The following is a 140,665-nucleotide window of genomic DNA, read 5'->3' on the forward strand; positions in this document are numbered from 1 at the left end:
ATCTAAATATAGAAAGATTTTACAGTTTTGCAATCCGAAATCTTTGTTTTGAAGAATGGGGACTCTCTTTTTTCTTTAAATGTGCTAAAACTGTTCTTATAAATTTTGGGTCTTTGTGGTGTATGAGCTTTGGGCATACTTCCCTAAATTTAGTCCGAAGTATTTAAACACATGCACACACACGTGTTTGTATATATTTCCTGTGTGTATGTATATATATATACACACACACATGTATGTATTTATATACATATATATGTGTATATATATGGAAACCTTTGGGCTACCACATCCTTTAAAGAAGACTGAAGCTTTTTTTTTTCCCCAGGAACTATCTATGGCTACTAGCTCCTCAGAGATTCTCTACCCCACCTGTGTCAGAGTTTTGCCTGGCTTAATTCCACCATGTGCGGATAACACCAACTGCTGTGAGTTTGAGTGCAGCAGCCATGCTCTGGCCAGAGAATAGAATTCCACAGCCTTCCTACCCATTCTTCTCTTCTGACATTTTTCTGTGCCTCCTCTTCCGTGATGTTACTTGAACTTCAGTTGGGTATTTGATACAGATGTCTTGTTTAGGCCTGATTACCCAGTCTAGAGTTCTCAGAACTTTGACTAACTGTCTCTTTGTTGACTGGTTTTTTTTTTTTTTTTTTTTTGGTTTTTCGAGACAGGGTTTCTCTGTGGTTTTGGAGCCTGTCCTGGAACTAGTTCTTGTAGACCAGGCTGGTCTCGAACTCACAGAGATCCGCCTGCCTCTGCCTCCCGAGTGCTGGGATTAAAGGCGTGCGCCACCACTGCCCGACTTTTGTTGACTGTTGCTCACAGCAAAAACCTGCTTCTCTGACCAAGGCCTATGGGTATTCACAAAAATGTTTTGATGGGATTTTGACAGCATAACCGTCTAGCAAAATAGCAGCAGCAGGTTCTGCCTTAGGGTCTCTGACCTCTACAGCCGTGGGCTTTGACTAGGTTGACAATAGCAGGCATGAGATTCCCTATTGTGAATCAGGCCTCAAACCCGGCCAGAAAACAGCCATCCCAAAATAGTTCTACTGCTATTGCGCCTGTGGTTTAACTCGACTGATAAGCTGATATGGTATACGTATGATCCTGGAATATGGAACACCATTGATGTATTTTCTCCTCACACAACACCTTCAGGTACGATGAAAGTTAGCCAGTGGGGAGGACGTTTCCTGGTTGTTTTGAGGCTGGTTTCTTTCTCTAAGCCCTGTAGCCAGAGTATGTGATATCTTTATCATTGGTGTTTTACTCTGTAACCATGGTGAATGATTAACCAAGGGCAATGGCATTAGCTTTTGTTGTTTTAGAGACCTCTGGGGCCTCCCTGACCGATAACCAATAGAGTGGTTTCTTGTGTCTTGAATGACACTGCCTAAGTAGAAAATGCTGCACTCTGAACTTTTCCTGCTCTCTGCCTACCGTGAAACGTGGTGACAGTTGCCTCACATTCCTGGTGGCACAGGCTGAATTGCTCTGCCATGCCTTCCCTGCCATAATGGACTAAAATTCCGCAAACTGTGGGCCAGAGAAAGTCTCCTCAGTTAAGATGCTTTTGTCCGGTACTTTGCCATGCTGATGAGAAAGGTCACTACTACAGGTTACTTAGTCCATGGGGTTAGGTTCTCTGTGTCCTCCTGATAGACTTCCATGTACACCCCCAGTCCAAGAAAAAGGCAGTTTACTCCCTTTGGTGCTTTTTCAGTTCTTATAAGACTCTGTTGGCTAGAATTACTAGTACAAAATCATATGAAACTAGTAAAAAGTGAAGTTTTTGCCTCCTAACAAGGGCAATGTTTAGTCATAGCGAAAGTGGGTGCTTTCTGTCTAAAATTGAGGCAAAAACTTCACACACACACGTTGGGTATTAAGGCCTGATTTTTTTCTGTGGCCTTTGTGTTGCCCCTAACAACATCTTATTCGTCTATGGTTGCTTTGACAATCTGGAACCTCGTGTTGACAGATTTTAGCAAGAAGGGCAGGCTAGAGGGGCATGAACTGGAGATACTTAAATTCAGCAGGTACTGATATGGCTTAAATATATGAAATATAGACTAAATCTAATCTTTCCTCCTCTTTGTCTCCTCCTCCTCCTCCTCCTCCTTCTTCTTCTACTAAATCTTTCTTAAGTAGTTAAGTATTTTAAATAGTTAATTTTGTCACAGGCCAAAGTCTGATGCATACAATCTGCTTACTTGGTCTCCTAACCAAATGAACAATGCTAGCAAAAAGAAGAGGCAGGATTTGGGAAGGAACTAAGCATGCTTGCTAGAATGTATTTCTCTAGATGTGTTCCTGGGATTGCCCTTAAGCTGTGACAGACAGATAGCTTGACGAATTGTTCTTTGCATTCTAAGGAGATGGGAGAACTAGAGAGTGATGGCCAAGAATCCAAACACCCTGCCAAGTAGACAGTAGGAGATGTGTTACCCAATTTTTCATCTGCTTCCTCCACATTTTCAAAGATCCAGCTAGTGACCCACCTCTTTGTATTTGTCACCGAGGAGTCAGTGGCCTCATTTTCAAAACAACCATGAGCCATGTTAGAGTTTTCTTGATTTCAAATCACCTTGCATTAATTGCTTATTAGTCTTGTCACAGGCATGCAGGGGGTCATTAATTTCACCTGGAGACATTGAACATGGGCAGAGAAACCCGTGATAGTAACTGCTGATAGAAGCTTCAGAGAACAAAAGCATTTGGAGTTATTCTCCTAGCAATTGGGGAGCAGGGTAGGGGCAAACATTCAGTCATGGAGTAATTGCAGAACCTCCTGCTGGGGGATCTGTGTCTTCTCTTGCTCTCCTGTGGTGTCTGCACCACAGCTTAGGGACCTTGTGAAATCAGTGGGGGTTTTTCATTCTCAGTGGCACTTGGATCATTTGGAGTAAACTGTAGTTACCTGTGGTGGACACAGGCTGCCGCGAGCCGACTTGAACACCCAACCCTCTAGCTGGGAGTTCCCACCACTGAGCTCTATTGCTCTGCCACAACTCCAGCCAGCTCAGATGGTGCCCTTTCTGCTGTGGCTTTGCGTGGAGGCTCTTTAGCTTCACAGGTCAATTTTCTTCAGTATTGTTTAGGTCATCGCTCAGATTTATATCTCTGAAGTTTTTCTTCCCAAATCAGCATTTTCTTTTCATGTCACTAATCACATCATTCCCCTCCTAATTTTAATTTGTTAATTAAGAGCAAATACACACGCTTTCTGTATATCAACATTTTTAACATTTTCTTTGTGATTTTATCCAGTCAAACACTGAAGGGCTCCCCATGGGTAGTCATGTGAGTGCAATGACTAGAAATCTGGCACCAGTCTACCTAGGATATGTAGATTTGAGGGTGGGCATCTCAGGTGCATTAAGTGTTTTACTTAGGCTTTCTTGAAAATATTGGTTGATTTAAAATACAGCTTATTGCCTTTTAATAGGTTTCTACTTATGGAAAAAACATACTCTTCACTCTTGTACATTTTCAAAATATCATGGTAAATAATGGCATTAACATTTCTCAGCTTTGACCCTATTTACATTCTGGGACAACTTATTTGTGTGTGTGTGTGTGTGTGTTGTTCATATGTTAACACATGCTTACATATGTGTAAACCCATATACATGCTGGTATGCATGAATATGGGCATGTTTGCCTGTGGAGGCTTCATTCGATCCCCACTTTCTTTCCTAAGACAGGGTGTCTTTCTGAACCCAGAGCTTATGATGTGGTTAGTCTAACTAATAGCTTTGTTCCATGATCCTTGTTTCTGCCTCCCAAGTGCTAGGATGATAGGCTACAAGTTGGGCACCAGGGATCCAGACTCCAGTCTGACATTTGCACAGAAAGCACTTGAGTCACTAGGCCATAGAGACAGGCCTGTAAGATGTATGTGTAACATTCTTGACCTCTGCTCCTTAGAGAGCTCACTAGATAGAATATGTCATAACTTTCTCCAAACTGTGATAACTAAAAATGCCTCCAGACTTTACTAAGTGTCTCCTAGAGGTTCTCCCCTTTGAGAACCACACATATAACTAAGTTTCACATTTGCCTCTTTAGCAACATGTTATATTTTGAAGTGATAAATGAAACAGAGTTGGCATCATGAGAATCCAAAAAGTGCCATAATTAATCCAACATGGTTTACTGAACTGACAGCAGCCTATGCTAAACATAAAGATAAAATTAAGGGGTAATAAGGAGAAGGACAAGCTTTCTGGAACAGTAGGAAATGTTGAGGCGTGTCTTACAGTAAAGGGACTGGCAAAAACAAATCTTGGGAGTCGTTCATAACGCATCCAGGTAAAGCCCGGTGGAAATGGGTTGACTGCTCCCTGGTGAAATGAAGACTAGAAAAGGAAACCGAGTCACTGGGAGTCTGACTTGAGGAAGACAAGGGGGTTTGCGCACAAGGAAAGGCAGCTGGAGAAGAGTCTGATAGCGAGATAGGCTTGGGTGTGCAAACAAAATTCTGTTGTTTCCTCCTTTGAAAAAACAAAACAAAACCAATGCATTAAAAGCTCTCTCCTGCAGGGTCACCTCTTTTGTCCCCAGAGGACTCTTGGGCCTAGGTGCAGTAAGCAGTAAACAGAAGAGCCCCCACCGCACCCCCGCCCATCCTTAAAACAACTTGCCATAAACTGATGGCGCTCATTGTAGGATGGTCCTAAGATATGAGGGTTCAAAGGTCATGGGATCCCATAAGACTTACTAATTAAGTTGAGTCGGAGGGGTGTAATGTCAGAATTGGGAGAAATTGGAGTCCATTTTACAATTTGAACATATTTGGGTAAATTTCAGTTTTACTCCTTCATCGTTTTGCAGTAAGTTTCTATGTGATACGTCACTTTATCCTCTTGGTTCAAAGGTCGCAGGAAGCTGGGAAGTTCACCCTCTGAGCGTTACAAACCCCCGAGTTTGAGCCACACTGATTATCCCATGTTCTTTGCCAAAAGCGTGTCAAAAAAATCGGTCTCTAGAGACATCAAAAGAGCCAAAAATCCCCTAAAGGAAAGTGACATTTAATTGGCAATTTTCAGAGATCTGTCAATCCCAGCGACAATCCAGGAAAGGTTCTTCGTAGGTGAGTGACTGCAGGTGGGCTGCAGCTGGCGGCCGAAGTTAGCTGGACTCCCTGCAGGGAAGGACTTTTGGGCGTCGAGAGAGAGAGAGCAAGGGGCAGCTGCGTTCGCACTTAACTCCCCCTACCCTCCGTATATCATGGTTAGAAAGAAAGAAAGAAAGAAAGAAAGAAAGAAAGAAAGAAAGAAAGAAAGAAAGAAAGAAAGAAAGAAAGAAAGAAAGCAAGCGTGGGACCAAAACTGTAGTCTAAAATACCATCGGTTTTCCAATTAAGATACCCGACTTGATAAGTCGAGGTATGGAGCCATGAGAGGAAAAAATGATGCTGCTTGGGAATTCGTTAAAGAAATACCGTGCGGGGTGAATGTTAAGAACAAACAGTTTTATACTCCCTCGTCTTTCTGTGCAAATTCGTTTGGGGAAAGCCTGCCCCCAGAGTAGCCTGCTTTTCATAAGCTTCCCAATCAGATTTCGGGGGCAAAGCACTCCCCCTCCCTCGCACAGCCTGCTTCTTCTCCCCGCCGGCTTCTCTCAACCCTCCCATTCTCCATTTCCCTCCTTGGCAGGGTGTAATTGAGTCAAGGCAGGATCAGGTTCCCCGCCTTCCCGTCCAAAAATCCCGCCAAGGAAGCCCCAGAGCGTAAGAAAATCCAAAGTGGAGCGAGGGGGAAGAAAGAAAGCACTGAGTCATCCATCCAGAAGGGGGGAGAGCGCAGTCGCCCAGGCAGGAGCAGCAGCCAGCAGTACCTGGAGTCCGCTGCAGAAACCTCACCCTGCACCGTGCAACAAAGGCAGCCTGCAAGTCAGCGAGGACATCTGCAAGCCAAAGTAAGTGCAAGGCACCCTGTGGATTTCTCCGAAGGGTCCCCGGTAAAGTGTGCCTACCCCCAGGCCACTTTCCTGGCAATCTGCAGTCCGTGGGGGTTGGATGTTGAGAGGAGCTGCCTGGAGTCGGCTAATGGGACTGATTTTCAAAGCCGGCTTGCTCCAGAAAGCAAACTAACAGAGGGAAATGGGGGGGGGGGGGCAGTTGGGGAGGGGGTAACGAGTTCGGCCAGTGAGGGTGTGCTCGGATGAGAGGAAGGAAAGCAGCTTTTGTGTTGTGGAGAGTACGTGGGATGGCGTTCCTGCTACCTGCTGGAGCAGGCAGAGCGCGGGAGAGGATACATTTGTGCTCTTTGTAAAACCTGGAGCTTTGGTGGGTGTGTCTGGCCCAGTAAAGAGAGAGAAGAGAGAGAGAGAGAGAGAGAGAGAGAGAGAGAGAGAGAGAGAGAGAGAGAGAGAGAGAGAGAGAGAGAGAGAGAGATCCACCAGGCAGCTCTCATTTTCGTACCTCCGCTTCTCAGGTTGCCCCAAGCTTGCCAACTGCTGCCGCTTAGGTGTGGTACACGCGCGGCGGCGCGGCCTGCCCCTCCTGTGTCTGCTGACAGAAGACCATCTCTCCCTATCCTACCTGCCAGCTCAGGAACGGGTTCTAGAAACAGTTCAGTTCAAAGTTTCAAAGACATGCTTTGGATTCTGCCTTTTCTTGGGAGTGCCAATTATACTAACGAACGGGCACATAAGCAGTTACGTTTTCAATTTCATCCAAAGAACCCAGGGATGAGATCAAGACTAGTTTGGTAAATACCCAGAATCTCTGAGGTGATGTTTCAATTAAGTTATCATAATGTATTTTGAGAAGAGTGTATTCACTTTCTTTGTGCACAAAACACAGCCTCTCCTCTCCTCTTATACATGCGTGTGTGCGCACACACACTTCTATGGAATATGTGAATACAAGAGCACACTTTTGATTATATACAGAGAGCTAACTCATTCCTGTCTTCCCTTTAACAGGGACTTTAGTGGTGTAGGGGCGGGGTGAGGCCCTGGAAATCAAGTGATTGGCCCCTGAAAGGAGGCGATGAACACTTTGGGGGATAACAAAGTGAAAAAGTTCTTCTTGTTCAGCATCTTTTCTCCTGGGACTACCAAAGATTTTTTTTTTGTCCAGTACTTTTAAGAAAGTATTTGCCTCTCTCTCTAGCTCTCTCTCTCTCTCTCTCTCTCTCTCTCTCTCTCTCTCTCTCTTTCTCTCTCTCTCTCTCTGTGTGTGTGTGTGTGTGTGTGTGTGTGTGTGTGTTGGAGGGAAGTGCCTGGGAGGCACTTCAGGAACTACCAAAGCAAAGCTTTTGAACTAGCAGCATAATGGAGCACTTTCATGATCCCAGGCAAATGTGGAGCTGATGAAACGGCGGAGCCCACTTTAGCCCTTTGATCGTCTGGGAATGAATTGTTTCGTGGGAATATTAAAAGGTAATGAGAATGAAACAGAAGAGTAGTCGGCCAACACAGAACAGAAGGCTGGTGCTTTCCGGGGTTCATTATGTCCGCTTTAAAGTAAATGATGTGCCTTCAAGGCCAAGTCATTAGAAACACTTATAGTCCACTTAAATTCAAGGGAAATTAGGGTGAATGTGGTCCCTCACTCCTCCCTGGGACCTGAGTGATTTCAGACTGCCAACAGTGGTTGTTTGTCATTGAAATGAGAGGATGTGGTTTTTAAACCATTTTATTTTAAAACCCCAATCCTTTTCTTTCTAACTATAAGAAACTTTGAAATTTAAATTCTCTGATTAAAATGTAAGTCTTTAGAAGAAGGCAATCTTTCTGCTGCTACTCACAGACCCAGGTCAAGACAGCTTTCTCCCTGGGTGAACTGCCCACCTATGTAGGCATGGCCTCCTCACCCTCACCCCGCCTTTATGCGAACTCTAGCTCTCTGGATTCTGGATTCAAGGGGTTTGTTTTATGTCCTCAAAGGCAGAGCTGTGAGAGAGACAGACCTATGGTCTACATGATGCCTTAGCCATCTGACTCCTAAATGATATCCCATAGGGGATGAGAAGAGAATATATTTGACCGCATATTGTATTGTGTGTTGTGTGTGCCATATAGCTATATAATATGCAATCGTCTGTCTTCCTGGACACCCCCCCCCCCGTTTTCTTATAACACTGGAAGCTCATTTCATTTTTTTTTATTTTCTTCTTGAGATATGGTTTCTCTGTGTCGCCCTGGTTGTCCTGGAACTCGCTCTGTAGACCAGGTTGGCCTTGAACTTACGGAGATCTACCTGCCTCTGCCTCTTGAATGCAGGGATTAAAGGCGTGTGCCACCACCACCTGGCAGTTTTCACACTTCTTATTTGGTCTTTACAAACAGCAACATGTAATAATATCTGATTTTTCCCTTATTTATTTAATTTTGCAATCCAATAATCTAGTTTGCATTTTAACAAGACCTGGTCACTAAAAGTAACACAAGACCCCTGAATAGTTTGCTTATATCAACAAAGTTAACCTTAGAAATCAAATATTTTAGGTTTCAAGTTTTTCCTTTCTCTTGGAGAGACTCTGAATTTCTCATGATAGTGGCATTCCCGCTTGGCCTTTGTAGTGTGCTGAGTCTGTTGCTCCTCAGTGTGTTCCCTGGAACACGGCTTTTGCCCGATCTAGATGGCATGGTGTGAAGTCAGCAGTAGGTTGAAGTCAGAATTAAGGTTATAAATGGCAGCTTCCCAAACACTTATGTTCTTACTATGGCAACATGGTGGTGGCAAGGGGCTTGTCCTTGACCATGTACTGATGGTAAGGCCTCACTGAGACTACCCAGGACCGTGGGACAGAAAGCCTGCTCCACACGCCAGCTCCCCTGACTTACCTTCAGTCTGGTTTACACTGGATCATCCAAGGCTGAGCCCTGAGCCGCTTCTGATTGTGCTTTGCAGGTAAAGCTGAGGTGGAGGAGGAATGTTTTCTCTCTGGAGGTCCGTCGGATGCACAAATGGAAATGCTTTGTGTCCTCTGGCACAGGCCACCCTTTCTCCCTGGGAGCGAGGGTGAAAGAACGCGCACGTGTATACCACCTCTTCTATGGGAGCAGGGCCTGCTTTTTCCATCCAGGGTCAATTAGCTTGAGGAGAATTTGTGCCCTGGCTTTTCATGGGGAAGTCCTTCCATTCTTGGCGTTCAGGGCCTATCTGAGTTACCATTTGTTGGGCCATTTTTTTTCTAGGTGTTACAAGCCAGACTTGTAGATAGCAGTTTGCATGCTGTTGTTACAAACTTTCTACATCAGTAACTGTGACCCGCCTTTTATGACACTGGGAGGTGCTTTTGGTTAAAGGGTAGCTGTGAGCAAGCACTATTGGAGAAGATTGTAACTATGGTAGTGTTTATGTGTTATGAGGCTCACACTCATCGTGATTCCCCATGGGGTAAGGATGGGTAGGAACAACGTAGCATAGTCAATAGTTCATGCCTGAGACATTTTGAGTAATAAAATTTAATTTTTCTCAGTGCCTTTTGCGTTTAGAGTCTTGTTATTGTAGTGACTTTTAGGTAAGTTCCCATTTCAAATTGAAAAAGAAAAGGCAGGTTTTCTAATAGTTGAAGTCTTAGATTCCTAAACTCCACAAATAGAACAATAACAACAAAAATTGTCTACTTTGTATTAAGTTTGAACAAAACAAGTCCTGGTACTGACCATCCGGCCCTAGTTTTATCAAATCACACACCCACATGCTCTAGCCTTTGGTTCACAGGCCCGTCTCCTAGGCAGGGTTAACTTGTGAGACGCTTTATTAGAAATTCACCTAAAACAGATTCCAAGCAACCACAGACCTGACTCTGGGGAAAACAATGTTTTAAAGTCATAGGTAATTTCATCCTGTGGCAAGTTGCCTTTCTTTGTGCTTAGCACACACCAGCATTGTCTGCTAGCCTGGCCCTCTTCTGATATCCTCTCTTGTGATCCCCATGACGCATCAATAGGCAACTTTGCCCCCAACCTCTTTGGATACTTACCTTCTCGCCTTCTCTTTGATCCTCTCCACCCCCTGTCAGCTTTCAAATGTGGACATTTAAAGTTTTCTCTCTCTTCTCTCCTCTTCTTCTCCCTCATCTTTACTTCTAAATGCTGATTCAATCCCATGATGTCCTTGACCCATTCCCCAGGCCTCACAACAAACATTCTGTGTTGCTGCTGATATCCTCTGGCTTCCAAATCTATGGGTCCAGCCGGCCTCACACCCCACCTTCCTCTGTCCTTTACATTACCATGGCTTCTGACTCTCGACTGCTTCTAGCATGGAGAGAGAATCCCTGCTCTTCTAGAACCACTCAATGTACATCACAATTTGAGTCTAGCTGTGACGCCATTGCTTCTCAGAATTTCAAAAGTCTACTTGCCCCCTGTATTTCTGTAACAATTTATTCATGTAGGCTGAATAGGGTGTGCTTAGTGGAAGCAATATGACTTCTTTCAAGAATGTATCTGTGGGCTAGAAAGTTGGCTCAGAGGAGGTCAAGAGCACAGGCTGCCCTTCCAAAGGTCCTGTGTTCAATTCCCAGCAACCACATGGTGGCTCACAACCATCTACAATGAGATCTGGTACCCTCTTCTGGCATGCAGGCAGAACACTATATACATATTTTTTTAAAAAATGTATCTGCAACAGAACAAATATCTTAAACTCCCTAGTTTAGAGTTTTTCACGTATGACCATCTCTCCTTTTGTTTAATTAATTGAACTTATTTCCCATTATCCTCTCAAATCAGACTTAAAGTCCAACATATATGAGGTCAAATAACTGAGAACAGTCCTTTTTTTTTTTTTTTTTTTTTTTTTTTTTTTTTAGACAAGGTTTCTCTGTAGCTTTGGTGCCTGTCCATGAACTAGCAGGCTGGTCTCAAACTCACAGAGATCCGCCTGCCTCTGCCTCCCGAGTGCTGAGATTAAAGGCATGCACCACCACCGCCCAGCCAGTCCTGTGAGCATCCCGATTTCTGCAGTCCATCCAGAGTTTCTATGTTAAGAGATAGACTCATACAAGCAGAGTATATGATGGGGAGTCTGGTAATGGACAGTATCAAAGGCAGGCCTCCCTCTCTGCTGATTCCTTCCCTCTTCTCATCTTTCATGGTCTGTTCTCCAGCACTCCCAACATGATGCTTCCTGCTTCTCCAAAGAATACACCTTTTTCTTTTCCTAGATCGCTGTCTTTTCTCACTAAATGCAGTGCAAAAATTGATCATGCTCAAGGCCTGGGAGATTTGACAACTGAGATCTCCAAAGACAGTGACTTTTACCATCCATTTTTGGAGTGCATTTTTCATACAGGGAACTCCTAATCAAAAGCAGAGCCTCTGATTCAGAGGCCGGTAGTTGACTCCTGTCCTGTATATTGCCCAGTGTGTGCTAATGGATGTGTTACCAGGCTTTCTGAGACTTTTTTTTTGGGGGGGGAAGCTTGGAGTGGGGGGGAATGCTGATGACACACTTTGCTTCCTCAGTGAGTGAAGCTCTCACAAGCTGTAAACCATCCTGCTAAACACGAGCTCATGCTATTAACCCTGTCTTTGCCACGCCCCTTATTTGCTGCTGTCATTGTCACTTTCCCAGGACACCTAAAGATTGCTAAAGACGCCAGAAGGTAAGTTTGATCCAGTGAAGTGAGGAGGAGGAAGGATGTGTGACAGGAAACAAGAAAGGGAAATCTGAGTCATAGTCTTAAAAAAAAAAAGTGGGAAGACCATCCCAAAAGAGGCTAAAGTGAACCGGGCATGATGTCTTGTACTAAATGATGGGGTTCTAGATCCTTCGTAAGAGTCTGGAAGGGGATGCACTAGTTTTTCAATTGGCTATTTTCGCCACATTAAGGTCTTTAGAGTTTTTGGTACAGTGCACGTACCACCTAACTTTCATGTTCAGGCCGTTGTCCAAGGATTTCTCCGGAATGAAGGTTCTGATGCCCTAATTTTCCTTAGGAACTGTACATATTGAAGGACTTCTGGGCGACCGCAGTTCTTTGGCCTGGGGATCATACTTTAAGTGACAAGACATCTAGGTTCGTGTGACAAATGACTCCTTTGTCATAACTTTCTGCATATGGCATTGATAGCTTAATAAATCCCATGAGGATCCTTGGGGGAACCTTCTTGCTACATGCAAAACGTGCTTGTGTCTGTCTGTTTGTGGCCAGATGTTTTCAGTGTTTGGTTGCATCTTAAAAGCTATCGTATGATCTGATATTGCATCGGCTGAAGCTCCTGTACTGTCCTAGTGGCCTGGCCGCATGCACAGGGGTTCTCCCGATTGCTGCTTCTGGTGGAGTCCTCCGTAGAGGAAGAAGAAGATTCAAGTGTCATCTCCCACATTTTCCTTGAAAACTTACTACAAGCGTTTGGTAGACTTTGCTCTTACTATTGAAAGTAACAGACTTCCTTGGTGTCATTCTCATCCGGATTTGGACATCTAGCACACCATTCTCCTGTTCTCTACTGTATCATAATAGAAGAAGGGCCGAAATCATCTTTCTGTGTGACTTCCTAAGAGAGTTTCAGATGCCCAGAGAAAAGGCAGCTCAGATTCAAATCAATAGTGAATACAATTTGGTGATAATTCCATGAAACAGAGAAGATCTTTTAAGATAAAACAAATGGAAACTTTTCAAAGACTTAGAACAATGTTTTCAGAATATCCTACCTCACTCGGGTGCCGAGAATGTGGACAGTGATACGTCCTACTCACAGGGCTTTGCTTCTGATTGCAAAAGCATTCTTTTAACATAGAGTCTAACATATAGTGTCTGTATGTGCGCTTAGTGGACAGCTGACCAAGTGTGCCCTATAAGCCATCATTAGAATTTTTGGCCTAAAAATAAGAACACCCTAAAACTCTAGGGAAATTTTCACAGTTTTTTTTGAAAAATATAAAAGAAACCTTACCATAAAACAAACAACCCAAACTCTGTTCCTATGGGTACCGCAGTTCTTTAGAGGCACTTCAAATGAGGAAGTCTGATGGTTCTGTAGGCAGGAGGGTAGGCAACTCATTTACTCATTTGTTTCCACCCAAAATGCATGTTTAAGTCTTGGAGGAACATCATAAATTCTGTCTTCCTTTTCTCTTTTCTTTCTGAGTTTACCCTAGAGATTTAATTATTGAATTGTGTGGAGAATATGTGAACCATCAAGTAGCACTCAGTGTAGATCAAATTTGTGAGTTGATTAATTTAAACCATATGAAATAAATTTCCATTATATATCTTTTTTTTTTTTTTTTTTTTTGAGACAAGGTTTCTCTGTAGCTTTGGAGCCTGTCTTGGCACTCGCTCTGTAGTCCAGGCTGTCCTCGAACTCACAGAGATCTGCCTGCCCCTGCCTTCCTAGTGCTGGGATTAAAGGCGTGGGCCATCACCGCCCGGCTTCCACTATATCTCATTCTTTAGATGTACCTAAAGAAATATGTTTATTTCTTCTAGAAGAGCATATTCATGTAGCAGGGTGATCAAATTTTATGAGAAAAACTTATATTCTTTGAACATGTACCATGTATTATCACTCTGACAAACTTGCAGTGCTTCTGGTGTGACTTAAAAATAGTTATATGCATAATTGTGTGCCCTTCATTTCTATCAACACTGTAATTGACTCATGCAATATTTTAATATGTATATATCCATTAACATGTACATTTGTTTCCACCAAATGAGCTAATTAAGATGGAAATTCAATTTGTTTAGCTAGATAGGGGTAAATTGGAACCGCAAAATTGCTTAGTGAGTTATGGGTTCTTATTAAAATGATGGAAACAGAAAAATTCAAGTCAAAAATCTGATGTGGTAAACAAGAAGAGGCCCTGTCTTGGACCAGGATAGTTTTTTTTTTTTCTTTTAAGATGGGAATGAATGATTTTGAAGAATTAGCATGTACCAATTCACAGTCAAGCTGCATAAACACTGTGTTCCATTTTTACCGGAAGGACCCTTTGCCTGTAGCCAAGACAGAAAGTCGCCCTAGGGAAGACACAGCTGCACGAACCCTTCCAGGACTTGTCTAATTCCTGAGCTGGTCCCTGGAGCCTGGGAAACTTCTGAGCTGCTCCAGGGTTCCAGGGTTGGGTCTAGTTCACTGCAGGTGGGTAGGCTCCAAGGCCAACAGACCTCTTTGATGCCTGTCGCTCCAGGGCTTGGCAGCCTTCAGGGGAGTTATTTATTTGCTCTGTTATTATTTGGAGTGACTAATGGACAATTGGCTCTGGTTGAAAGTGAATTGAATCAAATTGGGATTTGACAACCACATTGTTGATCACAGACAAGGGGTGAAAGTCAAATGCCTTTCTAGTCTAAGCCAGTATTAGGATTCCCACCAACTACAGCCCCAGTGGTTTCCACTCTTTGTAAGTAGAGTGTTGTTCTGATGGTGAGGAAAAGGTGGTTTCCCTTCTGATATATGATGCCTGTGGATTTGAAGATGGACTTCAAGGCTGTCATGAATGAATTTGGCTTGGAGATGTAGATCAAAAACAGGTCAGCAGAATAAATGGGTAGATGTGGATTTCTATCAATTTCTTCTTAAACAGACATTTCCCAAGTGTAGCTTGGCTCTGTGGGTTTCTAATGATTCATCCTCTTGCAAGAGGCTAAATGAGAGCCATTGACTTCAAAGACTGCTACAAAGAAGACATACACACAGAAAGAAAGAAAGAAAGAAAGAAAGAAAGAAAGAAAGAAAGAAAGAAAGAAAGAGGGAGGGAGGGAGGGAGGGAGGGAGGGAGGGAGGGAGGAAGGAAGGAAGGAAGGAAGAAAGGAAGAAAGAAAGAAAGGAAAGTGAATTTGAGCAGAGGTCTGAGGGGAATACCCAAGAGTGGGAGAGAGGTCAGCTTTAAACCTGTAGAAAGGAACTTTAGAACTCAGAAAAATTCCATTTAAAGAGTGTGGAAGGTTCTTCCAGATCAGACAAGTGACCTGAGCATATGATTGTGCCCTCTGGGTCTGTCTGCTGCGGTGGTGGTGTTTGTTAGGAAATTGCTCTGGCACTGGCTTGTTTTGCTCTTTTTTCCAATCTCCTGGCTCCAGATACCTCTTGCTATGACAATCCCATGGAGCCAGGCTCACAATGGGGAACGAGTAGCCCTGTCCTTTCCTTGATCTTCCCAGAAGGAGTTTTTGAAGACAAAGTAGTGTCAGCTCTGCCTGTAAGATTCCTGCCTTAATCAGGACACGCACATCCTAGGTGCAGGACCCAGAACTGGCTCTTGAAGCTGCTCCCCTACTTGTCTTTTTCATCCTTCTGTGTACCCCCAGACCCTCACTAATGGATAATTATGTGAAAGAAGAGTGAGGATCTCCTTCCTTGAGGTAGAGCACAAAGGGGGTCCCCTTCAGCCCAGGGCTCAGGTGTACATTAATCTATTTCTTTCTGGCTTTGTTGTATGCCTTGATTTGTATATACTAAATGTAGTACATAGTGCTATTTTCTTTCTACTCATAAGTTTATGCTTGGGCAGTTTATCAAAAATTCAAATACAAATATGGAAAGCCATATGAAAAAATGTCTCAACTTTTCATTTCAAGTTGCCTCCTTCTTCATTTGATATCAAAAATCTATACCAAGACATAGCGACTTTTTTGATTATCATCCACAGACCTTAAGCACCAGCAACCGGAGAGGGGTTCACAAAAGAAAATGTGAGTTTTCTTCTTTAACAAGGAGTATCAGCCTAAGAATTAGAGGCTGTTTATCTCAAACAGGAATGGATGTTGTTGCCCTTGAAACTTGACAGGAGATGACTTACCTTGATCCTTGGTAACATTTAAAAGAAAATCACACTTTATTGAGAACATTAGAATATTCATATGTAGTCTGCAGAAGTTCTGAACCTAAAATGAGACCAGAAACCTTGGGATTGGAGACTTAGAGAAATATATATATTTCAAAAAAAAAAAAAAAAAAAAAAGAAATATATATATTTCTCAGGAAGGTATTGAAAACTACTAGTAAAGTCTTTTTCAGGGTGTACGTGGAGAAAGGATGAAACTGGTTTATCAGGTACATTTGACTTTTACTGAAATGCAGATGACAGAAACACTAAGAAGGAGGGTCACGTGCCGCTGAGAGTCAATCAAGTTTTACACTAGAAAGACAGAGCATAGAAACGTGACTTGATTTTCGCTAAAGCAAATTCACAGATCTTGAAATATATGCCGTGACACAGCCTCTAAATGAAGTTATTTCCACTTGGAGGTTTCTATATGAAGCACTTTCAATTGTTAGATATTTGTATTTAAGGAAGCCACTCTACTAAGTACAAGTCCCAGTGGCTACGCGTTCTAAAGCTACATTTTGTTGTCTACCACATGGTTGGCAACATGGGTTGGACTACTTTCAGTGTATCACTGCCTGAACCAGAATGAAATTGGCACTCAGTCCATGCTTGCTATTAGAAAGGCATAGGATCAGCCCTTTGTGTAGCTTCTGTCTCCCTTATTCACTCATCTCTGGCTGCTTAGGCTGAAAACTGGGGCAAGGGTACTTATTTTCTTGGCACCTAAGTTTTTCTCTCTCCTGTTTTATCCTCTGTGCTTGAAGGACAGTCCTAGTACCTACGCTGCCCTCACCCAGAGCCCAGCCTCCTACTACTGAGTACAGATAATGGTATCTGGCCTTCACTCTGGCCGCTGCCACCCCTGCTTTCCTTCCTGTGCTCAAAGATATGCTGTCATGAATAGAGGCGTAGGCGTAGGGCCCACCACTACCTTTGAGGCATTGCTCCTTGGCACTGCTGTGGCAGGAGTGGATTTTGTCCCTTACCACCAGATAATTCTTAACACCTTGACTTTTTTTTCTTCTTGCTTTCTATCTTTGTTCTTTTTTGAGCCCTCTTTAGCAGCAGCAGTTACAAGCAGTACTTACTGAGTGATTTCTCTATAGTGGGTGGCACATTCTTAGATCTTTGCATTAAGTTCTGGGCTAAATTCTCCCAATAACCCTGTAGGATAAAGACAGCTCTCAAATAAAGGAGCTGAATCTCAGGTTGGCTATTCCACAGAAGGCGGTAGGACACGCAACTGACATTGTAGTCTAAGTCCACTAACACAAAGACAGTCGATACCACTCTTCTGCTTCCAGCCCCCGTTTTATGACAGATATTGGAAGTGTTTTTGTTCCGTATTCCCTTCTGCTTCATAGCCAGATCCAATAAAAAGGCTCTCACACTGTTAATTTATTTCTAACTCATTAAAGTTTGTAGAACACAGTCCTGGATAATGAATGTTGCTGTTAGCCCAGACCTCCCTAATTGCATATTATGGCATCCGGTTTCATGTCTACTTGTTTTCACAAGCATCCATTTGCCTGGCATGGTGGTTTCAACATGACTGTGTTGAAGAGAGGGCTCATCTGGGACTGGTGGTAGGAGCGTGGCCGGGAGCTGCTGTTTGATCCCCTAGCCCGCTATCACCTGACTCAATTGTCGGATTGCTGTATTCCAGCCACAATGCTGTGCTTGTTTGTGTATGAGAGTCCCTGGCTTTGATTAGCAGCAAGCTACAGAGCAGCTGAACATACAATGGGGACCAAAGGATGGGAAAAAAAATCCTGCTACAGTTTCCCATTGGAAAGCATTCACTGTCAAGCTTGGACATCCAACAGTGGGGCACGGATGAACAGAGGCTGGGAAAGGTTAGGTGATGGATTCTCCACGCCCTGCAGCCTGTTGTGTGCAAAGAGGTCACTCTGTTACAGGAAGCATCGGGGCTCTATCCCTCCAAATGTCTTTTATGGTTTGGGTTGGAGACTATTATTAATGAGGTTGGAAGAAGGGCGAAGCGTGGAGAGCTGGCAACTGAGAGGAAACCCCAGGACGACAGGAAAGAGGGCAGAGGCATTGAAAATGATATACCCTCCACAAAGGGCAGGGCTACACAGCTAATGGTATCATTAATCTGACTGCATGGAAGAGCTGAAGAGCCAGAGCCTTATTTCAATCAATAGAACAAGGAAGTGGGAAGTATCTGTAAATTGAGATTTACTTCTTGGCTGAAACATAAAAACGACACACGTATATAAAGCTCCATGTGATGTTTTGGTACCCAGATGCAGTGTGCAATGTTGAAATCAGGTTAAACATATTTAGCTCTTCAAATATCCTTTCTTTATGGTGGAAACATTCAAGTTCCTTTATCCTCAATTTCTGAAACATATAGATAGCACTTTGTTGTGTTTAGTGCTCACTGCATTGGGCAGGAGCACGTCAGAATGGACAGTGGCAGGTTTTATTTCACATCACAGGTAAAGTCTGTGGTTTCTAGATACAAAGGGCAATTGCGTTTTAATTCTTGTCATGGAATTAAATCTTAAATCTACCAGAAGCACCCCTTTCTCCTAGAAGCTGTATAACCAAGTATCTGTTTGAAGAACAGAACTCGGGGGTTATCCTGAGAGGAATGGTTCAGTAAAAAGGATTCTCAACATATAGAATATTTGTCCAAGCTATTGTCCCTGTTACAAAAACATCTCACCTGTTACTGTACTCTGTGGATTCCTGGTGGAGAACTCATATGAGAAAAAGGAACATTTGTAATTAGAAAATAAAAGCCTAGAGCCATTTAAGGAAGGTTTTCAGAGGAGGAAGATCCACCTTCTCTTCAAGAGAAGGGAAGTTGAAGCAGGGGCAATATTTAAAACGAAAAGCAGAGTTGAATTGTACACAACAGAAAGTCGAGGGCAGGAGAAGGAAATGGCACCAAGTGCTATGATTTAGATGTGAAATGTCCCCTAGAGACTTGTACGTTTGAACACTTGGTCCTTGGCTGGTGGGACTGTTTGGGGAGGTTGCGGGGCCTTTGGGCACAGGGCCTAGCTGGGGGGCTTAGGCCACTTGAGGTGGGGTTTTGAGAGTAAGAGGGAAATTGGGGGAAATGTTGAAAACAATAGTACGGCCTTTTCAGTGCGGGCTAAGCTTGGGTTAGATCTCAAGGGAAGACACTTGGGCCTGTTTTGTGGTAAGACTTTGGCTCCTCTGCATGCCCTGTGGGGAACCCAAGATGTTCCCTTCCTTTCTCCCACTTTCTTCATACCATTCCAGGTTCTTCCCTCTCCGTGAGAACAGGAAGACAGGGACACAGATCGATTTTATTTTCTTCCTTAAAATTTATTTGTCCAGTTTGGTTAAATGGGAAGAAAGCTCAGGAAGTAGAAATTGTCTGGATTCCAAACCTCAAGTTAATCTTGATTCAGGAGGGGGCGGGATGTGTCCTGGGGAAGCAGATTAGACAAGGCATTTTGTAAAGAAGCCATTTAGCTTGGAATCTGTTATATTTCGTGTGATTGTGGATGAAAGCCTTTAGTCCACAATTTCTGGTCCAAGAGGGTAAAATAATAGATTTCATTGAAGGCTCCCCCTCTCCTTGGTTCCTTTGAATAAGGTAACTTCCTCCAGAGCGAACACACTAGAGTCTGATTGTGAATCTTCTATCTATAGTGACCCCCCCTTGATATTTTAAAGAGAAGTTTAAACTTTGTTTAGACTTTTCTTTGATGACAGTCATAGCTAATAACAATACACAATGCGGCCGTTGGGAAAATTGCTTTCCTACATCTTACCTATCATCCTCCTTGGCGGTTTCTGTGTGACAAGCTTGATTATATGGTTGTCTTCTCTATACATTAGAATGGTGAGATTCTGAGAAGGCAATAAGTCCATGCAGAGCAAATGTGAAAAAGGGAGTGTGGCATTTGTCTCACCTGCTTCATAGGGAGTCATTATGATAGGCTATAGAGAGGGTGTGGCTCAAAACATTGCTGATATAGTTCATTAACATTCTTACTTTAAAAAATTTATTATTTATGTGTGTGTTTGTGTGTGTGTGTGCATGTGTGTGCATGTGTAAGCGGAAGACAACTCTGTTGAGCTAGTTTCCTCTTTTTACCTGTACTTGGGTTCCAGGGACTGAACTTGGATCATCGAGTTTGCATTACCTGGTAGCAAGCACCTTAACCACTGAGCCACCTTCCTGGCCCCAAAGCACTGTTTTGTAAAGAGCAGTTTAGCTGGGTATGGTGGCATTGCCTTTGATCCCAGTACTCAGGAGACAGAGGCAAAGGCAAGACAAATCTTTGTGAGCTGGAGGCTAGCCTGGCCTATATAGTAAGGCCCAGGATAGTCAGGGCTATGTAGAGAGACCATGTCTCAAAAACAAAACAAAACAAACAAACAAAAAAATAAGCAAATAAAACAACCACAAAAGACTATAATAATCCCCAAAACAAAAAAAAAAAGAAAGGAAAAAAGAAAGAAAGGAAGGAAAAAAGAAAGAAAGGAAGGAAAAAAAGAAAGGAAGGAAGAAAAAAAAAAGAAAGAAAAAAGAAAAAGAAAGAGCAGTTTGCTTAAATTATGATCTCCTGGTATATATCAATATAAAATCAATTTTACTAAAAGTAAGGGCTTAAGAATATTCATTTTTAAACTATTTATCTTATTTTTGAGATTATAATTACACCCTTTCTCCTTTCTTCTCTCTAAACCTCATCTAACCCTTCTTTGCTCTCTTTCAAATTCATGGACTCTCTTTTCATTGTTGTTATGTGAAAATACTTGTGTTTACCGTTAAAAGATAATTCTATAGCAATATTTGAGAACCTGTTGTAGGAATGCCCATTATATATTCAACATACACTTGTATTAAAAATAGAGCCTATTACAATATGAACAGTGTTTCAGAATGACGTGAAGGAGACCACAGGTCTAGATTAGACTTTACCTAACTTTCCAAGCCTCTTTGTCTTCTCTGATGACATTATGGAGCCAGGTGAGGCTTCCAGGTCACTTGAAGCTCTTTGATTCCCAGCCAAGCTCTTGCTTCAGGAGCGCTGATTCTCATTTTCCTGCCTCCTAGAATTCCTCTCTGTGTCTAAAACAGAGGGTCACAAGTGTGGCCCCTGGTGTGATGCTGGGCCACCTAGGAGCTCATTAGAAATTCAAATTCTCAGACAGCATCCCAATCTCTGAAGGTGGGACCAGAAAGCCTTGTTTTGGTTAGTCCTCATGGCGTTAATTTGTGAGAAGATTAAAAACTGGGGCTTTAAATCCTCAATCCTGCCTAGTTAATGCCAGTATACTATCTATCCATCACTGCCCAGTTTGCCGTCCTAATTCTAAGCTAATTCTGATTCTAAGTCCTAATTCTAAGTGAGCAAAGGCTCTTGCTGTGTATATTAGGGAATGGCATGAAGAAAGTTCATCTTTCCTTCCTAAAAGTCACTTCCAAGTCTCAGAACCAATTTTCCTTGTTTCTAAAGTAGCTTATCCCACATATAAAGGGATAAAGGGCACTTGGAAACTTTGACAGAGAAGTGAAATTTTTCATTATCGGAAGTCTTCACTTTGCTTGGATCCATTACATGGCTGAATTAGTTGACACTAGTTATCTAACAACATAGCTCATACTTGAGTGTATGAACTAAAGGTATCATGCACATTTCCCTAAATATGCATCATTTATTAACATTAGGCCCGAAGCCCACGGCATGTGGCGTGCTTGTCTTCCTATCTCCCAGGCATCTTTTCAGAAACGGGTAATCCGAAGACACTGGCCAACAGAAAGAGAAGTGCAGACAGGACAGGGGACCTCAAATCATAAATGGAGTAAGATTAAGTGTGAGAACATGGGCACAGTGTCTGTCTGAGAGACCCTCTGTGTGCAGCAAGCACACTTCACAAAGAGGACAAACTAATCCTTGCAAATGTGGAACGCAGGCCTGACAAAAGGATACGCTTTTCCCAATGGGACTGAAACTAGCAGCAAAATTACTTTAATGGGATTTTAGGTCCTAAACAGTGAAATGTTAGAAGCTGATCCAAACCTAGATAGGTGTCTGACAGTTTTCTAAGGAAAGAAAAAGCAACTGTCACATGCTACAAATTTTCCCACAAGAGCAAGAAAGTAATCTACTCTGATCAATCTTGTTAAATTTTCCCAAACCTTCAAATCTTACTGTTTTTGTTTTATGACAGCAGGGTAAATAAATACTAGTTTTTCCTATATCTTAGTTTCTCTATCCTTTTTTGGGTAGTAGTAAGAGGGTTTTTAGTGATCAAATATAATTTTTAATAGGTCACAGATCAGTTGTAATTTCCCCAGTTGATTTCCATGGTGTCTGGTTGAATCTCACCTCTACTGTCCCATGTAACCTTGTATATTAACAGCTTCCTGTGGTGGATCTGTTCCTATGCCACCCCTGAAAAGAAGCAGATAGAGTTAGGTTTTATACTTTTAAAACAGAGTTCAGGGGCCACCAGCAGAACATGTCCATCCATTTATCTACCCACAAGCTATTTATGGAATATGCTCTTCCAAGCCTCAAGAACGCACGGGTAGAAATATGGAAGGTGCCCGCCTTTATTCTTTGTACATGAAAGGCAAGCGTGCACAAAACTGGCCAGTATGAAGGACCGTGGAGAAGAGAAGAGAACAAAGAAACAGAGGGCCGGTGTATGTGAGGGAGAGAAGAGGGTGAGGAATGAGGGTGTGGAGAGGTTCCTCAGTCCCAGTCCAACGTGTTTCCATTTCTGGGATGAAGAAAGCAAAGCAAAGCAAAACAAAACAAACAAACTACAAGTGTTAATTTCCTATTATTTCAACATGGAAACTTAAACTTCTTAATTTGGATTTTTATGAAAATGTTTTTATGACAAAGAAATATCTGTTAATGTTCAATATATCGTTCTATTTATTCTACTCACCTATGACTTATTTTGAGTAAAACTTTAAAAGCAATTAATTTATAACTAGAACATTAAAATTGTGATAACTAATGAATAATTTAAGCATTAAAGCAGTGTTTTATTATTATCATTTTCATATATTTAAATCTAGATTCCTATGTTTTTGTACCAAAAAAATATGGTTATAGTTCCACTAAGATGTCAATATCAGACATAATTGAGAAGAGAAGAGAACCATTTTGATTTTGATAAAATAGACAAAGGTCACTCATACAGTAGTCAGTGTGCAAGAATACAGCATTGGTACTGATAAATGTTAAATTCACATGCAGGATATCCGTTATCCCTAACCATCTGAGAAGTCGGCATTCATAATGAACACCATGGTGAACACTAGTAATGTCTGCAGAAATTTCACCTCTGCTGGTTATTTATTTTATAATTAGCAGCTGGAGATGAGCGGAGACAATGATTTACCATTCTGGGTGATTATATATGGAATAGGACCTCCGAGGAAGTAAAATATATGCCTTTTGCAGAACAAAAACAAAAACAATTTGAAAACCACAGAGGAACCCAATCCGCATTTGATTGAGAAGATGTTATTCTTATAAAGCAAACATCTCTCTGACTCCTAGCCAAGAGCAGGTAGAAAGCTTGCCCTTAAGAGAGTTTGATAAATGGTATTAACCTCCAAGTTTGGGGCTAACAGCAGGAGGTGACCTCGAAGTTGCTTTGCTTGTTTAGCTGTGCTTAGCTGTGCACGGGTTATATAATTCACTACCACGGAGAGCAGAGTAGCGTAACGGACACTATAGCAAGCGAGTCCTAACAGATGTTCATTAGCCTGGGTGGGACACCTGTGGACACAAAATACACTGTGGGACGAAGACTCATTAGAAGATCAACACATGCGGTTCACCTCATAGCAGGGAATGTTCCCCAAGCCCGGCTTGCTCTGCGAGAAGAATGACCACCTTGGGGTGTGTGGGGAGGATGACAAGGTGCCCTGTGGCCTGGCTCCATGGTGAGTTGTGTGGTCAGACAAAGCAGAGAGCAGGTTCGTGAAAGGCAATGGCTGTTGGGATTGCAATTCAGTTGACAAGCAAACGTCAGAAAACCAGCAGAAAGTGTAGAACGCAAAGTTGAAAATGAAGGCAAGCCTACGGAGAAGTTTGTTTATTTTTCTCTATGCTGTGTCCAGAGTCATATTTCCCAACAATGTTGGCCCTCTTCTATCTAAATACCTTTGAAGATGCCTCCTGCATTTTAGAACTTCTCTCAGCCATTGATTTAAGTTTGAGACCGAGCATGCATTCCTAATCTCTGTAAAAATACAATGCAGTATGTGTTAGCCATGCAAAAATATCAGCAGTGCTCAGTTTCATAGGAGTGCGGGAAGGTGCGGTTACAGCTGCTATACAGCAGATCGAGTAGTTAGACAATGGACTGCTCATTCAGGACGCGATGCTGAGCTGCGCTGCTTCATCGTGAGATGTCAGAGCCACCCTCTTCTCGCTGTGCCTTTTATTATTTCTAGATGTGTTAGGGGAAGGAGTTCATTGTAGTGTGCGGGCAAGTTTCAGTGAAAAACGAGGAGAAAGAGAAAAGGTAAGATTGTTTCGTATTGTTTTTATCTTCCTACAGTATAAATCGTAGCGATACAATCAAGGATGCTGAGTGTTTGGTTAAATATTGATGTATTACATTTATGTTTTCCAAAGCAACAGGAACATCACAGGCATATACAGACTATGGTAAGGGCTCATATGGCTAATAAAGCTGTAGGCCATTGTTTTTTGTTTTTGAAATGTCATGGGACCCAGGCATGAGGACTCTTAGGTAGTGAAGTGTGTTTAGATGGGGTAGACCAGGGAGGTCAGCAGTTCAGAGGGTGGACTGAATGGTGCCTAGATCACTTACCAATCCACTATTTAAATGCTGCTGTGAGTGTTGGCAAAACAGGTGTCCTCACAGCAGGGAACAGGCCACATGCCTGGCCTATTTGGGCAAATGGCAACAGGTCTTGTCTGCAGCCTTCCCCTCCCCTCAGTTCCGCTCACCAGCTCTTGGCAACGTCCTTATTCTCATCCATGCAGATTTGAATATCCTTTGTGGACACCAAGAAACAGTGTGAGCATCAGTCAGGTTCTGATGAAATGACAACGCAACCCCTTCCCCCAGGGGAGAAATTCTGGGTTTTCTAATTCACTTGCTACAACCAGAAGATAGAAAAGTCAAATATATATACATATATACATATACATGCATGCACATATATGTGGATATATAGATGATAAAGATATTGAACAGAGAAGGGCAAGCATGAAGGGAAAATGATTGAGACATTTGCTTCCAGTTCTTCATTCATCTTGATTCAATGTCATATTCACCCCCAAAGATCTAAGTAATGCTATCTCTGGAGTCTTGACAACCAATGGCAGGGAATCAGGGTCTCTCTCTGTAATACTGAACATCTGGGGACAGAAGTTCTGATAAATATTTCATATATATGATTCGGTTGTTCCCACAGAAACTTAGGAAAACGTGGAGATTAATGACCCCCGTGTCAGAGATGCGCACACTGACACTTAAGGGTATTAAGGAAACTGCAGGTCTTAAAATACAACCTCCACTAAGAAAATATCCATGCTGCTCTAGAAGTCATGTGGTAGCCCATTACACGAAGTCAGAAGAAAAAGAGCTCAGTTATGATTGGGGTGAACTGGTGAGTGAAAAAGCAGTGGCCAGGGAGTGTAAAAGCAATTCTATAGGAATATCAAAAGGGGAGACCTCACACCTGCAGTTAAAATGCCAGGCAGCAAGCAGACAAGAAAACTTGGGTGCTCACTGGGAACGGGTCATTTCTCTTTGTTAACATTTTGACCTGCTTTTATGATGATGGACTTTATTTTACTTGAAACATGATTGCTCTGTTTTACAAGGAATTCAAGGGTTTTGTTTTGTTTAAGTTAAACTCATTTCTCAAAATCTTCAGTTAGTTACTAGCAAAGGCCAAAGTTGAATCCAGGCTGTCTGTCCCTAAGATCCATGATACTAATAACTTCATGACAAATGTCCCTGGGAAGGGACAAGTTCCCACCACCCAGAAAAGCCTGTGGTCATTTGTCCAGTCGCTCATTAACTCACTACACACACACACACACACACACACACACACACACACACAAATGGTTTGTCTCTGAAAAGCCTAGGGATGTGAAGTTAAAGGGAGATGAAAAACCTACCATTTGTTGACTTAAAATTAAAACCAAAAAAAAAAGAAAGAAAAGAAAGAAAGAAGAAAAAAAGGATGAGCTTGAAGTATTTACAAATGTCAACATCTAGAGCCACAGAGATAAAATAGCACATGGGAGACCCTGGAGTGTTCTATCTGACTTTCTTATTTTTGGAAATGTCTGGAATTGCTGCCTTAGCATCAGGAGTAAAAGAAGAGTATGTTACTCGAACATTTTGCCCCTCTCTCACTTCCTCCGCCATGAGCCTTCAACCACTCACTGACTTCCTTAAGGAAGGGTTCAGTTCATCAGGAATTTCTTTACACACTGCAGGTCCCTTCACCTGTAACTGCTTGCGTTCCCAGGGCACTGACTCATGCCAATCTTATACACATGTTCTGTGGTTACCAGGGTCTCACTTCATTCATTTTCTTTCGGCAAAGGTTGTAATTTATTTGATGCAAGGACTTTATTTCTTAAAAATATACTTTAGAAATTTTACTTTAAAAACCTTGCAAATAAAATAAACATCGCACACCAAAATTAACCAGATCCAAGTTGCATATACTTCTCGGTGGCCTTCGGTACTGTTAGGCTAGCCGCTCTGCAACTGGAGTGTCACGATGGACTTTATACTCTCAGGACTTTATTTCCTTTCCCCAATAACACCCTTCACCACTGTCTGGTTGATATATTGAATGTCCTGTGTGTGGTTGTCTTTACTGTATTTAATTAAGATTTTCTTTCAAGAAGACTGTGAAATCCACAGACAAAGAAGAAACAAAATGAAGGCACTAGCTACCTGTTCGTGCCTGTATCGATGTGGGACTGCAATATTTTGTGGTTTCTAAAATAAAGAGCAAGTGAGTAAAGTTTCTAAGTTTCCGGGATTTCTCCAGTTGGGGCCCCTAGGTATGTGAGCAGGTGGACTGGGGTATGGGGATTACGACCCGGGGGCCTCTGAGATTCCCATGCTACCCACACGCTCACACCCAGTGCCCAGCTAGGATAGTTTGAAAAAGAAATTTGGATTTAGAAGTAGCCAGGCATTTAAAAGATTCTTGTTCAGATTTAAATCACGAAGTCCATGAGGGAGAAACAAACAAACAAAATCATATTCTGATTCCTGCGTCGAGGAGACCAAGGGACAGGCAAAGCCAAGCTGGAGAATGCACACCTAGCTTCTGTGTTCCCTGCTTCTCCAGGTCTCTCCTCATCCCGCCTCTCAGTCCTCGAGGATTCACTGACACCCTGAAAACAACTGTAGAGTATGAATGTGCTTCTGATTAAGATTGCCATGCATGTATAGAAATGGGGGAGGAGAGAGAGAGAGAGAGAGAGAGAGAGAGAGAGAGAGAGCATCAACCTGAGAGCAGTCCCACATCCAACAGAGAGGCTGGGCTTGGGGACAGACAAAGCAGCTAATTGTGAGCAGTTGCACTAAGGGGCCTGGGAAACTCAAGCACAGAGGGGTGGCTGTGACCCATTTGGCACTGGCGGGACTGGCCCTGCATATTTCAGCACCCTAGATGGTCAAACACCTGGGGTTTCTCATGAGTGCAGCCCTGTTCTTGGAGATTTATGACATTTACCAGATTTGGCAGCCTGCTAATCTGCAGGAAAGGTAATTCTTTAAGTGGTCCAGTGTGCAAGGCAGGGCTCCCCAGGAGGGCTCCAGTCCCCCTCCTCAGTTCCATTCAAAGCTTGGACAGTTTGGCCACAATAAAAGTGCTGTCTGAGGCTGGGGAGTTGGCTCTGGGGGTTAAGTGCTTGCTGTGCAAGCATGAGGACCTGAGTCTGAAATATCAGCTTGTTAAGTATAAAAGGCACTGCTGTGATCCCAGCACTATGATGTGGAGACTGGGGGATCTATGGAGCACGCTGGCCTGTCAGTCTAGCTGAAACACCAAGTGCCAGATCTAATGAAAGACCCTGTCTCCACAGAGAATAAAGGTGAAAGAAGAATCTGATGGCTACCTCCAGTCTCTACACATGTGTGGGCAAGTACATCTGCATGTACACAGATGCCACACAGGCATAACACACATACACACACACACACACACACACACACACAGAGAGAGAGAGAGAGAGAGAGAGAGAGAGAGAGAGAGAGAGAGAGAGAGAGAGAGAGAGAGAGAGAGTTGTTGCCGTTCTCTGATACCTTACCTTGGTCATTTCTGAAGCAACCTTCTCTTGTTTGAAAGACAGACACGTAACCGTTATTAATGAAAGGAGACCTTCATTTGTCTTAGTAATATTCTCTTTAGTGATGTCATGTAACACGTGTGATCATGAAAAATGCTTTGCTGAATTTCTTAGATATTATTATTTGTCCACAAATGGGTTTTCTTAGATTTATGTTCCCTTAATATTTAGGGTGGTCCCGTATTCCAAATGTCAGGGTAGAAACGGAAGCGCATGTTCTGGCCTGACACAGCAGTGATCAGAGAGCCAGTGAAGCTGAGTCCGGACTCAGAGCTTCCAGAAAGTGCAGCTTTGGGGGATGGGAGCTTGAGGTGTGGAATGAGAATGTCAGAATTAACTACCTTTAAAACAGGAAAGTTTGTAAGGGATGGGTTGACCCAGAGACTCACTGGCTCCATTCTGTAGACTCCTCTGCTCTGAAGAGGTCTCTTGGGGGGGGGCACAGCAATGAGAGGGAGGTCCTTCACGTGTTTGTTTTCTTTGTCGCCTGACTGTGGTAGGCTGGAAGTAAAGGGAAAACAAAACAAAACAAAAAACCAAAAAAACCTCAAAAGGAGCTTAGAGATTTCACACTTCTGCCTTGTCTGGATTCAGTTAGCCTGGCCTTTCCAAGTACCAAGATCCTCCATCTCATACAGATTTCTACCCTGCTCATGAGGATTTGATGAAGCTAAATTTAATGTCTATTGTTGTAATTTTGCAAAACACACACACACACACACACTCACACTCACTCACTCCTTTATTTTCGGCATTTTTAACCCGAAGTTACAAGCGATGGAGAACCCTCTCTCTGGTGACGATCTTGGTTTTCTTCTGTGACTTGAGAGATATTTCTCTTGGTCTTGTCACTTTCTTCTGTTAGGGTTCCATCATTCTCCTACCCTTCATCCCCTTCCTAATGGCCAAGAACAACTGCCATCTGTTCTCCAAGCATGTTCTTCCTTAGGCCGGTCAGCTCAGCTACCCACAGGTGTGCATCTGTCTCACAGCAATGCCATTTCCTTGCACAGTTATCAGCATCCTCTTTTCTGGTGTCAAGTGATTCTTCACTAGGTTTCCAAGTCAAAAAAACAGCAGACTGAGAGTCGGATTCCTGATCCATGCTATCAACATTTCTATCAGCACCAGCCAAGAAATAAATTGTATCATTCTAACAGAGGATGAACATATATTATAGTTAGCAATGTGCCAAGTTTTCAGTTACACACAGGACAAACACTACCACCACCACTATTGAGGAATCACAAAGTAGCATAGAGTAGGATGGGCTTGGACCTGAGAGAGCTTGCTTTGACTTTTAAGCGTATTCAACATCCCAAGACAGAGGCCATTCTGACAGCTCTTTTTACTTCACCATGTACGCCTTCAAATGTGCTACAAAAATTTTGTACATGTCTGGGTTCTGTGGAATGCAGGCATAGCACTGGAGACTTTGTTCACCTCTGCCAGGTGCCCCGGGGCCTGTGAAACGTACCACAATACACACGGAATGCAGTAATGAGCCGTGATATATTGCTGAACCTGCTTTAGTTAACAGAATGCTTATACACAGTCTGCTGCAGGAAAGCTGGTCCTGGGATTGTGTTATTTAGGGTATTATGTGGCCTCCTGAACATTTTGGTTGTGATTCACGACTTTAAGCTGAGCTTCCATAGATACTTTTTTTTTTCTTTTCTAATGAGATTTCTTCATCCTGCTCAGACTGTGGAATAACACGACACCAGATAAAAATAAAGTAACAGCTAAAATAAGCGATCATTTTCCCCCTGCTTTCCAAATGTGTTTCCTTGGCTTCGGCTCCTAACCCAGCAGCCAACTGAAAGGGGCTGGGTAATAATAAGCAGCAGCTCAGGCTCAGCCCGGGGTGACTATACAGAGGGCGGATTCTATCCCAAGAGGGTGCAGGGTCTTCCTGGATTCCCAGTGGGCCAAACAAAGCTCTCACCCCAGCAAACAGGCAATCTGTAGCACATCAGATCTTATAACTGTGTTGGCCATGGAGAAAATCTTGTCACACTAATGATCAGAATTATTAACGCAGATAGGAGCTGAAATCTATTTCACCCTTTGACAGTTATGAGAAATTTGGCTGAGAGCAGAATTTTATAAGGGAAAGAGTGAGTACAGACCATCCACTTTTAAAAACTGCTACAGAAATGTCCCCTGTAGACAGTCCCATCTTTGAGGAATTGAGTAGGAGATGGAATTGTTCCTAGAATTATTGAAAATGTTTAAAAATTGTATTCTAGACTGCCTATCTAGGGCAGCTCCAAGGGAGTGTATTGATCAGCTGGGTCACACCAGAAGGACTGCGTGTCCCATCGTCAAAAAGGCTCTCTTCAGGTGAGATGACACTTTGTCATGCACGGGAAGGAAGGCATCTCTGGGTGTGCTACAAAGCTATGAACAGAAATGCTACCTACAGACCAGGTGGCCCCGACACAGCTCGCATCAACTGCCTTTGTCCCCTCAGCACTGAGTTTGCCAAGTCTTACATCTGACTGGGTACTGTCACCACAGTCTCCACCTAGATAGTTTGGAAAATATGGTCCTATGGTCTTTACATTTTTTTCTCCTGGCTGCACTTTACTTTTCAAGTGCTGCTTTCTGGAAGAGAGCTGGGATGCCTGCACAGCCACTGCCAGGCATGAGTTCCCTACTGCTGGGGCGCAATACCTTACAGAAACAACCTGAGAAACTGGCTCACAGTTTAAGGTCCACTTCACCACGATGGGGAAGTCGTGACAGCAAGAGCTTGAGGGGACTGGTCAGATTCCTTCAGCAGTGTTCAGAAAGCAGAGAACAATGGATGCTATTGTTTAGCTCACCGTCTCCTTTTTATGGGCATCCTCTGCCCACATTTAATTTGGGACTCTCAACCACAGTTACCTAGATAATTTATCATAGTTACATCAAGTGGCTTGATTCCTAGGTGATTTTAGATGCAGCCAAATTGGCAGACAATATTAACCATCACACCTGGTTGCCTTGGGGAGGCAGAAGTCTAAAGGTTATCAGAAAAAACATGTTTCTGGAGACATGTGGGGACTGTGGCCTGCCAAGACAGTTTGGTGTCTGCAAGATGGGTGAGGAAATGGGAGCCAAATGAAACAAGAAAGAGAGGTTTTCCAAAGCATAGTAGTGAAGTTCCTCAAAGCATTTTTACAACATATTAAATATCACTGTAAAATTGTTTTCCACACTAATCACTTGTAAGAAGTTAAAAAGGTAATTAATTTGCTTTAGTGGCAATGTCTACTAATTCTGTCTCTATCCATTTCATGTATTTTATACATTTGTCTTTATATTAAGTTGTTTTAAATAAGAAAATAACTATTCCAAAGTCAAGATTGATTTTTATTAAATAAAATGAAGTTTCTAGCCTTCTGCTTGAATTATTTGGTTTTTACTTAGACTGGATGCTAAAAATCTATCCAGTGAGTCACACCTTCTTTTTTTTTTTATTAAGTATATGGGTGGGAGAAATGATAAATAAACAGCAACAAATTTCAAAAAGGTTGGTATTTAAAATAGATTTGAGATAAGGAGGTTTGGCTCAGCAGCTTAGCCACCACTAAGCCTCAGGCCAAGGAGGCAGAGGGATGTGTGAGCCACCCAAGAAAACATCAGCACCAGCAAACTCCTTTGTGTATCCCTCCATTCACGTGGTGGCAACCTTTCCAGTTGTTTATCCCTTTCTTTTAAACTTGCTCTTTGTTCTAGATAGAAAAGCAGTGGGGAACCTCCAAACAAAACTCACTCCCTAATAGAGGGGAACAGGGTTATTTGGCTACACACCTTAATTTACAGGTATTTTCATTGGAGAATGGTGCAAACTGTTGACTGTTGACCACCAAAGAGACTACATCTGACTTTATGATGTGGAGAAAATGCTTCCCATGTTTGAAGTCTGGCAGGGTTTGTAGATCTCTTAGCCCTTTATCACTGTTACTTCTTGCTATTTTCCCCCGTATGTGGGGGATAGCTACAAACTTAAATGTTTAGAAACCATTTTGACAGTACGGTCACTTAGTAAACATCAAGAGTAGATTCCCCCTGGGGCCTATGATCTCGTTTGTCATGGGCTTCTGACCAGTTTACAGTACCAGGCAGGAGTCTTTTCTGTGGAGTAGGCCTCCTTTCCAATCAGAAAACAGCTGGTCACCCGCACAACCATCTTGACTCTATTCCACCAGTGTGCACATGGTACCTGACCAGGGCCATATTGCAGCACGCAGGATCTTACACTGGATACGACCATTGATGCTTTCTGCCCTCAGCAGCCACACTATTTTAAAACAAGATCCCTTTCTCTTTGTGTGATAATGACATGAAACCTTCTCCCCAGGCATCCCAGGCCTCCAGGTTGCATGAAGCTGTATAGTATCTCCATTTTGTTCTGTGCTCCTGTCTCCATTTCGGTGGCTATTTTTGGCTCTATCCTTCTTTTCTCCCCCAGTCCTAACTTAATGTGGCTTTTTAAATGGAAACCTTTTGGCTCCAGCATTGACACGATCTTCCTTTGAACCAGTCAGGTGTCAGGATGAAGCATTGCATTTAGAGCCCTTCAGTGGGGTACACCTTCTTAGGCTTTAAGTCCTTAGAACACTGTTTATGTTTCGGGACACATACTGAGAGCCATTGTGTTGGACAGAGATAAGAGATGAACCTGAGTCGTGATAAAATGATTCTATGTTTGATCATCATCTGCCTTCCACAGAAGACCTCACAGTCGCTCCCATCTTAGTGTGGTAGACATTAATTGTGACTAGACCAACCCAATGTGGTATATCTCATGCTCTGTTTATATATATTAAACCTTATTGATCTGCAAATCCCAGCCCCTGGAAACAGCCTTGTATAAGCTTCCATGGAAAAGGAATGAAACAGATGATCAGTCCTTTGAGAAGTGTTGGTGGGTCTAGGCTAGGTGATTTGAGAAAGTTCTCACTACTGGTTGGATATGGGTGTGGATGTGTGTGTGTGTTTTGATTTATGTGTACACGATTCTATGACCCAGCTGTGTGAAACAGCAAGGTTGATTCCGTGCTGTCTTTTCTTTTTGCTCTTTGCCAATGGTTTCTTTTACTTTTCTTCTTTTGAGCAGCTAGGGGAAAAGATAATATAACCTTGGAAAGAAAGTGGTTATTGCCCAATGAGACTGAAATTCATGACTTTTAAATAGTAATAAATTTTGGAGCTTCCAGAGCTTTGAAGGACTCAGGGCATAAAATTCATGACAATAAACAACGAATTGGCTCCATTAGAGGTAGCTCTTCCTCCCGGTGGATGAGATAAAATTTTTATAACAGTAGGAACAGCAGGTCAGAGGGAGAAAAATTACAAAGGCATCGCTGGGTCCCAGAGTAAGAGCCCTACAACACTCCTTGGCATAAAAGGGAACAGACTGTATAATACCAGGGGCTTTAGATTCAGTGGTTAGGTGAAGCTGTTTCCTACCGCCAAAGACACAGCAACAGCCTCCCACCCCAACACACAGCCGTCCACATAGAGCAGCCAGGGTAGGGGAGTTATACAGGAGAGGAGGAGAGACGTTCATGAGCACACTCTGTCCCTTACTCTGCTGTTCATCAGTGGCTTTAGGCTCTTTTTATTGGGAAACATTGCTGCACATGGGGCATACTTGTATATACTTTGAAGACTAACTTCAGAGAGACAAGCCATGGCACAAAGAAAGCACCAAGTGTATTTAGTCTGGGTTCTTAATCACGCAAGAAGAAATTTTAATTTGTTGCTTCTAGTAAGAAATGAAAGGGGGAAAAACATTGGGGGAAAGAAAAAACTATCAGTATAATTAAGTAAGTTATCCATCCAGGCGTTCTTGGAAAGGTCTTCCCTATGTTTGTTCAGTGATTTTCTCAAACACAAAAGTACTCAATGCGCCAGGTACCTAGTTTGAGAATCTAAGGATGTATTTATTGCTCCATTATGAATAAAGACCTTTCCTGTTCCCCAAGGAAACTTATATCTAAGGAATTATGGGGCTCTTCGAGATTGCACCCCAGAGGTTCAGTCTGAGACAAAGCCAGATGGGGCTGAGACTTTCCATACGGAAGGTATTTAAAAACGAAACAGCATCAAAGCTCAACGTTTAAGTTTGACATTCCAAATTGCTGGCTCAGGGGCCATTGATACCTACACTGAATTTCTGGTTGTCATCTGAGGGCTGACTGCTTGTTACAAGCATGGAAAACTAGAATCAGTCATTGTGGGTTTTTATTACTAGTGTTTGTCACACCTGTGTTTTCATATGAGGAGGTGAAGGCCCCAGAAAGTTAATGCTAGTGACTGGCCAGGCAGAACTAATGGTGGATCTTCCTGCTTCTCAGTTTTGAGACTTTTCCCCCACCACGTTCCTGGGACTGATAAGTCTACTTATCACTGGGACATTCTGTTCACAAATATGGTCTTGTGAAACCGTAAGCCAGATTTCATTTCAAAGAGGTATTGAGATATCTGAACAGTCAGGGAGTTGTGGAGCCAAGAAAAGCTAAGTATCCACCAAGAAGGAGGTAAATAAATTGTGCATGCATTTCCAAATTTTCTGGAAGACAAAAAGTCAGCTACTTTTGTTATCCTTGGTCCAGATTTTCCTGCTTCTATTAAAATAAATAAATAAATAAAAAGCAAGCTAAGCTGTATTGGCTTTGGCATTGTTTTCAAAGGGCCTCTTTCATTTCCTAGAAGACCTCATTTATTCCTAGCTCTCCCTGCTCCCAGGGGATGGGAAACTCAGCCAGGGCATCTGATTTATGGAATTAGCCTTTCCTGAGTACGGATGGCCTCTCACTCCCACATGAAGTGAGGTGAAGTTGAGGGAAAACACTCTTCCTTTATTTTGCGTTATCCCCTCCCTGCGAACGGCAGCTCTTGTTCCGAAGCAGAATTGCCGTGGAAAGCAAGGATTCCGCCATCCCTGTCAGAGCTTTCAGCGAGGAAGACTTAGAACCCATCCATTTCATAAGAATGAACAATGAGGTTGCCTTTGGTAGTGTTCTCACCCAAATCCCCTTTTAAATACGGCAAGGGAGGGACAAAGGCTAGTGTTTCAGGAAGGGCAGATTTAAGCTAGATCAGCTATGGAAATCAGCACTGGTTCACGCGTCCAGGACCTAATGAGAATCTGGCAGAGGCCCAAGAGGAATTGAGTCTACTTGGCTGTGCATTTGAGCCCCCATTTTGGTGTTGTTCCTGGGAAACTCTAGAGCAGAAGGAAGGAGCTGAGGAAGCAGTATAGGCAGGGGTAATCACAAGTCTTGGCTATATGTTCACCTCAGGCTCCTTCTTAGCATGGGACAATGGGTAGAACCTCCGATGGCTCCTTCTATGGTGCATCCTTCCACAAGCATGGCTCTGTCCCATTTTGTAATGTTTGTAGTGTCCAGTTTCCCTGCCCCTGGCCGAGATAAGTATATGTGTACCCAAGAATTCAGTGAGGTCTCTATTTGAGTTCAGCTTCTGTGATTTTCCAAAGTTGACTGTCAGCCTCTTTATCCCCCCTTCTCCAATCAGAATCCATCACCTCCTTCATTTATATTCTTATGCTTGAAATCTGACAGTTCTAGAAAAATGCAGTCAGAGAAGTGTCAAGAGAGATGAAGGGGGAAGAAAGGGAATGTGCAAACAGACATTTAGGACCAGTGCCAAATTTCTTGCTAAATAATTTTAGACTTCTCTGTGAACGTGGCTGGAATATGTCAGTGAGGAAGCAGGAGGACATGTTTCCTGAGAGCATCATCCCTACCCACTCACCATGATGTAACTGCTGTCTTTTTGGTGCGGGAGAATCGACTGAGAAGTGGTAAAAATAGCTTCTCGCTGCAACGCACTTTCTTTGGAGCCGGTGGCGACTGTGTTGACTTACAAAGAAGGAAAAGCTATTTTAGAGCGTTTAAGATTTTTGGCGGTAGCACTCATATGATAAACAAAACAAATCAAATCAGGACAAAAATGGGGCTTTTAGATGCATAATGAATACATTAAGAGATATCTATATCACGTGGAGGAAGAAGAGGAATCATAGTCATACCTGGACAGTTAATTATTGGATTCTCCCTAGGTTTGAGTGCCATCTGATTTAATGCTGGAGTCTTCACCCCAATTCCAACACTCTTTAACCGAAATGAAATACTTTGTCTTTTTGTCGGGTCCTGTGCTCTCAACAAGCCGTTTATCTGGACAGCCAGATTTGGGTGACTTTCTCCTGTTACCTTTGGGTTCAAGGCAGACTGAAAGGTCCAGCCATGCTGGGTGCCAGTCAGGTTGCTCTAGCTACTGTAACTGACTTTCGGATGTGTAGAAGTGTTTCTTTGTAGCAATTTCTGACTTTCTCCACTTCCAGCCCTGATTCACTCAGCAGGTACCTCCATCCAGGGTCTGCCAGCTCATACCAGATTCCCTGATTTTTCCTTCGATGTCTCCTTGAAATGTGTTGCTTTTTTTTAAAAGGGCGGTGGGGAGGTGCACCGAATCCCAAACTTTCACGTCTGAAACTGCTGTCTCCTTATAGATACTTTTCCTAGGGAAATCTGTGATACAGCTTTTTATCTTGAGTTTTGGCTTTTGAGAATTTGCAGCTTGCACTCCTCGCCAACCTCCTTACTCCCCTGCCTCTCTCTCCCTGACATTCCTTCTCTTTTTACCATCCTTTAGCTTGCCTTTCAGCCAACAGACCATTCTTCTGCATCTCCTGCTTATTGATGAATGAGATTCATTCATCTTTCTCTCTCTCTTTGGGGGGTGGGGTGAGGTGGTCTGTGAATAGCTATAAACTCTGCCTGCTCCCATTTTTCCACTTCGCTATTCACTTCCATGGAGACAGAACTGCAGGGTGGGAGGCACCGGGGTCAAAGGTCAAGAGTGATCACCTTTTGAATTCAAGCCTCTGATTTCCACTAGGGATAACATATTGTAACCCAAAGAAGCAGGGCAAATACTTGTCCCTCCAAAGGCAAACTACAAAGGGAGGGAGGGGGAAAAGGAGGAAAAGATCAGAGAAAAGAGGAGGACTCTAAAGCCAAGGTCAGGTCCTATTCTCTGCTGTGGTTTCAGATGGTCTCTGAAGACTTTATATGGGGGCATTCTGCTTGAAAGCACTCTGTATCTTCTCAGAGGCCGGATTTGGCAAATATTGTGCACTCCATGCACACAAGTAAAGCCTTCCCTCTAGAGACAACTTTATTTAAAGCAATGTATGTGGTAAACTGTTGTTCAACGTTAGAGCCATCTTGTGAGACAGGCTTATGCTGTGTGAGATTCTTCATCACTTCCTAGTGAGTTTATAAGACTCAGTGGGATGCAGCCCCTGAGTATAATATATTTGCATTTAAGCTTGCTGGTTTTGTGTCTCCTGGTTAAAATGCAAGAAATTCTATCAAAATAATCAGAGAATGGAACGTACTTGCTTTTGACTTGCATGTGCTATTTTAATATCATTTTGGCAAGGAATGAATTAATATCAAGATCAAATATAGTTTTTCTAAAGAATTTCGAAGCACTTGGTCTCCATTTTGTTTTCTTTCTATCCATAGCACAATGGCCTACAGTGTCTCACAAGTGCATGTAGAAAGAATGAATGATGAATAAGATATATTTAAAACTTTCTTATAGGCATCTTAAGTGCTCTCTCTATTTGGGGGAGTTATTTGATGCCTTAGAAATAATCCCACTTTGTTCAAGATAACCTAAGTAACTTTTGTACACCCCAGAATCTACTGCAACATTTTTGTGGGAATTCTTATTTTATTTGGGGAAAGATGTTAATTCTAACAATAAAATAACAATCTGATTCCTTCCTTAAAATGCAAGGTCCAGTCTGAGTCTGTAATGAAATAGAAGGATGGTACCCAACCAGCTGTTTTAAAGTCAAGTAGCTCATTAGAATTGTCCTGAAAACAGAATTTTGCCTTCATGGACTGCAATAGGGAACCTCAGTATGAGTGATTTAAGAAACTGCAACCGTGGGACGGCAAAGTAAAGAGGGAATAAATCTTGCAAATAAACTCTTCAAGTCAAAAGTGTTTAGTAGAACCAGAGCCACGTCCAACAAAATACCACCATAGCAAAAACAACAACATACAGTGTGGGTGTTATGAAACAAAGTCATTTCCATGCCCCCCTGCAGCTGGCCCATAGAAACACTGCCTTATTGACATTATGACAATAAATACAATGCAATGAATAGGCACAGACATCAAGCGCTTTTTCACTGATGCCATACAAGCCCTAGTTATTGTTTCAGGAAGGATCTAAACTGCATCGTTTATTTAAAGAGTTGGAAAAGCAGAGCGGAGTGGATACAAATTGAGCTATTCTGAGCTATTTCTGCAAAGTGTGGGCCACCATTAAATAACAACTTCTCTATCCTAAGGTCCTCCAAACAACACAATGAGATCGTTATAACAGGAGTCCCTTAGAATTATAGAGGCACCAACCAGGTTAAGTACGAATTGGGGACTGATATTATATTCTGCTTTCCCAGAGTCTTGATAATAACAGCAACAACATTGTTGGACACATCTTTAAGAAATGTTAACCTAGGCTAGACAGGAGGGGGCTAATGGTTCAGGCAGGTGTCAGCAGGTGCTCCGTGTAAGTTAGTGTCAAGTTCAATTCCTTCGCCTCTGCTTCAGATTGCCTTGTTTCCCTTCATCACTTCTAACTTTCTGTATTTTTCTCCCATTGAATTGCACCTGATTGTTAAACCTCTTCATTTTGACCTGAAAAGCAACAGATGTTTTTCTCTTTTTCGTAGTTAAACACCACCTTTCTTCAAAGACACCTCCCAGCAGTCTGGCAACTAAGAACCAGAGGGCATCGTTTGTTGCCCTTGCATGATTTCTCATTATCTGTGTCAACGTCACGATGGCATTCAGCTTCTTTGAGGATGAGGTTTTGCCTCTAGAAAATGGGAATAATACCAATCAGCTTGCTTGTGTCGTAGAACTCTTGGGGTCAAATACGAAAATGTGCGTACTGTCTGGTTGCTTATGTAAACCACAAAGTATAATTTCTTATATTGAGTTCTCTTATGTCTCCCTGACATTTATATTTTCCAAATAACGTGATACCTGTTTTCAATCCAGGTGTAGTGATGCATGCCTGAAGCATGAAAGGATGAGCAGTTTATGGGCAGACTCAGCTGTGCAGTGGTTGCAAGGCCACTTATATGAGAACTTGTCTCAGAACCCAGAACAGAAAAATAAAACAGCAAAAACAATATAATTCCTTTCTTTAAAAGAGTGGTTTAAAGTTTAATTTAAAATGTAACTATAACACAGCCAGCAAACTACAAGAATACATACACACACACACAAACAAACACGCTTTATAATTATTTCCCTAAATTACTTCCAACTTATACATATAGACCTAAAGAGGTTTGTTGCTATCTCTGCCTTGTTAGATCTTAGTTCTCAACTCTCAACACATATGTGTTCATTATGACATGAAGTTTAAAAGAAAGCTGAACAAAGCGTACCTCTGTTGACTTTGAAGGACAGTAAATTCTGAGTTTTAGTGTAACTATCTATCTCTATAGCTATGTGTTTACCTAGCTTCGATCTTCTGAGAAAAGAGAGCCACATTGCTTACATGGAGCTAGCAGTTACCTTATCTCTAACTTTTGCTTTGGGGCACATTATTTAGAATTCTTGCTACAAAAAGCCACAGGCACTCCATGATGGGATCTTAAAGCTTAGATTCACTGGAGAGGGTTTTGAAATTGTGTTTATGGGGCCCTAATTTGGGGCTTTCATGGTCTGTTCAATAAGCAGTACTCGTTACTCAGGGGCCACTGTGGTTCTCCAGCCTTTTCATCGGCTCTAGGAAATGTCAGCTGACTGTTTTTGAGGGCTGATTCTCAGGCAGGGAGAGGATCACAGAAGTGTGCTCCTGTGATACCCCTTCCCTCCTGCGGAGTAACCATAGAAACCAGGAGTCAGAGCAGATTCTCCACTGAAGATAAAGGTTGCAGATGTGATGGGGTTATGTCTACACACCAGGGCATAGCTATGTTCATACTGACAAATTTCCCTTTCCACTTTGGAGATAATTGCTTACCATGTTTGGTGATCTCTTGAGAGATGTATGTGTGTGTGTGTGTGTGTGTGTGTGTGTGTTATTCTAGTAGTTTACTAGATGTGCTATGCTTTTACGGTTTACATTTTAAATTAATCTTTAAACCGCTCTTTGCATGCATATGGAGAGCACAGGTTGACTAACTGACATCCTTTGCTGAGATCACTAGCCTGTCTAGCCAGGAAGCTCTGGGGATCAGTTTGCATCTGCCCACTCCTAACTGAGCTTAGATGTAAAACTGCACCAGCCTTTATGTGAGTGCTGGGGATTTGAACTCAGGTCATTAGGCTTGCCCAGCAAGCACTGTGCTGTTTGGGTATCTCCCCTTCATCCAGCACACTGCCCTTCTGTGTCCTTTGTGTGATGAACCACAGTGTAACTGTGTACAATTTTGGTACTGTTTCTTATAACCCTTCTATAATAAGATAATCTCTTAAAAACTTGACTCCTCTGTTTGTGACTGAACTTTGACATTTACCTCCTAAAGGGTTTCTGATAAAGACTGGATGAAGTAGAGGCATACAAACAAAACATTTAGTATTATGACGGCGGCCAAGAGAAAAAGAAAACCAAAAATAACAACCAAAATTCAGCGAATGGCAGCTCATATTAAGAATGTAGTTGAAGGTTTTCTTACAGTTTAAAAGCAGGTAGAGTTGGCACTGAATACCTACACTGAATAGTGTTGGGGCTACTAAAGAATGGTGAGAGCTGAATCTACAGTTGATGAGCAGTGTTCTGGCTGGGAGCCCTTACATGAAGGCAGCGCAGCCCCACTGAAGAAGCATGCAGGAAAGTTCCAAAGAACTTTTCATTAACCCCACAGTCAGGGAGCTCCTGTCTACACTCAGAGTTTAATAAGAGCCCCTTTAGACATCCCTAATTTCTTCTTAGCAGTCTGAAGCTCAAGCCTTCCCTTGGATTTGAACCTAGGAGGCAGCATGCGAGAGAGACAGGCCACTCTGGTACTTATAACTACACTTCCAGCCTTGAAATTTCCTTGATTCCAAGGAAACAGTACTGATCCCGCCTCCTGTCTTTGTTCACGGACTGAGTTCTAGATAAGGAACATTAACAAGTCTTGTTTTGTTCTGTCCTTTCTCAAATTCTTTCCAGAGAACTCAAGCCCCTGCAGGGAGGTAAAGGAGTTGGAAGGAACTGGTGGAATTAGTTACTTCCTGCAAGGCTAGGCAGGAAAGCCAGAAATAATCTTCCTTCACAGTTGAAGGCCACCGGGCTAAAAAGGAGGCAGGGTGACCCTGGCAACAATCTGTGCTCTATACGGTGTACTGAGCAGGGTTGTGGGGTGGGGCTCAGTGTGTCTTCCAGCGCCAGCCATAGATTTTGAAACTTCAGTTACAGTAAAAAATATATTACTTCTTCATTACCAACATTTTCATATCAACATCTCTATGAGAATCAGAAAATCTGGGGGAAGAATTCTCACATTTAAGAACTTATAGTAAATGGCTGGGGCATATTCTTCTGGCTAATCAGAGATTCAGTAAACTTTTGAATAGCTCAGATTAATAAATGGCTAAGTTAGAAAAAGAAAATCTGAAGTCCCCTTTTCTCATCTATTAAATATAGAGTTGAGGATTAGTTCAATCAAAATTTAATCAAAAATTGGATTAGGCCAAATTGCAGGATTTTGGAAAGTCATGGTTACAAGCAACAATGTTTTTCTGATGATGGATTCTTAGGTTCTCTTAAAGCTGCCTGTACTGTGTCTTCCCTATCTCTGCTGCTAGTCCTCGCTTTAGGCATTTCCTGCTGTGATTCTCTACCACGGATGCTTGAGATGGTTCTCTGTTCTCTACAGCGCGAGCTTTTCATATGGAGGCAATGGGAGACTGAGTCTCAGAGCAAACTGGTGAGGGCACAGATTGTATTTACCCTACCCTGGCCCTTCTAGTCCAAAGATTGCCTTTTGGTAGGGCTTAGCTCCACTCGGTATATTCTGATGCATCCAAAACTCTAGTTGCTCCCCTTGTCTGTGCTGCTCTGAGTATCAGGAGGCGGAAAACAAGAGCAGGTTCCTTTGCCATCTGGCTTCTGTTTGGCCTTGGCCAGTGGAGGGGACAACAAAAGTTGGAAATAGATAACTCTGAGCTGTTATTTAGCGGTCAGCGTTTCTAAGCTCCAAGGTTGTGCTACCGGCAGCTCTCTCCTCATGCGGCCTCTGTCTAGCTTCTCTCAATGCCCTGCTTCCTCCTTAGACTTAAAGGCCATCAGATCTTTCGCTATTGCTCCGCTGGGTCCACTCACATATCTCTTTCCAGTGGCACTTCCTTCTTTCCACGTGGTTTTAAGCGATACGTCAACCAGAAGCTCATCAATGACTCTACTGGAACCCACCACCTGCTCTCCGTCAAGACTCTTCTCTGTAAGCTACTATTAGCCAGGAAACTTTCAATCGGTTCAGACATTCAGACCAGTGTTCATTCGCTTCTCTTAGAAATCTCTTGCACGCCGGGTGCACACCTTTAATACCAGCACTTGGGAGGCAGAGGCAGCCGGATCTCTGGGAGTTTGAGGCCAGCCTGGTCTAGAAGAGCTAGTTTCAGGACAGGAACCAAAAAGCCACGGAGAAACCCTGTCTCTAAAAAATCCAAAAAAAAAAAATCTGTTGCACTTTGGTCACTCCACCTGTGCAACACTCATGACTCTGCATCCCACAAAGCCATTGGAAAGTCCAGCCGAAATATGTTCACCGAGGGAGGTGATGGTAGATTCTTGTGGTGTGGGCACTGAACTTCACTGTTTCGTGATGAACTCATTTCAACAAATGACTTTACTCTTTATCACTTTTCTATATGACTGTATCTCTCATGGAAACTTCCTGAAGTTAAAGAACTTCTTTACATCCTTTCCTGAGGTATGTACTTCTATGTACTTCTTTTTACACTGGGAAAGATCTGTGCTGGTAGAAATGAGTGCTGCTTTGGGACACTTTTGGTATGCTTTGTACATTTTAGACAGCAAAGAAACTGCTCAACTTCCCATAGCGACCTTCCTGTAGGACGACAAGCAGAACAAAAGTAGGCTGGTCTCTGGTCTGCATTGGTTTTCAGTGTCTGATGGAGGCCAGCAATGTCTGGATCCTCAGATACTCAGGAGAATAATCACATCTCTGTGCTTCCATGGTATGTCATTGTGCGCTACATGGTGTGGTGCCTGGTATTGCTCAGCCAGAGGCTACACAGAGTCTCTCTGTTCAGCATCCACAAAGTCCCTCCCCCTCACTGTCACCAGAGAAGCACTGGAGACACCGGCTGCAGCACAGGCAAGGCGAGGTCTTTGCTTTCCATCACTGGTGTCGTAATGACTCTTATAACGGACTGTTCATTGGGAAAGCAGTCGATATCAAGATAATCCTTCGGTGTCAGACAACTGAGAGAGATGTGAAGTGATAAGCCAAAGTGTCCCCACACTTTTATATATTTCTCCGGCGTGTGAACATATCTAGAAATTCTTTTGTTGACTTCTCCTTCTTTGTCGCCTTATGATGGTTTTTCATTAGTATTAAATTTCTCTTTGAGCTGTTATTAGTGTTAGAATTTCTCCAGAATTATGGAATTTTGATAATTTTTCCATCTTTGGTGGCTTATAGAAATAGTTATCATAGTGATTACTACAAATGGCAATGGCAGCAAGAGTGACAGCAGGCTGTGGTTGCACATGTTGACCTCAACAACACAGTATTATCTAAGCAGATCAGTTTTGTATTTCTGTCTAAAGAGATAGTAATTCTGCAAGATTTTTTTCTTTTTTTTTTCCTCTTCATGTTTCAGTAAGGGGTCTGCCTTTCTGCTTAACCTCTGCCATCTCTCCATAACATCACGGTACCTATGCTTATAGCTCAAGAGACAGGTGATCCCTCTAGAACAGAAAAGAAGGGATAGGAGAGGAGCTGAGGTAGCTTAAACTCCCCAAATCCCTTCATCCATTTGTGCCACAGTGTTTTGTTTTGTTTTTGTTTTGTTTTGTCTTGTTTTGAGCAGGCAAAACCCCCTTCCGTGTGGTTAAACACCAGCTGAATGGAAAAAGATTACACAAACAACCTAATTCCCACATGTTATCTTGTTTTTTTTTTTTCTCTTGTAATCATACCCAAAAAGAACAGGCAAAGTTAATTTTAATAATGTGTTATAATGATGTATTTCACCATGAATTCAATATATAAAATAATGTACTTAGTATACCACTTTAAAGTTACAATAATAACTGCAGACAACACTCATAATCCAGTGATAGCCTATAACTATTTCATATTTGATTCTAATTCAGGCATTCAGAAGAGTACTGATTGGCTCATTTCATGATCCCTTTCAAGTTTAAACTTCTTAAAACACAAAGAAATACAAATGAGATAATAGGGAATCATTTGTAATTACAGTATCTTTGGAAGTTGGGTTGATTACCTCATGTCTCGGTTCAGACTTGGTACATTTTAAGTGTTGACAGTCACATAGGTCTAGTGGTTATTTTATTAGCGAGTGTTAAGCGATGAGCCAGGCTACTTTGAGGATATATATGATATATTTGATAGATTTATATATGTATATATAAATTCCTCAAATCTATCTATCTATCTATCTATCTATCTATCTATCTATCTATCTATCTATCTATCTATCTTCATCATAGTACTTGTGTAGAAGGCCAAGTTTCATAGAGGAATGAAAATTTGAATTTTATCTCTTTGTATTTAAGCTCCATTGAAGTATAAACTGAACGTACTCAAGTCTTCACTATGGCTGATCCTTGAATTAATGAGTCCATTATTGATTGAATAAGTAACTGGATTGGGGGTGTTTTCTGCATTCTCTTTTGTGCTCACTAAATCCACATCTGATATGTATTTCACTCCAGTTTCACTACTCACTTTTGTGGACTTACTAGCTACCAGTGACCAGTGACTACCTTGTGAGACAAGAATTATCTAGATTGTTAGGTTGCAAAGGTAACACAAACATCAACATAAATCACCAACTTATCAATATCCCATGGAAATTTCTTTTTTATTGCTTGCCAAATCCTCTAGAAGATGTTACAAATGTGTTTTTTTTTTCTTTGCCACTATTCCTATACCTAGAAGCACTAAGAAGGAAAAGCCAAGCACAATCAATAATGGACTTTTTAGTAATTACAACTCGGCCAGCTTTCTGATGGCTGGGGTAGGTGACAGGGAAATGCACAAATAGGCCAAATGCTCTTGGTGGGGCATGAGATGTCCCAGTGGGAAAGAAGTGATCCTGAGTTGGCATTTGGTGAAATACTTGACTGCCAAGCGAAGTAGCCAGCTATTAACTTTACAAAGGAAAGTCATACTCAGGACCAGGCCTGGCAGACACTGTGATTTCAATGAAACCATACCAACCCAACAAGAGAGGGCAAAGAACGGCACAGCCAGTGGAGCTGAGAATAGGCTTGGGGTCACTTGGAGCAATGGCTCTCATTCCTCCTAATGTGATCACTTAATACAGCTTCCTTAATACAGTTCCTCAGGTTCTGGTGACGCCCAACCAAAACAATATTTTCGTTGCTGCTTTACAACTGTGATTTTGCTACTGTTATGAATCATAATGTAAATATCTGTGCTTTCTGATGGTTTTAGGTGACCCCTGTGAAAGGGTCGGTTGACCCCAAAAGGGGTTGCAATACATAGGTTGATAAATGCTGGGTTGGAGGAAGAGCTACCACCTTAAATTTTGTACAGGGCATCTCCATGGACTCAACAGTTCTCTCTAGAACCTAAGTTGATTGGGCTCAATATCTCAGCTAAAGTGACCAGAAACTCCCCTCATTGTGCTATGGAAACCAACACAACAACAGTGAAGAGATAGATGTAGCACTAATCCAAGAAGCCTTTTTATGCCTCTTTTAATGTTTGCCTGCATTTGGCTTCTTCATAGGGAAGTTAAAGAAAACAAAAACAAAAAGCAACCAACCAAACGAAAATAGAAGTCAGTACCACCTGTAAGTGTGCAAGTGTATCTTCAGGAACAGGATCGTTGGTGTACATGGAATTTGGTTGATATACCTTACATGGTACACCAAAACATCTCCTTTAGTATTTTAGAGCAAATTGTAGGCATTTTTTAGATTTTTCTTGGCAATGCTGAAAGTTTTTGAACAATATAGTTGTAAGTAACATTATTAGAATTCAATAAGATTCAGTGTTTTGCCCTTTCTCACCATGGTCTCGTATCTGTAATAAACTGGTCCATTAAAAAGTCAGATGAGACAGAGCCCAAAAGATCTTTAAGGTAGTAAAACCATGCCATGTGATAACAGAATGGAGGATACATGTCACCATGAATTTGTCCATATCTTTCTACAATACGACAACAAGAATGAATCTCACTCTAAAGTGTGGACAATGGGTGACAATGCCGTGGGAATGTAGGCTCATGGTTTGCAGCAAATGAACCTTTGTAGTGAGGGATGTGGATAACGGAGGAGGCTATATATGGGGAGTTGGAGGGGACATATGTGGTATTTCTGTGTTTTCTTCTCAGTTTTGCTGTAAATTTGAACTTGTCCTAAGGAAATTGTGTAAAAGAATAAGCGAGGACAGGCAATCACTCCACCTATGCCTGATCTTGGGAGAATCATCCAAACCTTTACCTCCGGAGACAACACATTTCCACGCAAATAGACCTAGCATCTTAAATATGTCTGTTGGAAACTTTATTAGTTGCATGATATCGTCTTATAAATGTACTTAGGGATGATTACCCTCCGATTCCTCTTCAGTTGTTACACTGGTTATGCAGGGAAGATGCTCACACCAGCACAAACACACACAAGTTCCCTCTTTCCACTCCATCTATTCATGGATACTTTCCCTCTCACTTGTCCTTCAACTCCATCTTCTGCTGGCTCCATCACAGCACCTGTATGTTTTGAACTATTTGCAAGACCAGACAGAACTCTCAGACAGGAAAGCAGCCTTACAGGAGGTGGAAACAGCCTTGGAGATATTGGTAGAACCAGCAAGGCTGCTGGTATGGGGTTGCCACTGACAGGGTTGACCTAACTCTGAGGCTAAAACATTCTTACTCAAGAGTTGGTGCAGTGGGGAAGACACAAATGACCTACGGATATGGGATGTATCTACTTGGTAGGAACGTTCTAGACTGTCAGCCTGACAATTCAGCCCAGGCAGTCCCGCAATTCAAAATGTCCTCATCATTCACTGTTTGCTAGTCCACCTAATTGTAGATATTTATGCTGATGTGATTTATATGAATTTCTTCCTTGTGCCTCATTTTTGTTTCTCAAGGGCTTTACATATGTATTTTTGCTTATTATTTTGTATCAAGGATATTTACATGTGTACTTTTTGTTGAATGCTATTATAATTTTGATTCAATTACTGATGCTTGACCGTCTTAGCTTTCTTTGGCTTTTTGAAATTACACATTCACGTTAGAATCACCTTATCATATTCCAAAAAGAATTGAGAATGGCATACAATTACTAAGTAGTTTTGAGAGTCATTCATGGTATTGAGCGTGTTGACCTATGCATATGAGTAGGGGCAGGGATAACATTTTGCATTTTCCTTGTTTCTTTCCAATAATACTTCATTTATTTCTTTATAGAATGTTGGAATAATGTTCATTAATTTTATGTCAATATATTGAATTTTGTGATAAATGGTTTCAGGGATTAATTTCATTTATTTGATAATGGAATATTAAGCTACTTTATATGTTGATAAATTGTTCAGTACACCTTAGATGCTGTTACTGGTTCTGACAGGACTTTGGCAAGATTTTGATAGTTTTTATTCAGAATATCTCAAGTCTTCAAAAATAACTGCTACTTTATTTCTTCTTTTATTCTTGTTATTTTCAATGTTATTGAATTCAATATAAATTAGTGTTTCAAATTAAATCTATGGACCTGAACATTAATTTTTCCTTCCAAGTAGTTGCAGAAGGGCTATTTTATTTTATAGAACCTTGGGTAAGTAAAACTCCCAAATACCCCAGTATTTCCTCTTCCATCTTCACATAGACCTTCTCCCATGTTTTTTTATCAGACACTAATCCTGCTTAAAGCTTAGCATAGCAATAGGTACTTGCCATTAAGGGTTATTAAATTTTTCACATGATCTTTATTTTTTCCATTTTTCCATCAGTACAGTAAAAGAAATGTTTTTAAGCTTTGCACTATTAAAGAACACTCACTTGGTTATTAAAAAAAGCATAAATCAAGACACTAAACGGAAGTGTGGGAAGAGATTTCATGGTTTGTTACATTTTCAGAAGAGGAATGCAAGATGGAATTGTAAATGACATCTCTGTCAAAATGAGTAAGTGTGCATGTAAGTTCAGGACCAAAATAATTGAATTATTTTGACAGGATTAGACCATAGGACTCCTTCTTTTCTTTTCCTGACTTTAACTGGATCTTGTTATTTCACATTTTGATGAATAGTTTTGTTGTTTTGAAAGATGATTACACTGTATCAGAATCAGCACCCACAGGCTCTAAAACGAACAGTCTCCTAAATAGAACAGTCTCCGCCCATGACAGCAGACAGAAGTAAGAACGTTCATATTTACTGATCTGTTCAGGGCAGACGGAGGATTCTCTGGCTGGTTGGGAATGCCCACCTTTGGTTTCTAGACCTGAAGGATGGAAGGAAGTGAATGACATAGGGGTGGTGCTTCAGCACATGGCCTGAGTAAAAAGGCTAGACTTTTAAGTATGTCAAAGGAATCCCAACAGTTTTTATCTCACTACCTTTGGCTAGAAATTTAAAGGTGACAATGACTGGAGACTGGCATTTTCATACTCCTCCAGAGAAAATGAAGGGGGACACTCTACCTCAGCTTTCTTCAGGCAGAGTTTTGGAAAAATGGCATCTATACTTATCATAGAGAAGACAAGGGTTTCCCAGGTCTTTCTTCAGGTCAAACAATACCTGATTAAGTCTGGGGTGCTGTTAGGGACATTAGTTAGCACTTGCTATTGAAGTCAAATAGGTGGTCAGGAGTATCAAGAGAGCTGTAGCTTTGGCTGATGAACTGAAGATGCAGGATGCAGAGATGCCCAGTTGTGTTACTGACGACAAAGAGTGATTCGTAATGAGACCCTTATGGAGTAGGGGTATTTAACCTTCAACCTTCAGAGACTCTTAGACATTTAATAGTAGCCCCGTTTTCTTGCTAAGGACAATTTCAGCCAGGCTACTGTACAAAATAAAATCAAATTCAGTGTTATTTTCTTGATAATAAATGTTTTATGTTAGAGACTAAAATTAGTGTTAGAGAGAGGAATCAGTGATTAAAAGAACTTGCTGCTCTTCCAGAGGACCTGGGTTCGATTCCCAGCACCCATACAACTATTTGTAATTCAATTTCCAGGAGATCCTGGAAATTTCTGGTCTCTGTGGGCACCAGGCATGCATCGTAAGGTACACAGAAAAAAATCACCAGTAAAGTTTAAAAAAATAAAATATTTTAAAAGTATTCTTTAAAATGGAGAAAATTTATAAAAGTCTTCAAGGGAAAACAATAATTCTCCACATTTCAAGGATAACTCAAAGCAGAAAATAAATATTATACATGTGCATGAATGTGTGTGCAAGTGTAGACCTATCTAACAAAATGTGTTTTATTGCACTCATGGAATTCATAAATTCTCATTTTGATAAACATGAATTATAGTGTGATGTGAATAACTATAGATTGCATTTTAATAGCTACATGGAATTTCATCTTACAAATGTTTTAATTAATTCCTTATTGGGAGTAGGAAATTTTTCATGCTATTCCTTCGATCATTTTTGAGCTTGTTTTAAACTTTTACAACAGCAGTTTAAATTTTTTAAGGGAATCTTTAAAGTCTTCTATATTTTGTAAGTGGTAGTAATGTTTGACATGGGGATGAAATAATTATTGCAAGTATTTCAATTATATTTTCTATTATAGTGTATATATTATTTTCTAATAAATAGTTATTTTTGTATTGAAATAGAAAGAAAGAGGAACATAATTCCATGTATTGTCAAAGTATTGTTGGCTTTGAAAGTAAAATGTGATTTTTAAGGGAAATTAAAAGATCTTAATTGTCATCTCCAGCTCACCCCATCTCAATGCAAATCGCTGAGACTATTCTTAGCCACTCATGTACTCAGGGCTTATACAAGCAGTTCTCAACCTGTGGGTCGCCACCTCGTTAGGAGTCTCACATCAGATATCCTGCATATCAGATATTTACATTAAAATTCATAACAGTAGCAAAATTACAGTTTGAAATAGCAACAAAATAATTTTATGGTCGGGGGTCATGAGGAACTGTATTAAAGGGTTGCAGCAGTAGGAAGGTTGAGAACCACTGTCTTACACTGTCAGGAGAGAGGATAATATTTGGTTTTCTACTGTATTGAGTTATAACAAGGCTCAGGTGGTGAACACATGTAGAAGCACATTGAACACACTGAAGAAGTATATTCTTATTAACCCTAGAGGGTCACATGATCTGATGACCACAGCAATTCAATAGAGCTGCCATTGATTTCTACCTCATTAGCATCACCTAGCAATCTGCTTGCAGAAACTTCATTAAATCTTAATCTTGGCTTTATACTGTTGTTGTGTGAATATATTTTGAAACCCTCCCTTTCTGCTATTACTGTGTAATCAATTACTACAAAAGCTGGTTGCTTAAGGCAAATGCCCCTTTATTAGGTTACATTTCTGTAGATTAGACATTTGGTCAAGAGTTGGTTGGGTTCTTGGCTTGGGTTTTGGTTGCTGTGGTTTCTGGAGATTATAAAGAATAATCTTTTCCTAGATAAACCAGTTCTTGTCACCAAAGCAAAACACCAGAGAAAAACAGTTTAAGGGGAAAATGGTTGATTTTGATGCAGTCTTTCAGAGTTTTTCCATAGTGAGCTAGGTCTTAGCCATGGGTGTATGATGGGGTTGAATGTCATGGCAGTAGGAGCACGTGACAGAGGAGGCTGCCCACTTCAGGGACAAAGGAAAAGTAAAGGTAGAGATGAAGAAAGCAGGGCAAGATGCACCTTTCAAATGTTGACCTCATGACTTACTTCCTTAAAGTAGGGCTCACCTCCCAATAGTCCATTCTGTTATGAATGAAATGGGCTAGTCTTTTCATAAAGTTAACACCATCAGCCCCCAGTCCCTGGTCTCTATTGCCAGCTTCTGGGTTCCAGGCATGAAGCATAAGCCTATGGAGATGTGTCACATTCAAACAATAACACTAATACCTCAGACTGGCTGGTATTGAGTTTCTTGAAGACGTTGATTGAGGACCTTTTTTTCCCCACTGACTCTCACCTGGAGGACATCAATAGAAATAGGTAAATAGGTAGGTAGGTAGGTAGGTAGGTGGGTAGATAGGTGATAGATAGATAGATAGATAGATAGATAGATAGATAGATAGATAGATAGACAGAGAACATTTCTTAACCCCCCTTTTACATCACAGCCTGTGGTCAAATGCCTCTCATGTTTTGAATTTTGGCCACAAGATTCAGATGGAACAACTTCTTGAGTTTGAGTCAGATCCACTCAGATCTTCTTACCTCGTTTAAAACTGAAAGATTTGGGACCCTGTCTCCGACTGTGAATAACCTAGAGCAGCTCTTATGTTAGTGGTTTACTAAATGATGGGGGGAAGATTAAGCATTTGGAGAGACAGAATTCTATGTACTCCCTACCTGGAAGTCAGGGTGCCTCACTTCCCATGACTTACAACCCTGCTTGTTCCATCTGAAGAAAAGAGATCACCTTGTATAAAAGTCACCCAGATGCTCAAGCTCCAAATTCTAATTCTATTATAATCACTCTGTCCCCTCCCTTATTAGTCTTCAGAGCACAGGCTTAAGAAACAGCTAAGCCAGCTTCAGAACTCCATTTTACCACCCCCTGTGTGTATGAGCTGAGCAATGAGTATAACTGGTTGACTCTTTTCTTTCTATAAAAAGGTGATACATTACCTGTCTTGTAAGCTTTTCGTAGTTGTTAAAAAAGCATTATATACTCAGTCCTAGAGCAACACCTGCCTATACTGCAAAAGCACATAGTAATGTTTGTGTTGTCATGGACACGCTCATTTTATTGTCAGATTTACCTTATTTTCTGCTGTTGGCCTTTTAAATAACTCACAGCCCAGGTGACAGGCTAACTTTTCTTTAAGTACTTCGTTGAAAATTACATTAAAGAATATATTACATGTTGTTTTAGTTTTCTTGGGCATTGAGAGGTCTAAGTTTCCAAATTCTACGGGAAGGCTTTGCTTCCTCCAAATAAGCAGCACCTTCCATATTAGTGCAGATACATATTTTTGCTGATTATGTTTCAGCACTAAATTTTGAACCACTTCTTGCTTCAGATAAAATTAAAAGTATATTTGACAAGGAAGGTGCATGCTTTTTAAATTGCATGTTGCTAGAACATGGTCAGATGTCTTTTAAGGAAGTAGCAGTAATTACAAATCATGTTTAACAATACAAAAAAAGCTGGTAGGACCACCATGTTCCATGTCACCTGCAATACCTAGAAAAAAAATGAGTTTGATTCCCAGCAGGGATTCTCAGTTTCTTCTGAGGAATAGTCAGCTGGGAAGATAGGGCATTAAGGCTTGTTTTTTCACAAAATTCCTGAGAGCCAACACATCTAACAGACAAATTGCTTTCTCATCACAACAATCAATTTCTTAGTTATTAAATGACAATTCGGTTATCAAGACACATTTCAAAGACTTCTTGTAGATCAATCATTATGTTCTAAATTTTACCAAACTCTAATCTCTGTCCTTCTTTAAAGGATCCAATTTACACTATGGAGGTGACAGTTTCCAACTATGTAAACATCCGCTAATGTCATCCTGACATAACAGGCAGGGAGGCCAGGTTTTGACTTCAATTATGTTTAAAAGAAATGGCTTCACATAGTCAACCCAACCTTCTAGAAAGGATAAACAGTTGACATTAATTGTCATATGTACCTTTAATAATATGGAAAATACTAAAAAGGAGAAGCAATTTGATGGACCCTGTCTTTAAAATTTGACTACATTGTGAACATTTTGTGAACATGGATCATGTAAAGCTTTTAATTCAATGTAGTATCTTTCTCTCACCACAGCTGCTTTTACAAGTTAGTATGAAATATTGGTGCGTTACATAAAAAATTAATATGTCTGTAAAGCCATTTGAATGATAACATTAAACAACTTCTAATTGATGGCTTAGAAACTTAAGGATCAATTTAGGGTCACTTTTCTCTCTAAAGTCTTTGGGGAAAAACTATACATTCTGTTTTTATCTTAGATCTAGTCTCAGATGACCTAGAAAAAAAGGGTCATATCCATGTCACCCCAACAATAGTTATAAGGTTTGTAATAGTAATTAAATGTGGGCGATGGGATATATGGCCTACAGGGTTATTTGTAAGTCACTTGTACAAGTCCTCTGGAAAAAGCCAGCCCAAAGAAGCACTGTACGTGGAGGGAATTCTGTATGTGGAAGTTCAAGAAGGCAGGCAGACAAGTTGTACTAGCCAAGCAACAAATTTTGCTTACCCTTCAGGGGACAAAGCGTAACTTACTCAATATATTGCTTTGTAAACACCTTAGCAGATTGGGATAAAAATTAATTATTAATTAGGATTCTAGTAAACTCAACACCCTGTCTGTCTTCACTATTAACTAGCTGTGTTTGGTTTAAGTCTTTCAATCTACTATACCTTCAGTCTCATAGCTAGCTGACTGAATATTAGCAATGCCCATCATGTTTATCTCAGAATTGGGGATTGAGCAAGGTAAAATAACATCATTTTAGTGAATAGAAATAGCTATTGATCATTTGTTTCTATGAAATATAGAACCACAATTTTAAAAAGAAAATTAAGTCATATAGTATTTAAGACACATCGGATCCTCCAATTCTTTTTTTTTTTCATTTTTTTTTATTCTTTTTTAATTAAAATTTCCAACTGCTCCCCATTTCCCATTTCCCTCCCCTCCTCCCACACATTGCCCCCTCCCCCACTCCCCTCCCCCATCCCCACTCCTCTTCTCCTCCCCCCAGTCCATTCCCCCTCCCTCTCGATACTGAAGAGCAGTCCAAATTCCCTGCCCTACAGGAAGACCAAGGTCCTCCCACTTCCATCCAGGCCCAGGAAGGTGAGCATCCAAACAGGCTAAGCTCCCACAAAGCCAGTTCATGTATTAGGATCGAAACCTAGTGCCATTGTCCTTGGCTTCTCATCAGCCTTCATTGTCCGCCATGTTCAGAGAGTCCAGTTTCAACCCATGCTTATTCAGTCCCAGTCCAGCTGGCCTTGAAGAGCTCCCAATAGATCAGTTCCACTGTCACAGTGGGTGGGTGCACGCCTCGTGGTCCTGATTTCCTTGCTCATGTTCTCCCTCCTTCTGCTCCTCATTTGGACCTTAAGAGCTCAGACCGTTGCTCCAATTTGGGTCTCTGTCTCTCTCTCGATCTATCGCCAGATGAAAGTTCCTGTGCCATTCTCCTTGGCCTCTCGTCAGCTCTCATTGTCCGCCACATTCCGAGAGTCCGGTTTTATCCCATGTTTTTTCAGTAGCAGTCCCGCTGACCTTGGTGAGCGGATCCTCCAATTCTTAACACATTAAGAAACTCCTCCTTCAAATGATTGTATTGTACTTTCTCAAAAGAGTCACAATTGATCTATATTTTCATTCCTCAATGCATTAATTTACATTTATACTAGTGATTTGATGATTATAAATGGCTTTGTGAAAAAACAAGACTTTGGTTTTGAAGGGGAGATGGTTCCGTTTTGCTTCTTTTGTGTTAACTTCATTTACTTTCCTACAAATTGAGCATCATATTTTGATACCACTCTGAGTTGTCATGATCATTGAGGTGAAACTGAAAATCCTCTTCAAGACAATCTCCAAGGAGGCTGCTGTCAGAGACCCCAGAACTGCAATGGAGCCAAAACTTCAGGAGTCCTACATACTGGGGTTGGTGTAGAGAACAGAGAGCTTATGTCATTGAGTACTAAGGTTTCCAGCAATTTTATTGTAAGTTTGTTCTATCAATGTAGAGTGTGGAACTTTCTTGTCTTGTCAATTATACAATGACTCATTAAGTGTGTTCCTTGATGATCTCAGCTGACATGGGGATGACAGTGTTGTGAAGGTAGTAGATGATCCCTTCAGGACAAAGGGGGGTTTTCTGGGAGTTATTGGGAGTATCTATCATTTTTAACAATAATTTCCTTTTAATTTTATTCAGATATCCACATCCTTGGGTATGTTATTCATTTTTTTTAATTTATTACATATTTGAAAATTCACAGGCAAAGTACAGAATTTACACATGTATTCCAATGGTTTGGAATAACTTAAGAGTTATCAGCCATGTGCTATTGTTGCATTGGGTTTTGGCCAGTCCGTCTTTCAAATTTCATCCATTCATTTATTCAGCGATTGCCAATTGCTTAGGTGCTTTCCTGGCAATAGGACTAGGAAGATTATACAGAACGTTGCTTCTTACCTACATGTAGTTGCAAGGTTTATTAGATCCCATTTAAAAAACATCCTATGGTTATAAGATCCAGGTTAGCGACTATTACACCTTTGAACTGAGCTAGAATTAGTACCCGCAGGGTGTATAATCTCTAATCCATTAGTAGGTTCCCTGCTGTCCCAGTCACACCAGACATGTTATAACTGGGACCAATTCTGCATCCCACCATCTTTTGTGACTTGGCAGGAAGTCGGCCTCATTCCTCTCTGAAAAGCAGCAAACAAAAATTTCAAATTCTAGTTCAAGGTAAGGAAGAACATTTCAGCACTTCGCACTCCCCAGCCATGCCCGCGACTGGGTCATTTATTTGTTTTGTTCTCCACTCACATTTTCCTTTGTGCACATTAAGTGTGTGCTCAAGAAAGCCCTTCCCTGCTCCTTGAGCTCTGCTGTAAACAAGTTGATTAGATTTATCAATTGAAATGTGTTTAGTTGCAGCATCTTATAGTTACCTTGTTAACCTCTGATTGATTTATTTCAGGTCAAAGCTGTACACCATTCAGAACACTATTACTCTTGATTCTATTGTCAATGTGATTTCAGATTTATCCCAATATCTATTACCTGCACACTGAACTCTTCTCATGCTGTCATTCTGATTATTAATAGCATTCTTTACAGAACAGATTAATCTCCATTAACCTCGTTTATTTCTCTAGAATGAAGTAATCTAAGCTTAATTATAGTTACAGTTTTATATATATATATGTACTTATACATATATACACACACAGACTTAACTGTTACTCCTAGATATATATGTTGAAAACACTTTTCCAGTTATTTCTCCAAACCAAGATACCCAGAAGCAATGCAGCCTTTGTAATTTAGACATATTCCCACAAAACTAAGGTTTGTTTTGGTATGCATGAACTATTTTGATCATTCTTCACTAATTTTCTTTTTTTTTGTAAAAGACTTAACTATAATGACTAAAATTCAAAATTAGTTACAAAGACTTTCTCAGAGGATAAAGAACAGATGATTTTATCTTTTTTTTTTTTAAAAATGTATCACATCAAAGATTCGATTCTAATTGAAAGATCAGGACTGTATCTGATCTGGACAGTATCCAGTAACTCCCTCCTACGTGATGAAAGTTGAGGCAGTGAACTTTCTCACTTCCTCACATTATCTGATCACGTGTGCATGGACTTTGAAAAAGCTGGATGATATTCATCTTCAATGCCACGGATGACAAGTAACCCCAACGTTTGTGCTTCTTAAATATTTTTTTCTAATTAGATTTAATTTGTTCATGGTATATTTTAAAGTGATAAAATAATAGTAATTTCTATTTTAATGAAGTTATAAATGAAGATATTATGTTCTTTTGTTTGAACATGTACTCTTGGGTTTTTGTCTTTTTTTTTTATTGTTTGGAATGTATATTTACTTTTTTTTTTGAAAAAAAAATTTCTGCCTCCTCCCCGCCTCCCATTTCTCTCCCCCTACCCTCACTCCTGCCCCCTTCCCCCACTCTTCTCCCCCTCTCCCCATCCTTTCCCCCTCCCTCTCCAGTCCAAAGAGCAGTCAGGGTTCCCTGCCCTGTGGGAAGTCCAGGGTCCTCCGTCCTCCATCCAGGTCTAGGAAGGTGAGCATCCAAACCAGCTAGGTTCCCACAAAACCAGTTCATGTAGTAGGATCAAAACCCAGTGCCATTGTCTTTGGCTTCTTATCAGACCTCATTGTCCGCCATGTTTAGAGAGTCCAGTTTTATCCCATGCTTTTTCAGTCCCAGTCCAGCTGGCCTTGGTGAGCTCCCAATAGATCAGCCCCACTGTCTCAGTGGGTGGGTGCACCCCTCATGGTCCTGACTTCCTTGCTCATGTTCTCCCTCCTTCTGCTCCTCATTTGGACCTTGGGAGCTCAGTCCAGTGCTCCAGTGTGGGTCTCTGTCTCTATCTCCATCCATCGCCAGAATGGATGAGAACACTTTTCCAGTTATTTCTCCAAACCAAGATACCCAGAAGCAATGCAGCCTTTGTAATTTAGACATATTCCTACAAATCTAAGGTTTGTTTTGGTATGCATGAACTATTTTGATAATTCTTCGCTAATTTTCAATGGTCATTTTATCCCTAAGCTTGATTATTTCTAGGGAGGCCAGTAGATGGGAACTTTTGATACTTCCAAAGAAAGAATGAAAAGGACTCAAGCCCTTTCATTAATGTGGAAGCTGCCCTTCTTCAGAGTCTCTGCAAGGGTCAGGAAGTAGCTGACTCTCCCATACTATATAAGAGCAGATGGTAATACTCAAATTGGTCCACCAACTTTGCACAGAGAAGATCCTCTGGGGAAAGGAGACTGAGTGTGGCTGTGTATGGGAGAAAGGAGGGTGGGGAAGTGAGGTCCATGTGACCATGTATGCAGAAGGCAGAAATCTGCTTTCTAGGGAATGGGGTCAGTAATTCGACTCACCATCCTCATTTGTCACATGTCTAGTTTCTAATGCACCTCATTTCTCTTCAGTATAACTTTTTAAATTGCCACTTTTCTATGCCATTGCTTAAAGCATGAGGAGGAATTCAGAGAATGTGGTTGAGAAAGCGGCTGGGGATCCAGCACCCCCACCAAGCTACTGGGACAATCCAAGTTTTAAACTGCCTTGCACACTCTGACTACAGATGTCAGTAGGTCCCTAATGAAGTAAGTTTGCCAGGTTTCTAACAAGATCTTCCCCTTTCCCAAAGCAGCACTGCATAATCAATGAAGCCTTTCCTTGCATTCTGTCCTTCCTCTCTATTTTTTATTTGTAGTCAATGAACTCAGCCTTAAATGAAAGCGAGAGTTGTATGAACTGAATCAACTTGAAAGAGTAGCTGAAAGGCATGCAAATCAAGAATGGCAAGGTTCAGCTCTTCCGTTCTCGAAGCAGAGGCCAGCTTCAGTCCAAACGGCTCCCTGGGCAACAGTTCATTTATTCTAAGGTTTTGTTCCTGGTATGGAACCAGGCATTCATAACCCAATATTTGCTGGCTAAACCAAGGAAATACGCATTTGAGCCTTACCTCGTGGTGCCTCAGTACCCATCTGAAACCTTCTGAGTAATATAGGAACTGCCTAGGAAGGAGTTTGCAGCACTTGTGTGTGACGGGGGCAGGGCAGAGAAGGGTAGAGGCTCTACTATTTCCAGCTTTTTTTAACTAAGCATAGGCCAACTTCTAGACGTGATATTAGGCAGTATGGACAGCAATATAGTATCAGTTTAGACAGTGCTTTTTGGATTCTGGGTGCAGTGTGTGACACGGCTGAGTCACGGTGGTAGAAGAACCTAAAACATAGTCAATGTGGCATCTGGGAGGTCTCTGAGAACTGAAAAGGTATAAGAAAAAAGGTTGCCCAGAGTCAAGGCGAGAAAGTGCCACTAAGGGAGCTCCTGTCACTAAAACTAAAAGAAAACTTCAAGCCCATCTTCTAGGAAGCATTTAGGAAAGACATAATGCTTTTACCATAATAAAGGAGAAGAAAGTGCCTTCCTGTTTCTGCCAGTGATTCAAAGAGGTCCAGAAATTGGATAGATATGTATAGAGCTCTACAGAATGCTTTACAGTTTCACCAAGATGGCTCAGTAGATAGAGGTGCTTGCATGAAATCCTAATAACCTCAGTTCAATCCCTGGATCAGAGAGAATCAATTTCCAAGAATTATTCTCGGACTTCTACATGCTCACCTTGGCTCTCATGTGCTTCATTCATGTGACTTTACATGCACACAGACACAAATGCCATCAATAAATACTTGAAGGAAAAATTTCTCAAAGTTTTCAGTTAAATAAAGCAAGTTACTAAAATAATTTCTGTCCAAGTGTAGACCTGTTTATATTTTTATAGAGAAATACCAAGTTATTAGGGTGAGTTATTGATTATAGTGTAGATGTGTTTTCACATGCTAAGGAAAAATTTCTTTGCTAGCTTGAATAATAACTGCAAATCAAGTTTACCATGCCTCTGTATGCATTCTAGAAGAATCTAAATATACCACCTGTATACTTCAGTATCAGCCAGCATGCTTCAGGTAGAACATCCTCATAAGTTACAAAGAGCAACTTTCTTTTTTTTTTTTTTTTTTTTGAATTTTTATTTTTTTTTTATTTATTTTTTTTTCTTGCTGATTTTTTTATTAATTAATTAATTTAATTATTAAAGATTTCTGCCTCTTCCCCGCCACCTCCCATTCCCTCCCCCTCCCCCAATCAAGTCTTCCTTCCTCCTCAGCCCAAAGAGCAAGCAGGTTTCTCTGCCCTGTGGGAGGTCCAAGGACCACCCACCTCCATCCAGGTCTATTAAGGTGAGCAACTTTCTTACTCACAGATGGGCACCAAAGGATAGCAGAGGCTTAGAATTCATGGTTAGCTAGTCCCACAAAGTTTGTAACACTTTCTAGGAGAGACACAGTCTTGTCTACGTGCAATCCACACTTCGCTGCACCCGAGGGTTCCCTAAAGTCCACTCTACCTGGGGTCTCATTGACAACTGGACTGTCCAGGCTAATGTATTATAGGGCCTTCTGTTCTAGGAGGAATGGGATCAGAGTCTGTCTCCTTTTGATCAATTTTTCCTTGTCTCAGGATAGAGTATTGCTAGCACATCCGACATCTATCCTAGAACTATGAATAAGAGAAAATAAGTGATTTCCAAAGCCATCCTGTGTCTTACCCTTTTATACCCTTTAACTTTCTGAATTAATGGAATATTTCCTATCAACTGATCAGATTCCTTTGTAAAATTCTTTTCGCATGGATCGTTTTTAGTAGTTACTGATCATATTTAGTAGTAGCAGATGCACAGGCGCTTTCCCTCTGCACTGGAGACTGATGCTGCCCGGAGAACTCCTTGCCTCACACACATCAAGGAGATCAGATCCACAATATGTATTCTTAATCTTTCCCCAAAGTGTGTGGCGCTATTTCTTTGCTTAGTGGCATGCCAGTGAACTTGAAAATCTGCATGCTGTTTCGTTAATTATGTTTTTAATTGAGTCACTCCGCCTGAATGAGCAAAGTCACCGGATATTAGACATGTTGTCTGAACACAGTAGTTTGTAAAGCCACACTGAATTGTTTTAGAACAACACGAAAGAACAGTAACACTCCTGGCACTAATCCTTTCCATTTGTAGCCAAGGTTACATGGTTTGGGATATGCTCTTTTACTGAGCTGGGCTGCACAATACAGAGTCAGGTTTGCAGCCAACCGAGGACATTTATTCATGACTTGTTACTAATAGCGATTCTTCCATCCAGATTATGATTCAGTTGGTCAATACGTTCCTTTGCTTTTTAATGTCCCCAAATGAGAAAGGTCATTTCAATCTCCCATAATGAGACAAGGCCAATAACAAACTAGATTTTTAAAGTCATAAACACTTGATTTTCTAAAAGCACTTTTATAACAGTTTTAGTCATTGGCTCAGTCTCTTTAGGTGGCTTAGTCTCTGCTGTGTGCTGCTCTCTACCCTATATGGCTAAACATCTTGGAAATACCATATCTATGCATTGATTTCGTGGCCCTCCTACCTCAAGTTCCCCTCATTTTCTTTTTTCTTCATGGAGAAGGTTAAAACTTCTACATTTTTCCAAAACAAGTATGTAAGTAAATATGTAAATCAACAAATAAAACATGTCCTAACTCTCTCCCACCCTCCATTCTCCTGAGCAATGTGACTACTTGGGTCAGGGTACTTAGAGAGGATGGTTCATAATTTACTGCAGGGAAACATCCTACTCATTCAATTCTCCTTTCTTCCCACCTTACAGGATATTTAAGAGAACTCTGTCTCATAGTCACTACTCATTTCTCACATAGCACACGCCCATATATATATAGGTTATGAGAACTGGGGAACAATTACTAATGGAAATGTCCAAAATACCACATGCTCTAGAAGCTGCAACTATGCCATTGAAATGGTTATGTCTGAGAGTTTCATATTATTAGGACATGGGTCATATAAAATTAAATGAATGCCCTCTTTTATCCATCTAATTGGTCTGCTCATCATTACAGTGGGCATTGACTGTTGGACTCATCTCTTATGTTGTGTGTTCTGTGCTCATACTTCGGACACTTTCTTTCAAGACTTAGTGTTTGCATAAGTAAGTCCAAGAAGGTTGGCGTAAGTGATGCCTTAGTGATATTATAAGCCGGATATGTGGCTTTATGAGATGGTGCGACTCCAAGGAAATGGCCAGATATTTTTACATTAGGCCAGTGTGAAGTTATTTAAAATAAAAATGAAGTTTTTTTTATTAAAAATATAGGAAGAAAGTAATCAAAGAATAAGAAAAAACATAACCCAAACTATAGAAATTTCCTTTAGGAACCAGTTCTCATATATAAAATTGGAAGCCACAAAATCACTATTGTTCAGTAAATTCAGAAAGCATAAAGGTAAAAAAGGATGTTATATTTGTCACAGAGATCTTTGACTTAGAATAAACTAGTCCCAATAAGATTCTGCACTCCCAAGCACAGTGAGGAAAAAGGAATTAGTTATTCTTTCTTTCTTTCTTTCTTTCTTTCTTTCTTTCTTTCTTTCTTTCTTTCTTTCTTTTTTAAATACCAGGTTCTTTGGCCTTTAAAAAAGGCAAAAATATATCTAAAATAGCATATATATTAGCTCCACTAGTAGAAAAAAAATGCTGTTGTCTGCATACCCCCTGAGATGTGTTCTTATGTTTCTATATACTTCTACCTGCAGACTTCAGTGTGACTTCTATGGCAAACATGTGTTATGATTCTACACAGCATGGCGTCTGAATATAGACATATAATTAGCAAACAAAAATAAAGCTTTAGTAAGCCAAGAAGTTCATTTCTGTATTATAGAAAAACAAATCTAGGTGAGGAAATGTGTGTGTGTGTGTGTGTGTGTGTGTGTGTAGACACATGATCAGTTGTCACAGTGGGTAGCTGGTTGTTTGCCTACCTTATTTATTTTATTTATAAGTTGCATTCTGTTTACCTAAATGTGTTGCTTCCTAAACTGAATAGTCGTGAAAGATCCTGGCATTTTTCTCACCAGTTTTTCTTCTTCCATTTCACTGAATTTATAAAATGTGACGATGGCATTCAGGGGTTGCTTGTGATCCGAGTCTCTAAACTGGGCATGGACCAGAGAAAAAAAACAAGATGATCTTGGCAAAGTCTTCAGAGACGTGAAATTGTTGGGATTCGACCATCCAAGATGATAAAATTTAGCCAGATAGAGAGATTTGGGGAAGATTTCCTATCACATGAAGCAGTACAAGCTCTCACTGGCAGATCAAAACATTTCAGGGTTAAAGAAGTGTAAAATATTTCTTTGTGGCTAAAGAAGCATAGATTGGTAAGGTGAGAGAGGACAACGTGAGAGGCGCTCTCAAGAGAGAAGCTTTAGAGCTGGCCTGGAAAACTTTGTTTCAGATGAAGCTAGAGTAAAAGAAAACCAGAGAGATAGGATGGTGATTCAGGAGACAGGATAAAGCAGTGTGCATTGCCATCCCAGTCAGGCAACATTCAGTATCCATTACAGGAAAAGCCCGATGACAGAGTCAGCTAAAGACAAACTGTAAGAAGGCTGCAGTGTAACACAGAAGAATACAGAGGAGAGAGATACTGTGTGTCTGCTGTATTACAATCAGGAGACAAGAACAAATGTCTGCTACTCCAGACAGGGAGCCAACAACAGATTCACGTAAGAATGCCGGTAAAGTCAGCTTGGGGAACCAATTAAACTTAATTGGGATAACTTACAGGAATATGGGTGAGCTGTTACTGACAGCAGCAAAAATGTGCTCAAAGACAAACCAAAAGTTGTCCTCGTGAAGACAGAAAACCTGTACTGTTTTATAAGCGTGAGAATGTCGTTTCAAGTTACTTAGATTGACCTGAGCCTCTTCTAAGCAACTGGACTGATTTACCTCATCCAGGCTTCTCAGCTTGTTTTGGAGGCTTCTAAGTCAGCACTGCTGGTCTCTGTTTCCTTCAGGTGGCTTGGCTGGTCTCACTCAGAGGGTATTTCCAGCAATCCTTACTTATAGCGCACCACGCCCATCTGCGCTCTATGCGCTATCATACAGGTCGTGAACGGGGCAAGGGGCTGGAGACTGAAACGCACAAAGACTCACAGATAGAGACATGGGTCATCCTTGAAACAGGAATGCCCCCTTGATTGTGTACCAGAGCCGCTTATATAGGGATCCGTAACTGGTAGTCATGCCCCAGCCAAACCACTCTCCTGCGGTCAGGAACTCCTGAGGGTCTCATGCGCAGCAGCAGGCTGCCTCAGAGTAGAGGAAAACAATTTGTTTTTCCAGAAATTCAAGATCTGGGGGTTCACTGCTCCCAACACTTAGTGCTTTATAACGACTTGGCAAGGGTAGAGTCTAGTGTGCCTTGTCAGTTTCAGGGACTTCCTGAAGCCTTTTAAGTGTTTACTTTTTGAGCTTGAGTATAATCTCTGCAGAATGGACTGTTCGGCCTCCCTTTAGAACAGCAGTTCTCAACCTTTGGGGTCATGGCTCCTTTGAGAATCACATATCAGATATCTTGTGCATTGGATATTTGCATTACTATTCACAATAGTAAATCACAGTTATGATGTAACATTGAAATGATGTTTTGGTAGGGGTCACCACAATATGAGGAACCATATTAAAGGATCGTAGCATTAAGAAGGTTGAGATCCACTGCTCTGTGCTATCAATTGCTCTTTTACTTAATTGCAGTAGATAACCATTAAAATGCTCATGAAGAAACTAGAAAATTCTAAAATCTTGAAATTAAATTTCTAATTTGTTTTGATTATATAAATTCAAGCAGTAAGAAATAATGCAAATAATTTGACCATTTAACTAGTTTGATCTACCACTAATTAACAAGCACATTTAGATACCAGTCATGTTATAAAGGAAATAGTGAATATTATCAAATATATTCATTTCTCTTGAGTTCTTGTAGAGACTTGTTTTTCCTTCCTTATTCTTGCATGGTTCTGTGTACTTAGAGCTAAATTTGACAGAGACGGCAATTTTCAAGAAACTTACACACTTTGTAAAGATTGATAAGGGCCAGAACTGAAAGGCTACATGTTTTTCACCAAAATAGATTTATTAGTATATTACCAAGCCAGAACACATCAGAGAAATCCCTGGGGTATTTTGTCTCAATAAGTACATGGTTGTCCTTAGTTTTCTTTAGGAAGATAAACATTATTTAGATGAATATTAAGTTTTGTTTGTTTTAATTTTGAATTGTTAAGTTTTTTATGTTTGACTAGTTGTCTACTAGTGAACTAAGTAGCTAATGTTAAACTTACGAAAACCGAGTGATTCAGAGATTTCAGTAGAGTCAGAAGAACAAAGTCAAACAGGAGACATAAATGGCTAATTACTGAATTCTAAAAGTCATTCTGGGAAGGGTTCCATATCAGTTGCTAATTTTCAGCTGAACAGAGGAATAGTGAATTCTACCTAAATATATAATTACCAAAATCCAGAATGTGGGGTATATTGATTCAATGGTTTGTATTTTCTAAAAATGTAAATAGCAACAACTAGAAATCAGTGGATGGTTATTATGTACTTTAAAAGCAAGCCAAAAAGCATTCAGATGTTTTTAAGTAGGTAAGTCTAAAACATATTTAAATAAAACCCTCAAACAATGTAAGAAAAGAATTTCTCTGTAAGTTACTTGTTGAGAGATGAACTGTAGCTGGGACAAGGAATGTGCAAAGTTCCTTAACAAGCCTCTATTTTTATAAAGATTCACTCAGATATTCTGTGTCTTTGCATGATTTTTCAATGTCTTATGTTTCATTTTACAAGGTTAAAAATTACTATTTATTTTGTTTTATTCTTTATTGATTTTATTGAGCTATACATTTTTCTCTGTTCCCCTCCCTGCTTCTCCCCTCCCTTCCACCCTCTCCCATGGTCCCCATGCTCCCAATTTAATCAGGCGATCTTGTCTTTTACTACTTCCCATGTAGATTAGATCCATGTATGTAGGGTCCTCATTGTTGTCTAGGTCTCTGGGATTGTGATTTGTAGGCTGGTTTTCTTTGCTTTATGTTTAAAAACCACTTATGAGTGAGTACATATGATAATTTTCTTTCTGGGTCTGGGTTAGCTCACTCAATATGATGTTTTCTAGCTCCATCCATTTGGCTGCAAATTTTAAGATGTCATTACTTTTCTCTACTGTGTAGTACTCTACTGTATAACTGTACCACATTTTCCTTATCTATTCTTCAGTGGAGGAGCATTTAGGTTGTTTCCAGGTTCTGGCTATAACAAACAAAGCTGCTATGAACATAGTTGAGCACATGTGGATCAAAAAAAATACTATTTCATAGGCACTAAAGAAAGTAAAGCACAAAATGTCTAGTACATTCTAGTGTTGTGAATGGATACAAGTGCATTTTTAGGCATGCTGATCAGTCTTCATTATGATACACTTCTGGAGAGAGTAATGATTGTTTCCAGCCCATTGTCAATGTATTATATATCCAGTGGTTCAAACAGCTAAGATATTATTTTAGCTTAAATTTTTTTTTCCATTTTAAGCTATATTTCTGTGACTTCTTCAAGATCAAAGTTTTAGGAGCAACTTCTAAGCAGGGGGCTCTCTTAGTTACTTCAAACAAAAAGATGGAAGAGGATATTTTTCCACGTGGAAGGGCATAGATTATAATTGTAAACAGAGGTGATTTTCCTCACTTCACACAGTTGAATTGCATTGACATAGTCACTAATTTTCAATGCTGGGCTCATGGATATACTGTGAGTTGTTTCTTGAATTTGTATTGTGCTTCCAGAAGTAAAGGCAGAATGAATCTGTGTCCTGAAAAGACTAATGGAGTCTTTAGCTGATTTTTAATTCAATAATTTCTTGTGACATTTTGCTTTGATATAAAACAAAAACGCCAACTTTGATGTTTACTATATTTTTTCAATAAAAAAAATTGTGTTGTCAAACTTTTCAACACTGAAAAACAGTCCAACAGTTTAAAGAAGCAAAGGTTTGTATTGGTTCACAGTATCAACCAGTTCAGTCTGTGTTGGCTGACTCCACTGTTTTGAGGCCAGGGTGACCTAGAATATTGTAGGAACATGTCTGTTGGTTCATCTCGCAGAGGTGGGGAAGCAGACAGAAGTAATGAAAGGGGGTGAGGTGAGACATGGCCTTCAAAGACACGCCCTCAGTGACCTACTGCTCTAGCCAACCTCCATCTTCTACAGCTCTGCTGTCTCTAATACTCTGTTCAGATTTCTAATTCATCCATGGATTCAATCACTGATAAAGGCAGAACCCTTCTAACAGTCCACTCACTTCTTCAAAGCCCAACTTGCTAGATTTGGGAATCAAGCTTCTAATTCTCAAAGGACACTTACTATGAAAACCATAGAGTGGTAGAGGTAAGCCAAGCTGAAAATGTAATTCCTTTTATTCTGTATTATCTTTATCTTTTTGTCTGCATCCTGTAGATGTTATGAGAAGTGTCTCTAGCAGTTGTTTTATTACCAGCCCTACAACTCACTCCCACTCTTTTGATAGTAAAACCAGTTCAATAGGTTGAGATGTTCTGATTTTGTTCAAAGAAAAAAATCAGTGGTAGTATTAAAGTTTGAATAAAAAATTCTGCCTCCAGATACTATATTAGTCTTTATAAATAGGACAAGCAGGGTCAGTTTCCAGTATCCTTGTCTGTATTTACATCAGGTATTGCTATTTTCAAAATCTTAGCCCCTACTCCAATGCTTCAGAAAGGAGGAATTTCCTCCACATTCTAGCCAGCCCTGAAGTGTAACAAGTGAATGCTTTTCTCCAGTTGGTTCCATTATTTGTCAGTGAATTTCAGGCTTCTTTGACATAACTCAACAGTATGCACTATATCCCAGAACCCATTTGTGGTAGTTTCCAATTTGTTAAACCCAGTGAATTATGTCTGTCAGGTCAAATACAATAAAGATGGCAGAAGGTGGTAAGAAATAAAGAAATTCCTCAAAAGAACTCAGCCAATTTAGTAAGTTTTATTCTTCCATTGTGTCTTTTTCTCAGTGTGAAGAATAATTAGCCACTTCCCTAATTGCTCTGTGTGTCTGAGGGGGACTTGTTCTTACTTCTGTGTTCATCTGGTACCCAGCATGTTGGAGAACAAGCAAAATTAAACTCTATGCATGAAAAGCTTGAGCTTTTCTGTGATGCTGAGGATAAATAGGCAAATATTAAGATACCACATGCAACTGCTATCTACACACATATATATCACTCACAGATTTATTGGACCAGGGAGGTGCCAGAAAGTTAACTGAGTGTTGTTTGGAGCACTCAAATGGTGTTGAATACTGTTTGGTGCACTTGGGTAATTTTAATCAGTACATTTCTTTCTCTTCTTTTAAACCTTTACTCTTTCTATAGTCCCATAAAAACTGAGATATTAAAATATTGGTTTAATCAGAATGACTTCTGACCTGACCAGGGACATCACCACCCCATTCCTTGGTCAGAAAGTTTTCTTCAGAGTTCTGTTTTCTTAATGGGAATGCTCAGATTCTCATGATAATTTACATCATAATAAGATAGCTAAGATAATTTACAGGTGATGGCTGAGTGGTGGGGGTTCATGGCTTTAATCCCAGCACTGGGGGCAGAGACAGGTGGATCTCTGTGAGTTCAAGGCCAGCCTGGTCTACAGAGTGAGTGCCAGATCAGGCTCCAAAGCTACACAAAGAAACCCTGTCTTGAAAACCTGAAAAAAAGTTAGTCAGCCTTTGGAAAAAGCAGGGCTTGTAGTCCTTTATGCCTAATCATTTTAAATGGTATTTGTCTTAGGAAAAAGTGCATCACATAGGTGCCTAGGGGACTCATCTCTGAGAACTCCGATAAGCTTGCAAATCAGTGAGTCTAGGTTGGTTTCCGGTGTCTAATCACGAGGTGAGGACTCACCTCAGGTTTGCCGGGGACATTTCAGTGAGAGCATCGTGAGAATGCAGCCTTAGGAAGAGCAAAGCTGCCAACACTGGATTATAGATGGGAATGGGAATGGTGCTGAGTAGCTAGGCAGAGTCCATCTCTTTTTAAATATACTTTATTGTTTTTAACTGAGCTATACATTTTTCCTCACTCCTGTTCCTTTATCCCCTTTCTCCTTCCACCCTCCTCTTCTGCATCCCATGCTCCCAATTTACTCAGAAGATCTTGTTTTTTTTTTTTTTCTTCTTCCTACTTGCATTCATGTATTTCTGTCTTAGGGTCTTCTTTGTTGTCTAGGTTCTCTGGGGTTGTGGACTGTAGGCTAAAAGCCACTTAGAAGTGAGTATATATTATATTTGTCTTTCTAGGTATGCATTATCTCACTTAGTATGGTTTTTTTTTAGTTCTGTCCATTTGCTTCCAAATTTCAAGATATCGTATTTTTTTTACCACTGAGTAGTATTCCATTATGTAAATGTACCAAATTTTCTTTATCCATTTCCTTAGTCGAAGGGCAGGTAGATTGTTTTCAGGTTCTGGTTATTACGAATAAGGCTACTCTGAACACGGTTGAGCAAATATCCTTGTGGTATGATTGAGCATTCTTTGGGTATATGCCTAAGAGTGATATTAGTGGGTCTTGAGGTATATTGATTCATAGTTTTCTGAGAAACTGCCATACTGAATTCCAAAGGAGTTGTTCAAGTTTGCACTCCCACCAGCAATAGAGGAATGTTCCCCTTACTCTACGTCCTCTCCAGCATAAATTGTCATCAATGTTTTTGATCTTGGCCATTTTTACTGGTGTAAGATGGAATCTCAGAGTTGTTTTGATTTGCATTTCTCTGATGGTTAAGGATGTTAAGCATTTCCTTAAGTGTCATTTGACCATTTGGGATTCTTCTGTTGAGAGTTCTCTGTTTAGGTCTGTACCCCATTTTTTATTGAATTATTTGTTCTTTTGATGTCTAGCTTCTTGAGTTATTTGTATATTTTGGAGATCAGCCCTCTGTCTGATGTGGGGTTGGTGAAGATCTTTTCCCATTCTGTAGGCTGCTGTTCTGTTTTGTTGACTGTGTTCTTTGCTTCGCAGAAGCTTTTCAGTCTCAGGAAGTCCCATTTATTAATTGTTTCTGTCAGTGTCTGTGCTACTGGGGTTATATTTAGGAAGTAGTCTCCTGTGCCAACGCTTCCCACTTTCTCTTCCATGTGGTTCAGTGTGGTTGGTTTTATGTTGAGATCTTTGATTCATTTGGACTTGAGTGTTGTGCATGACAACAAAGTTCATGTTTTAAATGATAAAGTGATAAAATGTTAATTTTTGTTCGTAGGTAAAATATGTTTATTCATACTACCGAAACCAGTCATTGATAGCAAGGAAAATGTAACACTAATAAGTGACTATTCTAATGTCATGAAAATTGATACATAGTAACCATGGTATCAATTTTTAGATATTTATGAATTACAAAAGCAAGTTTCATGATAGAGTGATCACAAACACACAGGTGAGTACACACACACACACACGTTATACACATGAACACACATGAGTGCACACTTACAGAATTAGTCTTATTCACTGAAGAGATTGTAAAATTATTAAAAACTAATCTCTTGCTAGTTTTGAAAAAAAAGAAAATAGCACAGACTAATAATAACCAAAGATTATTTCTCCACTTTCACTTGATCTATACAACACCATTAACAGCAAATGGAGGTAAATGACTATCAAGCAAGTTTCTGTAGTCAGTGGCTTCCTCAAGGGTGTTTCAGCAATATGAACATCTTGGCAGAAGGTCACCACAAGTGTCTTTAAGTATAACAGGGGTCTTTTTAGTGTTGTCTAGGGATTTTGGCTTATGTGAAATGAGGGGTATTTCAATTTCTGAGGAAGTATAATCACTGTTCCCCAGGTCTGAGGGATTAGTGGTTCTTGAGTAAAGTCCATTTCTATTTCTGCGTTTCACTCTAAAAAATAATGGGATGATATTATGTTTGAAACGAACATGGATAGATAAGAATCAGAGATGCTGCTCACTGGCAAATGTATCTAAACATAAAAAAAAAAAACAGTCAGTACATTATGGTGCACTATCATTTGCCATGGCCACATTGAAGAACCCTGTGACTGCAGTGCCATGAATGCTTCCAGGGGCTTCCAGGCATCCTGAAGATGACTGGAGTTATTACCAAGTGATGCCAGCAGCAAGATGGACTGTAGGAATCCGCTCAAAATCAGTCTTTAAGATTCTCTTGCTTACATTACCCCAGGGGCAAAATGGCTGTGAAATCTGATATGGCGAGTGGTTGAATATTGTCAATGGCCATGTGACTTATGGCTTTCTGGAGCTGTTGGGGGAAATGATAAAATTCCTCTTGCAATAATCAATATAATTTTCCTAAATCCCAGTGCTCCAGAAGCTTCAGGTAAGGTCCTTGCTTCATCATAGAGCTGAATCTTCATCCTGACTTAGGTTGAAATCACCTTCTTTCTTTTTCTCCTCCTTCGCAGAAATGTCGTCCCAACAGTACCAACAGCAACGTCGAAAATTCGCAGCTGCCTTCTTGGCATTCATCTTCATCTTGGCAGCTGTGGACACTGCTGAGGCTGGGAAGAAAGAGAAGCCGGGTAAGTAGTGGAGTTGCAGAGAAACGCTTCCTCGGATGGTAACTGCGCAGCCCAGCCACCTGCTTCTGGTCTTTTCCACCATTTCCAAATTCCTTTTAATTATTTAGGGAACGCCTACGTGAGACTTGTTTTATGTTGCTCCATTTTACTCCTGAATGCACAAGCCCTTGCATAGTCATGAGTGGGCTGTGATATTGGGGTGTATAATGGAACTATACCATCATTTCCATTATGACTTTCTATCTACAGAACAAAACTAGATCATCAGTTTTCAATGAAATTGTTAGTCTGACTGCTAGTACCTCTAATAGACCTTTCCTCTTCATTTTCAAACTTTTTATAAACTGCTTGGGATTTTTATTTTTACAAAAGTATTTTCTTTTTTTTTTGTAATTTCATACTCTCAAAGGTTTTCATCAAAATTACACAAATCTTCAGAATGAATCTGCCGCAAGTGTGTTAGTTAACTGTTCATTGCTGCATTCAAACCCTTGGGATGTGAGGTTAAGAGGAAGATGTCTTTATTTCACTTAGGGCTTCAGAGGTGTCCGTCCATCACAGCTCACAGCATGGTGGTCAGGAAGCAGGCAGGGAGGCAATGCCTTCACTGAGAAGCATTTGTTTCTAAAAGGAAATGTTCGCAATTCACTTAGAACAGTCTCCATCTCTCACATGATTTAGTAGCATTAGTTCTGCCCCCATCCCCATGTTTTCTTTCTCTCTCCTCTTAACCATGCGTTGATTTGGTCATTGAGAAGACTTCTGTCATATTTCCACTGTCTTCCTGGACAATGCAGAGAAATACAAAACTCATAGACTTCATAATGGGGGGCTGAGGAGTTCAGGACATTTCTGCATTGGTGATTGCTTTTGTGTCCTTCCTTGCAGAGAAAAAGGTGAAAAAATCTGACTGTGGAGAATGGCAGTGGAGTGTGTGTGTCCCCACAAGTGGAGACTGTGGACTGGGCACCCGCGAGGGCACTCGCACTGGCGCCGAGTGTAAGCAGACTATGAAGACGCAGAGGTGTAAGATCCCTTGCAACTGGAAGAAGCAGTTTGGAGGTCAGTCTCACCCTGTGCTCCCATCACTTTAGTCTACTAGTATGAAAGTCTTTTGGAATATTTCTATCAAATTTATTTTTAAGGCCAGTTCATGTTTATGTTAAATTAAATATATTATTTTCTTAGACACAAGGTGACCAGAGAGCTTGCCTCTCAGATTCATCATTAGTAATACTAGGATACGGATTTTGGCTGTCTTTGTTTGTGTTTTTCCTGTACATCACAGGAGAATTAGCAACACCCTTGTCATCTACCAGTTGTTTTTTTTTTTTAACCATAATACAGAAAAACTAGCCAAATATCATTTGATAGTCAAAACTGTTTGTAGTTAAGAATCATCGCTTATACAGGCACAAAACACGTCCTGGTGCCCTCGCAAAAATGTTCCTGTTCTGTCATCTCCTCCACGTCACTTTCTACTTTCCCTTTTGGTGTTCTGATATACCTACTTGAGATAAGTTCTCACAACACTTTCAGCTTTATTTCAATATTCAATATTTCCATCCTTAACCCATTATTCAACATTTCCATCTTTAACCATACATATCCATCTACACACATGTGTGTGTGTTGTATTGTGTAGTGTTCATGTGCACTTGTGTGTTTGTGAGTGCATATTTGTCCAGGTCACATGTGTGAATATCAGAGGTTGATGCTCTGTTGCTCTTACCTGCGTTTTCTGAGGCTCGGTCTCTTGTTGAATCTGAACTCAGTGATTCCACTAATTGAGGTAGCCAGCTTGCCACAGAGATCCCTGTCTCTGACTCCAGAACAATGGGATTAGAGCTGGGTTGCCACATTTGCCCAGCTTTTTATGTGGATTCTGGGCCCGAGACTTTGATTCTCGTGTGTGTGTGTGTGTGTGTGTGTGTGTGTGTGTGGCAAGCCCTTTATCCATTGAGTTATCTTCACACTGTTCCTATGCCAATTTAAAAATCTAAATGGCTTTCTCTTCTACATCACACACTTTGTGTTTTTCCTGACTGCCATGGGTCATAATGACCATGATGTCCTTCCTGTGCCTTACAGAAACACACTGTAGCTGAAATGCGAGTAAAGACGGAAGATGAATGTGTGTGCATGTGCCCTGACTTCTGTAACTTAGGAGCACGTTTTAATGAATGGCATTAACTGCCACGATGGCATTAGAGTTCACATAAATTAGACTTTAACTAGTATGTGCCACTGCTAAGACTCACTTATAAAAAGTTTGTGGGATGTATCTTAAAGGATTCATATCGTGAACATCTATTTAAATCTCAAAAATCAATATAGAATCAAAGCAAGCAAGCAAGCAAACAAACAACCCTAACTATTCAGGAAGACAGTTAGTAAATATCAACACACATGTTTTCTGAGGAGACATACAGCAATGAATAGACACCCAGAAAGAGAGTCCATTTCTCTGTCCCATTTAAGAAAAGAGAGATTGAAACCCTGGTGATATATTACTATGTGCCCATCAGAATGGCTGGAGTAGAACATTATGATATCGGATGCCAGTGAAGATGCAGAGATGCTAGGGCCTGTCTTTTTATTGTCAGTGGAAATGAAGAATGACATAGCCATCCTAAAACAAACAAACAAACAAACAAAAACAAAATAACCCATTACTTTTCAGAGGTGTTGCTTGCTCTATGTTTGTATGAAATTAAACATGAGTTGAGCTTACCATGTAACTCAGCAGTTTCTTGGGCTTTTTATTCCGGGGGGGGGGCATTTTCACAAAACCCCTTCCATGAATATAAAACATTTGCATATGTTATATATGCATATATATATATATATATATATATATATATATATATATTGGACAAACTATAGAAGCAGTCCAGGCATCTTTCAGCTTGTGAAGGGATAAATAAACTTTGATATATCTGTGTCATAGAAGGTTACTCAGCTGTATAAAAGTAGATACTGTTGATTCACTTGAGTTGATCCAAGAAACGTATGCTAATTAAAAAAATAGCCAGTCTCAGAGCCAGAGAGATGCTCAGTTGTTAGCAGCACCTGTTGTTCTTGCAGTGACCTGGGCTCATTTCCCACCACCACCATATGTATGGTGGCTCTCAACCATTAGCTATTCCAGTTCAAGAGGCTTGTACACCACCTTCTAACTTCTGTGGCCGCCAGAGTAGCCAATCACACCAGATGACACAGCTTAAAATCTCATCTCCAGAATGAAATGAGCCGGAGAAGAGAGTTGTGATTGTAAGGGATGTAGGAGGTAAGAGCGCTGTGACTATATATGACATGACAGTCGCCCCTTGCACTGGGACTGTATGCCCGTTCATGGTGCTTATCACGTGCATTGACACAGATAGAACTAGACATGTTTGTGCATATGAAAATGATGAAATCTGCCTACACTCTTGAAAATGCATCATTCCCACTTTACAGGATAGGCCCACAGTTATTCAAAATGCCAAAACTGGGAGGGGGGGGGAGGATTGTGTGAAGAGCGTATGGAATGTCCCTGTGCTGTTTCTTATAACTGCCTAGAAATGAATGTACAATGGCTTAAATCCAAAATCTGGACATCAGAATTGTACCTTTATTATCACCTCAGTAAGCTCTCTTAATGATTTTTCTTTCATCTTATCATGCTTTGTAGCTGAGTGCAAATACCAGTTCCAGGCCTGGGGAGAATGTGACCTGAATACTGCCCTGAAGACCAGAACTGGAAGTCTGAAGCGAGCTCTTCACAATGCCGACTGCCAGAAGACAGTCACCATCTCCAAGCCCTGTGGCAAACTCACCAAGCCCAAGCCTCAAGGTAAGAGGCTGCCACTCCGACAGCTTTAATAGACTGGGTGAAGCAGATGAAACCTAAATATTCCAGGAGAGAATGTTAGGACAGTGACTGAAAAATTCCCACTTGCCAGCTCCACAGCAAACTCTCCGTAGGCCATCTCTGAGTTCAAACTGATGTTCTCTGCAGACAGGAACACCTCGGGCGTTAGGAACTGAACAGGAATACAACTGAATGCCTCAGTAAACCATGCCGGTTATGATGGCTGTTGCACGGATTACATCTGTCTCAGCTTTCAAATTGAGACAAGATAAATAAACTCACAGGGTTCGTAATGTAGCAACTTTCAATCAGGCCTCTCTCAGATTATCTATAATATAATTTTCACAGAATCAGGAAAGACACGGTACCTGTTCCTTCCCTCTGCTACGTGAGATGATAGTCTTTATATGTCTTGGACTTATTTCAGAGCCTTTATGTGCTTGAGGTGTTTCAGCTTCCACACCCATTCATCACAGGATTTTAAAACTATGCAGAGTCACTTGTTCCCAGAATGCCAGGCTCTGCATTAATGCTGGAGATGGTAAAGCAGAACCATATAGCCATGGTTTCATGCAGAAGGAAGACCAGCCGGAGGAAGCCCAGGAGGTGGTAAATCCTTTCATTTCATGGCTAGATGGATTGAATTCTGTCTACTCCAAATCTGTATTTCCAAGTCTTACCCCCCACCCCAGTATCTCAGAATGTGACTATATTTAGAAGTATGGACTTTTAAGAGGTAAGTAAGTTCAAATGAGGTCACAGGAATGGGATCAAATCCAATATGGTTGATGTTCTAATAAGAGGAGATTAGAAAGCAGACACATAGAGGGCCATGTGAGGACGTGGCGGGAGGTAGGGAGTGCCAGCCACAGAGAGAGAAGTCTCACAGAAAACCAGGTCAGTCCAACACTTTGATCTCAGGCTTCCAGTCCTCAGAATGGTGAGAGAGTACATGCCTATTATGTAAACTACCTGTGCCGTGTGTGGTGCTTCATGAGGCGACCACAGACAATTCATGCTGCAAGCTTCAATGAAATCCAAATGAAAATACCCCCTTGACCTCTCCTTGTACTTGACTCTCAAAATACACTTGAAAATCCATCCTGCCAGATTCATTGGAGAAATCCAGATAAATGCTGGTGATTAGCCAAAGCAAGAAAAAAGAAATCCCCCAGAAACCGAAGATGGCTGGTAGTATATACTGATGACCGGAGAGGGTTCTTTCCACGTGCCAAGGTTTTCATCATCTGATGCAGTTGGCAATGGCAAGGGCTACCTCCAAGTTCAGGACAGCTAGGTACTCTAGGACCTCAGATGCTAGAGCTGAGGTTTGACTGCCTTCCAGCGGAGTGTCTACCAACTCTCTACCTGTTGCTTATCTAGACAATACCAGATTTAAAAACAAACAAAAAAAATAGGAGCCATTTTCAGAAAGGAAGTTCATAGATTCAGTCTTCAGACTGACTTATTTCAAAGTGGTAATTGAACTCAAACCTACAGCATCCATAGAGAATTGCAAGGGAGAAAAACGTAAGGTGTCCCCTATGGTTCTCTGCCTGAACTGTACGCAAGAGCTTGCAGAGGGAGCCATGAAAATTTCCACTGCCCCAACTTTGTCAGACCTACCAGATTACACCTGGTAGTTCCAACAGGATGAATGATCCTTAGAAGATTTTGTTACAGTGTTGAAATTGAAAGTACCCCTGTTTAGTGTGAAATCCATTGACCAGAGAAGAGGTGCATACACACATGGTCCCTGTGGCAGAAGAGGGGGGGAGATAAAGTTTGATAAATGGGGAGAAGAGGTGAAAAGGAGCCCAGGGTGATGGTGACCTTAGTGAATAGAAAAACTATCAGAAACCTTAATAGTCCACAATTGAAAAATATCCTTAAGGGCATTCAATAAACACAATACAAGAAGTTCTCTTTTACTGTTGAATCTTTAGGTTATTTTCCTTTTGTTATTTAGTGACAGCTGATGACTAGATGTGTTTCTCACATTCAACTTTCAATCTGGTGCTAAAAATACTTCAAGTGGATAGTCTATAACATTTGTCCATATTAAATAATGAAGGCATGTAATTTATTTAAAATGGATTAGCCTGAGTGAGTCTCATACTTCAGAATACCTTTTAGGCATTTTGTAGATCATAGGTCACTCAAATATAATCTTCCCCTTGCATTGAAGAGGCCTTTGTTAAAAGTCCAATCCTGTCCACCTAAAGCAGTAAAAGATTTTATAAATATTATTTTCGTACTACACATTTTTCTGCACAAAGAATAGATGTTACTGTAGATGAGCTGGGGGGATGTGTCAGACTGGAGACTTTTTTTTAAAAAAATGGGATACACAAACACATTCTGTGATGTGTCTTTCTTTGTTTAAATGAAATGCATCCAGGGACACTCAGGACTTGCATGTATTTCCATACTGTTTCTCAAATACTCTAGCTTCCTTCTGCACATCTTCAGCCTTGAGGCAGCTCATTTGCTTCAGGTTGGTGGAAAAGCAGGTGGTACCAAGTGAGAACCTCCATGGCCAATATCATGCTCGTTTCCCCTCCCTCACGTTGCTCTTTGTACTGTACAGACATTATGTCATAAGGGCCCATGCAACCTTATTAGAAAGGAGACAAATACTGGATACTGCGCTTAGCCAGTGGTGTATCTCTCAGGAATGACATAGTCAAGATTTGGCAAGCTCTGCATTCATAACTCCCTCTTCTGCCTGCTCATACATTATGGAAACTACGCTAATATAAACTAAGCACTGCAGCTTTGTAAAGCCCCATGTCAGTGGACTGAATGGGAGATGGTATCTGCCCTTCCACACACAGACATTGTTTCTAAGAGTCTCTATAGCTTATAATCCACAGAGCAGGCCTTCCTCAGATGGACATGGGAGATATCGCTCCATGCTACCTCCCATCTTGTCAACTCATAAAACTTTTATCACTAAGGTATTTTATTCTTCTGTCTAGACGTATTAAATGGCAGAGCTTCTGGGAAGTTGCCTAGTATCTGATCTAGCCTTGGTGTAATAAATGAATACAGCAATAATTTGATGGCTCAGCCACAGCCATCCTGCCTGGGGTCTAAAAGCATAGCCTGAGGTCTAGCTTTGCTCTTGTCTTCTGGATACATTTTCTTTTCTTTGTTCATACATGAGACCAACCTGAATGAAACTTTTTAATAGTTTTCAGACTTTCCAAAATAAATAACATATGATATTGTGGTCTTGAGGAAAACCAACAATCATTAAAACACGTTTAATTATTTCAAATACTTGAGTCTCTGAGGTTATAGCTTGATTCTTCATTTTCCCAGTCTTTAGTTCTTTCACCAAACACATGGCCAGGCTTAGTTTTTAAGTTTTATGTTGTTTTTGTTTTTTTAGCAATCTCCTTTTTTTCTTCTTCCTCCATCCCTCCCTCTTTCTTCTTTCTTTCCTTTCTGTCCTCTTTCTTTCTTTCTTTCTTTCTTTCTTTCTTTCTTTCTTTCTTTCTTTCTTATCATTTCTTTCTTCCAGTTTAGTTCAGAAAACACTCAGGTTAATATGAAGACTGTGTAATTAAATTTCAGAATGGAACATGGTTGTTGGTAGAACTTTGAATATTCACTACTAATTTGAAGAAAAACTGGAAAATGTCTTTGAAAATTTACTACTGTTAATAAGGTAAAAGATTAGAGTAGCTGATTAGAAAATAAAGGAACCTATAGTGTCTAGAGTTCCTAGACAAAACTGCTAACTAGCCAACTCAGGCAAAATTGTGTTAAAATTCATTCCAGTACATTCTGTCAACACAGCCTTTCGAAATGTAGAATGGGTACTTGCTGCTGCTATGTTAATATTATGCAAATTCTACCTTTCAGGCTAAGCCCACAATCTCAATGACATAGGATATCATCTTAAATCTCTTAAATGTGGATTCCCACATTTGCCTGTGGGAAACACTCTTAATCCAAAGAGAACGTCAGCATTGTATACTCAGAAGAGAGGGGTAACAAAGGGATATATTTGGTACATCAAGTGGGCATAGTTTTCCTAGGGGTCCATCTAGGCAGTGTTGCTCTGAAGATGGGCAGATAAAATCAGAACTTACTTAATTATTGCCAGCCTAGCAGTGACAATTCAGGGAATATATATATATATATTGGAGACTACAACTTTTATTTGCTTAGGAAAGAAACGAGTTTTAATCAAGTTTAATTTAATCAGGAAAACCCTGTATTGGCTACTGATTTTAGGTGTATTAAGCTCCACACCAGTTGACTAAGCAGAAGGAAGTCTATTCAAGGGTATTATATAGTTCAAAGACTCTCCAGGAGCCCAGTGGATCTGGCCTGGACCATGCAAGGCCAGTAACAATACAGCCAAAGGCAACAGATCCAGTAAAAATATCTAACCACCCCACAAGGGATTGTTCTAGCAAAATCCTTTCCACTGAAAGTACCCCTACTCAGTGCATGCAATGCAATGACTCAAAACCTGAAAATCTGAGTAGCTTGCTTACCAAATCAGACCCTTCTACTTCTACCACTCGTGTGTGTGTGTGTGTGTGTGTGTGTGTGTGTGTAAGCATCCAATATCTCCAAATTCGGTACCTGTTGTGTGTTTCTCATGTATTGTTTATACCTCCATATCTCATTTGATCATACTTGCTTGATAAATATTAGATCTAACTCAGAATCTTGATGCAAGGGAGTCTGCGAAATATATTTGGCTCTTTAGATTCTATCTGTCAGCACAGGAAAGCCTGCTGCAAGAGTCTTGATTTAGTATTTAGTGGACTGATCTTTCAGATTGGGAATGAGTGTTGCAATGTTTTAGGGCATGTATAATTAGCTGGAACCGTTCTCTTTGTGTAGTAGAGCAGGCATTGCTACAATTCCAAGAATACAGCATTGCCTGGAGAGGTTTTATTCAAGACAATGGACATATTTACAATAGAGTTAGTTCTCTTCTTGAAACAATTATTATTTTTCTCCATGGAGCTAATTGAGCTGTTTTAACAGTGAGGAAAATTAGAGTCCCCCTATGCAGATGGTTCTATAGAAAGAACCACAGCAAGGACTTCAGGAAGTTTCCTGAATCTTATGTTTCAAGGGTCCCCTTAAATGATTGGGTCACTGGGAAGTTAGAAAATGACTCGGATGAGCAAGGGGCCTGGAAGGGCCCCCATGTGGGGAACCATGGTCCTACCACCAGCCTCATCTTTGTGAGCAGTTCAGCCCATGACACAGGCATCAACCTCTAGCTAGCACAGACATGCACGTGGGGCCTGGGCATGGGGTTTATGTGGGAACTTTAGTGAGCTATGGATTTCCTGAATTTTGTCTTAAATGACAGCTGCTTTTAAAATTAGAAGCATTCATTGTATCTTGAAGTTCATTTAGAGCTTGCTTAGTTGGCAGGGTGATCACTGACTTTTGAATTTGTCTGGCACCTGGGGCTTGTCCAAAATGTGCCTGGGTTGGTCCACGGCAGGAGCACGAAGTTAGATGTCTGTCCTGCAGGTAGTTGAGGAAATGAATGAAAGTTAGTCTGCTAGCTCTGTTCCAATCTACAATCTGCTACCAGGTGCTTGTTGAATCTCTCCACTCATGATAATACCCATTCTTTTTTCTAGCTATTTCTAAAAGTTTTCCATCTCATTGCTCTGTCTGGGACAGCTGCCTAGCTTTCTCTTAGGTTTGATGATTCATCTCTACAGATGAAAAGAATGGCCACAGTCAAAGAGCCAGGCTCTGCTGCGTGCAGTGTGCAGCTTTTGGCAGCTGACTATTGAATGGGAAAATGGGTCAGTAAAGTGATATTCCCAGCATTCTCAATTCTCTTTCCACTAAATAGATTTCTTTTCTTTGTTCTTTTGAAGATAAAAGAAGTTCTTCAACATTTTGAAGGTGGGGGTAGGCTCTGTCATCCAGCAGGAAGAGGCATAGCTGCACTGAGCATACAGACTTTCCTAGGCTCTGGATTTTAACCATGTGGAGAGATTATATAGGGCAGAATCTCTGCAGGATGGCTCAGGACCTGCCTCAACCACTGAGCCTCTGACAAGTAGGGGGGTGCTGATGACTTTTGTTCTTCCATTTGGTCTGTAGGAAAGGCAGCGTGGGGTACACGGTAGGACCTCCATGCTTCTTGGTCAGAGAGAAGCCCTCTTTCTCAGACTGCACTCAGATTTTCATCTGTTGCCATTCTGCTTGGGGAAATGTTTGATAGCACCTATATTTTTATTTCCTGCTTATAATATCGTACCCAAAGCAAGATCTGATTCTGTTCCTTTCGAGTCATAGTGATGTGTTTTGCCTTCCAAACTGCTGACAGTAAATACAACAGAGCATTGTTGTTAAGATGAAACAGAAACACATTGTACATATATATGAAATTCTCCCAAAATAAATGAAGAATATTACTAATAAAGAAAAATGATAATGAGGACCATAGGTAATATGCTTGATAAGTGTGCAAGAAATTTGAAACTATTTTCCTGTTTTCTACATCCTGTTGACATAGGCGCTTTCAGTGTTTTTGTTCTGTTTTGTTTACCTTCCTTCCTTCCTTCCTTCCTTCCTTCCTTCCTTCCTTCCTTCCTTCCTTTCTTTTTTTTTTTTTTAAAGCAACTTCCCACACTGTAGGTTAGACTGGCTTAGAAGTCACAGCATAGCTCAGGTTGGTGCTGAAAGCACAACTCTCCTGCACCACCATGGCCAGTGTTGAGGTAGGTCTTCACACCTCTGATAGAAGAAGACCTGTGGTGATAGCAGTAGGAACTAGTCATGAATTACTTGTGTACTTCACAGCTTAGCGTAGTGTATACGCGCTACCACAAAACAGGCAGAAAGCTCTGAAGTATGTCCTGCAACTTCTGGTTTCAAAGATTGGAAGCCAAAGCTTTAGAGAAGCTTGGCACTCAGGTAGGAGTCCATCCTAACAAGCAGAGTCGTGGACTTGGACACGTGGCCGCAGTCTGAGTCTGGATCTCCTGCATCACATACAGCCTTTCCCATGTGGATATAGGTGTCATGGATCCTATGTAAGGAAGTTAATGAGTTGCAGACTCATCCTGAATCTTTACCAGCCTTTAGGAGGATGATCCTGCCTGGACTTTACCTGGTCTCTGCTCTACACATAGTCCATGTGCTCTATACCAGTGAAGCCAAGCATCCAAACTTCAGGAGCTGGGTGAATGGGACCTGACTGGAGTGAACAGGCACAAGAATGGATGATCTACGTAGTTATACTCTCTTGCCTGGCTCACTGCGGCTTGCTGCTCCTACACTGACTTCCTGTGTCTGCTGGGGCCTCGTTGTTAAGGCTCACCAGGAAGAATTTCTTGGGTGTTTAGATCTTATCCTTAGGCAAGAATTTCTCATCCTACTGCCAAGGCAGACTTAAGAACGAGGAGCTATAAATATTTGTGGGGCTTACCTCACTCTATGTCTGCTTGCATCTCCCTGGGTAAATTCCACACTTTGGAGGCTCATTAGCTGCTCACACAGAACACAGCTTTATAATAATTAGTGCTAAGGAAGGCAGCACAATCAAACAACATTCGCACTGATTACTTTTTGGGCTGGAGATTCTGGGTTTTCCTTCCCAGGAAGTCTTTGTGATTCTGCCTTCTAATTTCTCAATCAAGAATTACTTCTTGTGTTCTCCGTAGTTATTATCATCTCTCGAGCACCTACTATTTATAAATAAATAGTTTATTTATCAGATACTTATTATATAGCCTTATGCTAATTTATTGGCATAGCTTGTTTCCCTCAGTCCTTACAACAACTAATAGGTGTTTGACCACATTTTGCAGTCTAGGAATTACAATTCATAAAAGTTCACCTGCCAGTAAATGGCCAAGCTGGAAATAGAGATTGATATTTCTGTACCAAAGACTTCCAGAAGAGTATATGAATTATAAAAATAAAATTAATGATTTGTTTTTGTTTTTTGTGATAATTTAAAACAGCCAATCATAAAAATATATTTGGGGTCATTTATGAGTGAGTCCTATTAGACAATTCCTGGCTTAAGTTTCTTTTTGTATAGTAATTGCATTGAAACCAAATAACAGCTTTTAGTACTGTATGTATCCAACTAAGACCCTACAATAAGGGCACAGTTTTTTAAAGTGAGAAATAGTAGATCAAATCGCCCTGCCATACCAGTGGCCTCCCAGACAGAACCAGATCATCTTGATTCTGCTTTAAGCATCGTGGAGGCTCTGGTGCCTCTCTGTGTCAGAGGCACAGCGGTCAAGGTAACAAGCTAACAAGCGCTGTCAGAAGGGACTTGTCCCTGCTCCCAGCAGTTCCGCTCAGTTCTTCACTGATGCAAAGCTGGCAGGAGCCCACAGGGAAATCAAAGCAGACTGGCTGGGGCTCAGGACGCAGAGACAATGAAAGGAAAGGAAATAAACAAAGGCTTTCTCTAGAAAAATAAGCAATATTCATAGGAAAACTCATCAGAAAACCAAAGGCTGGGAGCAGGTAAAAGTGTTCCTAGGCTCCTGCTTAGGCACACAGGCTAAGTCTGGAGAAAATTTTCACAGATTAAAGTGTTCCTAGTATTCAGTCTTAGGAGACTTTCAAAATTTATTTATTTTTCTAAAAAATAAATAGAAGCTCCTTATTTCCTAGCTTTCATTTAGACACACAAGAATAATAAATTCACCTGCTATGAAAGCTATTGGAAGACTATGAAAAATTGAGGGAGAGTGATGAAGGTCTAGTACTGACTGTGCTACAGACAGGTCCCTCAGTCTCTTCTGCTTGGAAGCCAGAGCACCAGCATGGAGATATGGGAGCAGGACTAATGCTGTGTGTGTTTGTATGACCATCATCGAACATAAAATCAGACATAAGTTTTCTAGTGTTAATATTTATAGTCAGATAATGAATGTGACTGTGACATCTTCATTCATGACATTGTACTTTGCTGACTTGACCACTCATCACTTTCCCTTGTCCCCATTTCCACCTTTCTGGTCACCTTCCTCTCTCAGACAGTCTCCTTTTTGCTTTTTTTTTTGTTGTTGTTTTTTCGAGACAGGGTTTCTCTGTAGCTTTTTGGAGCCTGTCCTGGCACTAGCTCTTATAGATCAGGCTGGCCTCGAACTCACAGAGATCCGCCTGCCTCTGCCTCCCGAGTGCTGGGATTAAAGGCGTGCGCCACCACCGCCCGGCCTCCTTTTTGATTTTATGTCATGTGTCTGTCATACACCTACATGTAAAGATCTAGATTTTACCTATGACAGAATATGTGCAATGGTCCTTATTCCCCCCTTCTTTGTATTTTAATGTGTGTATGTGTGCACATGTGTGTGTGTGCATGTGAATGTGGTGGATGGGGGTTGAAGTTGACTGTCTTCCTCATTAGCTTCTCCACCTTGCTTGTTGAGACAAGATCACTCACTGAACCAGAATCACCGATTTGGCTAGGCTGGCTGGATAATGACCCTCTATGTTTTGCCCGTCTCTCTCTCTCTCTCTCTCTCTCTCTCTCTCTCTCTCTCTCTCTCTCATTACCTAAGCTGGGGTACAGACATACACTGCAGAGCGCATCATAGAAAAGCTTGTCCTTTTACATAGGCTCTTAGGATTCAAGCTCAAGGCCTCATACTCTTGCCACAAGCACCTTGCCTACTGATCTACCTTCTCAGCCCCCGCCTCTTTGTCCTCAGTGTCAATAAGATGCATTTAAAACATATTCTCTTCTGTAGGACGAATGAAAAAGGCAAGAGCACATGTTTTGACCTTCTAGAGAGGATCTTAAGGGCATACATATATGAACTGGTCAGACACAAATTCAGTGATGTGTTCGTTTACTAGAGCTGCTGTACAAAGCACCCTAGACTCAATACCTTAAACAACACGTATGCCTAGCTGCATGATTCTGGAAGCTACAAGTAAGAGACTGAGGTCTCTGTAGGTTGGTGTCTTCTGCTATCTCTCTCTTTAGCTTGGAAATGGCTATTTTCTTCCAGTGTCCTCAGGTTTCTGAGGATACCAGTCACCAGATTAGGACTTCATTTTGGCTGAATTACTCCTGAATTACTCCAGATATATTGACCCCACAATATACACGGATTGGGGCTTTAGCATGTACTTAGGGGAACATATTTAACCTCGTTTCATCCATGTCTATCATTTTTTGAACCCCTGAGAAAAATTCATGTGGAAGCAAACAAGGAATAATTCACAGGGTTATAAAAATCTTCCCATCCTGAAGTTCACGCTTCTCATCATTTTGTCAATCATCATTTAGTATTTTACTGGTGCTGATCATATATTAGAGTATCATTGGGTATGGCAGCAAAAAACATCAATGAGCTAAGTGGAAATGTGGCATTTCTAGCAGATGCCATCAATATAATTGCTTATTATCTATAATATAGCAAATGTTTTTCATTTCAGAAATAATATATTAAATATTTAGATGTCATCCCTGTTGCCCCAGGGTGGACAAAGTCAGTAGGAAAGCCATTGTTGAGTGCAAGATCATGACAGTGGTCCACCGACTCAGGAAAGGGAAGAGATTTTTGCAGAAAAAGAGAAAGCCAAATACTGATTTCTCATCTCTGTGTGTGAAAAGGTGTTAGAATATTAGGACTGTGCAGCTATATTAGTAAACTAACAATAAAACTTGTCCATTTACTACCTTGTATATGCAAGTGTAAAGTCAATCAGTGACCCTGACACACCAAATCATGGCTGGTTTTTCTTTCATGTCAACTGTTCATAGAAAGTACATTATAACTTTGCTGAGAAAGAAAAGAAGACCTCATATGCTCTCCTCCCACCAAACACAAAAAGGAAGTAGGAAGTTGGGAGGTAAAAGAGACTGGGATGCTTGTAGAAAGAAAAATAAACTTGGTTTACATTATTTAGATGTCATTATTGCCTATTCACTTTATTTATAGCTGTTTGTTTCTTTATTTACAACAGTTTATTGATAGGTGCATAAGTTCCTTTGGAAAATACTTTTTAGGGACTTTTGTTAAATTGGCTCTATTTGGTTGAAATAAATAATCTACCTGTATTGTACCACTTTGTATAATATTTAGCATGTTATATATTACTATTTTTGTTGCTTTTTTTTAGACAGGGTTTCTCTGTAGCTTTGGAGCCTCTCCTGGAATTCTGCCTGTAGACCAGGCTACCTATGAACTCACAGAGACTGCCCGCCCCTGTCTCTTGAGTGCTGGGAGTGCCCCTCCCCTCAGTGACACACTTCCTCCAACAAGGATGTATCTCCTAGTTCCTGTCTAGTGGTGCCACTCCCTAATGACCAAGCATTCACACATACGAGCCTATGGGGGCCATTCCTATTCAAACGGCCACATGACTTTCTTCATCCCTGCCATTTTTGCTATGAAACTGAGATAAATCTGCCCCAGAATACTCAATTCTTTCACTTAGAAAGTATCTGTCCATAAAGTGTTTAAATGGCTGTTGCTTTCTCAGGACCCCCCTCTGACACCATTTCTCTCATTTCCCTAGTATAGAAAATAGTTTAGAAGTTATTCTGCCAACCTCACAGCGGTTGTTCCTAAGGTCCTGTGACGAGAGGAAGAGGTGGCTCACATCCTTTGATTTTTCAGCTTTGTGGAACAAACTGACATAAGATCCCATAGAAACTGCTGATAAGAATTTGGATTAGAATTTACAAGAAGTCTAGTGCAGTACAATACTGATCTGGAACTTTAAAACACCCTATTCTATCCAGGGGATCATCTCCTATTAATCTATACTCAGACAAACATTTTAATGCACCTTGATTGTGTGTAAAACAACAAAAAGTCATCACAGCAATCCAAATGAACTATAAAGGAAGAACTGTTTAAAAAAAATGGGATACTTTATTTTCTATCAAGGAATACTACTTGGCCATGTTTCAAGCTTTATACAAGAATCACAGAAAGTAGACTCAACAGATTTTTAAAGATTTATTTATTTTTATTTTATATGTATGAATGTTTTGTCTGCCCGTATGTCTGTGAACAAAGTCAGTGCCTGGTGCTCAGACAGTTCAGAAGAAGGCATCAGAATCCCCTGGACCTGGAGCTATGGATGGTTGTGAGCTCTGTGTGGGTGCTGGGAGCATAACCCAGGTCCATTCCAGGAGCAGCGAATACTTGAACCTCTGTGCCATCTCTCTAGTACTCAACCGTTTTCAGCGCATCCCTAATAAAAACAATAGGAAGAAATATAAATAGAAGTTACCAATAATCATTTTGTTTCCATATTGTAAAATGATGGACAGCTCCTATTAGCATGTAAAATGTTTCTCTGTTGTCTACATGAGCTCATGCTACATTTAAAAACAAAAAAGTTATTAATATTTCTATGAATGATAAAATAACCCAGAGGGGAGAAATTATCCTTTTTTCATACTGCCTAGTATTTATAAACACTTTTCTTCTTATTAACTCATTTTCCTTATGAATGTTTTCTACTTTATGTCATAGAAATATGTAATGTATTTGCAGTAAATTAGCAAGAAAAATTGGTCCCAAAGCCATTAAAACCCTGGCATGGTCTTCAACATAAGTATGGCCTTTAAATATCTTTGAAATTTGAAATATGCAAATAGAACAATCTTAAAAACATTTCTTTCTAAACTTTTTTGTAATACTAGCTTTTTGAAGGTGAAGTTTTGTTCTTTCTGCCATTACATGTGAGACTCTCAAGTTACATTTGGTATATAGTGGATATGGCATGCATATGTATTTCTCACTGAAGAAATAAATTTTGGGAGGCAGTTGTAGTGAAGTGGATCTCAGAGCCCATCCTCTCAGACAGGACTCAATCCCAGTATCCCTCCATGAGGATGCAGGTTTTATTCTTGCCACTTGGCAGGAAACAAATGCAGATTGACTGACTTCCCCGACACAGGGCTGATGTGTGTCAGGGAGCGACATGAAGCAGATGTCACTTCAAGTTGGCACTTGCTTTTTAGTAAGTGCTCCACAAAAGTCTCCAGGTTTCTGCATGAAGAAAATGGGCCTGGGATGTGCTTTGATATGAAACATCCTCCCCATTCTTCTCATTTCCTTCGTCTTTCCTATTAGCGGTTGTAGTTTGACTTTCTTTCAGACCGCTGGCTCACAAATAAGGAGACTTATTATTAATTGTGAAAGCTTAACCTTTGACTGGGCTTGTTTTTAACTAGCTCTTATGACTCACATTTTTAATTCTACAGTTCTGTCACGTGACTCGTTAGCTCGTCTCCGTACTGCACATCCTACAATCCTCTGCATCTCCCTGGTGCATTCCTCATGTCTAGATGACTCCTCCTCTTTCTCTCTCTCCCTGGAAATCCCACCTATCCTCTCCTACCTAACTGTTACCATTCCGTTCTCTATCACACCAATCACAGCAATACATCTTCATACAGTGGACAAATATCTCACAACAGGTAGTTGCTACACTTTGCAGTAGTTCCTTTGGTTCTTGGAGGCCATCATAATGATGGAGCTTATAATCATAATTTATAGCAATAGGAGGTGCTTGAAATCTTGCTATTTTGTTAGAAGGTCTCAGGACTTTAGAAAAACTTTCCAACATATTGCAAACACAATGGTATCTCTAATCTAACAGTGCAAACTTCTACAGAGCAAGGACCATCTTGTATCGATAGCCCAACTATGAATACTCCTCTATGAACTTAGTCATAGGCCAAGGAAAAGATGAGGGTTTGAAGCCCAGGGGGATAAAGCATCAGTGTGTTGCTGTGATGGATGTATGTCTCTGTGTTGTCTACATGAGCCCATGTTACCTGTAAAATGTCTGGAGCTGGGAACAGAGCAGACATTCCCCCAGCAGTAGCCCTACCCTTCACGTGTCTCACAGTTGCTCATTTCCTGGTAAGCATGTCCGCTTCACAGTCTTAGTCCAGGAGGGAGAAAGTGATGGAGAGCCGGGGGGTTTGAGTTAACGTTTGGCATGCCAAGCCACTTGGCTCTGTTCAGTGTGAACTAAAATGCTCTACTGTTATACATCAGTGTCTAGGTCCTCCTGACTCTAAATGCTTTGGAGAGCGGCCATGCAGTGACCACTATAAAGCACTTGGCTTCACCAAGTGAAGTTCTGCCATAGGTCAAACGGGAACCCTCATGCTCATACCAAACCTTTGTCTTACCTTGAAAACTACTGAAATGAAGCTGGCTTTATCCATAGAGTTAATTCAGGCTTTGCTCTTAAGAGTAAGAAAACAATGTTAACCTTTCAAATGTGACCCTCTGTGTTCTCATATCAGTCAAAGAGAGATGGAAGAAGATTGAATAGAGAAGGATGGAGCCATTTGGCGCAAATCCTAATGGGCTAATGAGTGGATCTGGTAGAAGTCAGGTCGATACCCTCTGTGTGTTTCACCCAACTCTATATGACCCTTTAGATGGACTACACACCATATGGTCCATTGTTATCCTATAAAAAAACTGCCTGAATGTATCAGCAGCTGGAGATCCAGACTAGAAGCACTTAGGAACTGTTTGCTCAAAAAGGAAGAAAAAGAATGCTAATGAACATTTTCAGTCGAAGGGACTCTGAGATGCACTGGAGCTAAACAAGGCTGCTAAAGTCTTCCATCAGGAAGAGATCCGGTTCACTCCCAAGAGAGGCCAGCCTGCTGTATATGCTTTCTAAGCAGGACCCTCAAACAATATTTGACATTCCAAATGGAAGCAAGCAACACGATAACAAGCATGTTTAGCGGTACACATAGGTAGGCTGTGTTCTTGCTTATTTTTATAGATATTCCCCTGGCTCTTGTTTGTGCACACGCACACACACTGGCAACTTAACAAGAGCCAACACCTTGTGTGCTGATCTTGCCCAATTATAAGAAACCTGGCTTCCCTCTCACTGATTAGTACCCTGATGCTGTTCTCTTTCTCTCTCTTTTAAACTGCAGCAGAATCAAAGAAGAAGAAAAAGGAAGGCAAGAAGCAGGAGAAGATGCTGGATTAAAAGATGCCACCTTCCATGGACCAGGAAAAGAACATCAGCAAACAGGATTAGTTAGCTATTACATTTATACCTACTGTAGTCTTTTTATTCAACAGTCATCTGTAGCTTAAGTACATGATAGGAAAAAAAAACCAGAGAAAAAACTTTTTTTTTGTAGTAGCGTTTTTAAAAAAATGTATGCCATAGAGCCACTAGGGGCTTATAATAAAGGACTGTAATACTGTTTAGAAAGTTGAGCTGTAGTATGTGATAAGTGGTAGGCAATTGAGGTAAGTTTTTTTGATGTTCTATGATGTTTCACCTTTAAATCTTTTTTCTTTAATTTTTTTTACATCCCTCCCCCCCTTGGGCAGCAATTTAAATGCTACAACCATGTAAACTAGTTCTCTTGCTAGATAGGTTTTCACCTAGACTTTTTTTCCCGATTGTGAAAAATATATACTAAACAAAGCAGCAATAAGATATAATCATTCTATTGGAGAGAAATACATTGCTTTCTGCCAGTGCATGTTTTCTTTAAAAATTAACAAATTGAGAGAAGGAGAAAGGCAAAACAATGATGTCGTTCATGGTGATTTCTGTTTTTTAAGAAAAACATTAAGACATGGAGTTCTTTCACTTTGGCAGAAACATTTGTTTTCTTGATGAAATTATTTTTCCATCTGAGGAAAGAGAATCTAGGAAAAATAAATCAAAGTGATACTGAATAAAAGGTGGTTTGTGTATAATAATTTCATATTGTAATTCTCTCTTTGTCAGCCATGTTGTGAAAGTCCATCACACAAGCTAGTTAAAATCCTCATGGGCACAAATGTTACTAATGTGTTTCTTCTTCTTTTTTCTTTTCTTGTGTGATTTAGTAAGGTGTACAGGCTGAACATCCCTAAACACCACATCTGATATGTGCTAAATACCCAAAAGTTTTGTGTACAGACCTGATTTCACACATGAAAAATTCTACCCATGACCCCAGGGAAGATTCAGAGTTAAAATTCAAGCACACAAAAGTATTGCATAAACTTACCTGGGATTGTGTGTACAAGGTACATAGGAAACAATTCAAGTCAGTACTTATTGCTAGATTCCATTCCTTAGACACCTCATTGTGTGTAGACAAATTATAAAGCTAAAAAAATCAAATGTGATATCCCTCATTCCAAATATTTAAGATAAAAGACTCTTGACTGTATCAGTATTGAATAATTCATGATGGAATTCAACAAATTTTAATAAAGCTTCAAATTAGTGTTTAATGCAAGAGAGGAAGGTTCATCTATTGAATGAGTTTGGGATAAGCATGATACAGACAAAACGTAAACAAACTGACAGTTTCCAGAAACAAGAGTTTGCAGTCTGTCCTATATCAAAAATACAGAAGAGACTGAGGGCTCCTTCCTCGGTTGACATTAAAGTGTAATCTTTAGTAAACAAGCCCAGGTTTCTCCCTCTCAGAGAAACAAAGACACTGGAAAGCTCTAGACTATGGTACAAAGTCTTGACAGAGTCATCACTGATCCTAAGAAATTCACATTTGATGAGCAAATATCTGTCTACCAAGATACCCCATTTTCATAGACGGTAGCCCTGCACATTGTGGACTAGCCACAAAATAGCTAATTATATATAAATAGCCAGAGGCATCCACAGCTAAGCCTTGCAGGCCATCTTGTCCAATACTCCACCTGAGCTTGGGAAGCTGAAAAGCCCATTTCAGCCCTAAGTCAAAGCCAGCTGCCAGTGGGGAATTTAACAAGGATGAACTTGTAAGCATCTTAAGTATTGGTGCTTAATAAAATCAGAGTGCCGTGTAAAGCCCAACTGACAGAAACACGGATAGGAAATGTGGTCCTTTTATGTGCTGGCCTTCATAGGAAAAGGTACTCATGGGGATGGATGGACGCAGGGATAGAAAAGCACTGTCTCAAGTGGGGTTTTGACAGTGTATTACCAAAGGGCAGAGTGATAAAAGACTCTGCAGCCACACTTGTTAGACTCCAGGCTAATACCATTGTCATCATCATGCAAGCAAAGCAGTCCGCCATGAATCAATGATGAATTAAGGTGAACTAGACCAGAATCTCCCAAGGGAAAGGCAACCCTGTAAATAACTGTGATGTGCTCCATTAACCACAGGACAAGGCAGGAATCAAAGTAGGCGGGGTTCTCTGCTGTGTCAACTACAACTCTTGGCATATACTTAACAGCTCCCCAATTCACTGCAAGAAGAAAATGGGGTCACAATCTTAATCACCCTCACACCTGGTGTGACATTCAACTCTCCTTAAGTCTTGAGAACTTTGAACATCTTAAGATGTTAAGTGCACAGAAGCACTGAACTGGTGTAAGAAACAGTTAACCAAACCAATGGTGCTCACAAGTAAGAAAACAGCAGACTGCCACTCCCCGGATACAGTGTCGAGAAAGCGCCCTCTCCTCAAGTGTCCCCATTTTTGTCAATGACATTTCAGTGTTCATTGTTCCTGAAAGATGGGAAGAGAAAGGTAAGGAAACCAACTTCATTTCCTCAAACTCTTAAAGTGATTTCTATCCTATATTTGGGAAGACACAACGCAGCTTTGTCTGAACCCTGGTAAAAATATGACTTCCCATGGCACAGAGAGGCTCCCTGCTCAGTATGTTGTACAGATCCTCTAACTTCCCATGTGATCCTGAAGATGTGACACTGTTACCCCCGGGTGTGAAGAGAGTCACTGTAAAAACAGGAACGACTTCACATCTTGTTATCTCTGTTGGAGAGGAACGGAACAGCGAATTTATCTCTGAGCATTTCTCAAGGAAAAAAAAATAAGTAAAATAGTGGATGGAAAGGCATAGGTCTCAGCTGTACCTCTAGAATTAAGCTTTTCGCACCTGTTAGGTCCCCCCCCCTTTCTCTGTGTTTATCTCAGTCCTTTTCCACTGGCCTCCTTCCCTCCCTTTCTCTTTCTTCATACACAGGAGAAACAAAGGTTGCCTTCGGTTACATTGTTACCCTTTGTGAAATGTTCTCTTTCTGCTTCTCCTCTGAGTATGACAGCTGATGTGTGGTAGGCCTGTAGCTGAAACAGAGGATTCTCTCAGATGCAAACACATAACTTTGAATCTTCTATTGGGGCTTACCTTGAATTCCCCACAGCGAGCTTCCTGGTACTTACATGTCCGTGGGTTACCGGACAAGTGTGAGGTCTGCTCATAGGAAGCAAGGTTCCACCTTCCCACGAGGACACTGTTTGAATCGTCATTAAAGATACAAGTAAACAGGGAAGATGGGACGCTCCAAGTGCTGCACAAGTCGACATTAAAACACAAAAGAGTTGTAATATAACAAGCTACCTTTCTAATGTCAGGGATATAAAATAATCTATGATTTATAATAGGACAAATGTTGTCACAAATTCCAGTTCTTGAGGGCTCATGAAAATTTACTGTGAAAAAATGAATGCAAACTTGAACATAAGATCAACAATTGTTTGTTTATTGTCATTTTCATTCCCAAGAACGGTATTACCAGAAGATATGGTGGACATTAATCTTATTTTCAGGGGCACAGAATTATTGGACTCATGTTTCAAAATTTCCAACATCACAAATTGAGTATTATATCTAAGTATGTAGTACTGGACCTCATTCTAGAGAGAAGAAACATTATGGCAATCAAGTAAAGTGCATAGATAGATGTGCTATCTATCATCTATCTATCTATCTATCTATCTATCTATCTATCTATCTATCTATCTACCTACCTACCTACCTACCTATCAATTATCTATCATGGTGCTCACCAAGTCAAGTAAGTTCGACCTAATGATAATGAGTTGGCATTATTCAAAAACACACTTTGGAAAAAATACAGTTTGTGTATGAGGAGGACATATCAGTGAAATATTGAGAGTTCATATAGTAAGAAGTAAAGGTTTGCAAAAGAATTATCTAATTTGCCCTATGGAGGAGAACTTTATAGATCTCTTAACTCTGGGCACATGTGATAGATAAGGTCTGTTGAGTGCTGTCAGGCTGCCTTCACTTCCCACAAACATCTTTCGATTTGCACATCTACCTCCCATGGTGTACCATATGCCAGGAGTATGTGTTCTGTCCAAATTGTGAACTCATATCAGCTTGATTTTAGAAATGGTTTAGACAATTATAGTATATAGGGGTTGAGGGATTGGAAGCCTCTTGAATCACACTGTGACACAAAGTGTTGGCATTCTCCATGCCCCATGAAATGAAGGGCTATTTTTAACAAGCAAAGGGAAACTTTCATTGTGTGACCTCTCCTTCAGATTAGGAGGTAAGCTATCTCAGCAAACAGCTTGCCTTCCCTTGGCCTGAGAAATGGATGTTCTTCTTTTCCTGCCCAGCTGAAGAGGCTTGTATTAATCTAAGCCTTTGTGGACTTTCCAGAATTCTAGATTTCAAGTAGTCTAGATGAAGAGAGAAAAGGCTATAATTGCATTTCTTACTAGTTTATATTAGAAGTTTACGAATCATAACCAGGATCAAAAGAGAGATAATAAATAATCTATTTTGAGCTATTAGAAGGAAACAGGGCTGGGTTCATGCTGCCACCCTAAACTATTCTCTAATGTTTGAAATGTTTGAGTCCTTCCCTCTACATTAAAAGATGTCTAACAAGCTAAATCAATTGCTTTGAGTGGGATTTGACCAGAGTTTCCAATTCTTTAATAAAGAAACTTAACCTAAGTTGGGAAGTTGAATTCACACTTTCTGATATGCACATCCCAGTCAAGAAATCTAACCAAGTTCAAAATGAGATTATTTTCTTTTAAGAAGTATGCTTCCAAAGTCTTTTTGAGCAAATAAGAATCTTGGTTAACTGTACAGATTAATTCTTGAAAATCTTCTTGGGCATGTTTCTGCTTCTAAGCATGGATCATATGTAACCACGTAATAACCAGGCTAGCTTAATATGAAACAGCAAATTTTAATGAAGGAATAGCTTACAACACCAGGGATCCAGCGATGAGAAGAAAATACAAAAAAGAGAGCAGCGGGGCTCACACTTGCCAGATTTATACGTAAACATTAGCCCGAGGCGAACACGCCCCCAAATGGGCAGGGCTAACCCTACATCTCCCCTTTTTGTCTAAATAAGACAGAACTAAACCAAATACAATTATATACAATAGTGACAAATAATAAATATATCTTAAGGAGTCTAAATAATGTAGAAAGTAACTATAATTATATAATCTTTTATCTGTAACAATGTAATAACCAGGCTAGCTTAATATGAAACAGCAAATTTTAATGAAGGAATAGCTTACAACACCAGGGATCCAGCGATGAGCAGAAAATACAAAAAAGAGAGCGGCGGGACTCACACTCGCCAGATTTATACATAAACATTAGCTCGAAGCAAACACGCCCCCAAATGGGCAGGGCTAACCCTACAATCATACATTTCTCCCCATAGGCTACCCTAACTTATATTCATTAATAATTTATGCATTCATTTGTTCTGCATCGTTAAGACATATTCAGCACTGGTACAGATGTTGGGAGTTCAACAAAGAACAAAACATCTTGGTATTCAGGAAATTGATACTCCTATGGGGGAAAGGCACACTGAATGATGCTGCACAGCATAGAACTGATGTGTCGAAGTGTGGTTGTGTCATGGCATGATTTTTCCCATTGTTCCATGAGACTTTGTGCCATATGATACTAATCTGAGTCACATTCATGTTACTTCTTACAGAAAGAGACAGACTATTGAAGTCTAATACTGGACGTGTAGGTGGTTTCAGTACTTCATATTTTTGTACATAATTTTTTCCCCAAAAAAGTATGTCCATCAGGACGACCAGTCTTTTTACATGGCCTCACAAAGCACTCTGAAGTTCAAAACTGAAAACCACCAACCTTCATAGGCCTCAACCTAGGATCTAACCACCTTTTAAGCCAAAATCTAGTGGTTAAATGAAAGAAAGTTAATCTAGAGTCATAGGCTACTGGGGGAAAATTCGGGATGAAGTGGAGAAAATAGATATATATGAGAAATATATATATGAGAAAATAGAGTACATAGAAAGCTGTCAAGAGCAATCCACAGTGTTGGAATGGAGGAGTCACACATGATGACAAAGAAAGTCTCCTAGAGATAAGACTTGCTAGTCAAGGGAACAGTCTAGAGAGGTTACCAAATTTCACCACGACTTTGAGACAGAATTGAGCAAATACAAAGAGCAGTCAGCACAAAAGTTCTTAGATGGGGGCTTCCAGAAAATTCCAGGAGAAGTGAGGATTCAGTAGATAAAACAAAAGAAGGTCCAAGAGGTTAGAAAACAAGGACAATGAGCTGTGTACCAATGACGTCCAAGACTGAAAGAGTCATTTGGTTCTTTTGTGAGGGACCCCATTTCCCCAAACAAAGGAAATAGAAGATGAACAAGGGCAATAGATTTCAAAATCGGAATTTGTTTGAGAGTTTCAAATGCTTAATTATAAACCTGGTATCTCATGCCCAATAGTTTCCTCAAAATTTATATAAGATAGGTGGAGAACACCCTCAATTGACTTAGTCTAATTTAATAAGCTGCATGATATATTTCTCAATTTGATTCATTAATCAATGTTGCATGGCAACTAGTCAAAAGAGATCCTAAGGTATGGTCACAGGAAGGCTCTAGAGGTAAAAAACATAGCATTAAATGTATAATTCTTCCCTATTCTTATAAATTCCATTCTCAGTAACCCAGGCATCCCAGAATTCTCCAATATATATTACTAGTGTAAGAGTAATGTTGATCTCATTTTTTTATGACTTTAGCACAATAATAAATTCTCCATACTCCAGTGGTCTCTGGAGGTCTGTAAGCATCAGATTCTGCAAAAGTCAGTATTCATTAGTCACAGATAATAAAAACTTCTATTTTAAAGCTGTGTGTGTGTGAAATTTTTTTTATAACTTTATTCAGCAGATTAGGGAACTGAGTTATAGAAGGCTAGAGGAATGAGAATGCTGAAAGATGCAAGACCAAACATATTAATAGCTCTTCTTTAGTTCCAATCAATTTAAGTCTTAGTGTGGGATGCTCCTTAGTAAGGGTCAAATGGTTCCTTTATTGTCAAAGCTTCTGGTCTTCTTATTGACAGTCTACCAGAATCACACGGAAATGAAGGGAAAGAATTCTCCAAGACGGATTCACTTCTCCGAAATGCAAAAGGAATGTCAGAATGCATTAAAATGATATGTATTTTAATTGATTGAAATATTAAGATTTAAAAAAGAAATTCTAGAAGTTATGCATTTGCATGGGTTCCAACTATATACAAGTTGAATGCAAAGAAAGGAGATTGGTGGGCAATGAAAAGTCATCTCTAGTTTCAGGAGAATCCCAAGTAAATGACAGCATTTACACAGACAGAATTTTAGTTTGCCACCTGGAAGTGGCTTATATCATCAGCTTGATCAATGAAATAGTTAAAGTGGCAATTAATTTAGCAAATCATGGAAAATTTCCAACTGAGAAATAATGAAGGTCATTTGGATCTGCCTCATATTTGCTTTTGGCTGTCCAGTTACTTTCTTTCTTGATTTTCCCCTCTTCTATTATTGCTGAAATACTGCTTTCTTCTGATCCCAAGAGATCCGACTTCACAATAACCTGATACCTCAGGCATCAGAGACCTGGTGTCATAGAGAGTGATGACTTCCCGAATAGCGGAATAAATACTCTCACCTAACCAGTGAGGTTCCCTGCCCATGTCCCCCTCAACAGATCAAATCCCATTGTAGATTTCACTAACCACTCTCCACTCCGTTATTTAGTACGATCTGGTAAAATAAACATTTGAATCACATTTATTTTTGTTTCTCTCATATACATCTCAATCCCAGGACCAGGAACAAGACCTGGGCTTTGATACCAGAGATAAAGCCTTGAGTTTACTTCAAAATTTCTCCCATCCTCAGCTAATTAGTTTGTAGTCATCCAGGAAGTGCAGTCTCTTTAAGACTAGGGTCTGGTTTCCTCTCCCTGACCATCTTCATCAGCACCCTGTCACACCATCACCACCCTACCTCCAGCCTTGCTTGAATACCTTGCCAGAGTGGCAGAGAGCGGTGTGGTGCAATCCCGTTCTCCAGGCCAGGACTCCACATTCTGCTTGACTTTACAACTGTGGTTTCCTTGTTCGCTTGTTTAATACGTGTTTTCATTTCTTGCCAGTTCTCCCAAGGTCAGGCCGTCTGAGCTCCATTCAAGTATTCTCCATGCTGTTATCGGTTTTTCTAACTGCACTGGTCTTACCCTCTGCAGCTGTTTTGTCTTCAAACATCTTCCTTTCTTTAGAATCTCTCGTGCACCTATAACCTTTGTTTCTAGATGCAACCTTCTAAAGCCCCTTTATTTTCAAGTAGGCACTGAGGAAGGGGAGTTCATTTTCATAGAATCAAAATGGATGAAAGAGACTGAAGAAACAGAGGGAAAAGGAGGCGTAGTGTAAAATCTTATTCACTCATACAGGGTTAGCAATTGCCTTTGGCACCAAGTTCTCGAGCCTCCTGGAGAAAACTAATAGATGGGCCAACTAATTGGCTGTAGGGATATACAGAAGAATGAAGAAGACTAAAGACAAAATATAATGCAGAAAAATATTCCTAACATTTTTTTTGTTTGTTTTATAAATCTCTTTGACTATCTGGAGTAACGTGTGTTCTTAACAGAATACTGTCTATTAAATTGAAAATAGATTTGATTATAAATGACTCCAAATATAATAAAGTACTACTATCATTATACCGAGAAAACAAAATTTTTGTTTATAAAATCTCTGTCTCATTATTAACAAATCAAGTAAGACGAGCTACCGAGAGTGGCACTGTGTCATAATGGCACTTGTCTACCGTGGGAGGAATCTGTCAATCAATGTCATGCTAATGTGGTTTATCAGTCTTCCTTACAAGGGAGAAAACCAGCGATTTTAGTCCCATTAGTACTGCATGAAAATAAATATGTTTTCTTCTAGCTAAGTCATAGATTCCTGTATCAATGATGAAACAGGAGCCTTGGAACTTTTATTATATTAAATAGCAATTATTAGTATTTCATTAGGTTAATGCAATAATTATAGCCTAGGAGAACAAAATAAACTATATCAAGAGCTACAGACATGAATTAGAGTTACAGTGAAATGCCTCTTTTCATTTCTTTTATATGAATTTAATAATATAAAAGCATGTTAAGAAATATTTAATAACTCAGGAAAAGATTCTTTGAGGTAATTCATAGTACGTTTTTTCTTCTATGTATTCTTCTTCATGAATACAGATAGAGAAATGCTGAAATACATACTCTGATTGAACCTGAATAAAAATATTCTAGAGAACATTGCCAAGCTATTATATGTAAATGGTTTCACACTTTAGATATACATTTATCTTCTATGCCACCCTTTTATGTATTGGCTCAGGGAGTGTTTTATTTATTGCTGACCTAAGAACTAGTCTATTAAATTTAGGACACATCTCACAGCAAAAGAAACAAACAAATAAACAGCAGCAACAACAATGAAAACCCACTTAGTTTTAAAAGATAAATGACCACGGGATCCACTGGACCCAACATAGGAACACTGCCTGGAGGTGTGTAGACCAGCACAAGATGGAAAAACCTTTCTAAAGAGCAAAGCTAAACTACGAGAACTTGAGGAATACATCTGTGTAGTGTTGGCATTGTATTCCAGAACATGTAAGGAACTGGAATAATAAAGAAAAAGATGCAAGATTCACAGGTAAATTTCAATTAATGAGTGAGCATTTTAGTATAAGCATGTCACAAATGATGTGTGGAATATTCCTATACAAATTACTTGTAGAGAAAGGGAAATTTTAACTGTGTGTATCTTGTGCTCTGTGTGTCATTCTTAGGGCATATTGTATGGCTAGAAACAATAGTCTTTATATGGTGCTGTGCTCCAATGGTGGTCGAAAGAATTCACTAGTAAAATTTTCAGCTGGAAAGGATATAAATTTAACACCTGATAAAGAAGAATATGTTTTGTGTTTTTAGAAGACCATGAAAAGAAGGAGTTTTAGAGCTAGGTAAAAAGTCTGGAGACTTCGAATCAGAGATTAAAGGAAAACAACATTAATCATGGGGGAGTAGTCAATTGGAAGACCAAAAACTCCTGAGATGATCTTGCTGTCCTGTGAGTCCAGGGACACACTATTGCCTAAGGCCACCGAGTCAACAGGAAACCACTGCTTGAAGGGTAAGGATAAACATCAATAAGGAATTCAGTGAGCGCTGATTTTTAAAAGCCAACACCTAGGAACTTCAATTACCTTAGCAATCATGGGAGCTGAGGGATGGACAAATAGACTGGATTGTCAGAGAATTTAGAAATGGTTAACGGATTTTAGCCATTCTGACAGGTGTAAGATGGTATCTCAAAGTTGTTTTAATTTGCATTTCCCTTATCGCTAAGGAGGTGTGTAAGCCCTGTCAAGCATCACTCTGATCTGACATTTACACACGAATGACAGAATCAGTTTGTTCATCTCAACAAAAGCTGAACCTTCATCTACCTATGGATGGAGATAGAGACAGAGACCCACACTGGAGCACCGGACTGAGCTCCCAAGGTCCTAATGAGGAGCAGAAGGAGGGAGAACATGAACAAGGAAGTCAGGACCACGAGGGGTGCACACACCCACTGAGACAGTGGGGCCGATCTATTGGGAGCTCACCAAAGCCAGCTGGACTGTGACTGAAAAAGCATGGGATAAAACCGGACTCTCTGAACATGGCGGACAATGAGAACTGACGAGAGGCCAAGGTCAATGGCACGGGGTTTTGATCCTACTTCATGTTCTGGCTTTGTGGGAGCCTAGACAGTTTGGATGTTCACCTTCCTAGACCTGGATGGAGGGGGGAGGACCTTGGACTTTCCACAGGGCAGGGAACCCTGACTGCTCCTGGGACTGGAGAGGGAGGAGAAGAGGTGTGGGGGGAGGGGGAGAGGGGTGGGAGGAGGGGGAGGGAAATGGGAGGCTGGGAGGAGGCAGAAAATTTTTTTTTCAATAAAAAAAAAAAAGAAATGGTTAACGGAGCCCTTAGATCAGTTATCCTAGTTAGAGACAAAACAGAATAGTGGACAAGGCAACTGGTAACTATGGCCCTAGATATTTACAGCTAGGAAAAAGTGGAGATGGAAGGAAAGCCTGGTGTTTGTCCCCTAAAATAGCAACAATTTGCTGCTCAGGTTTTAATTCCAAGCTATATATATTTACAATCAAATTACTGGAAAGATGTTGAATTCAATAAAGGGAAAGTCCTTGACACAGTATGGCAATGAATTATGACAGTGGTCCCTTTGGCCCTTCCCCAAGTGTGTCTCTGGACATTTATTGGCTACTGTGTACTAAAGAAAGGATACCTACTGTGTGGAGACAAAGCCAAACACCATCATGACTGTCTACAGAAGTGGAGGTCTGCAAGAGCAAGTAAGAAATGTGCCCTAGATAACATCCAGGTCACAGATGGTCAATTCCGTCTGCAGACCCTGTCATCCCCAAATAGTCTTAGTTCCAGAATGTTCAATTGGAATGGATATACTTAGTAATTTGAATATCTGCCAGGCTGGGCCATTGGTGGAAAGAAAAAGCTATCAAAAGGAACCCTTGCAGCTGCCATCCCAGTGAAATCAATATGTTTAATTAAAAAAGCAAAGGACCCCTTGGAGTTGAGTTGGTGATGGAGACCACCAACGCAAACCTAATGCACACTACAAAAGTCTCCATATAAAGAAGCTGTGCCAGTCCTGGCACCATTGGCAGGGAAGGTTAATGATGCCCCTGCTACGCTGTAGACAGCTATTGATTTGGCAAATGTATGTTTTTATTTAATTAGAAAAAAGCATTATAGTATATATTTTTTGTGCTTTGCTTTGTTATAAAAATTATGTATTTATATATCATATATACACATGTACATATATACACATCATATATGTACATCACATACTATATACTTATATATCATATACTACATATTTATATATAGCACACATTACACATATAATATAGATCCATGTATAGCACATTGTATGTATGATGCATTTATTTTGATATATAATTAATACATCATATTAAAATGTAAAATGCACTTATAGTTTAGATATATTAATAAATACATTTTAAGATGAGATTGTTTTCTAAAAGTGATCATAAAATCAGTGTCCCAGAGGATACATGTAAAGTCTATTTAAAAAAAACAGTGGCTCTTAGATTAAAAGAACAGATTAAAAGGAGTAAGACTCCTTCCACAAAGCTTTCAAACCCAGATGAGACCTTAGATACTAGGAGTTGGGAGAGGGAAAGAGGCAATGTGATAGAGAGTCTTCATTGTCATCTTCCTAGAACTAAAGACACCTGCATCAAGGTGTATGTCTTCAGATTTCTAAAAAAGTTTAGTTGGAGAGGCAAGTCCCCACCCTGAAAATGATCAACACCGCACGATGGACTGAGGTACCAAACTAAAAAAGAAAAGTCGAAGAACTGAGACCTGAGAATCCACATCCATCCCCCTCTGCTCCCCAATCACAGACTTAGAGTAACTAGCTGCTTAGCCTCCTGCTGCAGTGAGACTCCACCTCTTATTAAATTGTAAACTAAAGTAACCCCTTCCTTCCTACAGTTGCATTCGTCAGGAATTTGATCACAGCAACAAGAAAGGTAACTAACCCAAATGGCTAACATCAGAGCTGGGAGCTAAGGATAAGAAAGGATGGTTGACACAGGGGAAGAGGGACATCAGCTACCCACAGGGCAATCTAAGTGTGAGCATGTTTAGAGAGGGGTTACTCATATTGTCTGGCTCGACATTACCAACCTCAAGGCTACTATTGTCATGTTTAGGTCTCCACATTAAGAAGAAAAGCAATGCCATGTTGCTGTCAGCAACAAATGTTGTAGAATATTATTTTAAAATGTGTTAATAGTTGATTATGTTGTGGAATATTTGTTTAATGATGCAAAGATGTGTTGCATTCTTTATGTTGCATTTGTTTAACCCTGTGAAGCTGTGTTACTTTGCCTGCCTAAAACACCTGATTGGTCTAATAAAGAACTGAATGGCCAATTGCTAGGCAGGAGAAAGGATAGGCGGGGCTAGCAGACAGAATAAATAGGAGGAGAAATCTGGGAAGAGAGGATCAAGAGTGAGAAAAGAAGGGGCCAGCCATGAAAGCACACAGCCAGACACAGACTAAAAAAGAAAGAAAAGATATACAATAATAGAGAAGGGTAAAAGCCAAGAGGCAAAAAGTAGACGGGATAATTTAAGTTAGAAAAGCTGGCAAGAAACAAGTCAAGCTAAGGCTGGACGTTCATAAGAAAGAATAAGCCTTTGTGTAATTTACTTGGGAGCTGGGTGGCAGACCCCCTAAGAGATAAAGAGAAAAGAGCCAAAAGAGTTAAAAACAAAACAAAACAACAATCAACTGAGCCCAAAATCCAGTTACTTTCATCTCTACATTAATTCACAGAGACTACGATTTTAAATTTCAGCTCTACAGCATGCTTAATGTGAGTCCACTCTGTCATGGTTGGCTAAAATTATTATGCTAATTCATTCTTTGTGCCAACTGGGGATCTGTGAGCCAAAGAACACTAGCCCGTGTCATGTTGCCCAGTGAGACAATTTCTAGTGTACAGCCTGACCTTCCTAGGTGATACTTTTGTATTTTGTACCTGTTTCCAAAATTCCTCCAATTGATGCCAGGTCATTAAAACTCTGAGAGTAGACAGCGCTCTGAATTGAATTAGTTAAAGCATCATCTGCTTTATAGTCACACTTCTCATTTTCACAGTAATATGCAGTTCTTTACTCTGCTACCCATCGTGATCGTGATGGATAGAACTAAACTCAAGGGAGAAGGAGGCACAGCAAAATTAAACCACCAGGAAACCTCATTCCCAGCCAGGGGACAGTGAAGAAACTATAACAACCTCTTGAAAGAAGCCTCTCTTCACATTGTATGAGATTGGTGGGAAGAGAATGCTGTTAAGGTGGTAACTCGGGAAGGGAGAGTTTCTATTCATCAAGAAAAACCTCCAAAACTGGAACGAATGGCAAGTCTTACATTATTGTGGAGTCCACAGAGAACAGGTGCATGAAGCAAGAGTCATCTTGAAATACCTGACTATGCTCTTGCTGACTATAGGACACACTTGAGAAGATAGATTTTAGAGGCCAGAGATGGAAACCCTGTAGGAAAAAAAAAAAAGATCTATTCTTTTCGTTCACCTTGTTGTATAGCAGAAACATCTTATATGACCCTCTGATACATATTAGCTTCAGTTAGTATTACCAAGATATAAAATGTCAGGGCAGTGTATATACAAGAGACTTGATGCTTCTATCAATATTTTGATTAGTTGGATAGAACTCACATAAAAGTGAATTTTTCCTCTTGATTTTCAGGACAAACTCCTGACATTTTTTCTATGTAAGAAATAAAATTGAGTTGTATTGCTTAAGATGTATATTCTTTCTCCTTGAATAGCATTCTGACATATTGTCAAGTGATTAGGCCACCCGTCCCTCTACTTTGGACTGTCTCAAAGAATAAAAGGTGACCTCTGTTGCCGGCTTTGCTCAGGCTGCAGCAATAAATTATCATAGTCTTGGTGTCCTACACAATACACGTTTATTTCTGACAGTCGAACAGTCTAAAATCAAGGTTCAGGGAGGTCCGCTATGCTGTTAATCTTCTCCTGCAACCGCCTTTTAATTTCCATTGCTGGCTGGTTTGAATTCCGTGGCCCTGTCATTATGACATGTACCCCCTTACCTGACAAAGCTGGGCCATGTGTCACTGCGTTCCTAGTTCAGCTAACTAATCACTCCGCTTGGTAATTGAATCATTTTAGTTGTTCCTGTATTCACCAAACCCAGAGCTTTCTACCTATGCAGACTAAGCAGGCTTTCATTAGGCTATCCCTCGTTAGTGCCTTAGAAAGCAAATATTCGATACTCCAAGCCTCTGCCAGTGAGACTGTTCCTGCCACACCACTGATTTTGCTGTGGCTCTCACTGTGGTGCTCATGCTTGGGTAATTTCATGCTACTGCGTCACCCTCAGCACCATTATTCTCACAGAAACCAGGCAATCCACTTTGCTGGGAACAATTCTAGACAACCAACCTTTCTATAGAGAAAATGGATGTGGGGCCTCGGCCTCCCTCCTGACTATGTTTCAGAAATCCTGAAAGGTCTATGCACTGGACTGGTCTAAACTTGTACAGTAGCTATGAAGTTCGATTCTTAAGAGTTCAGGCTTAAAGATCAATTTAATCTAATATTACCATTCATTCATTCATCTGTATATTTATTCATGTATTTTTTGTTTGCCTACTGTATGCCAGGCACTCTTCTCAGTCTTGGGGTAGAGCATTAAACAAAGTAGATAAAATGTCCTTGAAGAACTTACATATTAAGGGGCATATAAAATTCCTAGTGTAAGCTAAGCCACATGCAGTTTCTAAACCAGTGGTGAGAATTTACGGTTATTCAGAAGTTCAATCATTTTCGTAGGCTTTCATGGTAAATAATCTTTGGGAAGCTTCCAGCAATTGATCACATATGTATCCAGACATGGTGTTGGTAGCTTCCCAAAATAGAGCAGGGAGCCTAAGCACAAAGCCAGGTAAAGGGAAATTTTGCAGGACGGGCAGGAGAAATGACTTAGCAGTCAAGAGAGCTCTTCCCAGCACTCACATGGGCAGCTCACAATCTCGTGGATCTCCAGTCCAGGGGATCCAAAGCCATCTTCTGCCCCCTACAAGCACCTACGTGTACAATGCCTTCATACATAAATCTGTTTTTAGAAGAAGTAAACCATGAAGCCAACAAATGGCCTTTTATATGGAAATTAATTTCTTATTAGCAATAGGCAAGTTGAAACCTTTGAATAAAGAACATTTTGCAGTGGGAGAGTCGGTGACTCCCTTTTCTCCATTGCTTTATTTCTAACATACAACATAGGTTGAGCACACATTAAGGAGAAAGAGCAGCCGTATGTGAATATTTAAGTGAAGTGGTAACTTAATCAATTCTCTTATTAAATTTTAATTCTTTCCTGAATGGCAGCACCAGTCTTCTCTAGGTACTCACCATTCACCAGCCCACCAAAGTCTTGTGGTTTCTTCAGATCCATGCATGCTAATATCCCGTTTTCACCCCAAAACAACTTGTTTATTTCAAACAATGATTTATCACAACAAAAATAAAAACAGTGCATTAAGTAGTGGTGGGAAGAACCTGCTGGTGCTCCAGTAGAGTGCAGCTAATATGTATTGATTTTGTAACTGCTTACACAGCAAATGCCTCCAGAAGAGTCAAATCATGCTTCGAATTTTACGTCATTTAGATAAACGGCTATCCATGCTTTAGACCTTACATTGTGTTGACTGGCATTCGTGTTCTGGCTATCACATTGAGCGTGCCGCCCTCCAGTCTATCATTACAGTTCTAGACTATGACCGAAGGTGGTGCTCCTCAGTCTACTCTTGTTGAGCCCCCATCTCTCTCACATAATGAGATTGGACAAGTAAAGAAAAAGAAAGGAAAAATAAGTATAAAATTACAATCTATAGTATGTTTTTAAAATCAGAACATTTTTAGGAAGGGAGTATGCATCATTTAGTCGCCTGTTATTCTGATGGTCAAGCGCAATTACTCAGCTCTTCTCTAGGATCCTGTAAGATCCACCTAAGCCATAGTCACATCAAAGTCTCACCTGCTTTTCTAGGATCTAGATTCCAAGGAAGGCTTGATAACTAGCCTGTTAAGTTATCAGGGAATGAGGAACTGTCATGTTGAAACACTAGAACTCTCTCTCTTAGTGCTTAATAAGCACCATCTAGTTTTCTTCAACCAAAAGTCAGTACAACAGTACTCTTTTGTGAACTGGAAAAAAATTACAAGTTCAAAATTTTTGGTAAATATTATTAAGGAATGACAAATGAAATCAGATGTAATAGCATATTTCAACTTAATACACTAAAAACATTTTTGTGTACATCAGAGCATAGGAAACTTTTTACATTATCCCTTTGGTACTGGACTTTTGAAATCTTACATGTGTTTTACACTTGACATAGATATCAATTTGGAATTGGCCTTAGGCACTCAGAATCCACATGTTGGCTTCTATGTTGGAAAACAATGCTCTTAAGGAGGCAAATAATTAAGAATAGAAGACAATAATAGAATATTATTTCTTACTTAAGTCCTTGCTGGTGAATTTTTATCTACCGTCCTCAAAATTTCAATTGGGCTAAAATAAACCAATAGAAAAGTAAAACTCAGAAACAAAGCACACTAGTATAAAGAAGAAGAAGAAGAAGAAGAAGAAGAAGAAGAAGAAGAAGAAGAAGAAGAAGAAGAAGAAGAAGAAGAACAAGAACAACAAGAACAAGAAGAAGAAGAAGAGGAGGAGGAGGAGGAGGGAAGGAAATCAGAAAGTCTTTGATTATTCTGCTGCTCACTGCAAGCGCACAGCAACTCACAGTGACTGCATCACAGCCACAGGTGGGGGAGGGAGCCCAAGCCCAGAAGCTCCCATTTCAAGGAACTTTGACAAGTTGGCAGCTGCTTTGAGAGCCAAACTTGAAACTGAGTCCAATAAAGTCCTAACATAGGACTTGAAATCTGGTTTGTGGAGACAAGGCCACCATCCTGTGGACTCTGAAGGAACTGCAGTGAAAACATGCCCCTTGTGTGGCGAAGCTACAGAGGACAGAGCCATCAGTGTGTCCTTGCTGTAAGAAGGCTTTCTGGATACCTAGTGGTCAACCTACCTGAGCCTTCGGCAGCAAATCTGAGGGAGATCCAGGGAAAGGTGAGAGAAGGTTAATTCCTAGTCAAAGACAGGCTGAAATCGCTAAAATAAGTGTGATTAAAATCAATGAAATCATAAAATATAAAATGAGGATTTGACCAAGCCTAGGTTTGCTGAAACTAAAGTTAAAGCTTCAAGAATGCTATTCAAATCCACAATTTTTAGCAGGAAACATTTTTAAACCTTTATATGTAAGAGGAGACACAGAGTTTTAAATAAGCTAAATGGTGCAAGATGCTGAGTTAGTGTTTTCGAATAGTCAAGCCAGTAAGGCCAGCAGAAAAATTGGAAAAGACAAACTGTCTTCCAAATACCAAGCTGTCTTAGCAATATTAAGAAACTCAACCCATTTCTATGCAAAGTTCACACTCAGTCTACCTTCTGGTTCCGAAACACTGCTATGTTGTTTGCGACATAATGACAGAGTTCCAAAATAATAGATATACACAATGTAAGTAGCTGGAATTATAAAACCTATGAAATGGCCAGGGTATATTTTGAGAAAAATGAACAATACTAAAAAAAAAAAGAAAGAAAGAAACATCTCCTGGGGGAACAACTTCATGGCTTTTCATTATAGAAAATGGAAAAAATGCCCCAAGTATACTGACATGGATTCCCTGGAATAAATACCCAAGGAAGACTTAACTATTTTTTGAGCCTGTAGAAAAGCTTATGTGGCTACAGGGTGTGTGTGTTGGGCTTAATGATTAATAATACATTAAAATATACCGACTTTTAAAGATAGGGATGAGGTGTTGGGTGTTATGGCTTCTACCTGTAATTCATGGTCAATGATACACTGAACAATAATCTGGGTCATTCAGCAGATTATCAAACAGCCACTACAGAGATGTTTACCATTTTCCACTTTCTGTATGCTGGGGCATTTCTAACACAATGTTGTTGATTTCTATTTTTCTTGTCGTTTTTATATTTTATCAATGGCATGACGAAATGCTTAGAAAACATGGTTACCAAACTGCCATATGACATAGAATTTGGAGAGAAGCTTAAATAACAAATTTCAGAATGAAGTTTTAAAATGATTGTGACAAACCAAACCAAAATAATGATGTTTAACTGTATGAGTCTTTCTCTGTCCCTCCAGCCAGCTCCCAAGACACAGAGACTTTTATTTTATGAAAACTCAGCCTATAGCCTAACTAGTTCCTATAACTTAAGATAACCCATTTATATTAATCTACATTTAGCCACTTGGTTTGTAGCTGTTACTGCTCCTCCTGAACATCCTGTTTGCTCTGCATCTCCTGGCATCTCCACCTGCCTTCTTCCCAGAGTCCTCTTTCTCCCTGGAAGTCCCACCTAACTTATTCTTGTCTAGCTATTGGCCATTCAACTCTTTATTAAACCACCTAGAAGGCATCTAGGCAAAGATACATCTTTATAGTGTAAACAAATATTCTGAAACATTTAAAAAGACTAAATTATCTTGCAATTTAGCTAAAATAATGACATTTACGACAGAAGTGGGAAGACCTTTCTTTGAACAGTTTCATAAAAGTACTCTGGTACTTTTGTTTACTGTGAAACAAATGCTTGCATATAGGCAAGCATTTATTTAACTTTCTTTAAACCGGAGTTTTGGGCCGCCAGTGAATTTGTTGGCAGATTCTCTCTAAGGAAAAGACAAGGGTACACAAAATAAAGCAGAAGAAAGGCCCTCAGAGAGCCAAGGTTTGCCACCTGATGAGATTTCTTCAATTTATCATTCATTTTCCTACTTGTTTTGAAATGACACTCTGTAGAAATTAAAGCAACAGAACAACAAAGATAGTTATCAACCTGCAGTAATTCCCATCTTTCACATTTTATTCTGGCTTTCCATCCATTTTTCTCTTCCACCAACACATCCTGAACTTCACTCCCACTTTGTCAGTTCATATATCTGGGGAAGAGCAGTGAAGCCCCAGCTTGTTGCCTTTTCATGACCCATCTCTCTTTTCTACAGCCATTGTTCTTAGTGGATCAAGGCTGGCCTTGAGAGGGTGAATGGTCCTACAAACCTATGACTAGAGTGGCAAATCATTTTGGAAAACAACAGTTTTTTCTTGTTCTGTGATAATAAAATAATCTGTTTCATGATGAGGTCTAAACGTCCGTGCTGACTGGACCTGAATGACCTCACTGTTCCTCCCTGCTCCATAATTGCAATGTTCCAAGATACAGAAAGAAAATATTTATATGTTAACTAAAACCGTTCAATTTTCAAGGACATTTTCATTTCACTGTGAAAGAATACACACACACACACACACACACACACACACACTGACAGCCAAATGGGCTATCATAGAATTTAGCATGCTGTTTGTCAGAGACCAGTTTTGACAAAAATACCACTTACCAGAGTAGGGTCATAGAGATGAGAAGAATTAGTAAAGAATATGAAGATGCCAGTGAAAATAATAAACAAAAAATACAGGATAGTACTGGGAGGGAGTTCCAGTGATGCCGCACTTAATTTCCAAACACTTTTATACTCCAGTACAGCAGAAGAATAAGGCAAAAGACTACTTTAACAAGATAGAAAGGACAACTAGAACTGTTACTTGCTTCAACACTTTGAGATGTCAAGTCATTAACATTCTGTTGTTTAGTCATTGAACCCTCACTAGACCAAGTATCCTAAAGGCAGCCACTCCCAAAGTCAAACCTTCTATTTAAAAAAGGAGCAATATTACACTTGAATATCCTGAACATTGGTCAGGGTGGAATGGATTCAACTGTGTGGGCCATGTTAATGTCCAAAGAAACAAGCAACCATATCCTAGGCCAGGTTGTGTAGCCCTGGTGGTTGTCAACAATTGTGAGTAACCTCAAACTCTCTGACCTTCAGACAAGGTGGAAATAGGCTCACATTTTAGGCCCCCCACGGTTGCTGTTTAAACACAGCTCCTACCTAAATCCCACCACGTCCCAAATTACAATTTTTTTCCCAAGGCCTTGGGAATTAGCCAGCTCTCCTGCAATGTGTCCACATCTCCTTCCAGGTCAGTGATTGATTATACATCTTCATTATCTAGGCAATTCATGCCCAGAATGTGGAATAGACTCAGCAGTCAAAGAAGGAAGCGGGAAAAAAATTGCAGCAAGGAGCCTGGGAGGTGGCCGGAAAGGTACTCTCTCTTGGGCATAATACAGGAACACAGTTTTTTTTTTTTTTTTCTCGTTATCCAGGCATACCATCACTTATAATTTGGATTCTGGTGATATTATTATAAGAGTTAATTGTCCAAGAACCTGAAACTAGATAGCTCAGGGACCAAGTATAAAACCAAATACTATTGTTCTACTAGAAGAATGTAGCAATAAAACGACTCCTAATGACATACTGCTAATATTCAGAGCTCAGTGCTTTGCTTAGCCATTATCGGAGAAACCTTCTCCTACAGGGGAAGGGAGCTAACTCAGAGACCCACACCAGACAGTCAGACATTGGGCAGATGGTGAGAGACCTTGGAACACTCAGCTCTAGATGGGACATCTCCATCAAATCCCTCCACTCAGGTTAAGGGAATCCTGTGGAAGAGGAGGCAGAAAGAGTGTAAGAGCCCGAGGGGATGGAGAACACCAGGAGAAAAAGACACAGAAGAGTCTGAGGCACGCAGAAACTCAGAGATGGAGGCCGCATGAACAGGTTTGTACCAGATGAAGTCTCAGAGCTGAAAGCAGAACTGGATATATGGCCCTATCCCTAACCCACCTGATAACTACTTACAAGTGAAAATTTAGTTTCCTCCAAGGGAGTCTCACTGGGGAAACAAACTAATCTTAAGGGTAGGTAAGCTGTATGTATTTCCTGCAACATAAAATGAACCCAGCATCTTTGGTGGGTCCTTGTCTCATAATGTCATGCCAGAGTTTTTCTCATTTTTAAGTTTTGTCTCATTTTTTTTAATTTAAAATTTCTTTTATTTATATATATTTTTTCTCTTTTTACTCTGCAAGTTCATCATCTATTAAGTCTTCCAGTTTAGTGTTTTAATGGAATTCCTGAGTGTGTGAATGAGTGGGTCTCTGTTTATACCTGTTTCATGCACTTTTGTGTGTGTGTGGGGGGGGGCTTTTTTCTTTCTGTTTTTTTCCCTATTCCAAGGAGTTAGTTTTGTTTTGTCTTACTATATTATTATCCTTTAGGAGTCTGTTTTCTAATGAGAAAGGGTGGATCCGGATGGGAGGGGAAGTGGAGAGGAACTGAGAATAGAGGATGGGGGAACAATAACCAAGGTATAATATGTGAAAAAAAAATCTATTTTCAATAAAAGAGAAAATGGCAAAAGTTATTTAGGGGTTATTATTCTAGAGTGTTTTGATTATATTTCAAGGCTTGATGCAATTGTTTGGTCGAAAGCATCATCCCAGCTCCCTAACACCCTTTATAAAAGTGTCTGGAATATTATATTTGGGGGTCTCATCCCAGTCCCTGGCACCCATCTTTGGAATACTGGGCAGAAACTTCATTTCAAGCCCCTTCCCCTGGAAGTTGCTAGGTCTGGACAGCACCTTCAGGAAAGCCTGCTAAGTGGTAACTCCTCCCTAGGGAGGGTCAGGAGCACTCCCACAGGCTACTTAGGCTGCCCACCAGAGAATGAACATGTGGTCTCCAGGTTTCGCGTGGTCTTCCCCTCTCTCCCTTCCCCTCGCTATGCTTTCCCAGTGCCACCTGGGACTATCACATTAAACATGGGTATCTTCTTTTGGCCTTATTGGAATTATTTGCATTGGCGGAGAGGCTCCTCTAAGAAATTTTCCTAAGAGCAATATAGAATTATTTTCCAAGTTATTAACTATCACTCATAAAAATCTTTACTTTGTTTACCACAACTTTTGTTTGTAAAGAAATATTCACAATATCTATTTTATATATATTCATATATATAATCCATTATCCATCCGTACATGCACATACACACATATATATCCATATATAACCTGCTCAGTCTCTGCAGTGTTGTTTGTAAATACGCTTTCAAGGCTGACCATTTGTTTTTGGATAACCTATTGGTATGTTCTTCCCCAAGGAAGACCATTCCTCCTGCTCTCAGAAATCCTTAGTTGCCTAATATGAAACTTTGGGATCTCTCTCTCTGTAAAGCAGAGTTAATAGTAAGAAGAGGTAAGGTAATGCCAAGTCATGGCCAAATCAAATTCCAGGACCAATTATCTTGGGTTATATAATGTATTTTCTAGTGTACATATTGGTGTGGTTGAAATAGCATCATCTTGGTGCTATGATTTTTCTCTTTTGAAACTCAGGTTGAAATTTGACAGTCATGTTGTTGGTAATGGAAGACAAACCGCCAATCATCAAATGGGCTAATGAACTGGACAGACCATTCTCAAAAGAAGAAACACAAGTGGCCAATAAATATTTTTAAAAAGTTCTCAGCATCCTTATAATCTATAAAATGCATATTGAAACCACTTTACACTCCCAACTCACCCTTGTCAGAGTGACCACTATCAGGAATACCAATGACATCACATGCTGAAGAGGATGTGGGAAAGGGAACTTTCCACACTGCTGGTGGGAGTGTAAAGTAGTACAGTCACTTTGAAAAACAGTCTGGAACTTTCTCAAAAACCCAGAAATAGAACTACACAATATCCAGCTATACCACTCCTGGGCACATACCCAAAGAATTCTGTATCCTACTACAGAGACACTTGCACATCCGTGTACATTGCTGATCTATCCACGGTAACTAGGAAATTGAATCACTATAAATGTCCATCAACAGATGAATGAGAAAACAAATATCATACTATTCACAGTGGAATTTAATTCAACTGAAAATAAAATAAAATTATGGATTATTGATGGAGGCAGAAAATTATATTGAGCAAGGTAACCCAGGCCTAGTAAATCAGATACCACATATCCTTGCTTATGTGTGGCTTCCAAGCCATAATACACACATATGTACATGGATGTAAATGTGAGTAAAGCCCAAAACTAAAAAGGAGACCAACAAAGAGTGAAAATAGGTATTGAAAAGGGGCTGGGAGGGAGCAAAAGGACATGAGGAACATGAACATGGGATTTGGGGAAGAGGTTACAAGGGGATCTAGGAGGATGAAGATAGAAGAGCTTGCTGGGGAGAATCTACTAAAACATGCCTTGTTAAAACATTGCACAATACCATCTAATACCTTGTGCACTAATTCTTAAACAAACTTTAAACTTAAATAGAGGCGATTTGGCCAGTAAACAGGATTAATATCTTTCTTTAGAGCAAAAGGGTTTGTTCTAAGGAGACTGTTATTTGTTTTTGGCAAACCTCTGCTGCCTCATTCCAGTTTGGTCTTCTGGATGCACACTAAAAGGCACCAGGAAGCCCTGGGTATCATGTTGACCAAATAGCCCACTGACCTTAGGATTTTCAGCCTCTACAGCTGTAGGCCAAAATTAAACTTCTCTCCCTTGTAAATGACTCAGTCTTGAATAGTTTTGATATATAAACAGAAATGAAAGTAGCTTGCACAGCCATACAGCAGTGCTCACCTCCTTGCTGAATTTTTAATATTCCTTTAATTATTTCCATGTTTAGTTGCATCTTTCTGCCCACAGAATTTGCTTTCTTTTTTTTTTCTCACATTTTTGCTTCAGGAAGCTAGAGTGAGTACAGTCAGATTTTCTATTTTTACCTTTTACTTTTTTGGTAAGTTAGTTATATATAAGTATTTCCTTTTGGTTTTGAGTATATATATATATATATGCATATATATAAGTATAATGGTTTTGAGTATATATTTCTCTCATAACTGTAAGACAAGTCTTATGGATCTGAGTGTTGGTTTATTTTCATAAAAGTAACATCAGCCTGTGTTAGTACAGCTTCATTTTCACGCAAGTTTTCCTACTTGACTCTTGCTAATAAATACCATTTACTAGTTCAGTGTTACTTGTGGATTATATTATTCTTTGCTTGATTAGGTCTGACTGATGCTTTTACGCTGCATCCTGCTTACTTGGTCTCATTTCCCGTTACAGTCCTATGCTCTCTTTGTCTTTGTCTTGCTCTGGTTTACCTGGAATGTTGTGGATTCTATTTTCCTTATTGCAGCCAAAGAGCATTTTTATTTTCCACTCCAGTTGTTTTGACAGTACCTCTGAGAAGGTTCCTTTCCTTCATCCTTCATCCCTTGCACCTTGATATATCGCTAAGCTAGTTTGTGCTTTCTGTGGGCTTTCCTTGCTGATCCAACAGCAGAAATTTTCTTTTGAATTTCAGATAATTAAAACCAGCTCGGTCTCTTTTTTTCCTTGATTGCACAAATTGTTGGAGGCTGTTCTACATTTCTTGGTTAAAATGCACTTTAAAAAATCAGTGTTTTTATAGAATGTAGCAGTAGCTGTTTTGTAAATCTGCCATTCTCTTATATAGAGATTAAATTATTTTCTAAAAACAAATTGTTTGCCTCATTTCTATCACATCTGAAAGAGAAAATGAAATCCCCATATCTGGTCATGGCTGGGGGCAAAGGACGAATGACTCCGTTCTGAGCACCTTGCCTAACTCACAGTAATGCTATCTGCCTCGCAAGCAGCAATTACTATATTCCAGGCATTTTTCCAAGTGCTTCCTGTATTTTTATTTAGTTAGTCTGCAAATCCTTTGAACTGTATGCTCTCATTATCTCCCTTATCAGAAAGTCTAAAAGGAAGGAGGTTGAAAAGCCTTCTGAGATCAACAGTGGAAGAACCAGACATCACCGGATGCTTAAGTCTTGGAATCTGCCTCCTCCCTTTAGTCTCTTATTGCTTTTCTTTTTAGGATCCCAATCATCTCAAGAAAATAAAACACAGAAAAGACAGTGTTTCTCACTAAATAATTTGCACACAGCCTCTCACACTTATTTCTGATGGGTCATCTCCGAACACTCCCGATCCCAGTTCATTGCTGCTGTTCACCTTCCCCTGACTTCCAGACTGTTTCTCAGGAACTGAATTTCACTAGCTGATGAAGACTTTGGTGGGATAAGGTAGGGAAGCGCATTCAGATACCTGAAGCCATGGAGCCCTCCTGAGATCAGGGCCTGTATGGCTGGCTTCCTGGGGATTACTGATTCAAGGAAATAAATACAATGGCAGCGTGCTAAGGAGTCTGCAGAGGTACTCAAAGAAACAATGACAATGGATTTTTGATCCTACTGCACATACTGACTTGGTGGGAGCCTAGGCAGTTTGGATGCTCACCTTAATAGACCTGGATGGAGGTGGGTGGTCCTTGGACTTCCCACAGGGCAGGGAACCCTGATTGCTCTTCCGGCTGACAGGGAGGGGGACTTGGTTGGGGGAGGGGGAGGGAAATGGGAGGCGGTGGCCGGGGAGGAGGCAGAAATCTTAAATAAATAAATAAATAAATAAATACATATCTAACAGAAAAAAAAGAAAGTTATAAAAAGAAGTAAAGTCTTTAAAGAGACAGTAAGAGTAATATACGAGAGTCCAGATAGACAAAGGTTAAAGGAGTAAAAATAATGAAATATATGTTAAAAAGTAGTTGAAAAAAAAAAAGAAACCTTTATTCTTCTCAGCAGTTTAGTGACTGGAGTCACAGATTATATTTTTGGCTGTATATCGGAATTATGGGTGCCATCTGTGCTCTTGGATTCTCTGTGATGTGCACTTCTATGCTGCTCCTTGTGATTTCCTGTGCATAATAGAAAGAGAAGCAATCTAAGTTTTCAGGGAAGGGTCAAGTCTATGGATTCTGAGTGCTGCAGTCAAAGTATCCTCTTAAGAATTTGTTTATTATCTCAAGCACTAAATTCTGAGCATCAGTTTAATACAAATATGAGTATTTAGTGAGAAAATAAAGCACCACAGATGAAACGTTAAGAAGCTGACAGATATAATTGATCATCATCTTTTATTATAGAGGCTGGCGTTATCTTTCTACTGGTCAGTTTGGATGCCTCTAGTTAAAAAAGTCGTGTTTCCTCTCCATTTATCCTGGAAGCAGAAACACAGGTACATCAGCCAGGTGTTCAAGAGGGTTAAATTATGATGCAAATTATTATGCCTGGAGACATAGCTCAGAGGTAAGAGCACTCACTGTTCCTGCAAAGGACTCAGATCTGGTTCCCAACACAGGAGTGGTTCACAACCATTCAATACGGTTTGGGCTCACGACATTCGAAACTCCAGTTCCAGAGAATCTGATGTTCTGTTCTGACCTCTGTGGACACTAGGCACACATATAAAGCAAAAAAATCAAACAAATAAAATAAAATGAATAAATCTATAGAAATTATGATGCATGTTTGTTTTCTTTTGCACCAAGTAATAACTATGTGCAGATATAAAACTACTTTGACACAGAGCCATAAAATCAGAACATTTTAGGACAAGAATGGATACATCAGGGCAAATAGGATTGGCTCACTAATGCTCCTTCTTTCATTAAAATGCAAGAAAAACAGAAGTAAAAACTGGCGTTGCAAAAATATCATTTAGTATCACAACTGTGCCAAGTTAGAAAAGAAAATATTTCTTTGTTGATATTAATATGTAATTTTAATATAAATCTTAAATTAACAGGATAATTTTAAATCTTCTTAAACTATCACCTTCCTGATTTAAATTTTAAACTAGACTAGTGACCAAGTTACTTGAAGATGTCATTGCTTCATACTGTAATTAATACAATTGAATATCAAGTTTTCAAGAAGAAACTTGCAAATTGCACAAAGCTGTTTAGTAAGGCACCCGAATCTTCCTGATTCTGCAGACCACCCCGTGACTTTGCAGCTGTCCTTGAGCACTGATGCCTCTTCCAAATAAAGCCTGACAGCAGCAAATAAAACTTTTCAAAATTATAGTCAAAGACAAACTAAGCCAGGGCCCTGGCTTCGGCTTTGTTTCAGCATCTATTTTTCTGTTTTAACATTTGCTTTCTATAAAGTAAAATTTAAAATCTAGTAGATGGAGCCAGAGAAAATTAGAGAAAGGAGAAGCTGTACATGATATAAAACCAGTTAAAGGAATTCCTTCTTGTTGACAGTTTAAAAATGCTGACAGCACACAGCAGAGAAGCAGGCAATTTAGACACAGCTGAGACGTTGCTTAGTTCACTCTCGTCCTATCAGTGCTACTGACATTTTCTACTATTCTGTGGCTAAACTGTAGAAGCTTAAATGCAGTTTAATCTAATGTTAACCTAGTAGCACTTGTTATTTAGTGTTGGCCTAATACTGAGCTATGAAATAACACAATAAAAACTCTAAGATAGTGGTTACGTTGTTCTTTGATGAAATGATTGATTCACTTTTATTCCTGTACATTACTGTCTCTACATATGTTTGTCCATCCATCCATCCATCCATCCATCCATCCATCCATCCATCCATCCATCCAACCATCATCTGCCATGCATCTACTAACTCGATATTAGTAATAAAGTTAAATTTTATTGTATTCTATAAGCCTTAGAATCTTTTCATAAATATGATCTTTAAATCTTTAGCATTGAAACCAAATGTTTTACCATCTAATGGACATAGGGCTGTGTCAGTCTTTTAAAATATAGTATCTAATTTTCTTGAAACATTCATGCTCATGATTGATTTTCTTTCCAAATGAAAACAACTTCATTAATTTCATAATACGTGCTAAGTTTAAGTTGTAGAAATATAAAAAATGAGCCAATTTTTCATGACTTCTGCAAGGAAAAGTTATTAAATTATTATTATATCAGTAAATATTGGCATAGATCTAAGTACACACTTGTATGTATATTTTAATAAATATAGTAGTTGCATATTATAGTCAACTTTACACTTGGATGTCATATATGACATCTAATGTCAGGTAAGACAAGCTTCTGTCATTATATAGCAAATACAAAAACATATTGGCTAAAATATATTGCTTAGACTGATCCTACAATTCAATTTTCAAGAAAAGATAATTCAATAGCAAAAGATTGGGACAATGGACTACCTGTAATTATGATAAGACAAAGCCATGAACCTGAATTGTTTAGGAAAGCCATAGTGAATGCCTGCACTATATTGAGTATGTCTCGTAGTAATGAACATTCAAATTGTTTCTAGTCTCCATAATATTATAAGTAACACTAAAATGATTTATCTGTGAGTTATCCATATATTAGCATGCATATCTGCTCACTAACTTTGGACATATTCCCAGATATAATAGTTGAGTCAAAGAAGATAAGAGTAGGCATTTTCATAAATGTTTCTAATATCTCTTTAAGTTTGAGTGTATTTGCACATTAATTGGAAGTTTATGCAATGTTCTTCTCTCATATTGTTTCCAAAATAGTTTTGACTAAGCACTGAATGAAACCTTTGCCAACATGATAAATGGAAAATAAAGTTTGTGTTCTATGTATGTATATATATTGAATATATATTATATAAATATTTAATATACAAATATATTTGAGGGAGCAGCCCATATATGGCAGTTCGGTTGAACTTGTCCATATTAGGTTTCATGGTCTAAGTTGATGAGGATGACTGACCAGGTCTCTTCCTCAAGAAGGCACCAGATCTCATTACAGATGGTTGTGAGCCACCATGTGGTAGCTGGCAATTGAACTCAGAACCTTTGGAAGAGCAGGCAGTGCTCTTAACCATTGAGCCATCTCTCCAGCCCCAGTATAAATATATGTTAATATATAAACGAATTTATATTAATAGATACATAAATATTAATATATTTAATTATGGACTTGGTTAGGAAAAGTTTATTCATTGATTTATTCATTCTTTTTAGTGCACGCTTATGACAGCATGCTTGTGTTATGCAGCATTTATACTTATAGGGGAAGTCTATTTTTAACCTTAGATAACTAGTCTTAATCCACTAGAGAAACAGAAGTAGCTTTCTCATTCTGAATTATCCCACTTTTGCTACCTGGTCTAATTTATAAACTCTGTTGCTATCTGGTTCTTTATTTTTACTTGTTCTACCCTTCCTGTTCCATTTATCCTCTTTCCATACTTGCTTTCAGGATGTATCGAACTTGAGTTTCCATACTATCTTCCTGTATTTTCGTTTCATGTTTGAGGCTCCCACCTAACTTACCTTATTTCTTGACCATCTCCAGCACACACAACTTAGCAAATCTCCAGTTTGAGCTTAGTTTTCAGGAATCTTTCAAGAGTCAGCCAATACCTTTTGCGATCCTTTCTTCGCACTCTTAGAAATGCATCTCTCTTCCCACTGGTAGTTTCTTTTGCAGCATCTGTATTTACTCCTCGGCAAAAGTGTCCAGACACCATGTCTTACACAGCTTAGATGCCCAGTCCCTGGGGATAGTTGTCCAATAAATAGTTTTAAGAAAACAAGTATGCTTCTTTTATTAAATGTTGTAAAGTTTTCAGGGGAAGGAAAACACAGTGTTCACTTTAATAATTCAGAGTAGTTTCAGCCAAAGTTTGAGTCAAATGGTAAATTAAAGGAACCAGAGCAGTGAAAAAAACTCTCATTTTGGTTAATGTCTGCTACAGATGGAAGAGCAAAGTGAATTATTCTATGGTCCTAATATATTCAGAAATTTCTTTCTTTAACTTTCTCTCTCTCTCCCTCTTTCTTTCTTCTTTCTTTCTTTCTTTCTTTCTTTCTTTCTTTCTTTCTTTCTTTCTTTCTTTCTTATCTTTCTGTTTTTATAAAAAGATTTACCAAAGGGAAAGAAATGAGAACAAGTTTGTTTTTCCATTTTACTTTTATTCCTCTTCATTTTATTACTGACTCTTATAAACAAAATTCAGGTTTTGAAGTAGAAAATTATTAATTTGTGAAACTCTTCCCTCACTAAAGAATACAGAGGCTAAGTAGACTTTAGAAACAATGAAATGGGCTCTGTAGAGTAGAGATAACTCCCATGAGGCCTTTGTAACAGGGATGGAAGCAGGAAGCCTAAAAGGCATTGTGTTGCAGTCATTAACTAGAATAGTGAAGCCTTCAGAGGAAAAAGCCTGCACTATATAAAGACCCCAAAGGATTATGTCAAAGTCAGAGAGGTTACAAATTGTAAGTTTCCCATTTAACAAATACTGAGGCTCATAGCCAGTGCCTCAGATGGTCACGGGCTAAAAGGACATTGGAGTACCGCAGCGGTGTCTGCCCTCACTGCCTAGGCTGGGAGGAGGGATACATGGTAAGCTAAACACCCCATGTTTCAGTAGATGGTAATGTAGGACTTAGTTGCATATATGCCTTTCCTCGGTCATTCCATATGATAACGAGGAGGTGTCATTAAGTTGTTCTTATATTCATTATTGCTGATTCCCTGCCTATTTCACGGACTCATTCCTGAATGTATATGCCTATTCCCTTCGGAAGGCTGATCATATGGGTTTAACAGTCAATGAGATGGATGAATCTTCCCTATAGTGGTGAAGGTTTGAAAACCAGCTATTAACCTACACAAACCAAACCAACCAAACAACAAAAACAACAACCAAAGAAAGAAGCAAACAAAAAACCCAACTGCCTTCTTTGGCTGTTCTAACATAATAGATCTGCAGTGGAATTATGTCACCCAGGGACAGTTCGTATTAAGATAGTCCAGGAAGCTGCAGATACATTGAGAGCTCTCACATGGCACAGTTCTTTGCGAGGTAGGGTTGAAGCGGACACACCTTTTTTGCCTAAATGATTTAAGCCTTCATGGACCCCGATACACGAACTTAACTCCTGTTAAGTAGCTCCTTGAAGGATTAAATGAGGATAGAGTTGTTGTGCTCCTGTTCGTGAGAACTCTATTCCGCACATGATGGGGCTCTCCAGGAGAGTTATTGGAAGTGAGATCCACAGCTTTTCTCTCTTTCAAATTTATACACACTATACTTTTTTCATGACCAGGTAGTGATCAATATCAACCCCAAACAGACATACAAAGAACAGGCATCTAGTTCAATAGCCACGCTTTAAAGTCTGATCCGTCAGGGCATAAGTGCTGTACTGATTTTTATGTGTTCCCTTCTCTGCCCTATTCAGGGAGCCATTAATTTATCAACAGGCACATGAATCATGTCAATGATGTCATGCTTCTTCCCGCATGTGTATACTTTTACCCTTGCTTGACTGGTAAATCTCACCCACACCCACTCCCCATCCCCTCTCCTCTCTCTCTCTCTCTCTCTCTCTCTCTCTCTCTCTCTCTCTCTCACACACACACACACACACACACACACACACAAACACACACACACATACACACATACACAAATATCATGAATTTATATTTTTGTTGGGCTCTTTTCTCTCTTTGTAGGGCAACCAATAAGACAACAGAAAAAGGGAATTTATGGGAAATATTTTTCTCCCTCTTCTCTTCGCTGGCTGCCTCCCAGTGAATTCAGCTATGCAGCTCTGGATTCTGTCTGACACATCTTAACGACTGACATTTAGCAGATGCTTCTGTAAGAAATTGGGGAGGGCGAAGGTGAAGCAGGGGTGTAATGTAAGTAATTAGACTAACGATGTCTCAATTATCAAGATGTTTCCACAGTGTCCCCTTCTGTTAGCAAATCTGGATTAGGCAATCTGTCTTTGCCAAGGAAAGGTTGTGTTACAAGATTTAGTGATTTGGGCCAGGATATACTAAAGTCGAGTTAAACTGGGCTAACAGTTAGAATGATGTCCACTCGGGAAGCAGGCAGACAGTTTCAATGTATTGCACATAAAACCACTAACCTAGCAAAAATAGACCTATCTTTATCCTCCCAGTCTATGGCTGTGACTAATTCCATCATGTGATAGTCTGCATTGGTGCTAAGGGATTCATCTCACTAATTAGTAACACTTTTATTTGTGGAGCACAGAGAAGTTCAGTTTCACTATTCAGCTCAAAACAGAATTCATTTCATCGTTTTTAAAGTTATTGTACTCTAGGAAGTGGATTGCGTTGTTCTGACTTGAAACTGAGACATCTCTTATCAAGCTGGCCTTTTGAAATATAAGATTTAGATTTAAAAGTAGTCAGTTGCTCGCCACCAATGCCTCCTGTTTAGACCTGAGATGATCTCAGCCTCTGTTTGGCTCTTTCTCGGCAAGCATGCGAAACAGCATGCAGACAAAAGCTCTCCTGAGTTTAATACTGCGTGCTGTTCCAGGCTGTGGAGACGGGCAGTCTTTCTGCACCCCTTTCTCAGCGTTTGGAGGGCTTTCTGAATATTCAAGCAGGAGTCTTAAGTGGGCCACAGAGATTGGTAGAGATTACACCGATAAAATGATAATGTCCCCAAGGATTGCTTGCCCCTGGAAGGACTTTGTTTTTTATCTTGTTTTAAACTCGACTCTTTCACAATTCTACGTGAGTGAATTTGTAGAAAAATTAAGCGTGATACCAATCATTCTTGCCCACGGCGGGAATGGGATATGGCTCAGTGGTAGAGTGTGTGTTTGACATTCCATTCTCCACACAAGGACAACAGCAACAGCAACAGTGAAATTCAAATGGTGTCTGATGTTTGCAATGGACTGTCAATTTGTGAATACCAGTTTTTAAAACCGTTTGGATGGTTTTATACTCATGTGTGATCATATCTTAGTGTTCTCCACAGGACCGTAAGTGTATGTATGATGCACCGAATTCCTCTTTGAGGCTGTTCTAACATTCACTATTTGCCTCAATTTGTTAATGAAATGACACATTACTGACACATTTTAATCAGTGTCAATGGGATTTATACACTTTTCCTTTGCCACTTTTGTGAAGAAGCCCCCCTCTTTCTGCTTCAGAGTTTCTGCCGCTTGTATTGAGCACTGTTCTCTCTTTTCCCCATGGAGGACAGCCTAATTGATGAAACAAACCACAGTGAGAAAGTTGAGACTTTTAAGATTAGGTTTTGAAAAGTGAAAGAATATCAGTGAAATTATTAAATATTCATTTTTAAAGCACCTTGTAAATGTTGGTGTCCTTTACTGAACAGAACTGAATGGTCTTAAGATCAAAGTCATTAACTTTTGACGATCTACTTTTCTATTGTGGATATATAATCACCAACCATCATGTGTATTTTTGTTTGTTTTGTTTTTAAAGCAGCAGTTTAAAGCTTCCTGGACTTCAGTTTAACAAAGCAGGTAGAATGCGTAGCTGTGATTTTCAGTTTCTTCAGCACCGTTTTCAGCACCCAAAGTTTTTGTTGCTTTTACTACCTGGTGACAAAACTGATGAATTCCTACCAGTGACATCTTATTTTATGTATGTTGATTTTTTATGGATTCTGATTGTTGTATTTGGTTTCAGAAAGAAATATCTGAGAGCATGTCCTGAAGAAACAGTAACAGTTGCTCCCGTAGACTGTACTCTGTGTCTCCGCTGTATACTGCAGAGCCTGTTTGTCCTGACTTTGCCCTGAGTCCCTGCGTTCCAGTCACAATCCACTCAGAACCTCTGTCTGTAATGTGTACAATTCCAGCGATAGTCAAGAGCCACATCAGGCTACATCCGGGGCTCCGCGTTTGCTTTAGAAAGGTTTTAGAGATATATGGATGCTTCTGAAGACAGATGCTTCTTCCTTCTGTGGAACTGAGAACAGAGTGCCCACAGCCAGTAATGTTCCTCATAAAGAGCACTTTATAGATTTAATTAATAATATTCCAGGGAAATGGTTAAAGACAGCGCTATGGACCAATACATTTTTTTCTCTGTCTTCTTGGGTCATGTGTTGACCACGATGCTACTCGGTATTCTAAAACATGGCCTCAATTCTGACCCCAGTGTAATAGGTGGAAGTGATGGAATGCCAAGAAATCAATGCCATGAACAAGGCTATGAATCAGTGCACTTTAAGTCCATCTACAAGAAGAGTGCCCTCTGGAGGAACTGCCGAATTAGACTACTCTTTCTAGGGAAGATAAAATTGTAGAGTCGTCCCTCTCTTACTGGTTTTGAAGGAAGCAAGCTATGCAGCAAACCCCACTGGGTGGTGACTTCTTGGCTCCTGCCTGAGGGCAGCCTTTAGAAACTAGGTGCATCCACTACAAGACAGAATCCAGGGACTTCGGAACTACAATGTAAGAAGCTGAATTCTGCCAGTAATCACCAAGAACATGGGCAGGCACCTCAAACAGAGCTTTAGCTTTGAGGACGGTAAACACGGAGTGAATGACAGACAGACTGCCTGCCTTCTGTGCCATGAAAATCGTGGAGGCGGGCCGGGGTGGGGAGAGAAAAAGAGAGAAAAAAAACAGTGCCCCTCTTCTGTGAGTATGTAGCAATGGAAATCTCACTTTAGAAGCTGACGTTTTAGACTCGGAAGGGTTTGTTAATCCAAACCAGGTTTCCTTCTGAAAATAATGCAAAGAAAGTCATTAGAGATAGTCCGTGCTAAATGGGGGTGGGGGGAGGTTCTGGAGAAGCTGCTGAGAATGTCCTGCAGAACGGGGCAGAGAAAGCCTCTTATGGAGGGAGTATGCTTCCCATGCAAACCAAGAATGGGGTCATCTCCCGCCCTGATCTGTTGCCGTGCATCTCACTATACATTCAATAGACTCAGAAAGGTACGCGATTAACTAAAGTCCCCATTAAAACAACCATTCCACAGAAACTAAGTCACTCCGCCAAATGCTCATTTCCCATTTGGCCTCTTATCTTACTGGAGACTGTTCACATACCGACATGAGGGCTGTAGGTGAATGAGGCCTGAGCAGCAATGATGTAAGAATCACCCTTCACGGCTTGCAGGCCTGCAAAGGATTTATGGCACTCAGCAAAGGTAGACTATGGTGTCCTGAAAGGGCTGTGCTTAATGATAGATTGGTATTTTTTGATTTTGGAACTTGCAGGCTGTGTTTTAGTTTGCTGTAGACCATCCCTCAAACAATTGAAAATGCCATGTGTATTCCCAGCTCCACTGTTTAATAAGCACGAAGCCTTGGCAAGTTGCTTGAGTTTGCTAGGTTTCTTTCCTCATGTTTGCAAAGTGGCAATAATATTAGTAATATGTCTCATATGGCTGCGAAGATTAATGAGGCAGCGGGTGCATGTGTTTTGCAAGCTGTTAGGCACTCCACCCAACTATACAAACCAGTAATGCCCCTGTTCTTAAACTCCCCTTCAGCAACGCCTTACAGGATGCTCTGTGCCGAAGATGGGAAATGAGAAAGATCTGACCATGTGCACTCAACAATTGGATTCTGCTAAGAGTTTCCGGGAATGACTGGGAACCACTGTCTGTGAAGATGGCAGACACTGAAAAAATGTTTTTGTTATGTTAATCACAGGCTCCTCTGCACATCTTGTTTGTGTGTAAAGTGCTCCTAATTAAGAACATAAGCTGGAAGAATGGTTGGTGAACTCTACCCTCTAATCACAGGCTCCATTTTGCAGCAATCCTCTGGGAGGGAGGGCAGGGGAGGCAGGCAAAACTTAGACTCAAATATCTTACACAACATTCCATCTGGGACCATCTGGGAGGGCTGTGACGTAGGAACACCATAGCTTCTTGAAAAAAAGAGCAGGGGAAGGAAGATGGCAGCTGGGAACTTTGTAGCGGGAGTCTCCATTCTGTTTGTCTGTCCACATCAGGCTGCAGATGTTTATTCTAGATACAAATGGAATATATTGCGGGAGAATTGTCTGTATTCTGTCAATCATGTTTTAAATAAATGCTAATTGGCCAGGTAGGAAGTCTAGGTGGGAAAACCAGACAGGAAATAGAAATGATGTAATGAGAACAGGAGAATTCTGGAAAGGAGGAAATTGATTCCTCCCACTCCTACCCAGACCACTGAAGCAGCAGGATGTGATCTGCCCCACTGAGAAAAGGTACTGAGCCACATGGCTAACATAGATCAGAAAAATGGGTTAATCAAGATGTAAGAGTTAGCCAGTGAGAAGCTAGAGCTAATGGGCCAATCAGCTTTATAATTTATGGAGACCTATGTGTGATTTTCTATGGGGCCAAACAGTTGTGGGGTACTGGGCAGAACAAAAACCACAATGACAAGCAGGCCCTCCACTCATGTTACAGGAAAAACCACTTTAGGTTTGACAGTGGCTTCTTTGCCTTTTCGAGGATAAAATACCTCTCTCTGAACAAGTCTTTCCTATTCTCTTCCTTTCAAACAGAGTTACTCCATGACAGCCTCATTCCACATGGAGGATTAAGAGGTAGGGACAATATTATGGCTTCCTGGGTGGGTTTTCCTTTTGTTTCTTTCTTTTATTTTTCCCATCTGAAATATAGAAAAACTTATTCTTTCAAGTACACGTTCTAGTTCACTATATAATTGCATATACTCATTATTTTAAGAATAAGTCAAGGACTGTTAAGAGAACATAGTCCTCTCCATACAAGGCTGACCTCCCGAGTTCAATTCCCCAGAACCCAGGTAAGAGAGGAAAGAGAGAACCAACTCTAAAACGTTGTCCTCTGACCTCCAAACTAGCAGTGTCACAAGTGCCCCACATCTATCATGCACACACACACACTCAATTAAAACAAATCTGTATAACAAAATAAAATTATATACAAATCCATCATAATGGAAGTAGGACCTCTTGTGACTAACACTCCATGAGTCACACTGGGTATCGGACATGACCTCCATGTCCTGATACATCTGTGCTTTCTATGACACCAAATCTTGTCCTCCAGTCTTTAGGAACACTGCACATGCTTAAGGGTGTGGAGAAGAACAGGAAACAATACTGTGCTGGATTGTTTTAGGTCAGCTTGATGCAGGATAGTGTCATTTGTGAGGATGGATCATCAACTAAGAAAATACTTCCATAAGCTCTGACTGTAGGGTATTTTCTTAACTAGTTATTGATGGGGGAGGGCCCACCTCATTGTGAGTGGTGCCATCCCTGGGCTGGTGGTCCTGGGTTCTATAAGGGAGCAGATTGAGCAAGCCATGGGGAGCAAGCTAGTAAGCAGCATTCCTCCATGGCTGCTAAATCAGCTTCTACCTCCTGGTTCTTGCCCTGATTGAGTTTCTGTCCTGACTTCCTTTCATCGTGAATTGTAATATGAAGCATAAACTAAATAAAACCCTTTCTTTCCAAATTGTCATGGTGTTTCAGCACAGCAACAGGACGAACTAATGCCACCATCTCTCCTTCAACGAAAATGTACAGTTCTCAGACATAGTGACTGCAGTTACTGAGGGAGCTGAAATCAAGGAAACAGGTCAAGTGTGACCAGTTTCTGTGCAAAGACCAAGGGAATGTTCACGGTAGGCCAGGACAGCTGAAGCTCAGTTAGGAATGGTGGCATCCACCAAGAATTCACCCACAAAGGAGTGCCCTTCTAAGGGACAATCTTATCGCTGATGGATTCTGTAATAGGTTGAAATCTAAACAGTTCATAGGATGACAAAACTCACAAATCTTGGAATGCTATTGGAAAGGTAGAAGATGGGATTTTAAGCTGTTTTCAGTTATATTGTGGAGTGTGTTTGGGGTTTATGCAATGAACTCAGAAAAATATGTCTCCCCAGCTTTTGTAGATTCCATATAGTTCCCACAAAGCAGAGTTTCTCTCCCTGTCTTAATTGAGACTATCCTGCTGTGGACAAGGTTTCATTTTATTCAAGTGATAAATCTGTTAAAAGCAAGAGAAGTGGTCATGAGTAGCTCTTGATTTTGAGACTGCCTAAGCTAGGTTCAACAAGGATCCTCAATGTTGTTGCCTAAAATGTATGCGTGTGGTTCCAGGAAAGAATGTAAACACCACTGCTTCATGCATAATAATATCAGCAACCAAGACAACCTCTATCAAACCCTCTCTCAATGTCTTTCAAATAATACACCTCACTGGATGTGATTACTGCTGCTGCTCTAAGATAGGATCTTTGTAGAGCATGAGGCCAGAGACAGACAACATTGCAAGTACTTTCTTAAATGTACACAGAACCGAATCAAAAAAAACAGACACGTAAGAACAAAGAGCGGGGCTTACAGAGAGCTACCAAGAATAATTCAAGGACATGATAAAAACTACAGTGTAGGGTGAGAACCAAGACTAGAATGGAAAAAAAAAAGATCTGGCTTGAACATTGATGGTTGGCTAGTTCAGTCAGATATTCAAACTTCTATTTCAACTATCTTTTTTTTTTTTACAGTTCTTACTTAGTTTTTATTCATAATCATAAACTTAACTCTCTGCCTCCTCCCCGCCTCCCATTTCCCTCCCCCTCCTCCCGCCCCTCTCCCCCTCCCCCCACTCCTCTTCTCCTCCCTCTCCAGTCCCAGGAGCAGTCAGGGTTCCCTGCCCTGTGGAAAGTCCAAGGTCCTCCCCCCTCCATCCAGATCTAGGAAGGTGAACATCCAAACTGTCTAGGCTCCCACAAAGCCAGAACCTGAAGTAGGATCAAAACCCCGTGCCATTGTCCTTGGCCTCTCGTCAGCTCTCATTGTCCACCATGTTCAGAGAGTCCGGTTTTATCCCATGCTTTTTCAGTCACAGTCCAACTGGCCTTGGTGAGCTCCCAATAGATCGGCCCCACTGTCTCAGTGGGTGGTGGGGCACTGAACTGAACAGAGAATTCTCAACAGAAGAAGTTCAAATGGCCAAAAGATACTTAAGGTCATGCTCAACCTCCTTAGCGATCAGAGAAATGCAAATCAAAACAACTTTGAGATATCATCTAACACCTGTCAGAATGGCTAAAATCAAAAACACCAAAGATAGCCTTTGCTGGAGAGGTTGTGGAGAAATGGGTACCCGTATCCATTGCTGGTGGGACTGCAAACTTGTGCAACCACTTTGGAAATCAGTGTGGCGGTTTCTCAGAAAAATTGGGATCAACCTACCCCTGGACCCAGCAATACCACTCTTGGGAATATACCCAAGAGATCCCTTATCATATTTCAACTACCTTGACACTCTCCTCTTCATTTCAGCTCTCTGTTCACAGAAAGACTTCCAGGTTTAGAATAGTAGTGCTTGTGTGGGTTCAGGCCAGCAAGAACAAGTATTCTCTCGAACAGGCACAGTACACTGGGGGCAATTATCTACAAAGAACATTTTAATATAGGCTACTTTGTCAAAACTCAGCCCTGTAAATGGATCTTCTCCATTCCTATGAACGATTATGAAGGTTTCAGTAATTGATGTATCAGTCCTAAAACCTTAATCTTGTTGATCCTGTTCTCAACCCCTGGTTCCTGGTTTGTGTCCCTAATCCTCCTCAACTGTCACTTTACTGTTCTTCTGGCTTTTGTACCACATTCTATAATCTTGTTTACATATTTTGTGATGATATTCTCGGCTCCTTTAGTTTGTGCTGCATTAAAAGGCACAGCTAATCTACATGCCATACTAATATCTCTCCATTGTGTCACCCAGGATCAGATGAAAATAATAGTAAGACTTTCAGTGTTTACCTGGCGATAGAATCACGTAACAGTGACAAACACTCTTGCTGGTGAATGTGCCAAGGCAGAGTAAAACAGAGCATGTGAAACTATCCAGGAGATTATCAATGTAAGTAACCAGGGATATTTATTAACTGAAAAAAATAAAATCATGAGGAAGAAGGATGTGGATTAAGTGTAGAAATATGTTGTCATAATACTTTAGATGTATGAAAGTTTATAAAATTGAGAAAGGCCCGATATAATCAAATATGATGAATTTTAACTAGATATCTCACTGAGGACAATAGAATAAAAGTCTTTGGATGTTTTAGTTGGATACCTGCATTCTGGATGGAAGGAATTATTTGCTATGATCTCTGTTATTTAAAAATGAAATTGTTCGGGTATGTATGTTTGTGTTTTAATTTCATTGATTAAGATAATTTCATTAGTTGCTCATGTATGTGTGATCTCTGTCAGTAAAATATATTAACTGTTGCCCATATGATGCAATTTAATGTAAGAGAGCTTTCTACATAGGAGATTTGTCATCAGTTTTCTATGTGTTCATTGAGGTATAACTTAGATAAAGCAAAATATTAAAGGTGCATTTATATACATTTTAACAACAGAAGGTAGTTCTGTAATAATTTGTAAGTTATAATTTAAAACATGACCATAAAATAGTTGTAAGCTTTTAAGATTAAAATTTTTTAAGTATTATTTTATGTTTTGAAAATGTCATATATTTATATAATGTGGATTATATCCATCCACTAGTACTTCCCTATAACTCTCCCTAATGCTTCCACTTTTTCTCACTCTCAACTTTATCTATCTATCTATCTATCTATCTATCTATCTATCTATCTATCTATCATCTATCTATCATCTATCTATCTTTCTATCTATCTATCTATCTATCTATCTATCTATCTATCTATCTATCTATCTATCTATGTATCTATCATCTATCTATCTATCATCTATCTATCATCTATCTATCTATCTATCTATCTATCTATCTATCTATCTATCTATCTATCCGTCTCTATCTATCTATCTATCTATCTATCTATCTATCTATCTATCTATCTATCCATCTCTATCTATCTATCTGTATCTATCTATCTATCTATCTATCTATCTATCTATCTATCTATCTATCATCTATCTATCATCTATCTATCTTTCTATCTATCTATCTATCTATCTATCTATCTATCTATCTATCTATCTATGTATCTATCATCTATCTATCTATCATCTATCTATCATCTATCTATCTATCTATCTATCTATCTATCTATCTATCCGTCTCTATCTATCTATCTATCTATCTATCTATCTATCTATCTATCTATCTATCCATCTCTATCTATCTATCTGTATCTATCTATCTATCTATCTATCTATCTATCTATCTATCTATCATCTATCTATCTATCTATCTATCTATCTATCTATCTATCTATCTATCTATCTATCTAACTTGTTGAGGCTGATTACTGTTGCCCATATTTACATGAGTGTGTGGACACTGACAGGGACACGAGCAGCCCACTATTAGCTTCCATGTCCCTAATAGAGAGTGACTCTCCCTCATCAATAGCTATCAGTTGTGAATAACTCTTCCACCAAACTGGGATGCAGAGGTTCTTCCCCTATCAATGATGGAATTTTAACTAGTTTGATCTTGTTCAGGTAACCTCAGCAGTCATGTGGTGTCCAGAAGTTGGTATTTCACATCTTTCCGCTTATCTGCTAACATCCTTTTTGTCTCCTCATCTGTCTGTAAAGGTCTGTGAGCCTTTCTTTTATGAAGAGAAGTTGCTGTAGATAACTGGTTTATCTACAACATTTATGAACATCCATTACCAAGTTAGATGAGTCAATTTTTAATCCTAGTTTATTAAAAGATTATGAAAAAAAAAGAAAATTGAATCTGGCCAAACACATTTATACATCTATGGAATATGTAAGTATAATTTATATACTTAACATATATATATATATATATATACACAATATCCAATATATCAGTATGGTAGATATTAAATATATATGTGTGATATATGTTTATATATATTGATAAATTTAATTTAATGAACTTTTTTTAATTCTTTAGTTTCTTGCATTTATGTTCATGAAGGAGCCACACTGCCATTTTCTTGTAATGTTTTTATTTAGTATTGGAATAAGGTAATGTTATTCACGCACTGGTTTTGCGTATGTGTGTATGTGTGGTGTGTGTGCACGTGTATGTTTGTGAGCATGTGGATATTTATGTATGCATGTGTGAGTATATATGGAGGCCAGAAGTCAATGTTAATTGCTGTTCACCTTACATATTGAGGCAGGGTCTATAACCTGACTCGGAGTTCATTAATAAATTCAAATCGCCAGCTTACTCCAGGAATCATCTATCTCTACCTTCAAAGAAGCAAAATAAAGTGTGCATCCTACCCAGGATTTTTGTGGGTGCTGCATATCCAAATTCTGGTCCTTACGCTTGTGTGACAGGGGATTTACCTACTTAGTCATCTACCTAGCTCCTAGTGCTATTATTTTTAATTTAAAAATTTTATTTATTTATTTTTTGTTTATTTATTTGACTGTGTGTGTGTCTATAAGCCAAGGAGTGTGTCTGGAGGACAGAGAATGACTTGCAAGAGGCAATTTTCCCCACCATGTGCAGCCCACAGATCTAAATCAGGTAGTCAGGTTTGGCACTCAGCATCTTTACCTACTGAGTCCCCATTCCTAATGTTAATATTTTGGAATTACTTTGGGGCTATATGTCTATTGGAAGATGCTGTGTCTACAAAACCACCTGCAGAAGTCTACGTGCATGTGGGATGGCATTTGGGACAAGGCTTCTGGTGGTCCTTAGGATCATCTATTTTCTCTAAATACATGGAGGAAAGGGGGTAAGTCAAGAGGAGATACTTGAGGATGGAATGTGCTTTCTGATACTTTGATCTCAAAATTCTTACCCTTCAGAACTATGGGAAATAAACACCTATTGTTCACCCTACCCAGGCTATATTCAGGAGCATAGCCAAGGCAGACTATGAGCATGGGTTCATTCTAGTTTGATTTCCCGACATGTTTGGACTGCCTGGGTGCTATGTCTTCCAAAGTGTTGGTTGGCTTCTCCATTAAAACGTCCTAGATCTGAATTGAAAGAAGGATTTTGTTGTTTTGTTTCGTTAGCACAAACTCAATTTCTACAGTAGAGTTTGAGATATTATTTCTTTGCACTTTAGCATTTAAAATTTACCTTTCAAGGACTTTATTTTCTTAATCAAAATGACTTGTGTTTTGATGGTAAAATTGTAAGAAGTATTATCACCCATATAATATTCACAGAATCTTCAGGGATGTCACTTCTTTCATTTGTGATGTTTCTGTTTCCTCACACTTAAAAAAATTTTATTAATTATTTGTGAGTCTCACACTTGCATTTTGTATATTTTGATCACACCTATTGCCCACTTATAGTGATATTTTGTTTGTTTCTGACAAATAAAGCTTTCCTGGAGATCAGAGGGTAGAACTAGCCACTAGTTTACCATAGAGGCCAGACAGTGGTGGCACACACCTTTATTACCAGCACTTGGAAGGTCAAAGCAGATAGATCAGAAGTTCAAGGCCAACCTGGATGACAGGAGATTGAATCAATCTAATAAAGAAACAGAGCCTAGCAGTAGAGGCTCAGTCCTTTAAAGCCAGCACTAGAGAGGTGAGGAGAGGAATATAAGGCAGGTCAAGACAGGGTCTAGGAGCATCAGTCTGAGGACTTGAGAGACAGGATACCCCATTTGGGTCTGAGGATTTCATAGAGGTAAGAACTAATGGCTGGCTGCTCTGCTTCTCTGATCTTTCAGCTTTCACCCTCTAATATCTGATTCTGTTTTTTTATTATTATTAAGATCAATTGGAATTTATACTGCACCCACTCTTTCCCCAACTCATTCCAAATATTTTTTTTTTCCTGAAAAGCATGAGTAGTGGTTTATTGAATTTATTACTCTGAAAACTAGGTTTGGATTTATTGATTTTTTTTCTTATTTATGTGCTTTCTGTTTTATTGATTGCTACTTGTTTTTATTTCCTGTCTGCCTCTTATGTGGGTTAAGTTTGCTCTCTTTTAAGAGTTTTAACATCCAAATAAGAACATTTATTTAGTATTTTCTTAAAATATTGTCCAGATGGGCAGCCACACACTCTTCACTTTGCCAGTAGGTACTGTTTAAGTGGTATCTCACAAATGTTGGTGTATATTTTTAAGATAAATTTTAATTTCATTCATAATGTTTTCTAATTTCTCATTTGATTTCTTTCTTTAACAAAGAATTATGTAACTTCCAAAACTTTAGGATTCCCCAGATATCTTTCTGATATTCGTTTTTCATTTCCTTGTTATCAGAGAACATGTACGGCATAAATCCAATCTATAAGACTGTCCATCATTGTAAAGCTTCTGTGTGCTCTTGTGTATACTCCGATGCTGTAGGTAATGTGTTTGCTGTAATTTACCTGAGGTGTGATTTTGGTCCCTCAAGGGTTCACCTACTGAATGATCCTCAATACAAAGATATTAAATGTGGGGGCCCTAAGAGTTGTGGGCTAGTGGGAAATCACTGAAGGTGTCACTATAAGTGCTGACACGCTCCTCTTTGGACTTAGGAGAGTTCTATTTAAGCGGTTACTAAGAAAGAATGAACCATATTTGTAAATTTTTCTCTGGATTCTCATCTCTCTCTGTGATCTCTCCTTCTAATACATGTTCTTACCAGAATGCCATCTGCCATGAGAACCTCATCAGGGTAGAGACAATGTTAATGTCTCTAATACATTAATACACCTGACAATCTAAACTGTGAAAGTCCCCAACTTGTGAATTACTCAGCCAGTATCTTGTTAATTTAAGATTAACAGAAAATGACATGGCAAAACATGTAACTTATGGTGATTATAAAATCATATTTCCACATTATTACTGTTTGTTTTATTTGCATCTAATTTTCACTTTCTTCTATATTACTGACTTTGGTTTAATTATTCTAATATTTTTATTATTGCATTTTCTTTCTTGAATTGGCTTCTTAGCTATAATTCTTTTGTTATTTAAGTGTTCATTTTTTATATTTGTTATTGCCCCAAATATGCCTTCCAATCATATTGATGTTGTGTTAGGATTTTCCCATAATATTCCTCTTTCCACCTATTTCTTGTTCTCTTACAGGCATATATTCTATTTTAATACATAATTTCAATCCATTTCTGACCTGTCATCTTTTTTCTTTAAAGACTGTTATCTCTTAGAGATAACATTTTAAAATGATTCTAAGCTCATCTTATATTTCAACAAGGTAACTGTCTTTTCTAAAATCTTCATTTCTTAGTGCAAGTTTATATGGACTTTTGCTATTATGTTTATAATTTTGCCTGAAAAATCCTTTAAAATGCTTATCAAAGTATGGATTTTTCCCTTGATTGATTGGATTTTTTTCTTCCCCAGGGTTTTCTGTGTAGCTTTGGAGTCTGTCCTGGAACTAACTCTGTAGATCAGGCTGGTTTCAAACTCACAGAGATCTGTCTGACTCTACCTCCTGAGTGCTGGGATGAAAGGCTTGTGCCACCACTGCCCGGCAAAAGTATGAATTTTTAAGTGTTATGTTATTTTGGATATTTTAGGTATAAAAATGTCTCTATTTAATGTAAACAGAGGCTGCACTTTAGTTTCCCAGATTCTCAGACCCAAATAATCACCCAGAAACTACACTAATTGTAACACTGTTAGGCTGATGGCTCAGGCATATTTCTAGCTAACTCTTGCATCTTAAATCAACTCATTTCTATTAGTTTATATTTTACTGTGAGGTTCATTGTTTATTACCTCTTGCTTCTTGGGTGGCTACATGGTGTCTCCTGATTTGTTATCCTTCTTTCTGCATACGGTTTAGTTTTCCTGCCTACCTATATTCTACCTTGCCATAAGCCAAAGCAGATTCATTATTGGTAATAAGACATGTTCACAGCATACAGAGGGGAATTTGATATCATTTCCCCCTTTCCATCTAAATAAAAAGAAAGATTTTAACTTTAACATAGTAAAATTACATATAACAAAACAAGTATCAAGCAAGAATCATAGTTACAATATTTTTTTGTGAGTCTAAAGTTTCATATCTAATTTATCTTTTATCATAAAGAAAACTATAAGTTTTCTGTCTTCAACTTCATCAAAAACCCTAGAAGGATTTAATATTACCTAAGTAAACAGAACGTACATTGTAAGCAATGTCTAAAACTCTAGAATTGACAGAGACGTCTCGCTGTCTGGACAGTCACCCAAAGTTCTTCTATTATGTTGGGGCATCCATATTCAGCCTATAGGTCTATAATATCTGTCAGACTTTTCAGTGAAGCAGGAAATTTGAATATCTGTTCTGCCTTGTACTGGCAAAGTTTGTTAGTTGCTTTCTTCTGTGTCCTGTAGAATGTATGGCAGTTTCTTCTGTTAAGCAGGAACCCTGAAAAACCATCCTGTTTTTTGAAAAGTACAGTAGTCATTTTTCTGTGGGTCTTGCATGTCCAGTTAATATAGCATTCCATCAAGCAGTCCAAGCAAGAGCAGTTTCTTGCCCAAATGGTTAGCCTTGTCACATTGAAGGCAAATTCCATAACAAGTTTCTTTGATGCCCATCAACTTCTCTGAAGCAGACATGTCTCTCTGTTGAGAAAAGTCTAAGTTCTTAAATCATTTTAAATGCCATATTCTGTAGGTCTTTGAAAGGTTTGAAGAATACCTATCCATTTAAAATACATCTCTGTACATCTAGAAAATCTAACTAACATAACTACAAATTTGACTGTTATATATGACTATTAATCCACAATTTTTATTTACGTATTACATTTTAAAATAAGCTGTAAAACCTAATACCTTAAACAAGAATAGAAATATACATGTAGTGGCATTTCAAAAGTATTTTAATAAATAAAATTTGGCTGAAGATATGAGAATAAAATAGTTCTACTGGTTAGTTTTACAGACCAGATTATAGCAATACACACCTTTAATCCCAGCCATGTTTATTGCTCCAGCTCCAGGGTTGCAGTGTGTCTGTGTTGCTGCCAATGAGCAACTTGTAGCACTCTGCTCACAAACCCCATTTAAGTACTCTGTAGCATGAGCTACCAAAAGAGCCAGAGCTGTTCATGGTGCCAGTATGAACCAGGAAGCTTGGTTATAAAGAAGTTGTGTCTCGGCTTGCAGCCCAGAAAACAGAGCTTATCTGGAAAAATATGGCTACCATGAAACTCCAATTGACTCCAATTTTTTTGGGTCTAGAAGCCCCCTTTTTATTAACGCCTTCTTAGGCTTTTTGTAGATATACATTGCCAACCATTGGGCACCATTCTGTAGATGGAGGCTGTATTTTAGTTTCCCAGGCACCCAGACCCAAATAATCAGACAAAACTATATTAGTTACAACACTGTTTGGCTGATGGCTCAGGCATATTTATAGTTAGCTCTTGCACTTAAATTAACCCACTTCTATTGGTGTATATTATACCACGAGGCTTGTGGTTTGTTACTTCTTGTTTCTTGGGCAGCTACATGGCATCTGCCTGACTCCACCTTATTTCTTCCTGCATTCAGTTTAGTTCTTCTGCCTACCTATATTCTGTCCTGCCATAGGCCAAAGCAGTCTTTTATTAACCAAAGGTAATAAACCATATTTACAGCATACAGAGGGGAAGCCTACATCAATTTAATCTCAAATTTGGGGAAATAGTTTAGCTGGGTACAGAATTTCAATTGATTTCCCCACTCATGTATTGGCTTTTTTCTTTCTTGTTTGGTTCTATGATACAACATTTTGTTTCTGGGACACAAATTACAATTATAATATTTTTTGAGAATTTTCAGGTGATATCAGCACAATGTTCAATTTATTGTTTCCTTATGACTTAGCAAAAACTTGCTGTATTCTATATGATAGCTCTTGAGTCAAGAGAATTTACAGTCCGGAAGATGGGGCAGGCATTGTTCTCTGTATTGTGTGAACACTGAACATCTCACCTCTAAGCTTCTTCAGTGTTTTATTGTGGTTAGAGTTTCCCTTTATGTGTGTGCTGATTGATACTTGGTAGAAGGGCAGAGGGTTCTCTCTAGTGTTCTCTCTTTTCTTCTTTATTCTTTCTGTTAAAATCACCAAGCCAGGTATGATTTTTTTTTAAATTTTGTCTATACCAAAGCCTAGAAATTCTGAAGATAGTAGCATGTGACTGGCTCTGTTGCTAGATTTCTCCTGTCTCACAAAAGAATGTTCCATGTCTTTTGCCCATTTTTTTGTTTGGTTTTTATGAGTGATGGAAACCAAACATTTTACAAAACAAATATACTGAATTTGGTGGACTTTCCATATGGAATAGTCATTATGGTTCAAATTAGTAAGAACTTCTGCATTAACTAGAATGCATATTTAGGTTGTGAAAAGGAACAGAAGGGAGAAGAAACTGCATGTATTAGAAGTGGCTTAATGGTGTCACAACCCAAACTCAAGAGGTGATTTTTATAATGTGTTCCTATTTTTAATGTAGCTTCTTGTGACATAGTTTTCTACAAAAGAGAATAACAAAAGTGATGTAATTTGTATGTGGAAAGTAATTTTGGCTTACCTTATGAAAAAAAGTCATTGAGATGTTTCTGGGGTGGAAATAGCACAAAATTGACAATCTGTGTACTTGAGTTCTAATATCGTGTTTTTGGATATAATTATTTTGAGGAGGAAAGTTGATTTCTTCAGTTCTCAATAAAATCTAGAGTAAGTAAAAATGGATGATCCTGATACTTGTCCAAATTGTGGTTTTTCAGTTTTCTTTAGCTCTAAGATGACATCTTTCTAATAGTACTCTAGTTGGTAAACATAACTTCCACTAATAATGCCATTACACAAATGCAGGAAAACTTGTCATGAGCTGATGGAGCTGCATTGGTTGGTTAAGCGTGGTAATGGCCAAAACAGTTTAATTTGAATCTCAATGGTCTAATCAGCAGATTTGAAATGGAACCATCATGTGGTCAGAATAAGAGACTTCTCTTTACATGTGGGTTTTAATTGAATATAAATTTGTAGAAAAGGAGCTGAACATGGAGAATTCTTATTATAGGAATATTCTAGTGATGTGACCTTCATCTCCAACATACTACCTAAGGTTCTAATTAATCATATCCATTCTATCCTGACACAAAAGCTACTCTGGAATCACCTCTAAAAATATAGATAAAATATATCAGAGAGGATAATGTATCTAACTCCAATTTTTGTAGGGCAAAATTCATGTTTAAAAATATGATTAACATTGTGTGTTGATGGCATATGCCTTTAATCTAAGCATTTGGAAGCCAGAGGTAGGTGGATCTTATTTCAAGGCTGGCCTGATATAGACAAAGAAACCCTTTGATATAGCAAGAAATGATAACTCAATAGATAGATAGATAGATAGATAGATAGATAGATAGATAGGCAGACAAAAACCAGTGAAGTCATGATGTATTTACAATAATATTTACACTTAAAATTTTAACTTAGGTCATTCTGTTCATCATAGAACTACAGATTATTTCAATTGTATTTCTATATAAAATTATATTATCACATAACATAAACAGGAAAAGAAGCCAATTATCTTTGATCTTTTCAACACTTGATTCATTATGGATGCTTCAAGCAGTTTTGTATATCTTCATAATATTCACATTCTTGAAAAACTAATCTTTTTAGGCTAAGTTTTCAATGATGACTGCTCTATGACTGTGTAACTGATCCATTAATGCAGTTCTTTGTAGCATAATTTCTAATGGATCACCAATGCTTGATGTACTATTATTGCTTGGACATCAGTCAATATTTAACATTAACTTAATCTTACAAATATTCCCTGCTGTGTATAACAGGAGAGGGAGCATTTCTATGGCCTTGAATAATTTCCTTAGGATCGGTTTTCAGTACTCCATGTTCTTTTATCACCTACAACACTCAGAAGCACACCAACCACAGAGGTATTTTGCCATCTTATATAGGCAGCCCTCACAACACGTTCCTTGTTGACCTCACTGTGTCATGTCAGGGATTTTTCTGACCCTTTCCTGAGCTCTCTTGCTCCCTGACTATGACTCCACACCTGGTGAGAACTTCCGGTGAAATACAGCATAACAACATCGTGAGTTCTAGCTATATATCTGTTTAACTTTCGAA

General features: G+C 39.9%; 1 protein-coding gene across 1 annotated transcript; it reads left to right on the forward strand.

Annotated features, from left to right (window-relative positions):
* The first annotated feature begins 5,806 nt into the window (after positions 1 to 5,806).
* On the forward strand, positions 5,807 to 91,400 carry Ptn (pleiotrophin). The gene is made up of 5 exons (XM_057773917.1): positions 5,807 to 5,928; positions 71,248 to 71,364; positions 72,253 to 72,426; positions 75,041 to 75,202; positions 90,141 to 91,400. The coding sequence occupies exons 2-5, from the start codon at positions 71,250 to 71,252 to the stop codon at positions 90,194 to 90,196; spliced, it is 507 nt and encodes a 168-aa protein (XP_057629900.1). The 5' UTR covers positions 5,807 to 5,928; positions 71,248 to 71,249; the 3' UTR covers positions 90,197 to 91,400.
* The last annotated feature ends 49,265 nt before the right edge of the window (positions 91,401 to 140,665 follow it).

This window comes from Chionomys nivalis, chromosome 1 (genome assembly GCF_950005125.1).
Source record: "Chionomys nivalis chromosome 1, mChiNiv1.1, whole genome shotgun sequence".
NCBI classification, from domain to species: Eukaryota; Metazoa; Chordata; class Mammalia; order Rodentia; family Cricetidae; genus Chionomys; species Chionomys nivalis.

Bases quoted from the DNA above. Each gene is read 5' to 3' on its own strand.
- Ptn (XM_057773917.1), top strand. From the start codon at position 71,250: ATGTCGTCCCAACAGTACCAACAGCAACGTCGAAAATTCGCAGCTGCC. The intron at 71,365-72,252 runs GTAAGTAGTGGA...CCTTCCTTGCAG, and splicing joins TGGGAAGAAAGAGAAGCCGG to AGAAAAAGGTGAAAAAATCT. The intron at 75,203-90,140 runs GTAAGAGGCTGC...TTTAAACTGCAG, and splicing joins CACCAAGCCCAAGCCTCAAG to CAGAATCAAAGAAGAAGAAA.